Source organism: Gymnogyps californianus, chromosome Z (genome assembly GCF_018139145.2).
Source record: "Gymnogyps californianus isolate 813 chromosome Z, ASM1813914v2, whole genome shotgun sequence".
NCBI classification, from domain to species: Eukaryota; Metazoa; Chordata; class Aves; order Accipitriformes; family Cathartidae; genus Gymnogyps; species Gymnogyps californianus.
Window position 1 is genome coordinate 26348027 of NC_059500.1, and position 116184 is coordinate 26464210.

At 38.5% G+C, this 116184-nt stretch overlaps 3 protein-coding genes across 4 annotated transcripts; 1 reads left to right on the forward strand and 2 right to left on the reverse strand.

Moving 5' to 3' along the window:
- Positions 1-29373: 29373 nt before the first annotated feature.
- On the reverse strand, positions 29374-33661 carry MACIR (macrophage immunometabolism regulator). The gene is made up of 3 exons (XM_050913157.1): positions 33643-33661; positions 33169-33532; positions 29374-30424 (listed from the first exon to the last, which is right to left on the reverse strand). Exon 3 carries the CDS (start codon positions 30401-30403, stop codon positions 29780-29782), a length of 624 nt encoding a protein of 207 aa, XP_050769114.1. The 5' UTR covers positions 30404-30424; positions 33169-33532; positions 33643-33661; the 3' UTR covers positions 29374-29779.
- Positions 33662-48045: 14384 nt separating this feature from the next.
- Positions 48046-102386, reverse strand: PPIP5K2 (diphosphoinositol pentakisphosphate kinase 2). Its single transcript, XM_050913151.1, is given in 33 exon segments — positions 48046-49837; positions 50484-50612; positions 52160-52303; positions 54314-54333; positions 54335-54371; positions 56083-56145; positions 57027-57146; positions 59190-59259; positions 60479-60652; positions 63010-63183; positions 63936-64052; positions 64139-64246; positions 65595-65709; positions 65907-66034; positions 67655-67878; positions 68960-69101; positions 71102-71284; positions 74797-74918; positions 75028-75153; positions 75829-75914; positions 76963-77072; positions 77158-77233; positions 78172-78258; positions 78815-78916; positions 81669-81790; positions 82897-83058; positions 84856-84957; positions 85357-85511; positions 86900-86985; positions 87869-87959; positions 88686-88881; positions 90430-90831; positions 102343-102386. Coding segments are annotated over 32 exon segments (3819 nt in total). The 5' UTR covers positions 90574-90831; positions 102343-102386; the 3' UTR covers positions 48046-49733.
- Positions 102387-102549: 163 nt separating this feature from the next.
- Positions 102550-114885, forward strand: GIN1 (gypsy retrotransposon integrase 1). 2 transcript variants are annotated; one of them, XM_050913152.1, is made up of 8 exons: positions 102550-102604; positions 106264-106409; positions 107303-107496; positions 108605-108910; positions 109619-109807; positions 109900-110067; positions 110520-110808; positions 113914-114885. In XM_050913152.1, the coding sequence occupies exons 2-8, from the start codon at positions 106271-106273 to the stop codon at positions 114210-114212; spliced, it is 1584 nt and encodes a 527-aa protein (XP_050769109.1). In that variant the 5' UTR covers positions 102550-102604; positions 106264-106270; the 3' UTR covers positions 114213-114885. The 2 variants fall into 2 exon arrangements, with proteins under 2 accessions (XP_050769109.1, XP_050769110.1); XM_050913153.1 differs by lacking the exon at positions 102550-102604 and adding an exon at positions 102990-103003.
- Positions 114886-116184: the final 1299 nt, after the last annotated feature.

The following is a 116184-nucleotide window of genomic DNA, read 5'->3' on the forward strand; positions in this document are numbered from 1 at the left end:
TCGACAGAATGGGAACTCTCTACCAAGAAACCGCCAAGGGAACAGTTTGAAGATCTCTGTACTAGCTGCTGAGAGGATAAAAATGTATAATAATAGAACACCAGACCTCTCCTAATTGAAAGCGTGAATTTGTTTGGTTTCAGTTTATTTGCTCATTTGTTTGCTTAGAGTGCCAAACTGGCATTCTTACAAAAGCAGTGAACTCAGAAATTTCGGTTCAGAGATGTGCAGCTTGATAGAAGGAATTGCACAGGGAGAGCTTTTCTTCTCCTACCCCTTTGCAGCTTCAGTCTAATTGCTGTATTGGTAGAAGAACAAAGACTCAGCAGAAATATCCATACATATCCACACATATCCACAATGTGCAGCTGCTTGCTCTTAACATCTTGTAAATGGCACTGCAATGAACAATAAAGCTCTCGCATTGTAGGAGGTAAGATTGAAATGTAAAAAAAGGAGGGTATTGGGACTGGTCACTGACGAGTATTCAGTGGTGACAAGTGATGTAGTGTAATTAGTGAAGATCAGAGGAAAAGAAATTTTAAAGCATTTCACATCAGGAAGGACCTGCTGGAGATGCTGTAACTTTTTATACAAGCCAGTGCTTACCTCACCAAATCATAAAAGGTGTCCTAAAACACTTAAGGGGCTCTCAAATTGCACTTACAGGCTGATGGGAGGAGTAATTTCTTTCCTAAACTGATTTATTGTTGCTATTCATGACCAAACAGAATTTATAATAATTTAAGTATTTATTTAAGATTTGAAAGCTTTCAAAAATCTTTCATGCTAGGCAAATCTAGAGTGGGAGAACACAGTGTGATTTTACTTACCAGCTGTGAAACAATCTTACTAAAAGCCCATGCCTCCAGAGGTCTCTTTCTCAGGGTTACTATTCACTATTGTGCTCAGACAGTATCTGATCCCATGATATTCACCACAGTCACACTTTCTGTCTGCACTAGTATGTGGCATAGTTTTTTGTTTTAACTATGCAAAGAGACCCACTACTTTTGCTGGTTCTTTCCCCTCCACATGACTTTTCTTCCTATTACTTAATCTTCCTCCTGCAAGGGAAAATTAGAAAGAATTAAACACTAAATCATTTATTCCTATACAAATAAAAGCACTCATGAGCATCTCCACAGGATTTTTTTCCGGAGGTTCTAACCAGCAGCAATTAAACTTTCTTTCTCTTAAGCATGCAGGAAAAGGATTCACCTCAGAGGTGAAAAAGCTTTCAGTCAAATGTAGGGCATGTACAACGAATGCCAGAGAGCAAGCAGTTCATGAAAATGCTTATGCGTTAGTAACGTAAATGCATTCAGACTGTAGGACAGGAACAAATAACTTCATACAGCAAAAGCAGCTAAACTCAGCTACATGCTAAAAACAAAAAGCATGATGGTTTCCACAAATCGAACAGTTCTAGGGTGCCAGTCTCAAAGGGATTATATACTGTCTGAACACATACTGTGTACATAGAACCTCACACACAGCTTTGAAAGTCAAATCTAAATGTAGGCTTTATCACCATTAAGGCAAACAACAGTATGTCAGCTTCAAGGAGTACAAAGGATTTGCTAGGGGGTATGCAAAGAAGCCAGGGTATCTTACAGATGCAGTAAGAAGTCTTTCAACAAGTCAGCTTCAAGTTTTCAGCCTTCTGGCCCTGGCAGCACCTCCACCACCTCCGGTCTTGGTGTCCCAGTATGGGAACAACAAACTGCTCTGGCCCCATATGCTGAAAGAGCAAGCAAGAAAGTGTGAGGAGGAAGCAATCGTTAGTGGACTTTATGTAACAACGTCTTTAGAGCCAGGCTTAGACCACTACATTCCTCCCTGATCTCTTTTTAACCAAATAGCCACTGGTGAAAATGAGAGGAGTGCTGTAAATATGTGTATGGCACCTGCTGTGTTGGTCAACTGACTGAACTGTCAGAAGTAAAAGCATGAAATGACTGGAGCTGTAATAGCTTGGTATCCTTGGTGGATCAAGGGCAGAAAAGGCACCATGACACTGCCACAGCCTTCAGTAACATGCATATGATTCACAAACCCAGATTAATGTGTTTACTGTGCCACGCATTGCCTCAGCATACAACAAAGATCAGATAGAAAAGGGAAAGGACAGACACCCAAACAAACCGAGGAAGTGAGACTACAGGTGAGGCAAATAAACCAGAACAGCTCCTGGGAGGAAACTAATTTCAAGGGTTTTGGTGATGATTAGGACACATACAGGGACCTATCAAGGGCAAAGAGACTGCATAAGAGAAAGTACTAGCCAGAGACTCTAGGGAGACAAAGATGGGCAGAAAAATAGAAGGAGCATCAGGAGCAGAAACAGACCAGGGAAGAGAAGCAAAACAAAAGTAAATGGAGAATTTGTGGAGTACAGGGAAACACAGTACCAGTGAAGTACGCCGCCAGTGAAAACATCCAAGAAGGTGGTGGGGTGGGCCAAGCTGCAGACTGTAAGTCCTTTAGCAAAGCTGCTGCTTTGTGTGGACTGAGGGAGCAAGGCTGACAGGAATGCAAAGTGAGTAAATAACATAACTGTTGCATGCACAGCAAAGACATCTTTAAATGTTTCAGACAGTGATGGAGGGGGGGAACATTCTGTTTTGGCAGATTCTCCTTGCTTAAGACATACTGTCACCTTTGTGTAACAGTGGATACCACTAAAACCTGAAGAAACTGGTAACCCAGAAAGTCTCTTCAAACCTTCCTCTGTACAGCAACTCTGGAAAGATAGCCATTAAAACTGTAGCCTATTTAACTTAAATAGGTTAGCTCACTTAAATAGTGTCTCACAGAATAAATGTTTGAATTCTTATTTCAGCTTCTAGATGACCTTGGAGTGTCAGTGTGAATACATGAACATGACAGCAGGCTACATGCTGCAGAATGAACTGTTTGTTGCAGCAAGCTGTTGTCAACAAGCCTGGTAAAAGCATATGACCTGCTCTACAGAGCAGCATTATTCCCAGTCATTCATATCTTTAAATCACGTCTGTGTATGCTCTTTGTTTGCCTTCATTGCCAGTAGCAATCATCAGGACACGCTTAACTGTGATACCTCAGATCTACAGATTATCTCTGGTGCTACCTCATTCCCTTGAGGTCTCTCTCAAAACAAAGAGTTTGTGTTGTGTGTTTGTGTTGTATGTCTCTCTCCTTGAGGGTGAAACACAAGACTAATAATCCCTTTTAAACAAGTAAACAGAAAATGTTAAAGGGTTTCTACATCTGTCATGTCACCAGAAAGCTCTTCTTGCCCCCTGTAGAATTTTATACTAAAAGCTTTTCACCAAAGAACCAATGCAGTTGCTGTACCTATACCTATACAGATATCTGTTCTTAAAGGCAGCAGAAAACAGAGTAGATCTGAGCCTCATCTTGGAGCCAAAACCATGCTAGTGAAATTCAACAAGAAAGCCACTCTAGTGATAGGCAACATTTGACTTTCCATCTTGTAACCAGAAAAACTACACTGCAATCAGGGAACATTCCTTAGTCAACCTTCTTTAAAAGAAATCAGCACTAAAACCCCAAAAGTCAAAGCACAGAGACTTTGATGGTGTCCTGCAGGGGTAACATCAGAGGCAGGAGAAGGTGAAAGTAAAACCAGGCCAAAACCACCTATCATGTGTGTACAATTCAAAACGCAGACAGCATTCCCTAGCTACTGAAAGTTTCCTGAGCTTCATGATCCATGCAGCTGACCTTGTACTACAGGGCTACGCTGTCGCTGTATGCTTTCCAGTGGAAAACTTGAGTGCAGATTTCACTTACCAGTCTGGAAGCCACAGAAGAGAATGATGGGAAACATTGAAAAAAATCTCTGTAACTACAGCCCAAACATGCAAGGCAATGAGCCTCTTCAACAGTGTGTTGAAATCATTCCTGTTTTCCATGCCCTTTTCAAAGGTCACCCTCCTTCCCTGCAAATTTAATAACTAGCTTAGCTGAAGTGTCTCACCTTAGATTTGGATTTATAGCCATTAGTAGCGATATGAGAGACTGGAGGTTTCCCCCTGTCAATATTCTTCTACTAGGAAATCCAAAATTTCCTTTCCACTGAAGCAAAGGATAACATAATCTAGTTCAAGGCAGTATACATGACCCAGAAATATGTGATAGATTTTAGTGGTCTTCAAATCAGACAAAATATATACTTACATTGACATCATTTTAATACATTCTGATTAAAAGTTGCAGACAGTATTTCCTTTCCAACTTTTTCTTCCTTCCAATGCACATATCATTTAAATAAGTTTATCTCAATTATTTTCATGTTGATTTTTTTTTTTAAATGGATGAGGCAAGCAGCATAGAATGAAACAAAACTGAGACTAGGAGAAACTAAACACCCCTTGTTTCAAAAAAGATCTTCAATTTATATAGCTCCTTATCACACCAAAACACATTTGTGCAACAGCTTCATCAGTGATAACAGCAGAGGTCTGGAAGGAGTAGTGTTGGTTCATTCACAGTTCCTGCAGAATCACAGGAGGATAATACCTAACAGATTGCTTTTTTCTGGGATCTACGGAGCTGATGGACAACACTTTTCTCATATTCACGTTCTTGCCAAACAAGTAATTGCTACTTTAAAGATATCTGTGGCAGACACTTAGAGACAGGTTTTCAGGAGTGCTGAATATCCACCCCAGCAGGAATCAACAGGACCTGCAGGCACTTGGACTCTCTAAAAAGCAGAGCTATAAATTTCAGTAGATTTTCTCACTGTGCTATTATAACAAGTTAAAGTAGGTCACAATTTCTACCTACATTGTCAGTGACCTTTTATTATTATGTGTTATTTTCAGTTTTGGCATAACATATTTGTTTTCCAAAAAGCTGAATTTACTGCAGTTAACATAGAGAATATATATGCATATAGTATGTTTATATATCTATTGAATATATACACAAAATCATAAGAAAGAACCATAAACCCTTGCTGGAGTATAAATATGCCTCATGAAAAGCTTAATTATCGTATGCCCAAAGCTTTATTTATTCTCAGGGAATATAGGAAACTGATAATGAACTAAACATAGATCCTGACCAAAGCTAAACTGGCTGTTTTCAAAATACAGTGCTTGTCCCTGTAGGTATGAATTCTGAATAGTGACTGAGGTATGCTACTGTTAGTCAGTATAGCCTGTTCATCAGAGCACTTGCAGCTGTGAAATGTTGCTCTGTATGGAGAGATATCAGTAAAAATGTCATGAACAAATTCATTCAAATGCTGCCTCACTCATGACTGAGGGATCAGAAATGTTAAAATGCAATGTGAGTTTCTCACAAATGTTACCAAGCCTTGGTGCGTTAGATGGGTATCAGCTGCCTGTGCAGACAATAAGCAGCAGAATTGAAGCCAAGACTCTGAAGGTAGAACAAGATGTTAAATTCAATGGGAAATCTTCCTGTCATATTTGACCAGCAGAGAAAAGACTTCAGTCTTGAAGACCACAATTCTGCAGATAGTAGCACCTAACACTTACCTACCTGTTACGTATTTCGAGACCAGAGTTATGTATTGTAGGTCAGATAAAGCCTTCAGTTCCTCTCTGCAGAACTTCTATTTTGTCCTTCTTTTTCTGTTCATTGTTATGATTAAAGGAGGAAAAATCCTGGTACATGCAAGAGCATATGTTTGTGTGAAATCTATCTAATTAATTGCTTGAATAGCTGTAGGCAGAGTTAATGAGCACTAGCAGAATAGATAGGAATTAAATCCAGGGGTGAAGGGATTATGTTCTGAGGAAATCAATGTTTCGTATATATATATCTTCAGGCTTTGTAGCTATTATTTGCAGAATGCATTTAAAATAGATTATTCACAATGTGTTCACATTTAATTCTCAAATACTTCATGAAAACATTCAACTCAGAAGACTGGACAGGTTTGTAAGTGTCCTTTCCATGCAGGCTACTGTTGTGTATTAGACCCAGATAGACAGTGACCTTTGCCAAATCCTTCGCTATTGCTAGCTCTTCTGAGATCAAAGTGAAGTGAAATCGGTTTTTCACGAATGTTTTTCTTTTCCTTCATGGCTGCTGTTGATGGTGCTCATGGAATGATGCATGAAAAGACAGGCTGAACAATCCTGACCTCAAAGAACTAGCCTCTCCAGAAGGTGTTTTGAAATGCAGCATCGCCTTTCTTGAAGACATGTGGAGAAAAAAGAGATTATCGTAGCATGTTGCTGGCCCATCCTAGCAACAAACTAAATTAGTTTCTGCTCAGCTGTACTGGTCAGCAAGTGAGGAATGGAGCCCAGGGTCTTTATGTTGCCAAAGCACTGACTGCAGAGGTCACGGTATGCCTGGCAATCCACAAAGAGAAACAAAGACAATTCCTCTACCCCTTTACTTTGGCAACATAGAGTATTAGAGCATACTTACACAAAGACTGCGTACCAGTGTAAGAGTTTCACCCAGAGAACGTGACTTTTTCCTGATCAACAGTGTTTTTCTTCTAAAAGTCCTTTATCTCACCTGTCTGAACACATCCTGTTATAGGCAAATTAAGCAACACGTTTTCTGATTTTCATATCCATCTTTTAGAAACACACTTTTCAGAACACAAAATGTTTGCAATGTCCCAATTCTTGTGTCTTATATCTTTCTCTGATGATTTATGGAATTCCCATTAAAATTGGCAACCAAGCATGTCATGCTATGTTCTGAAATAGAGGGAGAATACTACAAGTATTTTAGTAAACACTCTGTGTTGAGTAATAATACATTTTTAAGTACTATGGAGAATATTTTAAAATAAAAATCACAACTGCTGTACTCAGTTCTCTATGAGAGGCCATATCTGCAAATAAGTTCTCAGCTACAGAAATGAAAAAACCTTTACAAATGTCAGTAGTTAACTCTATGTTTGTTACAACCAGATTTAGGATAAATTCTGCATAAAATTTGCATAAATTCTGAAAAAAGTTCTGTATAAAACTGTTAGAGCTAAATGGACAATAATTTATTATTTAATGGTAAGTCTCCCCACACTAACAGCAAGAGTAACAGGCAAATAAAGAACTCTAAAATGCCAAGGAACATCGTAGAAAGGGAAAGCATCCAGAGAAAGACAATAAATCAACTCCTAGGGAAGAGGTATCTCTTCCTCCATTTGCATTTTAATTCTAAGGGTTAAACAGGGAAGAATGCTAGTTTAATCCAGAATCCTCATTCCTCTTAATAACAAAACAAAAACAAAACAAAACAAAAAATCAAGAAGGTGGATAGAGATGTAACAAGAAGAAAAGAAAAGAAGACATCTTTAAGAAAAGAACTCCCTGGACTATTGAGAGCTAAGCTGAGAGCCCTGCAGGCTAGCTGAATCAACTGAGCAATAGAAGATGATTTTTTGTCTTTAAATTATAACTACATTTCAGTGCTGTAAATCAAGAATTTAACCCTTCTTGCTTTTTATCAGGAGAAACTTGTTGACATCTTAAGCTAATATTTAGAGTAGATTTAAGGGACTCCAAAGGGCACAAACACAATTTTTAAAAGAGAAGAACTGCTGTTACAGAAAAACATTGTGAGGAAGAGGGGACAACTCCCACCAAAGACCACCATAGGTAGAACCTTACTGAAGGTTAAATACAATTTCTTGTTATCATACATTTGGAGGCTCTTGGACACATCTTCAAAACTATGAAAAAGGGAACTTATCCAAATGGAAAGAACGAATAACTTCATTTCTTCAAAAGCATCAAAGAGATCAGTTTTCTTTTGATATCATTGTTTATAACCTTAATAGAGAATTAAACATCTCCTGACCATATATTTTTTTAAAAGATGAAATTTTAGCTGTAAGTTTCCAAACTTATAAACCATAAGGATTCTTCAGAGAGTATCTCTGAATTTTGCACCACAGAAATTTCAAATTACATGCCGTATCTATATTGTAAAAGTTAGGGGAGAATACAAAATACCTCTGTGCTTGTTTTATTTATGCTATCTTTAGGAAAATGAATACTATAATTTGTCCATCCAACATCAAACCCCAACATTTGAATTAACGTTAAGAACTCAATAAGTGACAAACTTCCAGAAGCAGTTGCCTGTAGGGAATCAGTATTTCCAACATTGTCAGTATAGGGCCAGAAGCTGTTCAGCAGTTGCATCAATTACCTGGAAGCAAAAAAATACAAGGTGTGTGGATAATACAAAGAATGGCAGAGTGATACATACTGGTGTACATAAACTATAGAGCTTCAGTAGAGCCAAATCTAGGACAAGCCAGAACAGTGACAACGACACCAGGATCACAGTGGACAAGAAACTGCACATATACCCTCAGGTGCAAAACTGAGATCGAAAAAAAAAGTTGAGTAGTATACAGTTGGGTAGTAGACAGGAAGGAACACAAAGGCTTTTCCCTTTTTATTGTGCTTTGTTGAGATCAACAGCCAAGTAATGCATTCAATTGAAGAGGCTGCAAAAATTCAGGCAGTACTTGGAAAAGTGACCTAATTGTAACAGAGTTCTCTTCATCATAAAAATAGATTATGAAAACTTACTGAAGAATTATTTGCATTCAAATAGCCAGCCTGCAGAATGGGGTGAACAGCAGGAGGTCCTCAGTCTGTGGGGATCCAGTCTGTGGGAGATACTGAATTCTCTGTAGTCAAATGCCATGCTGATGGCAACATAGTCCAGAAGAACTTTACAAAGGTAAGTGAACAAAAAGGTGACAGAAGAGCTTCAGCAAAGATAAATTCAAGATGATACCTATAGGGAAAAAAAATCTAGATCTTGCCTGCAAGATGCTGAACTCAGATTTGGCAATTATAACTCAGGAACAAGATCTTGGAGTCATCACTGAAAGGTCTCTGAAAGCTTTGGCTTTATGTCCAGTGGCTGTTAAGAATACAGACTCATTTCCAGTTAACATCCTTATAAAATTATGGTGCTTATTTTGATGAGGCAAATGACAACTTGTATCAGTTTATTTCATTATATTAAAGCGCCAAAAGAAAAACGTAATACTCATTACTATTGTATCAGTTTTAGTTACCATTATAATCCCCTGATTTCCTAAGTCACAAGCTCTTGTACCATTACATGCAGTTCTTTAACATTTGCAACAACTTGGTACCAGGTATTTGTTAAACGGTATTTTTTATATTACCGTAGCACTTTGGAGCAGTAGTAATGCACCAGGAATATACTGTTCCTCTCCAGTTGTTCTTAAGCTAAGCTAAACATACTTTGCCTCTATAATCTTTCTTCATAAGTTAACAGTTCAACAATTCAACACTATTTTTTTTCTTACAATTCTAATAATTCTTCATTGCCCTATATATGAAACTTGGATGCACGCTACATCCAAGACAGAGATTTTTTTAGTTTCATGATTATACCACATTGTTTTAACGAAACTTGATTCAGTTGAGAAATAACTATATTTTTCTGTTAATAGTCATACATTTGAATATACGATTTTTATAGCTTAAAGATAAAGATTAAAGTACAGCTCCTTTTTCTTTTGAAGCCTGAATCCTATGAGGGTCATTCCACAAAGAGAGCTGACATGGATTGTTAATAAAGCTAAATATCACTACAAGAGACATTTCTGACTAAGCTGTTTTTAAAAGTAGATTCCCACTATTGCATTTTGTTCTGCCATTTAGATGTTGGCTTTTTAGAGCACAAATGCAGAAACCAAAATCCCTTTCATTCAATGAGTGCAGATGTGGAATGGTGTACCTTACCATACTTAATGCCACCTCATTGCTTTTGTAAAGTGCTATCCTGCCTTAACCTGTTAACTTTTGCCCAATTAGAAATTCCTAGTACAAAAAAAAACAGCAAGAGTTTACTTTGAAAAAACAAAGTTCGCTTTCTAAGGGAAAGGATGTTTCCTATCAAGTTCTCTAAATCCTATTAAAAAGTATTGCTACTAGCATTAAACCAATAAAATTTCAGAGTTCTTTTTCCCCCTTCCCTCAACTGGTATTATTTCTTTCAAGCTGATTTCACCATTGCAAACCTCCTGTCTGTAGTTATTCTACAATTTATCTTCCAAAAAAAATCTCCTATAGAGTTAAAAAATAAAAAATAATCTTTTCATATTAGTACTTATAATTCATGAAAGAATGTCATCAAGCTGGAAGACAAGATGCATCTGGAAAAAACTAGAATCAGCACTACATGAGAATGGATTCTATGCTTTTAGCCAAATAAGTATAAAACAAGTAATACAGATCAACTTTTAAGAAAGTCACCTTGCTGAAACAAACAAGTTCTGACTAAACTCTCTTACAGAGGGAGTATTCATTTGTTTTCCCTCAACAAAAAGCAAACATGTTATAAGGAAAACTGAGTCTTGTATAAAGCAAACTAGATAAGATGCCAAAAGAACTCTCTCCCTTTCAATTATCACGATTTTTCGTTCTTACTCACCACCCAGAGCAATATCATCAGGTACCCAGAAAATACATGGTTTAAATAATATCAAATAGTTATAAAACAAAACAACAAATACACCCTTTTTTGAGCTGCTTCCAGTTCTCTGCCCTCCAGATAGAAAGCTTATTTTCACCCAAGAAAGAAAAGGAATAAATTCTTCAATTTTCATTCTGAGTTCAGTTCTGCTAGAAATTCTAAGGAAGAGACAATTTTCCTCAATCCATGAGGCATGGTTCCCTTTTTCTATGCCAGCGAGATTTCATCCTGTCCTTAGAAGTACCCTCACCGTCAGAAATGAGAATGCTATCGTTCTTACATAGAAAGAATGTCAAAAAACAAACACATAATCTCAGCCCAGGTATAACTTAGAAAAGTTGATTAACTAATTACACCAGCAAAGAGGAAAACTGCAGACAAAAAAAAAAAAAGAGTACAAATGAAATTAAATTAATTGAGCTGATTTTTTTTTTTACTGCTATTATTTTCTCTAAGGGTCATAATACCTAGAAGGCTGCAACAGAAGAGATGCTGTACAAATATGTCAAAAGAGGTAAGCCCTTTAACCAAAACAGAGGTTATAACTTAAGTGAAAAAGAACAAAAAGTAAAGGCGCAATAAAGCCATGGAGTATGCTGGCAGATGACAAGAGAAGTGAATTGGCTCTGCCCACCCTTGCATGGACTAGATTTGCAATAAATAATTAACTACATGTGATCTCACTCAAGCCCAGAAAAATAGTCTAGCTGTGTTAACCAGCTATCTTAGCAGGATTTGTTATTTCAAGCACAGAATTAGAATAGCATGGTTAGGTTGCCCCCACACTTGATGTAGATATTGTAGCAACTTCTCCATCACGCTTCTGTTTCACACCTCTCCTGCAAAGAAATGACGTGATTTCTGCAAGACTATACAGAAGACAGGGTCGTAGGTGGAAAAAGAATGCAGCTTTGCAGGATGCCTCCCAAAATCATTGCTAAGTTAGCTCTAGAAATTCAGTCACATTCACACTCAGACTACATTTTTGGGGAAGTACCAAAGAAAACTTATGATTACCTTTCTTCATTGTGAGCCTTTTTATCTGTTGTGCTGACACCTAATCTCTCTAAGTATCATTTTAAAAATCATCTCAGCTGCTTCTCACTGATTTAGGATACACACAGAAACATCACTTAAGAGCAACAGATTTTTTTTTTTTTGTGCCTTAATAAGCCTAACGAAGCTGTTCAGTAGCTTGACAAAGCAAAAGGAACTTTCACAACAAGGTATGTTTTGGCCTGTATTATTGCAAACAACAGGGAAGGATGATAGCATCTAACAGAGAGACAAGTTTCATACCGTCAAAGCAGGGAAATTATCCAACAGAATTCCAATTAACAGAAATCATGCTTGCTTTGGCCTACATTTTTGTAGCTCCCTCTGGACATTACTTGCTCTTAATACCAAATTACTTTGCTAATCTACTGGAATGACTGAACACACGACCTAAAATAGGAAATGTTATCATAACTCTATGTCTTCTCATAAACTCTCTTATACAAAATCCCTAAGGTGCTTTTTTACTTTAATTAAGCTTCAGTTCTGCTGGGTGCTACACTAAGTACAACACTAGTTCTTCAATTTATTTATTTTATAGAATTACCAGTGTCACTTAAATATAGCAATGAGAATCAAGTTCCATTGTGAAGAGTTTAAAATTCAGGCTCTGATCCTGCAAGATGACCTGTGCATGCGAACCCTGTCATTCTTAAGGAACTTGTTAGTGGGTGAAAACAGAGCACTTCCTTCATTTTTGTAAGAGATCACTTTCAGCAATGTCTTCATTTAAAACTGGTAAATTCAGACTGAGCTCGCATATAGTTTGGAGAATGGCTAAAAGCAATTAACACTTTGGTTCAGATCTTTCAAATATTTTTTTCTTGTCTTTAGTTTCTCTTCAGATGTTTTATAAACGTCAGCTACCATGCCTAAAAGCAAGAGAAAGAATACCTCCTGTGAGTGGGTTTGGGGTCATCTATATGGTTCCAAAACGTAAGGAGGACTCGGGACTCCAACTCTGCTTTGAAAGAAGCAAAGTTTTTCAGCTTAAGTCAATTACAGTTTTCAGACATGCCTAAAATTTGCACCCATGCTTTGTATTTGAACCTGCTGGCTTCAGTAGGAGCAGTAGGTATTCATATCTTTAATAAAAGATCATTCAGATTCAGGAGTAATGGCTAAATTCACATACATTTAAAATGCTGGTAGTTAGTTTCAAAGAGCTTTGTCTTTCATAGGATATGGGAAAAATGACTGAAAGCAAAGCAATTATTTCACTAATTATTTAAAGAAACTGTTGTGACATTTAATTTTCACAGAAGTAGAACAAATTGCAATATCCTCTGAAACCAACTAGGTTTGTTGCTAAGGCTGCACTGAAAATAGTAGGCTTTTTCAAGTTCCCTCCAAATTTATTTTCATCAAATAACCAAAAAAATGCTGGTTTGGCAATAAAATCCTATCAAATAGCACATCTCTACCAGTTTCACAGTAAAAAATACTTTGTTGGTTTTTGCGAAAAATTGTCCTCAGTGAGCATAAATTTTATGAAAAGGATCAGAAATAGATGTACCACTTTTCAGCAGAAGACTCTTGCAAATGTACTTCAAAATTAATAGTAACCGATGTCAAATAGAAGAAAGAAATTAAAAGCAAACTGGTTGCATTGATTGTAGTCCTCTCTTATTTTTTTGCTATGAATAGGTGAAATACTGTATTCTTTCCATAGCTGCTAGTGTAAAAATCTATGAAATGGTTATGTTTTATTCTCTTTTTGCAAATGCTGTTTGTTTTTGCTTTGGATTCCTATGAAATCAGACTGTGAATTATAATAAGAAGCAAGATGATAGATCTTTACATTTTCCAGCTAATTTTATTCTGCTTAAAGCATTTCTGCTGTCAGCAGGAGTAAAATTTACTGCCACAGAAAAGCATGGAAAACTCAAATATGCTCTTCTAAAATTCAACATAACTTATATATAAATGAAGCCACACCTGTGAAGGCCTCTCTCTTTCTATTTGTTAAAGTAGGGCTCGAACACCCATCATGCGTCACCACAAAAAACAGGGTGGAAATGGAGTGCCGCTTACCATCCCTTTGTTCAGCAAGAAAAACACAGAAGAAAGAAAGGAAGAAAGACAGAAAAAACCCTCTGACTTGATAAAGAGAAATTCTAACACTCAGCATTCACAAATAATGCTAGTTACCCTAGCAACTGCCACATCACGTGGGACTCAGTTTGCCTCCAGGCTCAACAGCATATTACAGAAACGGATTGGCTTTTGATCTTGAGAAACAGTTTACATTCACACAACACAGACACACATACACACCAGAAGATTAATACCCATGCAAGGAATGCATTTATATTTCTAAATAATGCTTTGTGCACTTTCTAATTTTACTACTTCTTTCTCAAACCCTATTTGAGAGTTGATTGCATAATTTGTTACCTGTGAATTTGAGATGAAGTTAGCGCTGTGTTGATGCAGAGAAAAATAGCACTAATTGAGACCATGAGGGTAATGGGAAAGCAAGAATTCCAAATGAACTATGGGAATAACATGTACAGAGCTATTCCAGAGCACAAGTATATGAGTGTGCCACTTGGTCCAAAAGAATTTATCCACAAATCCATTTTTCCCCAGATAGTCCCATTTAATTGCTGTGAGTAATAAAGATATTATGGTATAAAATCAATAACAGTTTTTCCACTAACTTTTAAAAACCACTTACTTTTATTTACAATTTTGCTGCTATTAAACTTACTGTACAGGATTCTTCACTTACACAGCAACAGCTAAGACTATAGAGATATAACTTTATTTCTAACTCCTCCACTCCTGCCCAATAAATAAAAATTTTTAAGTTATTTAACCACATTAAGCAAGACAACTTTGAAACACCTGCTTTTACTGATCTCCTTTCATCCATTTCTGCATTTGTCTTAGTTTTCATTTGATACAGATATACTGAAAGTACTTTGAAATCATTCACTTATATTAGCTCATGTTTCATAGATCCATTCAACAACTTTTTGTAGCATATATATTGCTGATAAGAGAGTACGAGGTATCATATTCTCATCTAGATATAACCTAATTGCAAAAGCTAATGAAACCAAAAGCAGAACAATCGAAGAACCCGAAAAATGAATTTACAGTTGGCACTAAACTTGAAACATTTATAAAATGCGGTACATTGCATGTCCAGAATCTACACTGAAATTAAAGGAAATGGTGACAATGGTGAAATCCCCTGTAATAAACTCACAAAACAATGAATACTTAATTTAAATATAGATTTGAATAAATACAAAATATATCTCAACTTCATTTGACTTTTTATTCAGTGCAATCACATGCTTCAGTATTAATGCATTTTTTTCCTCTGTGTGTTAAGGATAATGTAATTAATTTATTTCATGATATGGGAGAAAATCCAGAGTAGATTACATTTAGTTGCAGTCCAACACTAACCAAAATCCACTAGCATCTTTGCTACATGCATAACAAGCTTTTCTGACCTTGTCTCATAAACTTTTTCCAAATTCTTTCTTCGGTGATTAAATATCAAAGTGAAAATAGCACTAAACCAGAAGAAAGACCACCTGGCAAAATAAGTTACTGTATTCTATCATGATCTCTCACTCTAAAAATACATGCCTGTGCACACACACGTGTCCAAAGAAAGCCCTCTCTTAACACAATCATTTCCTTTTTCACAGAATAAATAAACAGATAATCCCAGCATTTCAACACAGGAGCAAAATATCTAAGTGTGTGAACCAAGTAGTCCAGTCACAGCAGTGCTTGGGAGGGTGTGAGCCAGAAAAGGAGACCCTTGCTCCCACAGTGCTGCTAGCTGCTGTAGGAGCTTGCAGTGCGCTGGCTGATGCTCCAAGAGGCACTTGGATGACAAGATGAGACACTCGCGGAGTAAGCAGTATAGCATTACATGGCAAAATAAAATAATTTTTTGTTTTTGCCAGCTGGATTTCATTCCTCTTTCTCCCTGATAGTCCCACACAGCAAGGATTAAGTAATAAAAACACCATGTATTAAAGACAAAATTTTTAAGGACATCAAAGCTAAGAGTCAAATGTTAAACGAGGTGTCAGGACTGCAGCTTGGCAATGCAGCAGCCAGATGTAGTGTCTGATCATGTTTTTCAGAATTTGGGGTTCCTGACAATAACTGCTGTTGCAGTGACATGGACAGGTGGGCTGACCTGACGGCTTGCTGCTGCTGAAAGCCCTTGCTTCCCCTTCCCAGCTCCCAGTAACCTTCATCTTTTTGCACTAACTCTGGCTCCAGTTGGACTCTACTGTTAGCTGATTTAAGCCACCGAAATAGCAGAAAATGTGCTATTTTTATCCCTGGATCTATTTTGTGTCATTCTAGCAGGATAAAGCAGCTCATAAGTGACCAAGCAGTGTGACAGCTCACACAAAGTGAGTAGTGGGAATACAAGGGAAGGGGTAGTGAGTTAAAATTTTAATTCATGAGACATGCTAATCCAAAATAAATAGCAAAACTCTCAATCTTCATGGTTTTTGTACCATAGGACACCACAACTTTTGTGTTCTAACAAATCTTTTTTTAAGCAGATGTGTGTTAAAAAAAACCTTTTTGAATTATTACAGTCAGCAAATCAGGTGCTGGCTTTCATCTATAGGTATTCAGTTCAAATTTAAATTAGCACAGAATACACTATGAAACAATATTTCACACAAGAAATGTTCTTTAAAATATAGCTGCCTCCCCACAGTAAGCAGAATGTGAGCCTGGAAGTAATTATTACATGAGAATTAGCCAGAAGAGGCTATCTTATATCTCAAACTTCATCCTTAACTCTATGCTGTAATAGTAGTTTTCATACAATAGGAACAGGGAGTTTTTGAACATGTGTGATACTGAAGTGTGCTTCTAGTCATTTAGTATGCAGACTGCACTACTGCGTAGAAAACTCTTGGCTATGCCCTGCTCTGCATAAACATCAGCACAATGATTCAAAGAAAACTACTTAAGTAAACCAGACCATGTGGAGTCCCCTGTTCAGTCTATGGCTGCAGCTTGGGACTTGAAAAAGATAGGAAACTTTTAATGCAGTCCAATGTCTGGCTCAGGAAAATCTAAACCCTAACACTCTGCACTGCTGTCTAAGGAAGCCCTGGCAACTGCAAGTTTTAAAAAATTTATTATAAAAAGCAAATTCCTGTTTTAATCAATAAAAACAGAGGTTTCAATTTAAAAAAAGCACTTCAAAATTTATGCTTTAATACGCCTAGTGACAGTGAAGTGAAATAAGAAGGCACAAGGGCACAATGGCTAAAGATGTAGTACAGCTGAATGTGCAGTTCAATTAGAAGTTATGGATCTGATACTGATATTACTGGATGATATATTAAGATCAGACTGGACACTATAGTGGTCTCTCACAGTCTAAAATCTTTCAGCCTGAGAACTGGGAAACGGCAAATGTGTTCTTAAAAGTGCACTTTCTAGACTGTCTTAGAGCAACGGCACTGTAATACAAGACTTCAGTCATTTCTCCCATCTTTATAAAAGCCTTCTCCTTTTTTAGGATCATCCAACTGATTTCTAGGTTTTGCTTATTCTTTACATATTGGGACAATCCAAAAAAAGCCACAATATTAAGTTTCTAAAACCTAACCATGGACTTTGCTTTCAGTTAGATATGTAAAAAAGCCTATGTTTACATTTAGCACCCAAGTCACATACACCCTTCATGGATAGCTACCAAAAAGGTATTTGTTTCTAATAAGTACAGATGAGAGTGGCCAAATTTAGCTCAAAGTTTCCAATCATAATTACTTTTGGACTGGTAACAGAACAGGAAGTATTGCAGTACAAGAGAGAAACAATCTAACTGGGAAAGGAAAAAAGAAAAGAATACAGAAATTCAATCTTCACTAAAAAAGTTTCACCAACCCAATGTTCAAGCCAACAGAAAATACATTTCAACCCACAAACATATCTTTATAGACAATCAAGAACATTATAAACTATTATAAATCATGGATCTACTTTCAACAGGGCTGCTTGAATTAAGATGTTTCATCCAGTGTGTGTAATAACAATTATTAATTGCTCTCTCAAGAATATTTCTTGCATCTTCATCCATTACCAGAGTTCAAGGCGGTAAATGCAAATAAAATCTTAGGATGTTGAAAATAATTTGAGTTGTTAAGTCTGACATGAGACAAAGGGTACAGAGTAAGGAGTTTTATTTGTCTTTTTCCATCATAACCTCTGAAGGAGATTGCACCTGACATTAATAATCAACTCTTTCTCATAAATTGTTATCATATCATTACAAACATCCATGAGGGTGACAACCAGATTTCTCAGTATGTGACAACTGCCAAAATACAGCTCCTCTGGGCCACTGATTACTTAGAGGTATCTTATACCCAAGTTTACTTTCAGTTTTAAAAACAGCCTATGAACAAATGGGGCTTCCTTTCATGTTCCACCACTAAGAAAGAAGATTTCTGTTCTGCTTTTTGTCCTGAGGGCATCCACCAAAACCCAACCAGCTTCCAAACCCTTCCTCACTTTCCAAGGTTCACTTCTGCCTCCCATGCATTGACCACCTCTCCTCCAACGCTGTGGCAGCTCACGTGCTTTAATAACCTCAGGTGCACAGCCTCATCAAAGGCTTTTTGGAAACCCACTAGACACCTTTATCCGTATCCTTTCTGACCCACTCAGGGAATACCCATAGTTTAGTCAGACAGGATTTCCCTTCAGAGAAGTCATGCTGTCCCAACAGACCATGCTTACATGTGTGCTCTGGTCCCTCAGGTAAATACCACCCAGTCCGTCAGACTTATTTGTATTGCATTTCCATGTGCTTCAACACTTGCATGGGTTTCCTTTAAATCAAGCTGCCTCCTCTGTCCCCTCTGTTACCAAGAGGATGCTGGAGATGACTTAGTCAAGCGACAGTCTGAAGTCAGTGTGTAATGTAGGCTTACCCTTCAAGTGTGCCGGCTGCAGACAGATATTTCTGCACCATCTAGTTGTGCTTTAACAGCTGCTGCTTGATCTGCACACTTCTTAAATACATTCCTAATCAAGAGGTCAAAGGGACTCTGCAAGACAACATAGCCTGGCACCACCTCAGCTATAATGGGCAGCCACCCATGTACCTCTGCTCTGAGCACAGTAACTTGTGTGTGGCTAGAACATGTTTTTTCAGAAGGGATTCTACCCCCGTCTGAAAATGAGACAACTCCCTTAGTAATCTGGTTTTGGAACCAATTGATTGATTCAGTGATTGGGGGGGACAGAAAAAAAAAGAAGAAAATATTTTCAATCAAATTTCCTTGGGCTGAGCTTTCATGCAGGTTATTCTCCCATTTCTAAATTGAAGAGCCTTTTAAATACCCTTTATTTTCAACTCTTTATAAGCAAATCATTCTTCATTGTTTTGGTAACCTGGTTTTTGATCCCTCTGGTACAAAGAATTTGTTGTGTGCCTGAGACTTTCCCCAACATCTTCGGCAGTAAAAACTGACACAAGGAATTCACTGAGTTTCTCTGTCACAGTCTCATCACCCAAGCACCCCTTGGACACCTCTTCCTCATGTGGTCTCACTGGTTCCCTAGATGACTTTCTGCTTTCAATGCATTTAGAGAACTTTTCACTACCACTTTTAGTTTCCTTAGCAAAGTGATTTTTCAAACCACCTTACACTCTTGTTTCCACTTGACCAGTCCATCATATATTGGCTGTCTTGTCCTCTGCATTTAAGCAGGCTTTTCATTTCTTAACATCAACCTTTCCCCTACAATAGCTACCCAAAGTCTTCTAATGAGTCATACATGGTTTTATTGAATCACTTTGTTTGTAGGCTTCTTGCTTTTTGGATTGCCTTATTTTCACGTAATTAAAACATATGCTGGATTTATGTGGATAAATTCTGCATGTGTGATTTATCTGACCTCCTCTCTCCTATTACAGTTATAAACCTACTGTATTGTGATTGTTACTACAGAGGTATCCCAGTAATACGTCTTGAGGTAAGTCTTCAATGTTGCCTGGGACCAAGTGCAGAAGAGCATCTTCCCATAAACAGTCCAAGAATAGTTCTTTGAGAAAGCAGTTATCTGCTAAGTCAAAAAAAATTCTCACTATATTTAGCACACATTCTAATACAGATTTTTTTCTTCAGCTATAGCATTTAGTTATGGTTCATGTTAACTAGTGGTGATCGCAGAACTAAAAAAGGCAGCCTTCTGGTTTTCCAACTTCAGGATTAAGTTTGCATTTGACAGTGGACATTTAATCTTTCAGACAGTTTATAGCATCCTGGTGATGTCATCTTATCTGGATGATTAAGGGCAGATTTAGTCTTCCAATCAGAGAAAACATTCAGTCTTAATGGGAACTTTAATCGGAACCATCACTTGCTGTGTTGAAATTGCCCCACTGAACAGCATTGCTGACCTTCCCTCTGCAGGAAATTCAACCTTCTGTCAGTTGATCAGTCGGGATTACTACGATTTCACCCCAGATCAGGATTAAATATGGACTTCTCAGATCAAAGATACAAGAAAATTTCTCATTTGTGCAAGTAGAATACTGCAGATACCTATTCTTTTTGGTTGCTTTTCATAAGTTGTCTTTAAAAGATACCTTGGGTATGTCCTGCAGTTCCAATTACTGTCTGAAGTCATTGCCATCTCTGCTCTGGTTAATCACATATACAATTATTGCTTTTTTTTTCCTGGTAGGATTTTTATAAATTAGTATTAAGCATTAACTGCTGCCAGGCTAAGGTTTCTTCCTTCTTCCCATGGCTCACTGTCAAATAAAAATAAAAAGCCACCAGCCCCTCCAAAATTATTTCCTCTGAGATAGCAAGTCTCCTCTGAGAACATTTTTCAAACACATAAGCAAAGTAAGATTTCTCCTCTTGAAACCTGCCCACTTGAGACAGTCTCTTCATTCCAAAAATGTCTTGCCTTCTGGCTGAAGTTCTCCTAAATTAATCAATGAAAACTCCACAAAATAGGAGATGGGGAAGCAGGCAGCTGATTGAAGGTTTGACATCAAAATAGAGTGTTACAGCTTCATTTTTCTGAAGTACAGATCCTCTATCATTAAAACCAATGGCCATTTTCCCATTGACTTGAAGGCTAAATCATACAAGTAGGAAACATCCCATCATTTATATGCATTTTAAAAAAATTTCTTTTTTTGAGGCCAGATGATAGAGAAGTTACCAATGACTGCAATAGCGATTTCTATACTGATTAATATCTTGGATTACTCTGCAGTTGGTGATATAAAGCATATATTATATTTCAAGAACATGTAAGAATAAGGAAGCTTTTTTTCTCTTTAAATTTTCTAAAATCTAGATCTAAGAAGACAGAAAAAGAGTCATATCAAGTGCATCACTGATCTTCTAAAACTGGAAGGCAGATAAAAACATTCAAATATTGTAAAAATGAGACTAATATTTTAATAATGGTTTGAATTGAATATTCAGGTTTTCTCAGTTTCTAACTTAGCTACATAATCAAGTACAACATGTGCCACGTCGAAAAATACAGCACAACAACCTCAGTGAACCTCAGTGAACTTTTCCTTTGCTTTGCTAGTGGCAGTTCAGGTGCCAGTATCACCATTCAAGGGCATAACTAATCTCAATGGGAACAGCTGTTTGCTTCACCATTGTCCTGGTTTCGGCTGGGATAGAGTTAATTCTCCTAGTAGCTGGTACAGTGCTGTGTTTTGGATTTAGTGTGAGAATAATGTTGATAACACACTGATGTTTTAGTTGTTGTTAAGCAGCGCTTACCTTTAATTTGATGCAGGGGGAAACATAGTGACAAAGGCTGAGGAAAAGGCTGAGGTACTTAATGCCTTCTTTGCCTCAGTCTTTAATAGTAAGACCAGTTGTTCTCTGGATACCCAGCCCCCTGCGCTGGAAGACAGAGATGGGGAGCAGAATGAAGCCGCCATAATTCAAGGGGAAATGGTTAGTGACCTGCTACACCACTTAGACACACACAAGTCTGTGGGGCCGCATGGGATCCACCCAAGGGTACTGAGGGAGCTGGCAGAAGTGCTCACCAAGCCACTTTCCATCATTTATCAGCAGTCCTGGCAAACTGGGGAGGTCCCAGTTGACTGGTTAGCAAATGTGACGCCCATCTATAAGAAGGGCCAGAAGGAGGATCTGGGGAACTACAGGCCTGTCAACCTGACCTCAGTGCCAGGGAAGGTTATGGAGCAGATCATCTTGAGTGCCATCACGCGGCACGTACAGGACAACCAGGTCATCAGGCCCAGTCAGCATGGGTTTATGAAAGGCAGGTCCTGCTTGACTAACCTGACCTCCTTCTATGACAAGATGACCCACTTAGTGGATGAGGAAAAGGCTGTGGGTGTTGTCTACCTAGACTTTAGTAAAGCCTTTGACACCATTTCCCACAGCATTCTCCTGGAGAAACTGGCTGCTCATGGCTTGGACAGGTGTACTCTTCATTGGTAAAAAACTGGCTGGCTGGCCGGGCCCAAAGAGTGGTGGTGAATGGAGTTAAATCCAGTTGGCAGCTGATCACAAGTGGTGTTCCCCAGGGCTCAGTATTGGGGCCAGTTCTGTTTAATATCTTTATCAATGATCTGGATGAGGGGATCAAGTGTGCCCTCAGTCAGTTTGCAGATGACACCAAGTTGGGCGGGAGTGTTGATCTGCTTGAGGGTAGAAAGGCTCTACAGATAAATCTGCACAGGCTGGATCGATCGGCCGAGGCCAACTATATGAGATTCAACAAGGCTAAGTGCTGGGTCCTGCACTTGGGTCACAACAACCTCATGAAACGGTACAGGCTTGGGGAGTAGTTGCTGGAAAGCTGCCCAGCAGAAAAGGACCTGGGGGTGTTGGTCGACAGCCACCTGAATGTGAGCCAGCAGTGTGCCCAGGTGGCCAAGAAGGCCAATAGCATCCTGGCTTGTATCAGAAATAGTGTGGCCAGCAGGACTAGGGATGAGATCATGCCCTTGTACTCAGCCCTGGTGAGGCCGCACCTTGAATACTGTGTTCAGGTTTGGGCCCCTCACTACAGGAAAGACACTGAGGTGCTGGGGCGCATCCAAAGAAAAGGGTCTAGAGAACAAGTCTTATGAGGAGCGGCTGAGGGAAATGGGGTTGTTTAGTTTGAAGAAAAGGAGGCTGAGGGGAGACATTATCGCTCTCTACAACTACCTGAAAGGAGGTTGTAGAGGTGGGTGTCGGTCTCTTTTCCCAAGTAACAAGTGATAGGATGAGAGGAAACAGCCTCAAGTTGGCCAGGGGAGGTTTAGATTGGATATTGGGAAAAATTTCTTTACTGAAAGGGTTATCAAGCATTGGAACAGGCTGCCCGGGTAGTGGTTGAGTCACCATTCTTGGAGGTATTCAAAAGACGTGTAGATGTGGCACTCAGGGACATGGTTTAGTGATGGACTTGGCAGTGTTAGGTTTACAGCTGGACTGAATGATCTTAAAGGTCTTTTCTAACCTAAATGATTCTATGATTCTATGAGAACTGGGCAATCCAGCCTTCTAAAAGCCCCTCTGAAATGTTAAGATTAATCTTCATGAAACACTTGATCACTTCTGAAATATGACTGCATCTCACAATTTACAGATTGGAACAGTCTTTACAGATCATCTTGTCGCACTTCTGCTCCCTGGAGTGATGATTTTTTTGCTGTGTTTGCAGTTCTACTTCAAAGTTATTAAATCAATAGGACTACCACCATTTACACAAAAGTTTATCTACCATTACTTATATATGGGGATATCAGTTAAAATGGTAGATTTTATATATCTGATACTGTTTTTTTCCAATCATCTCTTTACCAAAACTAATTCTGAAATATTATCAGCTGAACATTGAAATGCTGATAAAAATTAAAGAGAATTAAATTCTATAGAAAACATTAATATAAATGGGTAGGTAGAAATCTTGCATACAGTCAGCTTCTTGGAGCTGTAGCTATTCTGGACATCTTTCAATTTTCCGTCATAAAAATCAGAAGATGTTTGCCCCAATTAAAATAAAAAACATTAAATCATTCAGCTAAGGCAGAAAAAAGAATCTTACACTTAATGCATTCTTCTCCCCACTCTCTCTCATTCATCTAGCTTAAAATATTGGTGCTCTGCCACCCGGTATTCCAGTGCACTACGACATTCTCTCTCCCTCTGTAGTTTTATCCATTTGCAAACTATACTTCACAATGTGAAGCTCTATGCTGCAATATTTCTGGCCTGAAATAGACTTCTGAAAGCATCTCAGTACCTAACACTTTTCTTCAACATTTTTTGAGTTTCTGAAAAATAGGTTAATGTAAAGCACTACAGCAAATCATGGCTTGCTCCATTTTTCATAGGGTTCAAGCTGTTAATACTGTTCTCAGAGTTCTAGCACATTTTAGCACTTGTATCTCCTTCACCTTCACAGAAAGAACAGGTCATTAGGAGCTTCAGCAGGCAAGAGTCTAGCAAAATGGCAAAATGAAATGGGGCAATAATCCTACCAGACATCATAATTGGTATTTATACCAGAATACATAAAGAAACTTGGAAGATTTTTTCTTTTTTTTCTTTTTTTTTAAACTGAAAATAATAATAAAGGAACATAACAGACAAAAGTTTTTTTCTTGCTTAGGCAGCTTCTTACACTTTGTTTTGTCAAAGAACTATGAAATTGCACTATCTACCTATTGTCACTGTGTAGAGCTGCAGAGTATCACAGAAACACCACAGCATTTTAATTCAGACCATACTCAAATGGCATAAAGATTATTATTTTATTCCCTCAGAACTCCCTTCTAAATTTCATCTAAGGAGTATGAAAGTCTACACTTTCATACTTCTAAGGAAGAGCCTCAAGCTCCTCCCTTCTACCTTCACTGCAGCCCAGCTCCGATCACAGCGTTTTGCTAAAATGTCCCATCACCCTCCTTAATCATCCAGAAATATGGACAATTGCTTTCTAGAGATTTGAGACCAACACACCATCTTCTTCCATGTCTTTGCTTGTTTTGACACTGAAACCATGTGCTACTTCACTCTTCCTACTCTTGCAGCACTGCCCCTCTGAGGTTTTCCATTTATTTCTCCAGCCTTTCCCCTGATATATTCTGGTGAATTCTTTCTGCCCTCCCCCTCTTCAGAGAAATAAAAGCACTATGCAAAGCTCTCCTTCTTTGTCCTCCCCCTCTTTTCACTCCAGACCAATTCTTTGACAGGTAACATCAAGCATACGCAAGTTTAGACAACTGTCTCCTAAAAATTGATAGAATGTGGTCAGTTAATATCCTTCCCTTCCCTTTTGTTTTCAGTGAAAGTCAGCTGATTCTGGATTTTTCCCCACAGACTGTCAGTCTTCTTTCCTCAGATCTTCTAATGTGGCCTACCTAGTTCCTTTGTAGGTTTGCCTTGATATCATTCTCTACCACCAAACTAGTAAAGCTAAGAGTAAGTTAAGAAGGATGTAAGACAGACTGGGTATCGAACCATGAGGGTAACGTTCCCTCCCTTGAGCCATCCCACAAAAATGCACAAGATTAGGTTTAGCATTTGCACCACTGGAGCAGCAGCACTGAACCTTAACTACTGCCATTCTGAAGCAGCTAAATGCAGCAACCAAAGGCAACTTCTGAGGAAGTAGTTTCATTAAGAATGATCCTTGTATTACAGAGCAGGAAAGTAAAGTGGTTGTTGATTGATGGGAGTCATCACTCTGATGCAAGGAAAAAAGGGCGAAGAATTACTTATGTTTCCTGAGACACAAGAGAGACCTCTTTTTTTTTTTTTTAATGAATCTGTGATGCTTTGTGAGTCAGTTATCAGCATCTCGTAACAGCCTACACTCTCCCAAGCTGCACCCACGGTTAAGAGTCAGAAGAAAATGTACAAAAGCAGCTCACAGAAAGATTTCTATGCTGAAGTCTCATACATTTAACAATGAAGCAAGTACTGCAGACAACTACGGATCCCCCTTGCTCCTTCCAAAAAAGGAAGTTTTCCATATTCTATAGACCTGAAGATACAGCTTGATCTTCCCTGAGTGCTTTTATGATGGAATAAAGAGGAGAGAGGAAAAAAATATTTCACTAGCAAAATCACTGGGGCAAAAACCCCATAATCTGTCTGAAGGTTCTCAAGGACTTGGAAAGTTGGAATTAACCTCTGGCTAAAAAATGTGTGATACAGACAAAAAAAAAAATCAATAATCCAAACATTATTAAGTGTGTTCTTTTGAGGATCCATCTACCAGACACGTTTTTGCCACTCTTACAGTGTTCAGTGTAATCACCCATCACAGAAACCGATGTCCCAATTAACAGATCAAATCACTGAAAACCACTCATGCAAATAGCCCCCAGCAAGAATCATCAATAAAACTGTATTTGCCAAATGCTTAGACGACATGCAAAGAAATGTGCATTTTACTTGTCGGCTGTCAAGCTTTACATTGTCTTTAAAGTTATTAGCATTGTAATAAATCTTCATTTTTCAATTTTAGATCTGCATTTTTCCTACAACAGCTTAACAACTTAGTTACATTTCTGTAGTATAGCTCCACTATAAAATTAGTCTTCCTCAAATAATTTTTTCTAGTTTTTGCTGCTTATATTCTCACTGAAGATCATTTTTTCTACTGTTTCTTTTTAGCACACATTCCTCTTTAAGATGAAGTTTCACACTAATAACTGACTTCAGCCAGACCACCCTCCCAAAAGTCCAGAATGTCAAAATTTGATTATGTTGGATAATTTCTGCTTCAGATTCTTTGGTACCATTGAAAGAGTTCGAAACAACAGTTACGTTGTCTATTAAAAATTCTTTGCTTAGTCTATATTATGGGTAGTATTTCCCTTCCTACTACTACAAACATTCATTTGATCCATAAAACTTGACATTAGCTTAGTATTCACCTTAAGACTTTTTTTCTAACTGAATCCTGTGTTTTACCAAATGAAAACATACTTTGAAACCCACTTAGATTTTTTCAGACCACAGTTTTGTGTTCTGGATAGCTTTTGCACTTCTTCAAAAGCAAATTATACAGCCTGACACCACCTAGCTTTATTGAAACTAATCAGCTGATATTTCTGCAGATATTGTACGTTTTGGAAGTTTTTTTATGCAGCTTATAGCCTTTCGGGTCTTCTCTTGTAATTCTTCTTAAAAATTACACTTGTCCTCTTCTCTTATTTGCCCACAAAATAATGAAATTATTTATACTCCAAGCCCTGAACTACTGAGAACCTTTCTTCATGTCCAGACAGCAACATCTGCATTTTCAGCAGTTTAAAAATAACCTTTCTCCACTCCTCTGTTCTTCCCAGCAGAAAAAAAACCCACATCCAGGAGAGCAGTTTTAGAAAATTCTAAAAGCTTGTCTGTTACTTATTTTGCAATATCGTCTAGTAGCCCTAGTCTGCAATTAACAATCCCCACTACAGTAAGCATGTTCAGCAACAGAGATCATCGCCCAAGAGAACTGAGTATAAGTCAGAACACAACGGATGGACAAAGACAAGGTAAAGGAAACTATAAGGTCAGTTAGGTACTGTGTACAGCTGTAAATATAAACCATAACACAGCAGGACAGGAGTAGTTACAAGTTTATACCTGAAATGAAGAAAGAAAACACTGAAATAAAGAATGGATTTCATACCAATCCTTTTTTGGTATATTTAAAAAAAAAAAATGCCAGCAGTGTGCCTGAATTTCAGATCTGCCTCAATATCCCAGCTTACACATTTGTACTTGATTCCCAATCTGCTTTGGTGTTAATGGTCTGTTAAATGGAAGATTTGTGTTACTACGCTGTATCATTTCTACCTTCACTCTTTTAATCCTCTGGAAGACACCTAAAGCCGACAAGGAAACATTATTTTTTTATGCTTTTTTTTTCTTTTAATTTATTACACAAACAGTGAGAACTCACTTTGAAAGGTCAGTATTGTTCATATTCAATTTCATTTTAGTAGTCTCAAGAACCATCTCATCTTTGATTTTAATAGACTAGTTTAATGGAAGACATTATAAGCAGCAAAAATAAGACAAGATCAAAAGCTTCCATTTGGCTGAGATTTTGCTTGATTTAGAGGTAAAACCAGGAACTCCTTGTGGATATAAGAGTTCTGACAAAGAATGTTACAAACCAAAGTTGCAAAACATTGGGCTCTTGAATGAGGATATACTATGAGAGCTACAACTGCATATGAGTTAAGCAAACACTACCATGTGTAAGCACCTTCACAAGCAAATCACCAAATAAAGTACTAACACATTTTTTTATGTTTGAATTTGGCTAGAAAGCCATCAACCTATTAGTGTAGCTATACAATTACAGCACAGGATGACATTAGAAACATGCACAAAATATTAATAATTGCATGGCCCATTTCCTGAAACAAAGTAACAAACCTAAGCACCTATTTCACAGAAGTCCAAGATCCCTGCTTTAGTTGTTTTTAAATGATTCGTGGTCTAAAGTTGTATTTTTAAAGGTCTTCTTTCTCCTACACAGCAAAAGACTCCACAACAACAGGTGTTTATACGATCCTTTTTATTTTTCAGCCAGAAATACAGTTTGATAGGGTATTTTAATAAACAGTGGTGTTTATTCCTTAAACAAAACGCCCATCTCTTTGGCATCTGACCATATTGTTTTTCAGACTGAAGACTATTAGGAAGATTTTACTTTCAAGATCATTGTTCAATACATTAAATTTACACAGGTGTAGTTTACTTTTAAAAATACACATCAGTTTGTTGCAAAGATTCTAATAAACGTAAAAAAAGATAACCAAACCAGCAAAATGCAGACTACTGGGCTGCCTTCAATTACAACTGTGGAGTAAGTGATAGAATGAGAAGAACTCTTCATTTTCCACAGCACGTGCACTAACTAGTGCTTTCTAGTCGTTCTGTATGATAAACAAACAAAAAATATCTTAATTCCACCAGAAACAACTGATCAAATAATTTCTGTTTCAAAACAATGTGATCTTATTTTTAACTTCTGCAGAGGTCATCAGCCAAAACCAAGTTGCACGCTGCTTCAGTAAAAGATCGCATCTAAAAAAAAAGCCTGAAAACTATTTTTCATTTTTAAACATAAGTTACTAAAATGTTTTAAATATATCTAGGAATACAGCTGTCAAAACTGCATTTGATGTCATGTTCGGATAAAAAATTCTTAAGTAACAGAAGTAAGCCACTGTATTCAGTCTACTCTGTTGAATAATCCAGGATCATCTCTTCAATGCTGATACAGAAATACTTCACTTGCACTCCATCAAAAAAAAATCGGCCTTCCAGATCTCAAGTGTTCAGTGCTCCAAATCAACTGAATTTCCAAAGCAATGCTGAAGTTATTTGACACCTTCTGTTACTATGCATGATACAGAAATCATTAATTAAAATCAAAAACATTATTGACATACCAATGCAGACATTCCAGTGTGTTTACTGGAATCTGCAGTGAATCTTTGTGTGTGTGTCAAGACAATGTAAAAAATAAATCCCACTAACAACAACAAAAATCTTCACTCCCAAAAAGATTTGTTTTTAATAACCCAAATACTTATCTTCAACAAGTTTTATAGAACAGTGGAGACAAAGCAATTACTTCCATGCAGAAACTAAAAAATAATTTAACAGGATTCAAGTAGAAAAGGTTTGTTTTATGAGTGAATCTCACCCTCATCACCAGTGCAAGCACAGTTTGAAAATGTTTGAACTGGATTGTTTAAATAGCAAGTGATCCAATTTAGCCAAGCTCAGTTTCCTCTCCACGATGTAAAAAAAAAAAAAAAAAAAAAAAAAAAAAAAAAAAAAGACCCATACATTTTACTGTAGAATACAGGAACAAAAAGTAAAACCAAAAAACCTCCTAAACTTGAGTACTTATCCAAGAGGACTTTCTAACATCAAGCCAAAATTAGCAACAACCAAGCAGACATCACCAATTTTTCAGTGTTAAATTATTGTAAATACTAGATCTAACTGTACAAAAAAAAATCCCAAACCCAAAAATCAAAAGCTTTTTTTTGTTAAAACGAGTCCAAAGAAATATCCACCAGTTGCAGTCAAATTTGCATCAGAAGCTGCTTGCTCAGGAAAGATTCCTTTCTGATAACATTTAGCTGATACAACCACCTACAACGTGGACAGTCATGTACACAGTACAACGGTGGATTTTTGCAGCAACAGAAATAATCAGAAATTGGTTCTAAATTCAAGATGATAGCTCATGTGTTATTTCTTGCAAACATGCGGTCCCCTCTAAGGGTAAGGTGTTGGAGCTGGTATTGTAGCACTTCTGTGTCAGCAGGTTCCTTAATGCTCATTTTGTCTAAATTGAGGTAGTCCAGGGATTTTGAATGAGCCCTTTTACCTTTCAAAAGGCAAAGAGGCAGGGGACCATGAAGTGCCTTGTAAGGTTCATATGGTAAAGCCTTAGTGCATTTATCCCCTGAGCTGGGCATCCGTCTCCTCCTCCTTCCATTTACTGCTGGGATCTCATATGGCTGATAGTACCTACTTCTAGTTTTGTACAAACGGGAAGAACGTGTAAATCCTGAATCAAGCTGTTTGGAGCGCAAGTTTGGCCCAGATTCCCCTTTATTCTCTTCACTTCCTGTACACTTCTGGGCTAATTTTAGCAGCTCCTCTCCAGTCGTGAAGCCAACCAGGTAGTTAGAATCCATGTGAAGGATCTGATATCCTGCAACCGTCCGCCGCATTGGTGAGCATGGGGTACTGGAACAGCGGGGCTTCTCTGGTTCCATCCTGCCTGCAGGACTCACCTCTGCAAGAGGCACAGGGAGGGTGGATAGGGTAGTTCTGGACTCTCCATTTATGTCAACTTCCATTTTAAACACAATGCTATCCTCCTAAAAATAAAACAGAGCTTGATCAGAAACAGAGGCTTTATGCAACACGAGGAGTTGAGAGAGGATCACAGAAATGAGATTTTGTATTACCCAGAAGTCATGACCAGTACTTCTCTATTCAGCCTTGTCTTATGCTCTGCAGCGTGTTCCAGAACAAAACTACCACTGCCATCTGCCTTTTAAAACTATCTTGGGTGGTTTTTTAACAAAAGATACCAAAATACACTCCTGATATTCTTAAACGTTAAAAACATTCTTTAGTATTGTACACAAAAAAGAAGCATCTTTCCAGTCCATTTTTTCATCCTTTAGGCCATCTACATCCATTAGCACATCCACAGCAGCTTCTCCCATATTCAGCTGTGTATTTTTTCTATTGACAATAATCTCAGTAAACAAAGCTTTTAAAAAATGTGTCTAACAGCTACTACCACAGTCAGGCATGACTACAGACCAGACCTGATCAACTGAGGGTACTGCAATGCTTCCCTCTTCCAGATGTAAAGACACCTTGCTTTAGATTCAAAGAATGGCATGCTGGCCGTTCAACAGCTGTCTTTACTGGTCATCAGCAATCCTCCCCTCTCCCCCCCCAAAAAACCTACCGTCTGATTCACAATCAAGTAAAGAAACTTAGACTATTCTATTTTAATGTATTTATAACAAAGGAAACTGTATACTAGGTTTTAATGAATATAGCATAAGATTCTTAAAAGCATCTTAAGAATAACCAATATTCTGAATTCGAAGGTATTTATTTGTTTTTCTATTTCTTTTGGAAACAGACTATTTTGCCGTGACCTTTATTCCCTCTCTATTCCAAATACATTGTTTGGTGCCTTTACAGATACAATCGTCTGCCACAAGCCATTACCATCTCTAAGATGGAAAGATAATGTCAATATCACAGCAAGTATACACCAGTGGATGCCAGAACACAGAGAAGGCTTAATTCTTTTCATTTCTTTGTTTTCAGCACCATCTACACCATCTCAGTGGCACAGCTACTTCACAAAACAGAAAGGTCACATTTGTTTCCAAATGCATGCTTCCTTTGTCGTCAGCTTCACCTTTGCTCTAAACAGTAGCTAGTGGCTCTCTAGCCAATACAGTTCACAAAAAAATCAGCATAGCTTTGTAATGTTTAAAGGCAATTGAGACTCAAAAGAAGAAAGGAAAGTTAGTATGCAAGTGTCAAGCAGAAACACAATTCTGAATTTCATTATAGGTGACCATAAACCACATTCAAAAGTTCAGTAATGTTTCACAAATAAGACTGACTTAAAACATGCTATTATCAGTTTGCAAACTTTTAAAGCTGTTACTTGCTGCCATTCTGAGGCTTAGGAGGTCACAGGCTAAGTAGCAAAGATGCAACAAACAAGGGAATACTTTATTCAAACTTCTGCAATTAGACACCCCCAAAAATCCCATCAAGATGAATTTCTATTAATTTGTCTTAAAATAAGAGGGGAAGCTGTGTGCAAATCTCACTTGCAAAAGAAAATAATCTAGCCTCAACCAAAATTTAAGGCTAACTTGTTTCTGTTCAGGGACTGGGAAGGAGCAGTTTATGTAACATTCCCATCTCTGTTTCCCTGCTTAGTCTCAAATCAACCTGCTGCTCCCTACGCTAATAAACTAGGAGTAAACAAAATCCCCCCAGTTTTGCTGAAGAGGATTTTATTTGCCATTGACAAACTTCTATTATGGAGAGACTATTATTAATGTTCCTTTAGTCTTAAATGTCCTTTTTCAGCTCTCACAATTGTGGTCTACTTAGGATTCTTCATTACCAGTTTTGTGTAGCATCACTTTTACAGATACACTTCATCCAGTCAGCTTTTAAGCATTTTGAATTTAACAATACAGGTAACACAGCAAAAGCTAAATAAAGAATTAAAATACTGAAGCAAACCAAACACCAAAATCTTTCACTGAAAAAAACATCCACATAAGACTCAAGAATGTTGCCCATTGTATTTAATTGACTGTGAAATACATTTATAGAGTCAATTAAAACTTTCAGAATAGCAGAAGCAGTTGTTGTTTCCTACTTTAGCACCATATCTAGCAATGAGACAATAAATACGGTGAGATTTCAGCCACTGAGTTAAAGATATTCATGACAATTCCTTAGGTAGAAATTATACTTCCTGCACCATCAGGAACTATGGTTACTGGAGGCATAGCACAGAAAAATTTTGCATTAAAACTTCTGGCTACCCTGTGGTTTTAGCCAAGAAACCTAAGTATTTAACTGTTCCTGTTCTTTTAATTCCCTATTCTTACCCTGCAGTTCAGAAATCTTTCCAGTAAGCTTCTAGAAAGACTCAACCCATTCTGTTAAAAAGCTGAAATGATGTTAGGAAAGTATAAGTAAGTGCTAGAAAAAGTGTAAATAAAATAGTCATACAGCAAGGTTAGAAATGAATCATATTATCTAGTCACATATAAACAGCAACAACAGAAAAAAAACAAAACAAAACCAACAATCACTTGCCACAGCAACACGTGCCCTAAGGAAAGGGAGGGAGGAAGAGATGTCTTCATGCACTTTTTGAGTTAAAAAAGCCTTGAGAACTTGAAAGCAACAAAAAGGCGCTTCTCAGAACACAGCTTTTAAGATTAATTTACTTCTGTTTGAAACATGGGTGTATGCCCTGCTAACAAAAAGCAATCAACTTTGAAGAGTAACTACAAACAGGAGGGAAGGAGGCAGAAGTTCATTGCCGAACAATTACCCCTCATTGGCCAAAAACAGTACAAAGGAAAATCAGAGCAGAAAAGCCTTCAAGTCAGCAAGCTCCAGCCTAGTACTTCAGCCTGAAACTGCAGAACTTCCATTTCTGTGCTCCAGTGCAAAGAACAGCCCTAAAACCAAGAAATTCGACAGACACTAGAAAGCAACAGTAGCACCAGAAGCTGGTGCCATAAACATCAGAAGCTCAAGGGAACAGCGTTGCTAGCTGGTGAGAGGAATGACTGGCCAGCTCCACAGGCAGAGGTCCAAAACTCAGCATATATGTGTTCAGCTGTTCTTTCCCAAGACTTTTAATGTGAATTACTCAAGCTGCCATATGGCTTCAACATGCTTTGTCTCCTTATCTGGTAAAAAAGAATAGAGAAACATTATTGAGAAGACTTCTATAAAAGAAAATCATTTGAGAGATTCACAGTATCTGTGAGTGTAGATACCATTACCTACAAATACATACTTAAAACCTTTAGACTGCATTTTTAGGCCATTTCCATGGTTATAAGGCATTAGACGATTACTATTATGTTCATTGCTATGTAGTGGTGTAAGCTCATCAGTAGTTCTCAGCATCAATTATAATACTAAAAAAAAAAAAAGTACTTCAGTTTAAAAAGAATATTTCTTCAGATCACAGCTGCCTTGTCTTCTTACTTCTCAAAGAGAATGACAATGGAGTGATGCCAATTCAAGACAATTTATAATTAAAGATTTACTATAGAATCAAAACAAGGAGAAGAGGAACAAGATGGCATATCCTTTTTTTTGTTGCTGCTTTGCATATTTTAGAAGTACAGAAAATAACTGAAAGTAACAGTTACCAAGAGGATTCACTTGACCAATACACACCGGAAGTGCTTCCAGAATACAATTAACTTCATTAAGATTTTACAAGATTTTATCAATTCTCTTTATAGTATAAGGAAGGCTCTACATATAAATCTGACCCAATCCAGCTAAATATAGAGAAAATTGTCTAAAACACAGAGAAGAGGAATAATGAATAGAAATACTAGGTTAACTACTATAAAACATTGTATTGCCTCAAAGAATACATTAATATGCTTGGGATAGTTCTTAGAGGGTAAAAACATCAAAACCTCCACATTTTGTGAATATAAAGGCTTTCTGATTATTGAATCTTTCACGAAGGTGTTAGATACCACTCAGAGATTAGCACGGGACAAATGAAAAACATACGTGTATGACACACTAATGTCTAACATCACACCATGCTAATATACATACTGTAAATCATTTGTTGTTGGAATGACCTCGTCATGTGCTCTTACTGCACCCAATGACATCTTTTGCCTGTTTTTTTCTTCCTGATAATGTTATTTTTTCTGTTAAATGTATGTTACTGTCTTTCTGAGGAGAGAAATGTCACTCAAAAAGTATCAACTTTAATTACCCAATATTTAAAGACAAAGAAAGATGAAGAGGGTTTTCCCTTGACACTCCTACGCTTTGTAGAAAGTCTGCATTATTTTGAAACCACCACAATAAGTTGCTCTCAGCAAAAAACCTGGTTCTCTGTAAACTGGTATTTCCATTGCTACTTATCTTCTCAACTAGAATATGAACTGATTTGAGAAGATGCCTTTTTTTTTAGGATGAGCATTCAATTTCTGTCCATCCAACTACTGATTTTATTTTTTTTAAGAACAGATTCTTTTTTTTTTTTGTAGATGCCAAGCCTGCAGGTAGTACCATTTGTTAAGAACCACAAAGATGGCAATAGACTCAGTGATACTAACTCTGTAAAAGAGTCAAACATATTGGATAGAGATATCAAGCCAGTTTTGACACTTCCCCTTCTCTGTGCTGCCATTACTTAATACATACAATGCACTTAGAAGAGATAATGTTTGTTTATCAAACATCAGGAGTAAGTAAAGTCACCCAGCACATGTGAAGCACATGTGAAGCCAGCACACATTTTTAATTATTTCAATTGTCTCTGCTTGTGAAGGGGAAGAATAAGGTCTACATCTTTCCCCTTGCAGTCTGAAAAGAAAAATTCACATATAGTATGTCCTCTTGGAAATCCCATCTTGTTTCTCTGTCACTGAAATATGCTGATGGAATTATGTACTTGTAGAGCAAAGCTTTCTGGAAATAATTATTTTCAATCTGCCAATAAAACAAGTGAAATATTTAGTTGAAAGGGAAAGATCAAGCTAAAATTCAGCTATGTAAGAGTATCCACAAAGGTGCCACATTTCTTTTTCTAGAAGTGGGGCAGCCAAGCCATAGACTTTGAGATGTATGCAACTTGTAGGTTCCTCCATTGCAAGCTGGTGACACTGCTGCACATACTGCCAGAGGCAGATGGTTGTTTTTAGCCATGCTCTTTACCTTCAGCTGAAGGGTCTTAGACGAATGTTGCTTCACCATGCTCTTGAAGGTCGCCTATAATAGTTGTGTTATGTTTTACAGACTGATACCATGTTTGTAGAGACAGGAAAGGGCGGAAAAAAAAAAAAAATCACAGAGAACAAGCTCATGAATGATATCAATAAACTATACACATTCTTCACCAACTCTTGCTGTTCCTTAGGAGAAATTCCAAACTACTCTAAGCTAAAGAAAAAGAGAATGGAGATAATATTAAATTGTTGCACATGAGACAACATTCAAATGGACTAAGAATAAAGTTTAGCACAGATTTTTTTCTCAAAATTACATGCAAGAAAATGAAATTATGCATAAAGCATATGTTATGATCCTGCAGGCCTTAAGAAAACAGATGAATGGATATTACTGAATTAATAAAGCCAGTGCAATAATTTCAGGATAAGGCAAAACAACAGTCCACAAAACAAAACCAGTAAAAATGATAACTGGTGGAGGGTTGGGGGGGTGCAGTTCTTGTCAACAGGTGAAGTATTAAGCCCTTCAGCAATCCAGTATACCAGACCATAAATACCACATGGCTTATACAGAACAAGGAATTATTAAATGTTTTGCAAAAGAAGATTAAATCAATTTCTAATAATATGTTTCTACTGCAAGAAGCAAGAACTATTTACCCAGTTTGTTAATTCTTGTTATTAATGCAGCTTTAAACAGAAAACAATTATGATCCAGGAAACCACCTTTTAAAAATTAAGAGGATCACAAATGAATTACTGAGGAACTACAGCTGGCAACTCCAGTGACTAGCTCAGACCAGACCAGCATGATAGAGTGTACAATTTACACAGAAAAGAGACAGATGGAATTTCAAGAGTCAGTCCAGCCTAATGAATTTTGTATGAGCAGACTTAGCAAGCAAGGAAAGTAGAAGAAAATGGTGGGAAAGCAAGCCATTTAACTTCTAACACCTCTTTGCCAAGCAATATTAGATGGAAGTGTTTAACAGAGGGTAACTTTTCTGAAATATTTAGAGTCCTTTAAACAAACAATGCAACTTTCTTGCTGGATGGAATCACAGATGAACTTTTCCCCCCCACTCCATCAGTAAGCTGATGCTCCTGGCCAGCATAAAGATAGCTGTTTACTATCATTACTCATCAAAAGATGAAACAGTGAGACACATGTAAAGAAGCTGATGCATACTGTAAAACAAATTATTTTTATTCTTTAGTTGGTTAGTAAGTTAAAAGAATGTTTTCTTATAGTTGCATTTTATGTCTCTGTATTTTTGATTTTCATCTTCTCACCAACCAAAATCTAAGTTTCATTTTCAAAGTTCTCTTCTCTCCAGTTTCATGTTAGCCCACTTGGGCAAAAACAACAAAAAACCATACCACAACCTGACCTGTCAACCAAAATTAAATTGCCTTTTTAAAGTAACAGATAGGAGAAAAAAACCCCACAGTTTTAAAAGTATTAAAAATTTTACTGAATAAATATCGATTTTTGTCTTTAAAAACCAAAATGCTAATGGGAATAAGGGTCTCCACTGCTTTTGTGTCAGACAAGAAATGCATGTTTGGTAGTATCCTACATTGCCGCATCTGAAAATATAGCTCTGCAGATATTATTTTGAAACTATCAACCTAAACAATATTATATTCAGCCTTTGACTAGGAACAGCTATTCAAAGAAAGATACTAGTTAAAAATAAGACCTACTCAAAGATATCAGGAAAAATACGTTTAATCAATGCAATTTAGGTTTTTTGGTTTTCTTTTTTAACTGAAGCACTTTAAATGACTAGTTCTTTTTATGTCTTTAACGTCTTAACTTGATGCAATCTGCAGCAGATATTGAGGTGTTTGTTGGAAAGGTGTCTCATTCACTTATACCATCCACACTGCTAAAGGTCACTTCCTCAAGCTTACTAGAGTTACGTATATAACGGCTTCAAAGTTTTGTCCTCTGCCTCCTTCTCAAATGCTCCTTCCCATACTTAAATGCTACCTAAAACCAAGTGTTTAAGTGTAATGCAAGTATGGAATAAAAATTAATAAAAGCCCAACAGCACATGCAGGTACAGTAAATTTGTATTAAACTTACAACTAGTGCGAACAGAAGACTTTGTCCCGGAACACTCAGTTCATCTGACTTTCCCACAACATACTGTATTTGCATATGATTACGCATGCCTGGTGGCCAAGCCAGCAGCATAAGGCTGGTCAAAGAAGAAGAGATTATAAGGAAAGCCATGCTACAATGTCGGTACTGTTACACAAGAACTTAATTTCAGTGATCGCACTGCCATTGCCTCACTTCCCTCTGTTTCAAAGTCACTGCGAGAACCACTCTCCTCCATCTTCATTATTCTAACAAGCACTCTTCCTCAAGGGAAAAAAATTACAAAAATAAAGCAAGCATACCACATAAGACAGAATATGGTTCAAAATACACCAACAGCAGCAGGGTGGTGGGAGGAAAAGCTTTCAGTAAGGGAGATGACTGGGAAAAAGTAGGAAGGAGAATCAGTGTTGCACACTTCTACTCCCCGTGGCAAAACAAAGCATCGGTTCCACAGCTCTCACTACACCCCTTCTAGAAATGCTCCAGGGACTCTTACTGTATTCAGGACGAGCAGTGTCAGAAGTCGGCCAACTACTGGTACAAGCAGCAAGTCCTTCTCCCCATCACAGACCCTCTCAATCACTCCCACTGAGATCTGTGTAACTGCAGGCTTCTGCCATCGATTTCACTTCCACATGCAGCTACCTAAGCACGTACGTATGTATGTACAGTGACGTACTGCCCCACTTTAGAGAGCGCACTAACAAGCAAAGATATGTTCACAGAAAACATGTACTAATGCACATAATTTGCTATTTTCTTTGTAATAGGTACATACATGCTCACATTGATGCCAGCTAAAACCCCTATGTAAAATAGCATATAAATAACTTATATAGAGAGAAATTAAGACCTGAGACTATTTTCCTACATATTTGTAGGCCAATCAAAACAGCACCTCAACTGTTCTGAGACACTCCCCAAATATCTTAATATGCAGAGACAGAATGGGCAAAACACACCTGCCAATAAACCAAAGCAGCTTAGCAAGCTTCATACTCTGTAAAGTAACGCTTCAATGCATGTTAGAGTGCACAAATGCAGTCACAGAGTATCACGGACGTCACAATCAACATTTAAACAGAGCTTTGAGCCTCCATTTACCCTTCCCTAAGCAAGATTTATTACAGAGAAATATAAAGTTACCCCTAGAAAGCTGGGCACTAGTGCACTTTGTTATTATCAGACTGAATAGTAAGGTCATATTCAGGTTTAGCACTTGCCTAAGAGTATTAAGAATGGTATGGGGACTGCTGGTGGTTGTAAGTTGCAACTGAAGAGAGCTATAAACGGTTATGAACAGACACTGGTGCTAACAGGTGAACTCTTGGCTTTTCCACTGTTTACACTGTTACTGGCGGCTGGCATAGAAAGCGCACTTGAGCAACCTCACTGCAGGCTTCAGGCCCTACATGACAATCCCCCAGGCTTCCTTCCGCACGCGGGTACCGGGACCAACATCCCGGTTTCCTCCTAGACCTGCCCGGACAGCTCCACGAACGCTCTGCGGCGCTCGTCACTGCCTGCTTACTTCCACTGCATTCATCAGCTGCTGTGGCGAAAAGGAAGCAGCCGTGGACTGGGAGCGCAGGGTACACGGGCCTGCGGGGAGCTCCTCCTGCGTGGCGCGCGGGGCCCGCCGCTCGGCTCACGGAAGAGGCGGGAGGGGTACATGCGCTAGGACCTCCGCGCTGCGGGGCAAAGCCCGTCTTACACGCCCCCGCCCGCGGCGCCGGGGCCGGGGTCCAGGCGCCATGCGGCTCCCAAACCGGGAGCGGCCCCGCCGCGGCGCCCAGCACCGCTCGGAGGGGGCAGAAGCGCCACCGCCGCCGCCCCCGGGAGGGCCGCGCCGAGCGGCTCCCCGCGACTCCCGCCCCGGCCCGGGGGCCGCGGGCGGCATCACTGCGGCTCCCCGGCGGGCCCCGCCGCGGCCCGCGCCCGCCCCTCACCAACAATGCCGGCCGCCCCACACCGCTCCTCGGCCCCACCACACGGCACCGCTCCCGCCGGGGCGCCAGGGTCGGCCCGGCTCCCTCCGCCCTACGGCCCCTCCCTGGGCCCACCCGCCGACCCCGCTCCGGTACCCGCTCCGTGAGGCGCGGGCAGGGCCCGAGGCCGCGGAGGCCGAGGCGCCGCCCCGACGGCTGCGCGGAGCGGCGCCATCCCCGCCTCCTACCTGCGGTCCACGGCGGCGGGACCCGGCGCGGAAGGAGCAGCGAGGCGCCGACTGCGGCGCGCTTCGCTTCACTCAACCCGGCCCGGCCCTCCCCGTCCCACCCTGCGCGCCGGGGCTGGAGGCGGGGCGCGGCTGCGGCAGGCGGCGCCGTGCGCCGCGGCCTTGGGCCGCTGCGGGCGGCGGGTCTGCCGACCCCGCGGCGCAGCGGACCCGGCCCGACCCGACCCGACCCGGGCCCGGCTGGCGCCGTGGCCCTCTCTCGCCTCGTCCCCTTCCTTCCCGCGCTCCCTTCTCTCTGTAAAACTGTCCCTCGCGTGCTGGTGTCTGTGAGGAGGAGGCCGGCCCGATAACGGCTGGGGCGGGGCAGGCCGCGCCGGGCCCCGAGGTGAGCAGCGGTGAGCAGCACCGCGGAGGGCGGCCCTGGGCTGGCCCACGGCACCCTAGAACGGGGAAGGCGCCTCCTGGCTCCACGCAGCTCTGCGGCGTCGTGTGGTTGGGGCCAGGGCTGCACTGGAGGAGGCGGGAGACACGAAATCAGCTGGGCCATAAGAGTTGAACTGTCTGTCTGGATCCCCCTGCAGAGGCGAGTCTGGAGTGCTAGGCCGTGAGCCTTGTTGACACAAGCCTTGTCGACACAAGCCTTGTCTTCCACCTGTTCCACCTATTCTGATATTGTGGCCTAATAAGCTTTAGTCTCACACATCTTTTGACTTTGTACACAACTATAAGAAGGGATCAAGTAATCATGTCTTGCTGACTTTCTCTTCACCAACATACTGCCCATCTCTCTCTGTAACCTCTGTGGTATTTCCACATTACAAAATTTGGACACTGACTAGATACAAGCCTTTAGTAATGGTTTTGCCAACAACTACTTAGATCATTTCCCTATTTTTTTTGCTACTCAGAGATTGAGCAAAGATGCTATTACTGCACCAAACCTTGCAAACTATTGCCTAACTTCCCTCCTGTAAGTAAAAATAAAAGGGAAGGGGAAGAGAAAGTATAACATCATAGTCCCTTTTCTTCCCCCGCTCCGTAATAGTTTGTTGGGAGCTGAACCACAGAGCCTGTATTTCTAATCCCCCTGGGGTGGAGTTGAGCCAGCTTTTGTTCCTAAAACTGAGTCTTTAAAGACACATTCTTAAATACATAGCTGAAGCTTATTACCCTCCTTGGGAATGCATAGATGTCCTCTGTACAAAGGCCATACTCTGGCCTCCCTCTGGTCCCAATGGTCAAGAAGGCTGCAGGTCATCTGGTCTTGAACTGCAGAGAAGGCTGTCAGCATTAGGTATGCACCCAGACTAGCCAGACTAGCCACAAATTGCGCACCCAGATGCACTTGGAATTTGCATTTCTTGGAAATTCTCAGCTAGAACAAACAGAGAAAGAAAGAACAAGGGTTTTGTAAGGAATTTTAACTACAGTCTCTTTACCTCTGCAAGCCCTTAAGAGTCATTGGTTTTGCAAGTTCACAAAAGCGTTCTAAGAACTAAATTAGTAAATTTTATACAGAACATGGAGAATGTATCTGGTCAAGCAGCAGTGTAAGAAAACAAATCTGGAGTGTAACTCAGAGTCATTATGATGCTCTATGTTGCTTACAGTACACAGACTCCTTTGATTCATGTTGACATCTGCAATACTAGTTTTAGCCTGAGTCAGAAATACCATCTTCCTATGTTGTCCTGCAGTATGAATGAGGCTATAAAATCCTGTGAGTCAGTATATCACAACTTTCCTCCAACAAACTTCCCCCCACAACTTCCTCCCCTTGCTGTCAACTGAGTTGTCAGTCTCTGAGATGGACTTCCAAGGTTGATGGCGGGGGGGGGGGGGGCGGGCAGCAGTGGTGAATGACATCAGGAGGTAACAGATGCTTGGGAATGATCATAATGTGTTCTAGCTAAGTAACTGTTTAAAATAAAACATGCTTTATAGATTAGCGGTGTCGTCCCCCCCAAATGAGGTATTTTAACATTTAATAAACTGTAATTTTTAATAACATTTATCGCACTGACGGAATTATCATGGTGCCAAATTGTCTTTTAAATTTCTAGGTGCCAAAAGAAAGGCAGATCCTGAAAACTTCTCCCAAAGATAGTATCCAAACTTCCCACCAAATATTTGAAAATAAACCCAGATCTTCCTAAAACTCATAATTTTCAACGTTCTGCATTTTCCATGTAACAAGCAATGTCATTAAGGTTTTCCCAAGACTGACTACTGTATTTCGCTATTTTTTGCAGTGCTCTTAAACTCATCCAAGATTTTACATGCAGAACAAAGATACTTTGAAGTGCTTGGGCTTTGTTTTCCCCACTTAAGATCTGGTTAACACTTTTTAGTGCTGCTTCAATACAGAGAAAAACACAGACCATTACAGACAATTTTGTCTGCATCATCGCCCTGACCAGAACACGAAGTACCTGTATCTTATGATGGCTGTGCTCATCAGTAGGTTCCTGCATCAATGACAGTCAGTTAGAAAGACAATATAACTCAATTTTAAAAAGTAAACATAATATTAAACGTAAAACACACAGAAAAAGGGCTCCATTTCTTTTCTTCTCCTTAGAGACATTTTATCAAAATACTTCTTTTCCTTGCGTTTGTATATTCCAGGCTTGTACATTTGTCCTGGTTTCAGCTGGGACAGAGTTAACTTTCTTTTTAGTAGCTGGTACAGTGCTGTGTTTTGGATTTAGTGTGAGAATAATGTTGATAACACTCTGATGTTTTAGTTGTTGCTAAGTAGCGCTTATCTTAAGCCAAGGACTTTTCAGTCTCCCATGCTCTGCCAGCAAGCAGGTGTGCAAGAAGCTGGGAGGGAGCATAGCCAGGGCAGCTGACCTGAACTAGCCAAAGGGGTATTCCATACCATGGAACGTCATGCCCAGTATATAAACTGGGGGCAGTTGGCTGGGAGGGGCGGATCACGGCTCGGGAACTAACTGGGCATCGGTCAGTGGGTGGTGAGCAATTGCATTGTGCATCACTGGTTTTTTTCCTTCCCCCCCTTCCTTTTTTTTTTCTTGCATTCCTTTTCATTACTATTATTATTATATTTCATTATTACTATTGTTAGTATTATATTTTACTTTAGTTATTAACCTGTTCTTATCTCAAGCCACGAGTTTTACTTTTTTTCCCTTTGCTTTCCTCCTCCTCACCCCACTGGGAGGGGGAAGGGGAAATGGCTGCGTGGCGCTGAGTTGCTGACTGGGGTTAAACCACGACAACATTGGAAACTGCTATGGTAATTTGAGCATTAAATCACAAGGGCTGAAAGCTGAGCAATTGAAAGAATATTTACTCAGTGTGTTTAGTTCTTTGTTTTTGTGCACATGGATTTAATTCCAAAGCCTAATGAGACAAACATTTTTTATTAAATATTCAGTTTCTTTTTCCTTATTAAGGATTGTAGCCATTATTCTGAAAATCTGGATTTTGCTGGAAATCCATAACCACATTCAGGATAAAATACAAAGTGTTTATTTGGAGGGGGAAGGAAGAGAAAACCAATTCCAAGCAGGGTATGGCTGAAGTAGCAGCATAACTTTTACACTGAAAAAAATCATTAAAACTGGAATATTTTTATATTAAAAGACAAAAAAAAGAAATATTATCTATTGCCATACATCTTAGCAACTTTTGCCATCCAAACCCAAGAGTTTACTGATTTTTTTTAACATATCTTAACAGGCTATTTGGCTAAGTTAAAAGAAACTATAGTGAAAATTTACTTAAAACCTAAACAAAGTGTCTTAAGTACACCATTTAATAAAATCCCACCTTTATTTTTTATTTAGCAAGTTAAAAAAATTAATTTTAGTGAGTGTGATAAGTATCCCTTGATTTACTTTTGGGGCCAAATTCACTTTTTGCCTAATTAAACTGATTTCAGTAGGAATTATGGTTACTTAAGCAAGGCTGAATTTGTGTCCAGATGGAGGCGGTAAGCACAGGAAAGAATGTGAAAAAGGTGGTGGTTTTAGAGCTTTGTGTGTTTTGCAGGTGTTCAGTTCCTCAACTCTGATTCAGACCATCTCGAAGCAATAAATAGAACCAACCAACATGAAAAGATGAACTCTGTCCTACACTATAAGATTTAAAAGTTACAGGGAAAGGGAAGTGAAGTTTTGGACCAGGCTTAGACAAATGATGCATTTAGTATGTACATGTATAGGAGAAGGCAACATAAAGTACTTGCTAACATTGCTCTAGGTCTATTAAGTGAACCTCAGTAAATGTATCAAAATCAAAGTGAAAATCTATTAAATAAGCAAGAGAGCTGATGAAGACATGTTCGTGATTGGACCAGATTGCTCACAGAGGTGGTGCAGTCTCCATCCTGCAAGGTTCTCAAGCCCAAACTGGATGAAGACCTAGGTGACCTCGTCTGGTCTCACAGATGACCCTGATTTGAGCAAGAGGTTGGACTAGAGATGTCCTGAGGCCCTTTCCAGCCTGAATTATTCTGGGTTCCTATGATCCTTGTTTAACCTTATTGTTGGTGGATTGAATGCATAGCATATGTTGAGGTCAAAATGTATGGGAATTAATAATGGTTTGGAATAGAATAGAATAGAATAGAATAGAATAGAATAGAATAGGAGTATTTCAGTTGGAAGGGACCTACAACGACCATCTAGCACAACTGCCTGACCACTTCAGGGCTGACCACAAGTGAAAGCATGTTATTAAGGGCATTGTCCAAATGCCTCTTAAAACACTGACAGGCTTGGGGCATCAACCACCTCTCTAGGAAGCCTGTTCCTGTGCTCGATCACCCTGTCGGTAAAGAAATGCTTCCTAATGTCCACTCTAAACCTCCCCTGGCGCAGCTTTGAGCCATTCCCAGACATCCTGTCACTGAATCCCAGGGAGATCAGCAGCTCCCTCTCCACTTGGCCTCCTCAGGAAGCTGTAGAGAGCAATGAGGTCGCCCCTCAGCCTCCTTTTCTCCAAACTAGACAAACCCAGAGTCCTTAGCCGCGCCTCACAGGACATGCCTTCCAGCCCTTCCACCAGCTTTGTTGCCCTCCTCTGGAGGCATTCAAGGACCTTCACATCCTTGTTAAATTGTGGCGCCCAGAACTGCAGACAGTTTGAGTCAGTGTTTACATGTTCATAACTAATATTCAACCTAGAAAAGGCAGGAATCTTCCAGCTTTTGCTTTTTTTCATTCTATTTCAAATACAATGTCATTTGTCTTTTGAATTCTTTTGGTTTGATTTTCTCCTTTGCAGATCTCAGTAGTTTGTAACTCTACATTTACTGTGCAAGTGCTCTTTAAAAATGACTACAGACTCTTAGTTAAGATTCATAAATAGTTCAAAATATTTCCCAGAGTAGTCTTTTAAAATAATTTATGGAGGCTTTAGATACAATCTTTTAAGTCTAAATATATTCCCAGCCCTCACCTGAAAGAGGAATTAAAAAGTTATCAAGAATCTGAAGACAACTAAGACAGGAGGTCCAAATGGACTTAAACTCAGATTTTAAAAGATTCACAAGAGTTTTAGTATTTATATTAGTATAGAATAAATAATAATCTTATGAAAGGAGTTATTCCTTCTTCTGGAGAGATGTATTAGAACAGGAGATTTAGCGAGACATGTACCCAAACCAAACAGGCTTTGTTGGAAGCGAAGATATTGCAAGCAACACCCAATATTGCACATCACCCAATTACCTTGTTTTCCCTTGTTGGTGACTTTTGTCCCTTTTACTAAACAGAATGGAGATCTGTAAGTGTGGTGCATCAGAAAATGGCTTTGATGGTATTTCCATTCTACTTGGACATCAGATTATATAGATCAAGAATGTTACACAAAAAGTGGATGTCTCAAAAACACGTTGGATAAAAGATGCATCCAGGCAAAAATAGCCTGATGTACCTCCCTTTCAGGCTATTCTTGAGATACCCATGTAAAATATGAGAATTTCCTTTCCTGCACTTCTCATTTATCACTGGATTAAAACCAAAGAATTTCTCACGAAAACCCGTCTACCACATAATCCTGTTTAGATCAGAGCAATTATCACCAAATTAGGCCTTTTTGGGAAAGAATATACCACTAGACATCGTAAGTTCCACATAAAAGTTCCTCTTTTCCAGCAACTTCACGTTGATCTCAGTATAGCTTGGAGGAAGGCAAAAAATGATTTCTAGTCATGTTCAGTGTTATTTCAGAAAGCTGATTCTTCCGTTAGTAGCAGATCACATGAAAATGTATAATTCTTAGAAGTCTGGACTAGAAGTCTGTTTCTGCATGCTACATTCATACATTACGTGGCACGGTGACAAAACTTTTTCATCCCTATTTTTTTTTTTTAAGCAAGTACATGTTAGAACTGTTTTTGTATCAATGCAAAGACTTTAAGCTTCTTGTAAAGTCTTTTCCACAGTAGCTTCTACCTCTTTTATGATATGGATGTTCTCTGTATTTAGTGCATCCTCCTCCTCAAAGGCCCACATTTGATGCAACTCACACACTCTTGGATCTCTCCAACATTTTTCTAGTGTGAACTGCGAATAGAATGTGTCTCCAAAGTACAGATGATTTGCAGGGCTCTCACATTCTATTGTACTTCAGCTTGTTCATTCAAAGTAGAAAGAGGGATCAGAGACAGAACTGCACATCCTTTGAAGACTGAGCCAGACCTCCAGCTAGCCATTTTGCAGGGAACTTCAGAGCTGGAATACTGAGTCTTCGCTATTCTTAATGGAACTGTATTTGATTAGACCACAGGACTGCTACGTTTACAAATGAATAGTTAGAAAGCTGATGGAGATAATACAGTATGTGGTCTAGAGTAGGCTGGGTTTTATTGCTTTAGTTATACAGAAGATGTTTATTTTTTTAGTCGGCATCCATTTTCCACAGTAATAAACTCTGGACTGCTTTATTATTACACCAGTTTTTATATTTCAGAGCAGAAGGTTGGTTTTAAGGGCTAAGTGAGGGAGACAGGAAATTAGTATTTGAACACACTCAATTAAATTTGTTCTCTCCACAAACCAAGCAAAATTAAAATGATTGTGTAAAAAGAAAAATAAAAGAAACATAAACAACTACTAGAAAGTACCCTTCTTTTCTTCCACCAGTTCTTCCAGAACTGACTTTTTGGAAAAGTTTTTGCAATTTTTTCTTTAGCAAGTTACTTATGGGTCTATCAAGTATATAATTGCTGTAAACTGATAAAGAAAAAATACAGGAAAAATAAAGGAACATTATGCTTCCCTCTGTGTCAGATGACAGAAAACAGTGTTAAATCTCTACATTCTGCCACTTGAATAGTCTATTGCATTGAAATGGCTATTAAAAGTCTTTGTTACATCCTTCTGCCATCTTCCTTTGAACTCTGCTAGTTTTGATGCTATTGATCAGTGTATGATCCTTATTTTCTGTATGCATACCTCCTTAGGCTTGTTTATATGGATTCCTACAAAATTGAGCTATGAAAGCACATCTGCTTTCTCTTAACAAATTTTACTTGCTAGTATAATTATATAGAGAACTCAAATTTATGTCTATTATGATAAAGAAACATCAAACAGATAAAACAAGATTTAAAAATAATTTTAGGAGTTTTTATGAACATTTTTGTGTTTTGGTCTGTTTGGTAATGATGCTTCATTTTTTAAGGAAATGCTAAATGTTTACTTAAACTAAGTTTCAGGGTGGTAGTATTTTGGGAGTTAGTCATATTCAACCATTGATTTTCTGTGAACTTATTCTTTGACCTCTGTCAAATCCAGCTGGAATAGGATGTACAGCTCAAAAAGTTTAATGTGAGAGGGAGTCCAATTGCATAAAGAAATTGGACTAAAAATAGGTTCAAATCAGCTCAGTACAGTCCACATTCTGCCTTATTGCCAGAATACTAACAGGAAATAGAAGAGCACTCACAGTGGTTCTGTATTTGATGTTACCACTGTGGAACATGAGGAAGCACTGCAGAATGTGTGACTACCATTTACCTTTTTGAGGAGTGATTTCAGTATAAAATAATAAAACTCTCATTTCTTCTAAGTCATGTCCTTCACCGCCAAGAGAAATTTTGGCTTATTTGTATATTAATGGCTTATTTGTAAATTGTTTTCCACCAAGACTACTGAGTCAATTACTCACTGTACTTCACGTATACTCTTAAAAGAAAACAAAATAAAGACAAGTTGCCAGTGATCTTGTTTTTATTCTGGAGCACATAAAAAAAGTTATGCCACAGCTTTGGTTGACTGGAATGATACGCATACTTAAATTTTAACAGTATTTTTTTTTAAACTGTAAACAAATGTACATTCAGTTGTGTGCAAGACCAACACTGTCAATAACACAATTACACTACAGAAAATGAAATGTTTTAAGTATATAGCTGTGAAACCCTTCATATTTTTGGTATTTAACCAGCATTTTTAGAATTAGTCTGCTGAAGCCATTTCATGTGTGGTAAACACTGAAAACAGACCCTGTGGCAAAGTGAATGTAATTATAGTTGCACTGGCTCTGGAGATGAGTAAGAGCCCTAGTTAAGAATATTACTCAGAAGCTACATTTTCTGCAACTTAAATGTGAAAGGAATTATCTAACTTGTATTTTATGAAGTCCATTGTTAATAATCAGCCACCTGAACTTACAAAAGTGGACAATATTTTCATACATTTGGGATAATGATAATCATTCAATAGTTTTTCATGCCACAGATAAAATCACAAGAACTGCTGAGACTGGATGATTACTCTACATAACCCAATAACTCAAAGTTCCACTGACCTAGTAGTGCTTCTCACAGCTCTTATAAGATCTTTAATGGTTTTTTTTTAATGAGACCTGTTGTCAACCACCTAGATTGGAAGGAGAGAGGTATGAAAATTCCCAGGCCATGATGAATCCTGACTATTTTGCAACAGTAAGCACTGAGTTCTGGTAGACCACAGTCTCTCTCTACTCTGAAGGGATGATAATAAAGCATAGATGGAATATTTACAATTTTTTGGATAAACTTACTAGCAGACCAGCTGTAACCATTTCTCTTTTACAAAATCTGCTTTTTAATATCACCTTTTTGTAGAAACATATGGCAAAGCAAAAAAAATTGTTTTTTTAGTAAACAAAAGAAGGTTTTGATAAAAACATATAAAAGAGTTTTATCTGCTGGATGATCTACAGGTACCCGTATACAAGCATGTATACTAAACAACAAAAGAGAAGGTGTATTTCAATGTTACAGGTCTGATGTAAACACAGAATAAAAATAAGGAGAGTCAAAAGTGACAATTCATTAACTAATTCCATCATGCCTAATTATTGCAGCATATATGATATAAAATAATTAAAATGCAGAAAACATCTGCTTATCTTCAAAACCAGGCAAAAGAGATCTCTTTGGAAATGTAGTTAAATTAAAAAAAAGCTTCTAGCCAAGATGTCCGTTACATTTCAGCCCACAAAAGAAATTCACAGGGAGATTATAAACTCCTGAAAATAGAAGTTTATAGTGACAACAGATAATGCCTTCATTACAGTGACAACAACAGAGCCACTGTAAGACATACCACTGCATTGGTATTTTCTTTTTGTACAAGTTTACAGTAAATATTTGAAGACACTGAAAAGGTTCCTGTGCAGCTTTTCCATTAAAGGTGTGCAGCTCATCAAACGGATAAGTAAATATATTTCCTGAAATGTTTTAGAAAATGAGAAAAGACATTTGACCTAAATATGTAGCGTGCACACTAGTTAACCATGTATAAACTAAAGACTCTTAAGTGCACTATGAACTGCAGACATGAATGGCTTTTGAAAGCTCAGTAATTTAGTTGAATGCACACTAAAGAGTTGTTTAAGTTGCTTCCAGTTTTGTCTGATGAACTTCATTTCTTCTCAGAAAGAGTTTCACCACTAAGTTCTACGTCTAGCGAAGCCTCTTCAAGAGATAGCTTAACATTAGATACACAAACAGAAGATCCAGGGGTAGCTGTACAGATAAAGAAAAAAAGTATTCGGTTTTACACTTAAGAATATCCATGCTACAAAGCATCAAAATCAAGAAAAATGCAAGTTACCTAGCACAGAAACACACACAAAGCTACGCTGTATCTAATGAAACAGAGGCCCTCTAAACAGCACAACCATCCAAAAGCAGACAGTGTAGCTGGCCAACAGTTCAGATGCATATACTAACGACTGAATGCATGATCATGTTACTGGCAGCTTTAGTCAGAACTTGGTCACAGAGCTCTGGTAAATGTTCAGAAAACATCTTAGAAATTCTGCCATTTAAATAAATAAACTTCCTTTGCTTGTCTTACTTGGAGAGAGCTGGAAATACTGTCATACTTCAGAACAGAACAAAACAAAACCCCACAAACTCTCAGGCCATAGAAATTCTTTCAAACACTTCAGAGGATAAGAGAAAGTAACTAATAATGCAGTTTTACTGCTAAAACTATTTGTGCAATGCTATTGAGTTCTCGCTGATCCATAAAATGATCCCACTTACACAGACAGGGAATGTTAAGAAACAGCTGCCCTAAGAAATTATGTAATACATAGGAAAGAATCCCACTGTTGGAAATAATGTAATCAAGTTAGCCATTCTGCCTCTGACAGAAGTTACTTACATAAGGTTGGTTTCTCTATTGCTAGCCTTTCAGGCAAAGTTTCAAGTGGTGTTGGTTGAATTTTTGCAGGGGTATATGTATTCAAAGAAATTTTTCTTCCTGACAGTGGAATCATGTAAGTTGGAGAAGCTGAAATGGGGGGGGAGGGAAAGAAAATATACACATGATTAATAACAAAAATACTCTCACCTGAGCAAAACGCCAAAAATAGTACCCACAGAACTGTGTATCTGTCCAGCAATATAGATGCCACCGTTACACAACCTGCAGCTCAGCTACCGATTTTTGACTCTAGTGTCAAAACTTCAAAGCACGAAAGACAAACCTAAAAATCTCCTTTTTACCTCAGAAAGCGACACAATAACTTCAGGCTGCTAAGGCAGCTAAGCCAAATTTCAGCAACGGCTGCCTTGCCAAAAGACTGGCAAAAGCATTAGTGCTACTTCTCATAGATATCAAGATTCCACTGGAATAGGCATTTAGTCCAAAACACCTATAAGTGCATACAATACATTATTCCCTAGACAACTTCCAAATGTTATAGGAAAGCGGAAGGAGAGCAAAGCACCTATGGCCTCAATTGTATCAGGTGTAATTTTCAACCGCTCCTTTGTAGAAGGGTGACAACCAGACCACCACAGAGGTATGACAGTTTTTTTAAAATATTTTTTCGGCTTGTGTACTCTAAATTCTGAACTGATTTTGAAGAGACACGAACTTCCTAACCAGTGTAACAAAGCACTGGTTTTAAATAGCTGAGAACTTTAAAATACCTGTAAGCCTCCCTAAGTTCTTTTTCAGTAGCATCAGTTTTCTTAAATTGCATATCTTCCTTCTCAGATATTGGAGGCCTAACCTATTAAATTAGCTGCTGATTAAAATCTAAACTGTATAAAACTAAAATAACAGAAAAAAAAGGAAAAATCCTAACAGCTAGGTTAGGTATCAGTACTAGCAAGTAGAAATTTTCTTATGAAAGCATGAGTCTTTAGACATTTTCTCAAGAAGAATGACTTTCAGTCACCTGACACATGAATTATAAGCATCCTGATATGTGGTAAATCTGACCTAACTGAAATCGTTTCCACAGACACACCAGCAGAATCACAATGGGAACTCATCTTCCCAAAGACATATGCATGGATGGAACTCAGTCTGCATTTCATTACAAGGTCACTTAAACATTAAACATGCAGCACAACTACTAAAAAACTAAGTAACTGCAAGGCACTCCACAGGTGAAACCCCAAGTAATATTAAAAGAAACAGGAAATAACACAGTTTTAAGCTGTAAAAGGTTTGTAAAAGGCAACGCTACTCTGCTGAGGTTACTGCCAGTACAACAATACAGTATTAAGCTGGAAATACTGCATACTCACTAAAAAGCACTCCTTGTAACAGTGTGGACAGTACAGAGTTATTCTTAATGTGAGAAAATAAACCAATTACAATTTCATTAAATCCTTAATTTACTACCCCAGTCAACAGAGACTTTACTTCAATGAATTATGACAGTGTCCATACCACAAAATGATACTGCAAAAATGAAAATTATGGTTTATGTGCATATTTCATTTTTTTTTAAAGCTGTATTCTTAGTTTACTTGTTAGCTGTAAAATACCAGAAAGATTAACTAGACAATATTTAACAATTTAAAATGAACACAATTACAAACTAAAATCAGTACATGTCTCTTGTAGATTTTCCCTTGATGGAGCAGCAACAGAGGCAAGAAATTCATCCACCTGCTTCAGAGACAAGGAGTTGTGTAGAGTTTCCAACGGGCAAATAGAAGGCACCATGGAATATAGTTCAAAACCTGAAAGAAAAATAATAAAAAAAAAGAGATTTCCAAACATAAGACAACATTTAAGCTACTGCATGGGCAAGTATTAATGCATGATAAAAAGTACTTATTCTAAATCAGCACATGCAGACATAGTACTCTTGAAATCATGGACACTAAATATTATAGGAGTTGGAACAAGATGTGCCGGTTTCCAGGGTGTACTAAACTAAAGGTACCATGTAACATACCATGGGATACAAATCCCATGTACATATAAAGTGGTCTTCAAACATTACAACTGTGCTCTACTCCCAAATCAGTTCATGAAAGAGAACTTTCCTCTAAGACAAACTTAGTAAATCACTAAAAAAAAAAAATAGTCGGGAAATGGTAGTATTTCTCCTACTCATTCTCATACCTGGCACAACACTAAATAGATATCTCATTCATGCAAGTAAAATAGGATAGCTATGTTGTCAACCGTTAGCAGAGAAGAGCTAAAAATGCTACAACTTCCAAGAAATAAATTTGCAGAATTCACGTTCTATCATCTTCAGTATTCTGTGAAAACAAATTGTTGCCTTCAGTATCAAAGGAAAACCACTGTTAGCACTTTTGTACCTTGAGGTTACATGTTTTAACTTTGTAAGACAGATTTACACCTACCTTTATGCATCTAAAAACAGTACTTAAAAGACTAGAAGTTTCATATATTAGAACAGGTAAGTATAGCAACCCAAAATCTAAAAATTTATTGGACTTTGCTTTTCTACATTAGTATTGATCATACACCAACCATGCATATGCATATTACTGACATACTAAAAAGCATTTAAACATCTTGGCAAAAAAAAAATTGCAATTCTCTAAAGTGATGCAAGTTTGATAACTCAATGAAGAGCTCTTCATCCAACTGCATTTCAGAAGAGGAAAATATGTCCATTAGTGTTTTCAACATACAGCTGTAACATTACAACTTTGCAATTCAATATTGTAAATCTACAGTTGCTACATTCCTTTCAAGATATTTATATGAAGAAACAATAGTGAATGAAATAATGTTTAGAATTTCAGTTCAAGGTACATTTATTAGAGATAGCATTATGACTGTGAACTGTTCCCTCCCCTAAAATAATAAGCATGAGTATTCCTGTGATACCCAGTGTTCCCCATTCACTCCCCATTTAGTGCTTTGCATAGAGAAGTAACTCAACAAAATTTCAACCCCCAAATGTCTGTATTAATATTTGGATCCACCTTGGCCATACTCATGGAAACTTGGTTTTCATGTACAAAAGAAACACCACCACATAATTTCTATTTTCCTATAAAGGCAATAGCTAAGCTTCAGTGTAAGCACTAAAATGTCTGGCATACATATTACTATCCTAAACAACTACGCGTGCATGCAAAGCGCAAACCCTTTCTTTGCATTACAGTAAAATATACTATTTATCTCTTTACTCTGACAGAAAAGTCACTATCACTTGAATGAGAATTTATTTTTTTAATTTTGCAAAGAACGTAGTGGGACAATGTCAGGTTAACTTTTTAGTAACTATTACTGTTATAGTGCAGTGTTACAGAAAACCAGGAAGAAATTTCAAAATATACCCATGCCCTTTAAAAAAAGAAAAGAAAAAGTTTTCTTCTTTCAGAAATTTCCTCTCCACAGGTTTTTGTTCAGTTTTAACAATTCTGCTATCAGATAGGCATATCCCAGCATGTTGTTGTAGTATCTTTGCGTCTAAGGGATATGACTTAAAAGATAGTCTGGAAATCTATCTGCAGTGTTTTATTTGAATATTTTATGATAAATATTTTATGATGTTATGAGAAATAAATTTGAATTTTAATGATGAAGAAGCCTGACAGTATCCCTTTAAAAAAGCAATTTCCTGTAAACTAACAGCCTTTTAGCTTTGGCTATATTTATTCTTAAAGCACTGTCCCCATCAAAAGGCAAGACAATGAAAGGGTTAACGCAGCATCTCAAAAAGCCACCCTGCTGTCTTACATTGAAAAGCTATAGAGACATACCACTGGAGCCTAGACATTCCAGAGGAAATGGACCAGCACCTAAAGAGGTGTGGGTGTTCTGCACAGAGGCCCAGAAAATAAGGTAAAGCACTGTCAGAAGATACTTGTTTCACCATGTTCCTTGAACTAAAGATGGGGGGATAGTCTGAAATGAGTTAAGAGGATGTGATAACAACATAAAAATAAGAAAAAACAGAGTGAAAGGGACAAGGAGAATCCAAATGGTAGTCCAGAGGAAAGACAAAACAACATCAATATGTTCTTAATGTTAGTAGAGAACCCTTGGAAACCTGCAATATACTTAGGTTTCATAGGAGCTCATACAGCATGCATTCATCTTGTAAAAGATGTGTAGTAAAACTGCTGTATTAAATGAATCAGAACAATCAATGCATTCATTAAAAGCAATTTAGATCCTTTTTTAAAGAATGTAGTCAAAGAGTGCTAAATGGAACAGAAAGTAATCATATTATTAGACACTGATACTCAAATGCAGTTCTTACCTTCTGACCTTGTATGTTTTAGAAAATTTGGTTTGAATCTAAAGATAAAAAATGGACTCCTAACTTTCCTATTTGAAATAGGACACCAGAATTGGCCTTTTAGTTCAAACACAGTCTTAATGGTATTAATTCAGCCTTACTTTAGCAGCTTCCCTTCAAGAAGCGCTGCTGTGCAAAAAGTCACTATGGATTCCAAATGAATATAATAAAGGACTACTCTGCTTCTCAGCAAAGCCAAACAAAAACTCAGTCTTTTTTTTTAACGTTGTTTCTAAGCAAATATATTTTGAATCTAACATGAAAATGCTGATGATTTCCACTGCAGTTTCAATCATATCACCATCACTGTACTCAGCCAGCAGTCATGCACATTTGAAAACCGCAATTAAGAAATCTGGAAAAGCTACATTAAGATCCGGTGGATGCTGAAGACCGAGTCTAGTTTTCATGAACAGGATACATTTTGGGCCTATTTAATCACGTAGAAAGGTAGACATGAAATATTTTGCTGAGGAAGAGAAAGACATACCTCTGTCCTGTGTGTTAAACCAGACTTTTTTTATAACTATGGTAGACTGAAGACAAGTTAACTCTCACTCTTGAAGCTCAAGAGGTCAATGTAAAGCAACAGGCAGCTCTCTTGCTGTGATTTTTAGTGCAATATTTAAGTAATTTGCACATCTGATGAACAGAGAAGTATGATAAGGTAAAATAAATTTTTGTCTGATGATAAATACAGAAATTTAGCAGGAATGGAACCAAAGCTTCTGCTTTAGTTTTTTAATTTAGCATCATTTCAAGAAGATAGTCATAAACTCCAGTTATCAATTCATTGATTTATTTTAGATTCAGGAGGCTCAGGGAAACAGCTCAGCAGGAGAAAGACAAAGAAGCAGCAGCTAGCAAGAAGTGTATGCCCAATAAAGATCAGATTTAATTCTGTTTTTATCTTGTACCATACAGTCTGATCACACAAGAAATTGGGGAGAATAATTTATTACAGAGATCACGATTAACAGTAGCACTTCAATTTTTTCAAGGATTTTTCTAAGGAATGAATTTTGATGTTGTATTTATACTAATGAATGGTAAAGAAGGGATTTAGGATATCTAATGATTACAAATATATTTGGAGTTGTGCTTGAAGTTAGGAACGACAGACGGCTGGATGATACTGTACACCCCGTATTTGAAATAAAAATAAAAGGGATGAAGCAAGGAACCTTTTGTTTTCGTTTTTGTTTTTAAAATAAAAGCAAAACGTACCATTGGTTGGGTGTCGAGCAAATGAGATAGAAAACCTTTTAACAGCAGAACCGCGTGTGGTGTCTGAGAAAGAGAAAAACAGGTACCTGAAATTTGTAACAGCTACCAAAAGAGGGACATTTTAAAAAAGGAAAGGAAGAAGAAAGAAAAAAAGAAAAGATGAAAGGGTATTAGAACTGAGTGGCATGCAGAAGGGACCAAGAAAAAGGGCTAAAATCTAAATAGAGGTTAAAAAGAAGAAAATTTGGATTGTTGGTAACTACAAGATGTGTAATGAAGTGTATGAAAACAAGCAGAATGAGCTGGTGATTCTGGCATACAAGGTTATATCAGGTTAGAGTTGAACACTGAGTAGTGAATTGGGGGGAAAACAGCATGAATACTGTTTCACCTCAGAGTTATCAAGGTGTGCTTTGGTATCTTTACATTCTGAGATCTAGTGAGAGAGTTTCTCTTCTACCCCAGATTATCCAAAACTGAAAATGTCCTGCTCCTTTGTAATCCAAACCCCACTGAAAAAAGGTCAGGAATCCTAAAATTTTCACCATCAGTATGTAACTTATTAGTTTATAATTTTTTCATTCCTTGTATATGCTCCAAGTAATTTATTTCATTTCAAGATCAATAAGTAATGATAAAACCCGAAGTTGAATTTCAAACCCAGAATTTTAGTTTACTTAAAAAGATGCACTTGCTGAAATCTCCTGGCACGCATTACAAGTCTGTGAGCTAGTGTTCAATTCAAGACAGAAACAAGAATTAACTATGCTATTAAGTTAAACATAAGCAAGCTACGGGCAATAAAGAAGCAATAGAAACTCATACAATTAATACTAAGGCAAAGGATTCTAGGATTCCATTAAAATCAGTAACCTAGGATTTATCTTTAGAAGTTTAATGTGGCACATGGGTTTGTGCGTGCATGTGCGAGAGTGTGCACATACCATCTATGAAGCCAGAAGAAGTCAGCTTTTTACGATGAGTACGAGCATAATCCTGTAGGTTAGGTGCACTTGAAGAACCCCCGAGCACTGAGGTGCTAAACAGGCCCGCACAGTGAGACCCTGATGGGAGTTAGAGAAAATACATACAACAACCAGGTGTTCGTCCATTCACATTGGGGATGCATGCAGCATGCAAGCACATGGCTCTTACCACACAAAAGGCAGCTTTTGGCAGTGCCTTGGACAGGTTCACAATATGCTTGTAATGTCAAGAGTGGTACTTGTAGGCTGAAACTATCATAATTTATTGTGCTTCTACTCATGACATGGCACCCTCTATTATATGTGCACAGAGAGGACTGGCTTTAACAAAGTGAGTTCTTGTCCTGTTTTCGCTTTTGGTAAAGAAAAGTTACCAGTTAGCATCAATGTAAACATAACCAAAACAACAAAACAAAACCAAGATGATGATGACGTGAAAGTTGTGTGTTTTAAACCTGCAGTTCTGAAACAAATATAAACTGGTAAAAAACTGCTCATTGCTTTCATCCAATTCAACCTTTTTGATGACAGGCTGTAATGAAGTACTCATGCATTTCCACAGACTTAATATGGAAATATTTCCCTTCTAACCCCAACAAAATGTTAACCAAACTGGAAATACTCTATTCGTATTTCAGCTACCATCATTAACAATGTTACAAACTGAAAATACCTAGAAGTTCCATCGAGTTTAGCTTCATTTCCTTTCCTGAGAAGACTTTTGTACATCTCTATGCAAGTGAGAGTACTTTTGTTACAACTCATACATTCCTGCCACTAGGATGGGAGTTTTAAAAAATCACTGAAGGCCACAGACAGAAATATAAAAATAACGTTCATAATCATCAACCATAAATGAAATTTACATACAACAATGAACAAAATGGAAAAAAAAGTTGCAATTTTTTTCCTTTAGTTTTTACTACTAGTTGAAAGGAGACGTGGTTTTTCACTCATAACTTATCTTTTACATTTTAGATTTTTTTGGAAAAACAACTATCTATCCAGTGATACTTCCTTTCATTACTTTTAATGACCCAGTGAGGGGAAACATTACTAGCACATGTGACCAATCACAGCCAAAATAAATTGATGCCTGGTCTGTGGCAAAAGCCTTTCACACCAAATGTAATACCTTAATTATTATGCACAGAAATACATCAACTTCCACAAGCCATATTGTGTCACACATTGGCAAAAGAAAAGTTGTTGAACTTTAGCAAGCACACAATAAAAACCATGACTTTGATAAACAAGAGCACCTGATGTATGCATTTTACTAAGAGAAAAATATAAGAGGGAGAAGAGTATCACAGAATTAGACATACAAAAAATACAGATCTCTACAAAGAAAGGAAAAGCTACTGCTAAGTTTATGCACATAGCTTATGCATTTTCTACACTTCATTTTTCCCCATGAAAAGACAGACTTACAGAAAAAAATGCAATATTGATTTACAGTAGTGCACGATTTCATATTTTTGCATATGAGTCATATGTATGCCTGTTCCAAAGAAGCAACAGAAAAGCACCACTTGAATGAAAAGAATTTGAAACAACTCATTGAATTATAGCATGATTCATTCTAATGCTGAAAGGAAGAAATTGATTTTAGGAGAGGGAATGTGTGCAAAACCCCTGATATTATCAAGAAACTTGAGGTTTGTTCCCCATCCCCCTCCCCTTGGTAAAACACCTTCAATTCCATCAAGTGCCCACAGTAGGAAACATTAATTTTCAAGAAAAGTGGTTTAACAGCTTCCAGTGCAGGCCATTTCAATCCAAAAGATTCTTGCAAAACCCCAAAACTCAGTCATGAACTACATTATCTTAAAAATCTACTTTATGTTAAAAATAATCCTGTGTACCTGTTGCGAGCAGTACAGAGTCAGTAGTGTGAACAGTCTCAAAACAATTTGCTCTCTTCAGTTATAATTTATTTAAAAAACTTTTGCTGCAGAAAAATTGTCCAGTTCATAGGCAGACACTCAGCATATATTATTACAAGTACTATTAGGTCCTGTTAACATAAAAGCTATTCAAAGAATGTACAACTGTGCAGAACAACGGGCAGATGAAAAGCTGCTAACATCAAACAAAATTTCAATTGTAGGCACATACCTAGACCACTCTGCTTTTGTTCCAGAATAGTTCTCGGTGTTCGTAAGTTACTATTGCTTTCTGATAAGACCTGGATATAAAAAACAGAAAAATAAGGGAAAGTAGAACAGCAGCATGAAACATCCATTTAACTTGATACAGCAGCCTGTTTCAGACAGACAAGTGTTAATAAGCTGTATGATAAGTGTTAGTAAAAATATGTAAAGGAAACACGAAAGATCATGCAATATCCCCTTCTGAAGGGAGTCCATTTCACATATGAGTTCCTTGCAATGAAGTGGTGCAAAGCAAGCATTCAGAATGAGAAAGGACACAGACCAAGACCGATATGAGAACAGACATTTGAGACATTTTATTTCATTTTACCAAATGCACTCTCCTAAACTGCGCCTGTATTGAAAAAAGGAGGGGAGGGAAGGAAAGACAGACAAGCTATTGAGGACACCATACAATCACTGATCCATGCACGGGCTCAATCAGTGTAATCTTCAGATGCTCACAGCCTTTACTGACACAAACTTTTCCTATGTAAATAGTTTTAGAATTTTCCACAATAAAAAGAAATTATGAAAATTTTCAAAGAAAAAGGATATGGTTAACAGAACACCATCCATTGTCATATATGTAAACAATATCTCGACACACTAAACAATCTTTAGATCTTCAAAAAAATTTACTGTTTCTTTTTTTCCTGCCTTTCCCCCCCAATATTTAGAAAAATCTTCAAAATATTGTACAAGTCAATGGATGATGTACTGTGTTGGGAGTTTCAGATACCTCCAGATACAGAAGGCGAGAATTATTAGTGCTAGAGTTTCTTCCCTGCAATAGTTAATACCAGGCCACTGAAAATATGATATATGCAAAACAAGTTTTGAATAGCAATATGAAATACCAAATAAATTATTTTAAATGGTATTGGTTGCAATTATTAAAAAAAAGTTTTTCAATTTACCTACCACCAAATTAAGCAATGCTGTTTTTAAAGTCTTAAAGGACAACTAAACCAAAGCAGAAATCTGTTTCATTAGGCAGTAGACTAAGTCTTTTTTACTGTGGTAACATTTGCAATTCCTATAAAGAAACCAAATTTTTAGGAAAACGTGTAACACATTCAGTGGAAAAACATGCACTTGCTCTTTTTCCCCCAAACATTCTCGGGAAGTAATTTTAAGAAGTGGAAGAATTTGCTTCAAACGTAATCCATAACAAGGGATTAGATGTCCTTAAAGACAGTTGGTTGTTGCTTGGAATGCATAATAATGTTTAATGAAGTAAAGTTTAAAAACCTGTTGCCATGAGCCAAAAATACTGGATGTGAAAGCCAATGATTTAGGGGAGACAGGGGAAGAAGTGATTTGTTCCCCTGATCTGCGTCTTCGACGCCCAGTACCCACACCACTGGTGTAATGCAGCCAGGTACCAATACACTCTGGGCTAGACACACTCAGGGGGCTCTCTTCCTGGAAGTGAGAAAGGGGGCAAAAAACAGCAAAGCATGCAAAGTTAGATTCAACAGAGCCAAATGAACAGAAAAGAAAAAAACCCAATCTGCTTGCACCCTTTTATATACTGCTTTTAAAACTATTAAACAGCAAATAGGAAAGAGTAATATTACAATATTAGGAAGTTATCAGTTCCACTTATATCTTTTCATCCAATTATATCTTTTAATAAAACACTTTAATCAAATTTCTGGTAGACTAATTATTAGATATGAGATAAAAGTAATTGTTATCAACAATTGATTCAGAATTTTAAGGATTTCCCACATGTTGGAAACAGAACATCTGTTATCCTTGACATACTGTTTAATAGTTTCCCCCCTCTAAGTACATTAAACTTTCCTATTTATTACTTAATAGTTTTCATTTCTAGTCTATAACCTTAGCTAAAAGATTCTCATTTTTAGAATTGCCTTAAGAGACTTTACAGCTGACTCACTGGTAGTAGCACCAACCTGACTGGTAGTAGTTTTCCAACCTTAAAAAAGCCCTAAAAATTATCTGATGATGGACACCTATTAACACTTCAAGGGAGGACAGTGTCAGGCTAAGAGTCCCCCATGCCCTACATCATTACGTATCATTAGCAATCAACATTTTTAGCAATACAGAATTTGATTTCCAATGCCGATGAGCCTTACTTTCTTGTTTTACTGTTAGAACTCTGCTTTTTTTTAATTTTCATGACTCAATCACAGTTGCAATCCTTCTGTAAATATTGCTGGCTATACCCCAGATTAAAACTTCTATATAATCTCACACCTGACAGTGTCCTTTCAAATTAACGGACATAGGTGAAGAGAGAATTGCCTTATAGGGGAGGAAAAAAAAAAAAGGTTCAAGGCAGTTGCAGTTTAAGTTGCAATGACTTTTTTTAAACACTTCAAAATACCATTTGGTTTAAATATTGCAAATACTGGTTTTGCAGATTTCAGTAGGCCAGATGAAACTTCCAATTTTACTTTTTCAAAAAAAGTTTCACAGTGTATGTTTTCTTTAAATCGGCTATTTTCTTCCAGCAAATAAACAAGCACTGAATGCTGAAACACATGCCATCTGAACATACACTATCTGCACAGTCAAAATTTAGCAATTTACGTTACTGATACCTTTTGAAAGTAACTTCTACATAATTTATGAAAATGAAAACGGTTAAAAGTTTGAAGTAATAGACTATTGTGTGTATGTGAACTCATAACTAGGAGGGGAGTTTGCATGATCGTAGTGAAAACAGCTTTTAAAAATCCAAAATACTGATGTTGTGAGCATTTGTTTATGATAAAACTTGGAAATAGAAAATGTAAGACATTCACAATTATCTCTGTTAATTTATGGAAGTCATGTGAAGTTATACAGATATCCTTATAGAAGGGAACCATGCATCTTTTTCTCTCCACACTACCAATAACCAAGTTACTTGCAAATCTGTAATATTTTCATTGCGTACAAATAGCCCATTCCCAACACAAACATAAAAGGAAAAGCTTTTGGTGTGAATCTTCATTTCTGATAGTTTTAAGCAACTGAAAATGAGGCAATAAGAAGCTGTTAGTCTGCTTCTAGCATTACTATCACAGATGTGCCACTATGCACCATCTGAAGCTTTGCCACTCAACCGTACAAATGGTATCCGTGATACTGCCATGCATCCCCCCACCTCTGTGACATTAAAGCCATATCTGTGAAGCACACCTAGATGTCATGGCCTTCAAGACAGGAGACTAGACTGTTCAAGATGTTATCTAAAGAATTCATGAAACACAAACCCCACCCACTTAAAAAAAAACCTTCCAGTTTATTCTCTTACCTTCAAATGCTTGACAAGTGGAGTCACTTTCACCCCACGTGAAAGCAAATACAGCAGAAAACATGTCTCTCACGTCCTGTACCTCCCCTACCGCCCCCAATCCCTCTGTTCCCTCTCAGCATGATCACCCTGAAGGTTTGCTTAATTCCCAATAGCAGCTGTCTTGTAAGGATGGATACCAAAGCAATGTATGTTAGTTTGAAGATGTAGGTTTAGACTGAAAAAGTCTTCATATTCAAACATCAGCTTTTCTACAATGGCTTAAAAAGAAAGAAGGAAATAAGTCTTATCGCAAAATAATAATTCCTTTGGAAAAAAAAAAAAAAATTCCTTGAGACAAATTACTGCCATGGAGGATTTACCATAGAATAAGAGCAACCCTTTTGTGAGATGTAACATCATACTGGTTCTGTGTAATCAAAAGCAGAATTACATTTGGTTTTGTTTTGTTAAAAGTAAGCAAAAGTTAATTTCTGTGAAAGACATTATCTGGAACATAAACACTTACTTCAACAGAACCAATCTTCCTGGATCTTGGAAGGGGTGACTTTCTGTGTATGTGAATTGGGTCTGATACCATTGGCTTGAACATCACTACTGACCGATCTGCTTCATCTCTTTTAGAAGCATGTGCCTCCTCATCACTATCATTTCTATGAGACATTTTCTTCGAGCCTTCATTCTACAAACAATACATAATTCATTTTCAATTTAGCTGCACATCTTGCAACATGTAGACAGAAGTGGCTGTTAAATAAATCTTCTGCATAAACATGAAGCAAGCCGATTTTAAAAATACAAGATATAAATCACGTATTATTGAACAAATTGCTCCAGACTTTAATAATTTATGTGTATTTGCTCCTAACCAGACACTGCATATCATAGTGTGGTCCTAATTAACCACACTGCTCAGCCAACATATCTTACTCTAATTTTCTGTTGACATAGTAATAAAATCCTGGCCCCACAAGTCAACAGAAAAATGCCAGCGAAGCTTTGCTTTCGTTCATTTCTCAAAAAGCAGGTGGTAACTCCACAGACCTACCCATACGTCTTTGAAAATATCAATCCTTCCTCAACAATCTGTATTCATAAACATGCCAAACTTACTTTCTTAAATATTTCTTTCAGTTGCCAGAATATCATTGATGTGACACTGATGTTGATATCACTTTTCTTACAATGAGTATTTTGTATTTCTAGCAAAATTCTGGCAAAGCCATAGAAGGTCCAAATTATCTGTGTCCATTACCTCAGTGTCCATTCAAAATGGAATAATACATTGGGACTGCCTATATTTTACTACACATTTTTCTACCAAAATAAAAGTCACATTTGTATTTTTTACCTAACAATTTCCCAATGTTTATTTTAGGTATGTCTGCATCCAGAAAAACTAACTCTTGCTTTAAAGAAAGGCATAATTATTACCTCTCTGGAGGCAGGTCTGTATCCATATCCAGCTGGTAAATTTTTATCTTCCTCACAGCCTTTGGCTCCTGGACTAAAGTGCAGCTCTACATGGAAACGTTCTTCTGAAGAAAGTTCCTGAAGGAAAATGATTAAATAGGTTTACACTTTAATACATAGCTTAGAACTACTCGTTTCTGAAGATATTTATCCATTTTAAATACCTTGTTTGGATCTTCATAAAGCATGATAACAATCTGTGTCATGTAATTGAGTTCATTGACAACATTTAAATAATCCATAGCTCGTTTCCATTGTTCATCTTTTGATTCCTATGAAGGCGGGGGGGAAAAATACCAACAAATAAAAAGCAGCTATTTTCTTTAAAAAGACTGATGATTTCCCTTTTTCCCATTTACATAGATTTTACATTCACAGCAGAAGTACGAACCTACGTACTTTTTCACAGCTAAGGAAAAAACAGAGACACAACCAGAAAAAAAAAGTGACTTAAAATTACTCATCAAATGAATGAAAAGTGGAGATCAGAACTTTTCATATTTTATTTCACTGTATCTTTCATATTCTTTCACCAGTGATAATATGTCTTGTTGACAGAGGCACCTTTTTAAACTCCTGATGGGCATTGTTAATTTTGCAATAAACTCATTTCAACTAGTATATTGTAGAAAATGTTTCTAGATATCGCTCTACCAGTCAAACAGACAGAGTAAATGAAGGTTTCTAGTATATAGAGGAAATATAACCATCACATCCCAAATTTTTTAAAACTAATATTAATCTTTTTTCATGCTCTAGAAAAAATACATTTAGTAATCCACCTTACAGGAAACTTAAAAGTTCATCAGCCTAAAACTAGGAGTGTATCTGCTGCAGCATATGTCACAGAGATCTAGGGTTAAAAATGCTTTTGCCATCAGTGAGTTTAGTCATCTACTACCAGAAGCAAGCATGTCAATACAACCATTTCAAAAGTTAGTATATTAATCAAGCTCTATCTTAGAAGCAGCCATGTAGGCTTTGTGGTGCTGCATTTATCCTCTCCAAGAGCTCAGTTAGGTCATTTCTGAATCTGGAGACCTGTCTTTTTTAGTGCTTGGTTTCAAAGCCAATCACATGGAGAATAATGCACCACTTTCAGGGTATTCTACAACAGTACAGGAAAGTAAGACAGTTCACTGAACAGGAGAAACTTTGTACTACATGAGCATTCTTGAAGTAGGTAGGGAGGTCTTGACAATATGCCAATGGTCAAAAATAGTAAGCCAGTCCAAAAGTGAATTCAAGAGAACCCTGAATGATAACTTGAAGGAAAAAAGAGTTGGAAGAATTCTAGTTGACAACATAAGACAAAAAAAATGGATTATCTGCCCTTTTCAAACCTCTTTGAGACCATAACATACATAGCTGAACACACCAATGGAACTCAGCATTAGTTTCCCTTAGGAAAGGGCATGCTGATTTCCACCAATGTACACACCAGCAATTTGAAATATGTCTCTGCATATATAATAGGAAATCAAATGTCTGAAAAAGTGTGATAAATTTCAAAGCCACTTAAGAAAATCAAGCTTTCAGTTGATTCAATTTTAGTAAGATTGAGTCCTTTTGGTTCCTCTCAAAATATCAGAGCTTTAACAGAAAAAGTGTTCAACTTACATCACATAAGGCACCATAACGAAGGGTGGATAACAGGGAGTGGACATGACTCTCGCTGGTGAAATACAGCCGTGTGCGAACATGGCGTTCAGGGGACATAACACCCCTGGAGTAACTTGAAAGAAAAAAAAAAATCTTCTTAGACCATAATGAGATGTGTCCCTATTTTAGAAATAGCTGTCAACAAATAAATAAATCATACTTTCTAAATTACTATGAGCTAGTAAGACATTTCAAATATGAAAGCTATGGCATATCTCCATTAAGTCTTATGGAAATTAATGTAACCATGTAAAAAAGTGAAAGACTTACAGAGGGTGAAGCTTATTTACAGTATCATCATCTTGAGTTCTCTGAAGGTCAGAACGGATTTTTCTAACTAGAGGAGTGCAGTAACCTTTCGCAATCTCTAGTTTCTCAGCCTTAGAAATACCATATTCCTGTGTAAGAAACTGACTTTTAAAATTCAGTTAAAGATTAAAATGCCTTCTAATTCAAAGCTTGTATATTAAAGCCAATTAGTCATCTATTAGTCTGCTCTGGCTGCAAACTGTTTTGTTTAACATTTTTATTACATTTGATTACTGACGTCCCTTCAAGTAACAAGCAGTTTGACTTTTTGCTGTTTGATTTGATACAGAGAAACAGTTTTTTATTCCCTAGTTAAACCACAGAAGTGGATTCACCTTCTGGTATGATGAAGCTCTTTTTCTTAAGCAAAACATCTAGGGAATTATTCCTCCTCCTTGCCCTGCCGTGTCGTCCCGTCCCCGTGTCCGTCCGTCCATCCCCCCCCCCCCCCCCCCCCCCGATTTAGACATCTATGATGCACTTCATCTCACTTGATTTCAAGTAACTTTTTTTTTTAAAACAGTCAATAAAGAGACATAGGCACATTACCTATTTAACACGTCTGTCTTAGTTTGGGGTAAACCACCCACAGAAGATCTCCTATTCACCTCAAATAATACTGAAAATGGTAGTTAAATACAACTGGAAAATATTATATCTGTTACAGTATCTACAATATTTAAAAATCTGCTCTTCCAGAAGCTTCATGCTCTGTGCTACACATGATATGAAAATGCTCTCATCATTATGATGGATCTTCTGGTTACCCTAAAAAGCAACATAAGCACTTTTCCTTTGCATTATGTAAGCTTATCGAGTTTCCTTTGTTCTTCCTTCAGTATGTATCCTCACTTTTACCTACTCTTCTCTAACACTCTATTCAAAATTTAAGCTTAACAGGCCCATATAACACAACACATACTTAGTATCATTGATCTTTTTGTCCTCCTTGCTGTCAGGGAGTTTGAGAGATGGGGAGAGGAAGAAGTTCCCTCACTTGCTGTATACAATATGCATAATACCTCTCTTACAACAGTGCTTTGTAACTGCAGGGACACTTGGGGAAAGCTTTAGTCTGTTCTGTCCTGTTATCACAAAACAATTCCATGTCTAACATTTTAGAGCTAACCTGAGTTTAACAGCCTGTAGTATACGGAAGTTTAACTTCTCTGCTTCTGACCTGAAATTCTATGAAACTTAATGTGTACATTTTTATCAGAGAGTGTTAGCGTTCTGAAGCAGCTGAAAGGTCTTTTTAAATTTAAATTGCTTAAGACAAGTGAAATTAGGTAGATTAGGATTCACAGTGTCATTTGCAAAGAGCCTGAAAATGAAATTTCTAAAAGCAGGAAGAATGAAATTAAATGCAATTTCAGAATACACAGTTGTTCACAGAGGCTCCACTTAAATCTACGAAGGATGGCTGAGATGAATCACTTTATTTTAATACACTGCAGTAAAGGAAGCAGACATTCACAGCTTAAATTGCTAGAAGAATTCACTTTGAACACAGCTTAATGAATTATGAATCAAATTTTTCTTACAAGAAATAATCAGCTTGCTACCGGAAAATAAGAGGTAATGTTAAATGCTTCTATTACTGCAAAATACAGGAGCCTTCAATAGAAAAGACAGAGTAGACATTTCCACAAAATTGGAAAAAGCATTTGTTCTACAATTTATTCTATTTAATAACTGAAAATGCTTACCTGAGGGATCACAATGTCAGCTAAAGCCTTTGAAAGCCTGTATAATTCCATTGTGTTTTCTAATTTTAAGGAGCCATTGTGCTGCACGTCATATTTTATACAGTCATAAATATCAGGAATTTTGCTAATATCATATCTTCCATTTTTTGTTTTAAAGTCTTTTTCCAGCTTGGCCCACCTGCGCAGCATCAGTTCTAGTGTTTCACTGTGGTACAGCTGAATATCTGGATAGACACATATCTCATATAAGTAATCAAGATCATCCAAGTAACAAAAGGGTAATTTTAATTACATGGTAGTAACAGTTGAATACAGAGGCATAAAAGGGATCAAAGAAGTTAACTGCATTACTTCTAAGAAGAGGGAACAGATGTGCATATGGTTAATGTTACTGCTGAAAGCATCACAGCTACATAGCTACATCAAGATAGTAGAAAGCTTCACTGCAGAAATGCACCACTGGCCTTTAAGCAAAGCTACAGCACCAAGAACAAAGTGTCCAACAGCACAGATCATATATTAAACAAAGCAACAAAAAAAGCTGTGAGAAAATTCTAGGAGGGAGGAAGAGGAGCAGGACATCTCTGTTTTAGAACAGACCACATGTCCCATTTGTCTCTCTCTCCTGCATGTGTCACGAGCAAGAGCCAAGAGACTGGTAGAAAGGATGGATTATCCCCATCCCAGGACAGGAGATGAGACAAATAGACAAAAAACACTGATACTATGTTCAGGTGATGCGTGTATTGCTCAACCTCAGAACAGAAGCTGTTTGCATACTACAGAGAACACTGATAGCAAATATTCCTGTATTTAGCTAGTACCAAAAAAAGCACTGTGGTCACTTCCAGCTCTAGTTTTCCTGCGTCATTGATTCACCACCATTAATACTGAGCATCATTCTATGCAATACTACTACACATCATACAGCAAGCAACAGATCTTCAGCAAAGATACTTATATAGAAAAATGTACTTATGTAACTTAGCTTTAGTACCATCTGCTTTTCCTATTACTTTTGTGGACTGCTGAGTTTCAAATAATTAAGAAAAGAATTTCTGCAAACGTTTGAGGACGAGCCTGAACTTCTGAACACCACAAAGAGCCATTACCTGCAATATGACCACATGTTCCTCCTGCTTTTTACTTTAAAATTACACATATGGAATCAGACTGTGAAAATCCCTAACCCCTTGTTAATTAAAGTTCTGCTAAAAGTGAGTTTAATTAAGAAAAGTTATGTTACAATTCTCTTTCAGATGTAAACAAGAGAAACTAAATACAACTACAAAAATGTATAAGTACCTGCAGACTTTGGATCTTCCATTCTTTGCCTGATCTGAGAAGTCAAGCTCTGGATTAAGGAATAGACCTTGTCACATGTCTTTACAGGATTTTTAATAACCTGCATTGATTTTATCAATGAGATGCTTCCAGATGGAGTAAGCTGCAATGTGAGATAAACACAGAATTATCTAAACAAACTGACGAGATTTGAAAGAACCGGGGAGATAAGATGGAACGTTGGAAAGACTCCAAGTATTGGAAGAAAAGTATTCCAGCAGGTTGCTATTAATTTTTGAAGCCATTTCTCAATTATCTACTCCCCTTGAGGCATTAAGAAAAGAAAATATATCGAAAGGTAGTAAGATTTACTAGAGATTCAAAAGTGACAAGAAATTCATAGGGCAGCTAATTCTATACAGTAAACTTGAGCGATTTCAGGAGTTCCTAAAACTCTTTTTTTGTTCCAAGACAGGAAGATTGGAAAGATGTTTAAAACTCTGTACGTACTTAGCAACTTTCCATAACTTCCTTTCAAGTAACTTTTGTACTCAAAAGCTTACAAAAAATTCTGTAAGAAATGTTATCGTTAGGCTACATGCCTCACAAAATACTTTTTGTTCTATAAAGTACCCTCCTTTGCATAACTGGAAGGAAGAACCAGATTTGCAATAGTAACTGATACCTGAAAAAAAGTTTGTCTCTTCCTGGTTTAGGTTTTTGTTTCTATAGGACTGCAGCACACAAACACAAACAAAAAGAAACTCTTTAAATGCACATATATCAAGAACATACAAGATGTCCTTCATAGCTGACTTAATTATAGAAATTGTAGAAGCTACAAATTATCACCTTGAAGTTGAGTGTCACCAAAACAATAGTCAATATCCATGTAAGTGAGGCTTAGCCTCATTTTTTCAGAAAAGTCTGCATAATCCAAAGTAAGCAAACAATGACATTAAACAATAATTTATATACATAACACACATACATATTTGCACTTTTCCCAGTTTCCTCAAAAGCACAGGGTAATCTGGATATGTAAAACTTCTGCCCTCTACCTAATAGTAAGCAGTTCCTACCTCCCTATTATGACCAAGTAAATCAATAGGAAAGGTGCTCTGGTACAGAAAAAAACCCTATATTGTTTTCCCAAATCACACGTTAAAAAACCAAACCAAAACCAAATCAAAAAAGTTATCACTTTATAATCCCAAAGGTTAGTTACTTTCAGTGGCTATCTTAGAAGACTGTGCTCTATTAGTTCAAGCCACATTTCAAATCCCATTACTTCTATATAGCAAAAAGAAGGCAGGAAAAAAAAAAAAATCCTTGAGACTTTGTACCATCTCACTTTTTCCAAGTACTGCTGAATCCACTGCTGGCAGTGGTTTCGATGATACTTTTAATCTATATGTTTAAACAAATCCACATAGAGTATACATGCAGGGTAGTAAAATTATTTTTCAATAATTTGCTCTCAGTATCTTTTCAAAAATAGCAGTTTAAGCTTAAACCTCATTTGAGGACTTGTATTTAGTTGTTGTACCAGACAGAGTAAGGGCAAGAAAGAGAAAGAAGTTTCTTAACAATAACAAACTTTACTTACATTTAAAACCAGGAACAATCATGTGTGTTCTGTACTAAGTCAGTATAAACTATATTAATATGCAGTAATTTAGCACATTAATAAGACATTTCCTTTCACTGATTAGAAAGTATTCTACTGGTTTTCAGCATCTTAGTACTCTTAGAGTTAAAAAAAAAGGCCTTGCAGTAGATTAAATATTGAAACAACTGCAGTAGGCAGGCAACACATTTTGTAATACCGCATACTGTCAAAGTAAAGATTACAGAAAGTGTAAACAATATAGTTTCATTTCTTGAATAATTAAAATATTTTTAATGGAACAGTGAAAAAGATTTATGAATGAGGTCCCTATCTACTCCTATTTCAAGGTTTGTAGCTATTCTGATCACTCAAATTGCACGACAGCTCAAAATATCTAATATTGCAATTGGTACAGTGTCCTTCGTAGTTCAAACTATTTGCAAGCACACAAATAATTTTTCAAAACAGATACATAAAATCACTGCTCATTACTTTTACACAGAATTTGTGTGGCCATTTATTTAATTTCATAGGAAACTACTCATGCTAACCTTATCGTAGTCGTCAGCAGTAAATTCTCTGTCTCTCTGGAGAATTTCATGGAGTCTTGCTTTAACACGATGCTGACAGCTGCTTAAAGAGTCACTGTCACTGTCCAACAAACCATTCATATTAGCACTTTTTACCATCTGGACAAGAATAGGAGTCAGCTCTCCCTCTAAGGCCAGTAGTCCCTGAAGCAAATAACACAATTAACCAGGCAAACAGATAAAGATGAGAATATAAGAGTATCTTAAAAAAACCCAACCAAAACACTAATTTAAATTCAAGATTGTATCACTTGCCTGTGGGTTAGATAAACAGGAACTTGGCAGACAGTGCAGATATTTGCATAGAAATGGCCCCCAAAACACTGCCTTGGTGTGCAGGATTGCTACAGTTGGTGCAACAGTGATGGTGACATGTCATAGAGCATGCTCCCCAGCACCAGCTGAAGTGACCCTAGCATCTCAGTGGTGCCAACATTGCGCCTGGGAGGCCACAGCTGTTCAGGTCTTGGGTTCCAGGAAGTGCACGGTGCCTTCTCCCTGAGGCTGGGAGCAGTAGCAGCCTGACTTGGGGGGGACATGCTCTGCTCAAGGCATTAAGTCACCAGATAGTAGCTACGGGAAGAGTTAGCAAACTGAATAGCATCTGGGAGGACAAATAGGAGACAGACAGGGTCTTTGCAGAGACCCTACAGAGGCAAAAGCCCAAACCCTGTGTGGCACAGAAGGACAATCAAAGGCTACAGTTGAACAAGAGGTGAATGGAGACGTCCCAAATGGAGAAGCCTGGAAACTTTTGTCACTTTTCTGGCAACAGAAGGGCTCTGGGATAAGGAAGGAAATGGGGTGGTGTCTCCTCAAGCCTGCTGACCAAGGAGAAAGCAGGACAGATACTTCTGGCACCAACACATGCAGTATGGAAACAAACAGGAGAAATAAGAAGTTTGAACACTTGCAGAGCTTTAAGTTTATTCAGATTACAGAGATGCGGTGGAATAGTTCACACAAATAGAGTTTTGCTACAGCTAGATACAGGGCCTTTTGGAAGCCAGGAAGGCAAGGAGGCAGAGTTGGGCTCTATATAAAGGAGTAGCTTGAACACCGGGACCTTTGCTTTCAAACCAGTGACAAGCAAGTTGAGATCTTATTTGTAAGGATCAGAGGACAGATAAGCACAGGGCAACATCATGGTGGGCCTCCACTACAGACCGCCTTATTTAAAAGGGGAAATAGATGAAGCCTTCTTAACACAACTGGAGAAAGCCTCCTGATTGCAGGCCCTGTTTTCCATGGGTGCCCTTAGCCCTGGGTACCTCATGCATGGGCAATACTGCAGGGGACAAGCAATCCAGATTTCTGGAAAACACCCAGGACATTTCTTTGACACAGGTTACTGATGAACTGTCGAGCAGAGGCATTCCCCCGGACCTGTTACTTGGAAGTGTCAGGAATGTGGAAGTCAATGGCAGCCTTGGTAATTGAAATCTACTATTATGACAGATCCTTGGAGAAGTGAACAAGGCAAATTGCATTAGAGCCCTAGACTTCAAATGAGCAGACTTTAGCTTGTTCATGGAATTCTATGGAGGAGTGTCCTGAAGGACAAAAGTGCCTGGGACAGCTGGATATCTCCAAAGACAACTTCCTGAAAGCACAAGAGCAGTCCACTCTGACATATGGAAGGTCATGCAGAAGGTCAGCATGGACGAAAAAGGAACACACAGAAGGTGGAACCAGGGATGCACTACTTGGGAGGAACATAGACACGACCTGAAAACGAGGGGTGGAATTAAAAACCTGGAGAGGCTGTGGAATCTCCATTCCTGGAGATACTCAGAACTTGACTGGATATGATTCTGAGCAACCTCATCCAAACTGGCTCTATGCTGTGTGGAGTTGGACTAGACAACCTACAGAGGCCCCTTGAAACCTAAACCTCTCTATCACTCTGTATTATTACTGAAACTCATTCACCTAAGAAGTATTTACGTAACACTTGCACTGTCTGTGTCCTCTCACACAATTAAAAGATCTGTATCACAGAAATGAGGAAATAAGTGAATAAATTATTAGCAAGCGGAAGTATTATGCACACAAAGGGCTACTTGGGAGGAGGAGCAAAAGAGGAATTTGCTTAGCATGAAGAGGGGTAAAAGAATACTTTGGCAAGCATTATAGATGTAGGAAGTTCTGAATTCTGTGTTTTATATTAATAGTTCCTATAAATTCACATTTGTAATGGGAAAAAAAAAAAGTTCATGCTTTTTAAACATCACCACAAAATTTTTATAATCTCACATCAAAAAATACATGTAAAAAAATATTTCTATAAAGTGCCAAGACGTAGTACTGCTACCATGTCTTACTTATTAGGCATCCATTTTGACAGGCCCAAAGTAAAAAGTCACCTGGAAAAACTTTAAGGAACTACTTCTATTAATTCCAAAAAAAGCATGAATATATAGTCTGTACGATTTCCCATTAAAATATATGCAAAGCAGTTTATTAATTCCACATTTCTAATAGCTTCAAACCCTCTGATTTCCTCTATAAAGTTACAAATCAATGAACGAAAGATGGTTTCAATGAAAAGTGTTGCCTTTTGAACTCCAAATCTTCTCGTCCAAATCACTGAAGTGACTGAAAATTGCAATTTTTGCTCATGTAAAATGAACACATTATCTCAAATCAGTTCTAATGTCTGTGGTTTAACCAACACACACACACAATCTGTCACAGAAATCTGACAAAATTTGAGGAAAGTAATCCCTAAACAAATAAGCAAGGTGCAAACTAAAAATGTTGCCAATCACATCCTGGGCTGCATCAAAAGAAGCATGGCCAGAAGGTCAAGGGAGGTGATTCTCCCCCTCTACTCCACTCTCATGAGACCCTACCTGGAGTACTGCATCCAGCTCTGGGGCCCCCAGCGTAAGAAAGACATGGACCCGTTGTACTGGGTCCAGAGAAGGGCCATGAAGATTATCAGGGGACTGGAGCACCTACCCTATGAGGACAGCCTGAGAGCACTGGGGTTGTTTAGCCTAGAGAAGAGAAGGCTCCAGGGAGACCTCACAGCAGCCTTCCAGTACTTGGAGGGGACCTACAAGAAAGATGGGGTGGGACTCTTTATCAGGGCGTGTAGTGATAGGATGAAGGATAACGGTTTTAAACGGAAAGAGGGGTAGACTTAGATTAGATATTAGGAAGAAATTCTTTACTGTGAAGGTGGTGAGACACTGGAACAGGTTGCCCAGGGAAGTTGTGGATGTCCCCTCCCTGGAAGTGTTCAAGGCCAGGTTGGATGGGGCTTTGAACAACCTGATCTAGTGCAAGTTGTCCCTGCCCATAGCAGGGCGGTTGGAACTAGATGATCTTTAAGGTCCCTTTCAACCCAAACCATTCTATGATTCTATGGTTTTGGAGGTTGTTACTGGAAAGGACCAAGGTATATTGCTAGGGCTGTATAATTAAAACCCGTCTGCATCTGCTCAAAGGATTTCAAATGCTTGGCACATTAATTGGATACTTTTTCACGTTGAATTAAATACTCCTTAAAAATACATTTCTTTTAAAACACAGCCTCATTATACACTGTGGACTCTAATAAACCATAAATCTCCTCAAGTCTTCAAACAAAAAACCAAACTTGAGAACATCAGTATTTTTGAAATTGAAAATACAATTTCACTTTGTACCTTCGCAAAAGCTGCTGCAGTCATCTGAACTCGTCCCTCATCAGAAGCGTAGATTTTGAGATCATGTCGGTAAGTGCTATGTAATCTGAGCAAACCACATCCAGGAAATCCAGCATAATCTCCTACCAAACAAACATTTTGCTCAAACTCTCATTTTGCACTTGATTATCTTCAAAAGGGATTTATGCCATTCAATACATTTTTTTTAATCGTTATTACTTTTTTTTTTACCTTGTCCACCTGGATACATACACCTGAAAGCCCTTCCAAGCTCCTCTGCTTGAACCCTGCCTGCAGGGGTCAATTCTCCTCCCCATTTCAGAACCAGAAGCAGGGATGGCTCATTTCTTCTATTATCTAATTGTACACAGAGAGAGGAGTTTAGTAGTGAAGTACATTCTAAATCTTCTTTGTTTTGCAAACGAACAAAAATATTTGGACTATGCAGGGCTTCAGTAAAGGATCTCTTCAACACTGTGAATCTTTAATAGCATTCTAACATTAAGAAAATATTGAACTGGAGAACTAAGTGAGTACTTACACAGAGAAACCCGCAGTAGTTAAATTACAGAGAAAACATAAGTGAAAAATACTTAGCACGAAATCTGAAGCAAAAAGTAAATCGAGACACAAAAATTAAAATAAATTGGATGCTAAATACCCTACAGTTATTTCAGTCAGTAACCATGGGTCAAGGACCAGAAAAGCTTATAAAAGTTTTAAAGATAGCAGTAAATGTTGAGTGGGATTTTCTCATCCTGGCCCCCAAACACTGTCTTTGGTGAATCACTGAAGCTTCTTTTCACCCTACTTTTCTGCTACAAAAAAGCAGTGTTAGAATACAAATTTACTACATAGTTTTAGGTGTACAATTCAGCAGATCAAGAGACTCTGAATATCTGCCAACAATACAAACATTCATTCAAAACAACATATTCCTTCTTCTTAACATCAAGACATGTTGTACCACTAGTCCGTGACTATTTAAACACACATGATATTACGTGATTAGGTGCAAAAGTAATACAATACCTTCCTCTTCACTGGAAGTCTTTGGGCAACCATGAGGAAGATATGTTAACTGAACTTTGCGATTTATGCCTGAAAAATGCCCATACCTGAAGTAGGAATGGGGGAAAGTGAGAGGGGAAGAGGGAGAGAAACATTGTAAATATTTTCCTCCAAACCTGCTATGCTCCTGTAACAGCATATAATAGATCTATGCTGGTCATTGATACGTGCATTTGACCACCATTTACTGAAGCAGCGCTTAGAACAAGCCTAACTCAACAAGCATAGAATGACTACAGAAATATCAACCATTCTATAATGGAACATTTAAAAATACTATCCACTACTTTTTTTCACAACACTGAACATAAAACTAAGGCGGGGCGGGGGGAAGCGTTTGCAGATTGCATGAGTAATTTATCTATTCAGATCCACAACTACAGTGGCTATCAGTATCCAGAATCTGATCTGGCAGTGCAGGTAGCTACTATTTTGTTAGCCAATTAAGTTCTCAAGCAGAACTCAGTATTTCAAACAATCATCATAAATTTCAACAGTAACTGTCTTTGCCCTGATTTTTTTAAATTAAACTTATCTACTCCCATTTAGAGTTCTGAGACCTCAGATCTTTAACAAACCTTGAAGCCTTAGGTTTTTGTTTTTTGTTTTTGTTTTTTTTTTTTTTTAATTAGTAAATATTTCAGGCTTAATATACAAAGCCTTATTGATTTGGAAACCTCCAAGTTTGCTGTAAGTAGACAGTACACACAGTGAAAGTCCTTACTGGCTCCATTAGACTTCATTATGTCACACACTGCAAGAAGCAGACCCTGCACTCAAATACTTTCATTTTAAAAACATGCAAGAATATAAAATTTGAGATCAAAGAAAGTAACTTTTTCATGTAGAAAGTACACCGAGACACTAGGTAAAGCAGTATGTTCAATTAAAAAGATAAGGAGAAAAAACAGAGAGACGGCTGAGTTCTCCTTCATAACGTCAAACATGACATCCTTTCTCTTGATAACCCTTGTGCTTGAATTAATTTATCATTATATATTTGATAACCATTTCAATCCAAGCAGTAACTGGTAAAACAGGTCAAAATAGCAGATACAACTTTGTTACTGTGAAGCCTGAAAATTAGACACTTACATTTCTAACACAGTCTTTAGCTGTTCAAGTTTTGCTTTACTTTCTTCAATTTCAGAATCATTGTTTTGCCCAAGTTCTACAAGGAGCTGCCTTGCTATATCAAGCACTTCCTAAAGAAAGGAAACATACGATTTACTTAAATAAATAATTTTCTACCTATAAAATACCACAGCAAGAAACTAAAGACAAACTCGCCTGCAACTGTTTTGGTTTTTTCAGTTTTAGTTTTCCAGATTTATATCCATCACATTTTTCAAAGAGATCAAAAAACCTTTAAGAGAAAGAATATTGATTAAAAAACACAGTTAATAAGTTAAAATATTACTTGAACAAGTGGCTCTTAAACTTAAAGCGATCTAAAATTAGGACGTTTACACTATTTGAAAAGTATGTTAAAACCTACACCTCAGAGGTCAAACCAACCTTTATTCAAATCCCATTTCCCAAGAAAGTCTTCAACACATTAGAGAAATAAGAGCATTAAAAATGTTCTCTCACTGACTTGCTAAGTGTTTAAAAAAAAAGGGGGGGGAAGATATTCTATATATCAAATGATATAACATTTGAATATGCAGCTATGTCAATTCTTAATCTTCAAAAATGATCCTGAACAGAAGTAGGGACCAAAAATACCAAATGAGAGTCCTACACTTTCACAGCATGTATCTCTGAATGCAAGAATCTAGTCCCAAAACAAGTAATTACTTTTTACTGAAATTGCACCTAATTCCAGGCCAATTATGTAAGGCACTTTATGAATGCTAACATAAAGATGGTATCTACCAGAAATTCAGAGCCATCAAAATTTGACAAAACTAAAAGACAAAAAGGTGGTGCAGTAAGATGGCAGCTCACACAAGAACAGTTATGATAAAAAGAGAAAGGCAGAAGTCACAGTCAAATGGTGAACCAGAAATATTCTCTGCTGCATTATTTTGAATAAAGACATCTATAGAGACAAATGCATTTTCATTAAGATCAAGCAGGACTGTTCACAAGGCACAGCATGTGATGAAGGAAGTCTGCACAAGTAATCTGACAGTCCTGCATACTTGCTAATTAGCTGCAACATCAGTTAGATTTAAAAGAAAACAAAACAAAAACCAACTTGTATGATGCAATTCCTGCTCAATTCATTGCTTGCACATCCTCAAGAAGCGAGCTCTGCTCTAAAGCATCCAAACTAATTTTTACCAAGATTCTACTTACTTCTGATGTTTTACTTCCATTTTCATTTTTTGTTTTGGTGTTCGGTCCCCATGCCGTATTACAGCTATAACGCATCTAAGCTCCATCCTGAAATGTCAAGAGAGTTATATTTCACAATTCTATATACGAAGGTCTTTTATTTAATATTAAAACCACCACGAATCAAGACAATTGACAAAGTCGTAGTTATCTGACGTAACTACAGAAGTGATGGAAGGATATGCAAGAATATAAGGTTAACTGAAAATGATGTAAGGTATAAAATATAAATATTGATTTTAAGACTTGAGTAACTACAGAATATCTATTTTAAGTAGTTTTTAAAATGATTTTGAGGTTCATTAAATGAGAGAGCATGTTTATTAGAAGCGCATATTAAGTTGGTGCTGGAACAATGATTAGCAGTGAAGAAAGCTATGCATAAAAGATGCTACACTTGAAAATCTGCTGTTCTATACTCAGCTTGACTAAGGGTCAGAAACTCTGATTGCTGGCATAGCAATTGTGATTCCTTCCTTGTTTTCATCACAAAAAACAAGCGTTCATAGGCCAAAGTGGGCACACCTTGTGAAGAGAAAAAAAAATTCACACAAAAGTTACATTAGGAGTTTACACAATTCAGGTGTAGCTACTATTTTCTTACATTGTTCCAGAGGTGGTTGGCACAATAGGGATGTCTTCAGCTTCCAAAGGAATCGACCATGGTATCTGAAACTGGGGAGCAAGTTCTCTCATTATGATATTTCTAAAGAAGGGGTTAAAAAGAAAAAAAAAACACTAAGTTTAAAGCACAGCTTATACAACACATACAAACTCCAAACCACATAGATAATACATACATGCATTTTTATCTATGTGGTTTTAGAGTACTAGCAGTCATGAGTCTCTAGATGCAAATTTTAACTGTATAATAAAAACCTACTTAAACAACAATTTAAAGCTACTACAACTGCTACAGAGACAACATTAGCCTAATGGCCCTGGATTTGTAAGAAACCTCAGTTTTTGAACTCCAATTCCTAAGAGCTCCTTGGATATGATTTAGTCTTTTTCATTTAAATATTCAGACACCGGACTCCATTGCCTAACTGAAAGTTCCTGATAATCGGCAAGCCATTCTCATCAAAGAGTAACTGGTATCTTTAGTGGTAATTTCACTGAAGTTTCTGTGATAGAACTGGAAACATAGGTAAAGTCTCTGGTCATAACTACAAAATGGTAACACTGCCTCCACCTACAGAAGGTTGTTAAATCTTGCTAATGTTCTGTTTCTCAAGTATTTCATCAAAAGATACTGAACTTCAGATTAGTATCTACATAAGAAGCAGTAACACGGAGGAAAAAAATTGTGCATCTTAAAGTAGCATAAGCCAAAATCTAATTCCTAAAAAGCTCGAAAAAAATCTGCTGTTACTTAACACTGCAATGTATTACCTTAAGGAATAAAGCATAAGGAAAAAATTATGAGATAACTTCTTTTTCAGAGAATTCAACAGCTACAACAATTTGAATAAAGAGAAATCAAAATGGGTCTGAGAATAGTAACTCTAGCTCAAAAAGTGGCCAAAACCAACAGAACTACAGTTGTTATGTAGGATTTCAGCTTAGCTCTTCCTCCATTTAATAAGATCTGACCATTTGATAATGCAGAAAGTAATGCTGTATCTCATCAGTGCAATCTTACTGTAAAGCCAGTTTAGCTAGCCAAAATGGGATCAGCCTACTTTGAGGGCAACATTTCACTGGCATAGAGTTCACTACCCAATTCTGTATGATCCCTTGTGTCCTGGTTTCGGCTGGGATAGAGTTAATTTTCTTCTTAGCAGCTGGTACAGTGCTGTGTTTTGGTGTCCTGGTTTCGGCTGGGACAGAGTTAACTCTCTTCTTAGTAGCTGGTACAGTGCTGTGTTTTGGATTTAGTGTGAGAATGATGTTGATAACACTCTGATGTTTTAGTTGTTGCTAAGCAGAGCTTATCTTAAGCCAAGGACTTGTCAGTCTCCCATGCTCTGCCAGCAAGCAGGTGTGCAAGAAGCTGGGAGGGAGCATAGCTGGGGCAGCTGACCTGAACTAGCCAAAGGGGTATTCCATACCATGGAACGTCATGCCCTGTATATAAACAGGGGGGAGCTGGCCGGGAGGCATGGATTGCGGCTCGGGAACTAACTGGGCATCGGTCAGTGGGTGGTGAGCATTTGCATTGTGCATCACTGGTTTTTTCCTTCCCCCCCCCTTCCTTTTTTTGTTGCATTCCTTTTCATTACTATTATTATTATATTTCATTATTACTATTGTTAGTATTATATTTTACTTTAGTTATTAAACTGTTCTTATCTCAGCCCACGAGTTTTACTTTTTTTTTTCCTTTGTTTTCCTCCTCCTCACCCCACTGGGAGGGGGAGGGGGAAACGGCTGCGTGGCGCTGAGTTGCTGACTGGGGTTAAACCACGACATTTGGATTTAGTGTGAGAATAATGTTGATAACACACTGATGTTTTAGTTGTTGCTAAGTAGTACTTATCCTAAGTTAAGGACTTTTCAGTTTCCATGCTCTGCCAGCAAGCAGGTGTACAAGAAGCTGGGAGGGAGCATAGCCAGGACAGCTGACCCGAACTAGTCAAAGGGATATTCCATACCATAGAACATCATGCTTAGTATATAAACTGGGGGGGTTGGCTGGGAGGGGCAGATTGCTGCTCGGGCAGTGGTCAGCAGGTGGTGAGCAATTGTATTGTGCATCACTTGTCTTTTCTTGGGTTTTATTTCTCTCTTTTTTTTGTTATATTCCTTATCGTTACTATTATTATATTTTTATTGTTATTAGTTAGTATTATATTTTATTTTACTTTAGTTATTAAACTGTTCTTATCTCAACCCATGAGTTTTCCTTTTTTCCCTGATCGTCCTCCCCATCCCACTGGGAGAGGACAGGGGGGAGCAGCTGCGTGGTGCTTAGTTGCTGGCTGGGGTTAAACCACGACACCTTGTTACACCTTTGTTTGCTCCCAGTAGCAGACAGAAGATGGTACAACAGAAGACACCTTGATACTACATCAGTTTGGATTTACTAGTATGAAATCCACAAATATACAAGTATACACCAGCTTCAGATCAAGGATGATGTACATTAATTTGGGAACACATTAAACAGCAGCAAGCATAACCATCCAGTGGTGCTTCTCTACTTGAAAAAAATCTCAACTACCTTTAAGTACTTAATCCACCTTTCAAAATACTTATTCAGTTAGCTTTAAGTGTTCACAAAACACTCAGACTCAGATGTTTTGGATAATTTTAGGAATAAGGAATTTATTTAGGATTTATTTATTGATTTAGGATTCTTTTTAATATTTTATTTATTATTTAATGACTTATTTCATGTGATCCTTCATTTTAAATAATTAATTTAGGAATAAGGAAATAGTAGTACATAAACTATAGTCACATACAACAGAGTGAATAGGCAAAACTCCTGAAATAAATCAGTAAACTCTTACCCCAGTATCTTAGCACAATCATCATAGTATTTCATGGAGTTTTTCACAAAACTGAAGCCATTCACATCACAGACATAGGACTGTCCATTAGCACGCAGCAAATCAAAGCCACAAACTGTTTGCTGTTTTTAAGAATGAAAGTTCAAGTCATTGATCACCTTCCTAGGATTGCTTATTCTAAACAAACTTTGTATTTTAACATGGTATTCATCTGAAAACATGAAAAAAATATGACAGATTTTATACTTAGTACCTTTTGCCAGTTCCATGTTAAGTTCGCTCATGTCATGCAAACATGTCCCTATTTTTAACTTTATATCCCCAACTTGATTTTACCCTTCCTACATATCCCTAGCAGTATCATTACTGGAGGTCAACTTCACATGTGCACAAACTTAACGTTCAAGATGTACAGCATAAGCAATGATGGGCCTACAAATTCCCCATTCTGACAGTGGTTTCCCCCTACAAATAGTTTTTAAGGGTGGCAGGCAAGAAATGACAAAATACTGATAAAAACATTTTTGTCCAAATTTAAATTTGACAGGGTAGTTTTGACATTGACATATTCTTGACATTATTAGTACAGGATACTAGATGCTATTTCAACAGATTACTTTTTTAGATCTCAAAGCCCACTTTGCTAGGTTTATCACGTAGCAAAGGTTTACACCCTACAGGCTCCAGAACACCATCATAGTTACACACAGGTAATGAGACAGGCTGAAAGACAGCCTTTTAATAAGATGAGTGAAGGAGGGTAAGATATTGAATGAGGTTTTGAACAAAGGAATCTTAAAACTATACAAAAATGGAAACTATCAAACACTTCAAATAAGGCCCTAATCACGTCAGTACCAACTTAACATTTAATTGGGCCCAGTGTAAATACTAGGTAACAAAAGTTACAAAAACTTAACTACTGAAATTGTGTTTTGCTAACCTAGAAACCATTAATAAAATGTGTGAACATATTATGCATAGAACAGATACATCATGGACTAGCAAAGCACAATAGCAACACATGAATTCAGGAAACTTATGCAACATAAGCAACCCATCCAGAACTTTTCAATGCGTTAAAGGAAGAATTCTTCTAGATTAAAAAAAGATGTGGAAGTTTAACTTTTCACCTTCCTAGGAGTTCTGCAGCAATTATCACTGCTGGCTCTGTGAGTTAGTTAATTAACACTGAGTGTTTGATCAGATAGGAAAGTAATCAGCTTACTTTAAAGGCAAGGCATACTTTCCAAGCAATTAACTTCTCTCTTGCATTCAGGATGACTGGATACCTCACTTCTTTTCCTTCACTATCTCGTTCTACCTTGCCATCCAGAGCTGGAGACTTCCGGGCTTCAGCATGAGCATAATCTGGACCTACTGTGTACACCTTTATTGAAAAACAGGAACTCTTGATTCAGTGTAATTAAATTACATATACGCATACATTTTGCTAAATTTATCTCAAATGTGATAACAACTTCAAAAGATACCAGCTGTTTTCATCATTGAAAAGGTCACTCTAAAGTTCTCTACCTTCAGAGAACACCCATCATCTATTGACAACGTAGGATAAAGCAAGAGGAGACAACAGCTAGAGCACAGGTAAAGAAAAATAATAATTCTAGAACTTGATGAATAAAAATGAATTTCTTAATTATGGTGGTACATTGGTAAAGAATAATGTTTTCCTCTCCAGAACTTCTGCAGAACTTGGGGAGCAGATTAATTTGAGAATTATTTCAGTTTACTTGATTATGGAAATCTGGCTGCAGGACTAAGTGATTCTCTTAATTAAAAAATATCTTCATATTTTAGGCAGGACTAAACAAAGCAAAGATCTGCCCAGTTTTAGCATGACAAGGCAGGGGCTTGAGAGAATGATTGTGCTATCTACTCTGCTGCAGTGTCGATGCTCACTGAAAGGACCGGGGCATACACTAGAAGAGACTTGTCAGAAGCTCTCAAAAATGGGCTACTGTCACTTTAATTAAAAACAAAACTCTAAGCTTTAATAAAAAAGTATTCAACTAAACCAGATGTTTGCAAATACTGCCACTTTAATCAACTCGGGCAAGAGGGTGAGTTGGGTGAAGCTGCCTAATATAAAGCTGACAGTCTTGTTACTTGAAGAAAATCCATTATTTATTTGGGGTGTTAAAAGTCCACAGCTGCTGCTTGATGACTACACTACAACAAGCAGTCAAAATAGTCCCCACCCCTCAAGTTATTTGCATCTCTTCAGGTTGCAAGAAACTTTTCTTTTCAGAAATGATTTGTAAAGCTCTTACACAGACGTCTGTGAACTCAGATTAACCTATTGCAAAGTCTTGCACCGTATAACCATCTGAAGAGTACAGCTCATGAAAACATATCGACTTAAAGAACGGGGAATTTGTCTGAGAACATAAACCGAGCATCCTCCTCATGTATCACCAAGTGGAAGAAGTTGACTGCAATTGATAAAAGGGTTCTTTGGCCTAAGATTGGATTAGATCTCACACTCTCTAAACCTCCAATTTTGTCTAAATATGGTGATCTCTCATGCATATTGTAAAACATTAGTTTCACATGTTTTATGATGGGCTTCAAATAGCCAGAACTAACACAAAAGGAAAGAAAGCAACCTCCATACATGGCTGGCTTAACACCTATTCTGTTATTGCTCTATTTTAGCATTCTTTTATAATACCTAGTTTTTACATCTGTTAAGAAAATAAATGAACAAAAGAGTGAAAATAATTACAGATAAGGTCAATGCATTATTTTCTGCAAGTTTATATAATTTTAGTACGTAACTTTTGTTTATCAATTAGAATACTAAGACAGTTAGTAAAATCTATTTTAATTACAGATTTCTTTCCAACCTTCAGACAAAATAGCTAGGCAGCATCTGTTTACACAGGAAAGTATATGCTGTTCTGGCACTAATACAACACAAAAAAGAAAGACAATGTGTTGGTTAACAAGCCTCCAGCACTTGATTCTAACAACATAGGCAAAGCTGCTCTACATTACAAGTACTGTGTTTAGCTAGAATAAGAATTATCTTCTTTACTTATGAACGGTATCAAAACGTCATTAAAATTAATCCTTGACACAAAGATATACTTTCATCTTTTAAACTGACAAGCTCTTGGAGCAGTTGATTGTTCTAAATATAAATAAGAACACGCAGTTGTCATACCTTCACATCAGTGCCATCTGTAGGCATGAATTCCTCATAAATATAGGAGCCTGTTTTTCTCACACTGCTTTCAGGGGAATAAACACTGCTTCTGCTGCCAATCTGAAATGAATATTTATCTATTAATAAACTCATAGGCTACTGCCTGAGAAACTTTAAAACTCCTTAAAATAACACACTTGTACTCAGAAAGCACTTCCTGTACCAAATGAAGCAACTAGGTTTTGATTGTTCCCAAAAGATTTCTTATAAAAGTGCACTGACTGTGTATGCTTCTTTTACCTGTAAGAATCTGCAGTGGCTGACAATCTACTGCAAAGAACAAGGGTCTGCATTCAAACTAAATGTTCTCCTGAAATGAATTTCTCTGATCTGCCACTACTCCTACACAAGCAGGACATGACAAAACAGGTCCCAGCTAACATATGGATAGGACAGAATTACTCTGCAATTCTGTCAGACATCTACAACTTTTCAATAGCTTTATTACAATACCCTCACCTTTCGAAAGAGCCTCTGGCTTCCACCCCCAGCAGATGTTGGATAATAAATGTAAACATTGTGGTCCTCAGCACTAACTGGCTTTTCTACAAAAGGCTTTTGGAAAATTTCTCCATTCACTTCCACATGATCTTCTCCTTCAATCAAGTTGCATTCTGAAGAAACAGTGCGAACAACAGAGATATAATAATACATTCATGGAATGAAATGATTAGAGATTTGGGGTAATTTTGTAGGTTGAAATAAAAAGATTATATTACATTTTTGGTTCACTGATTTGTTACTGCACAAAGACTTGATGATTATGTGCTGAACATGTCTGCTGTACCACGTCTATATTATGTTACTTTAATACTGTCTTCCAGGATTTCTGTTGATTCCCTCAGTGTCAGACAGGAAATCGTCTCCTACAGATGCATAAGCTTGCATGGGTGGTATTTTTTTGGAAATGTTTTGAAGACAGGGGGTAGGGCTGTTTTTCTTTAGTGCCTTTCTCTGAAATATCAGGGGGATGGCAGATGGCCAGCAAACATGGTACGGTGCCAGACGCAACAGTACTTTTAATAGGCTGAGAACTGTCTCATACTGTGTGATTGATGCACCTTGCACAGAGGATTAGGTCCTCTGGCATCAGGGATCAGGAATCTCTTCACTACTGGTTAGCTGCATGCAGCAGCTTTTATTTGACTTCTGTAGCATAAATGAGTCCTTTTCTCCCTAGATTACGCAGACATTTTAACCTAAAATTCCCTACCTCTTAAGAGCTACACCACAGCAATACTTCAATTTTCTTTATTTTTTCTTATCTTGTACTCTTGTGTCTTGACCTGTCATTGCAATCTCCTATTGTTGCTGTAAGTTTTCATTTTAGTAGAAAAAGCTGTTAAGTTTGTTTTCAGGTACAGAAAAAATTAATTCCAATTTATATTCAGAGTATATCATCTGCACGTCTGTCTGGACTAGATTTCCCTTACATGGTTGCTTGTACTTAGAAAGGAAAGTATTCAATAGCCTGACTGGTTTCTGTCAGTATTACTTCCCTAAGTAAAATTACTAATTATTGTGGGTAATGTAACATCATGAATGCTGCTCTCCTTCATGACACATTAGAATCTCAGTTTGAGTTTGGAAGCACTTATATTCTAGTTGTTCTGTGATGGCTGTAAGAGGATTGTGACCCCAGACTTCAGAATCATGCTTTTCAAATGCATATTTGTACTGCCTTTGGCTGGGATGGAGTGAATTTTCTTCACAGCAGCTGGTATGGTACTGTTTTGAATTTGTGACCAAAACAGTCTTGATGTTTTAGTTACTGCTGAACAGTGCTTACACAGCCTCAATGCCTTTTCTGTTTCACATACTGCCGCCACAGCCAGTAGGGGTTAATCCACAACAATACTTTAAATAGTGGAGGAGAAATCAACCTCTGCACAAATTAATTAAATGTCTAGCAAGTGAAATTTAGCTTTCTGCTATGTATGTACCGTTCTCCAGTGGAAACAAAGAGATGCTAACTGTTGATATTTCAGTCATCAGTTTTTACCTTGGGGATTGTTTGGATCACGGTTCAGAACTGCATAGCGAGGAAGTAAAATGCCTTCAGCTTTAAGAATACCGTATACTTCTCTCCTAGAAGAAAAGAACAAAAGTTGCACAGTAAGACAGCAATCCTGCCAATATTTGTATTTTACAGTCCATGAGTAAGGGAGGAGAAAAATACAATTTTTTTTTTTTAATCACACAGGATAAGATTACATATATAATACTCATTAATATAATGCTTTAAAGGTCACTGACACAGCTGTACCTTTGCAGTGATCTCACGAATATCAATAAAAATGTAATTTGCTATGCCAGTCCTGTCCTTGCCACTCTGGCAGTGCAACAGCAATTTACATAGAACAATACTCTTGTTAAAGGAGATTATTAACATGAAGGGTTGAAAAAGTTTATACAGGACAGCAACTGAAGACACTCAAAATCGCAAGTCTGCTCACTGTTCAGAAGGCTCCTATGTTTATGTATTTTGCTCACTATTGTTTTGTTAATACTTGCTATGCATGATTGTAGCTCCAAAACAAAATTCACTTTGAATAACCACACCATCTTTGAATACCAACAACTTCTATTAAGTACCCACTTAACAGAAAAAAAGACCTTTAGTAAGTCACAAGAGTTCTACAATTATAGGGGGTTGCACAGTTGCTATACATACCTATTTTATACATATTTTCAGAGTTTAAACTTTTTTATTTGCTGAGCTTTAGACAAATCTATCACCAAATTTCTACCATGGTAAATCTTCAGACATATCAATATAACAGCAGTAAAAGAAAAAACACATCTAAAGACATATCCCAGAAAACTATGCATACATTAATAAAGCATAACATTCACTGTAATTTTGACTACTGTACAATACACTGGAACTGTTGCTATGCAATAACAACAGATTCTCACAGTCTCCAACTTAAAAGTAGTTTGCTGTTTACAGGTAATTAGTGTTACTTACCTGTCTTGTATGTGATACTGCATATTCAAGTCATTGATTATGAATGGATTCCTGAGTTTTGCATAGGCAACTGCTTTGTCCAGTGGAAATCCTAAAATATTTATTAAGGCAAATAAATTAAAATTACAAGACACAACACCAGTAAATAGTTTGGAACCTTCATATTCAAGATTTAGAGTACAACCAGAGATAAGCCATATCATTTAAGTGGGAGGATGCTCCCTCAACTATAGACACATGTAACATCAGCTTAAGACAATCATGAAACTACACCCTAATTTCAGTATAGGCTGCCAAAAGCAGTAGTCCTGTCTCCAATTCCCTCCTCCTCACTCCACATGCCCTCCACTTCCATAAGGCCAGAACTAAGGCTTTTATTGCCTCTGCCTGAAAATATGATTTTTTCACTTCAGCCTACTCATCTTTGGTTCACTGCCCAGCCCCACAAAAAACCCTAGATATTAGCAGAGATACATGAATAAGTGGCCAGAGACCCAACACTCCCATTGAGAAAGTAGCATGCCTTCACCGTTATTGGACCAAATAAGTATTAGATCACCGTTTCCACTGGCTCCACAAATATTTACCAATGGAATAGCTATTTTAAATACCACGTCAGACAGGACTTTCTCAAGCAATGAAAACAGTATCATTTAAAAAGCTTGTATTTCGAAAGTCAGTTGTATTATATTAAAGAAGATTAATTGCTTCCTAGGAAAATCCAATAAAACTACAAGGGAAAAAAAAAAAAAAGACCCTCAAACTGGTTAAAATATTTAGATGTCAAAAATATTTACGGTATTATTAGAAGATTTACCTTTAGAATGAAAAGAAATGAGACAGTCACATAAAGGCCAGTTTTCTACTGGCTCATTCAAAATAACATCCTCTTCAAATATTACCACAGTTATGTACTTAAACATGGAGAGGCGTTCAAGAATTTCTTTCATTGGTTTGGACTTAGATTTCTTAGCCATTGAACAAATTCCAACTGCGATTTGTCTTTCTGGTGGCTGAAGAGGGGGGGAAAAAAGCAATTATTATTTTTAAGTTTTCTCAGAACACAGCAGGATTTTAGCAGCACAATACTAGAGCAGATATTTTCTGTTAAAATTCATGTCCTACCTTTAATTTAGTGTTTAATCAGGTAAATTGCTAGCAGGTAACAAAATGCAGCATGACAGCACACTGCACTGCATCCTTATGAAAAATGCCTCAAAAAATGGAACTGTTCAATAGCTCTATGCTACTTTTTGTGAGTATTGTATCAGAAGCAAATACACAGGATCAAAATCTAAGTCAGAAATGTCAAATCTGAATGAAATCATCCTTATGGCTCACTCTGAAATTAACTAGCAATTCATTTTTAAACTATTTAATTTTTCTACACCTACTTAGTAGTCGCAAGGCTTCTCATCTTATTACCTAATATTACAAGTGAATTATGAAAAGGAAAACTAGTAAACCAGAAAATACTATTCTAGATTTCTGAGCTATTTTGTGCACGGACAGTTTCACTTTTCTTCTGCACACTTTATATTTTCTTTCATGTTATAAGCCTTCAAAAATTTCTTTCCCCCAGTGGTATCCCTAAGTGCAACAGCCAACCTACTCCTCTGTTTAAAAGAAACAAAAAAAAAACCCCAAAACAGAACAATCCTTTATTTCAACTTACTGTTCTTTTAAAACATAGCCAATTACCTTCCCTTGCTAAAATACACTGACTGAATTGAGCTGAGCTGCTAGTTTTGCAATACTTCTCTGCATTTCCAAGTTACTTTTAATCATGAAGTGTTTTATTAATACTTCCTTGTATTTAAATTTTGTAGACATGCTTGCAACCAGTAAAAATTTAATCTGACTATTGCCTAAAGTGAACTGTTACAGACTAAAAGAACAGCAAAATACAGCTAAAAAAATGACATGACAACTCATGCATAATAAAATGAAGTTTGTCTTAAACAAACTAAAAATTGGTAATCACAGTGCTAAAATTGTAATTCAGAACACTCTGCAACGATAATAAACTCAGGTATAACTTAAGATTAATTTAGCATGCACTTTCTATACACCAAGACAAGGAAGAAGAATGGAAACATGTCGGATCTTAATGGAAACAACAGTAAGACAAAAAAAGAAATGTTGAGTCTGTTCAAACTGAAAAATCAAAAGTTAACTCTTCAGCAGTTGACAACACACACAAAAGAAAAACTCTTGATCATTTTTTGCTACTTTATTATCCAAATAAATAAAATAAAGGCTTATGCCATCAAGTTCATTCCCAGAATCCAAATCAAGTCTGCAAAGCTGGTACATGAACCTCAGTTGCCCTGAAACTCTGTATTAAGGTCAAGCACATCTGCCTCAAAGTTCAAGGTATACTTACTTTTCAATTGTGCTGCGTTTCCAAACATAACTGACAGATCATTATCTGAATATGAACAACTTCCCAATTCAGAACACCATTTCAGTATTAGACTTTTGTGATCTAATGCCATTTCAAAGTAAAATAACGCTAGAGAACATACAGAATAGTACACACATGCCCCTACAGTACATACAGAGTCATACTCTTCCTCCTCTTCTTCCCCATGGTCATAGAAGTGTTCGTAATCTGTAGATCTGGCTGAATCCAATAATTCTTCTCCATCTTCTCCACCCACGAAGAATCTAGGAGGATCATTCTCTGTTGCGCTAACAGACATGGTTACGAGATCTATAGAGGTCTATGTAGAAACTGCAGCCACTTTGGCAGCTGAGATACTGGGCATGCTTCCCGCTGACTCGGGAACACAAAAGTCCCCTGCTCTTTGATGTTGCTTTTGTGGTGTTGCCACTGTGATGATGTTGTCTGCCAGACACTGTTTAACTGGTATCATCTGCTCATTTTTGGTTTGAGTTGCTGCTCCAAGAAAACCACAATAGGCTACTGCTTCCCTGAGATGATACAACAACTTTTTAACCTAAAGGAAATATCCAAACAAACAAACAACAAAAAGAAAAAACACACTTGATAAAGGTACATAAAAATAAACACTTCTAATTTAGGAAAAGTGTTTGGACATTTACATGCCTCTGAGCAAAGCATCAGAAATAAAACCATCCACACTACATACAGTCTACACTTTTACATGTATGTTTAGAGCAGGGGGAATAATTTCAAGATATTTTCAAACTACTGACGCAGACATTTTAAAAATAGATAGTATAACTCATGGAAGTAAAAACTGTCAAATGCATTTTTTGCCTAACTTAAGAAGGCTAAAGTGCAGAGTATATCTTTCATACGAAAAATAGAACAACAAAAATCTTCTCCAGTATTTGTGATATTTAACTCACCATCCCTGTCATCAGCTGTTTTTTCCCCAGGTTTCCTGATCAAATGGCAATGGCAAACAGACAAAAATGCTAATGAAAACTATAATGCCTCCATTAGGACTATTCTTAAATAGAAACTTATTCTCTCAAAAACTGAGTGAATGAATCTTCAGTGTGAAAACAGAATATATGTGCCAGCTTGATGTTTGCTTATTTATTTCCAATAAAGCATTGCTTTATTTTCACACTGAAAAATTAATGTTTACAGAGACGTACACTAGCACTGCCTTCTGTCAAAAGTACTTCTAAGCACTAATGTACCACTGAAGAGAGCACATATTGTACCCTTTTAGCCAGTCATTTGAAAATAAAATCTTGGCCAAATAACTTCTATACAGAAACAGAGACTCAGAGCTCAGCATTCTATTGTTTTAACTAGGTAACGGTTCTTGCTGTAAGTTGTGCATGGCTTTATATCATTAATTATAATCCATTATTACTACTTAGAAAATTAATAAGCAGTTACTTGTTTAGAAGCTCATCTGAGTAAATGCTTTAGGTTGTTTATTAGTCAGATCATTACATAAGTGCCATGCAAAAATGATGTCTCAGCAGAATTGAATTTGTCTCTAAATATCTGTCAAAATTACTTTGGCTGTTCTATGAACAAAGTGAAGCAATAGTAAATTCCCAATGGTGATCAACCATTCAGCTTCCTGTGAAAGAGGATGGTAAACAGAGCAAAAGTTACCCAGAAAGAATCTGTCCTAAGTCAGAGAGCAATAGGTTAAGCGTGGGTAAACAATACAGCTCTTTCAGATCCAGAAGCTGAAGCTGAGGTCCAAACAACAGACACCTAAGGATCCTGGAGTGACAGCAGAGGATTAAAAAGATTCATTTCTTAAACATATTTGTTATGTATCTGCTCTCCTTCAATTCTGCTAATGAAAAATTACTTTCCCTTAGAATGTGAAACTGCAGCCATTTGTCCTTCAAGCAACAAGAACAAAATGAAATTTCAAACACCTAATTCATCTTGCTCCCACAAGAGTTAGAAATTAGGTATTGAGATAAATCAAACCTGTTTATGACAGGGTGAAGAAAGCGAGCTTTCCAAATCCTATTTCTAGCAAGCTTCAGAAAGGCAGAGGTTATTGCCAACATATACTGGCAACTAATACTGAATTTTGAAATGGTATTAAAAACAAAAAAGACCCAAAAAACTGGTAAAGCCTGAAAATGGAAGTTTAACAGTTCCTCTTGCATCAGCTTCCCCTCCCACTACCCAAATTGTGTAAATTGGAAACAAGTGTCTTAACAGCTTTTTAAAACTGAACGTTTTCTCATAAAGAAGCAAAAGCAACCACTTGAAGCAGATAAGCAGGAGGTCATCAAAAGAGGTTTTTTAAGCTCTCTTTCCCCTACCTATTCCTGTAGTGCACTTTGTGAGAGCAGCAGAAGTTGTGAAGTTTGTGTGCAATTAATGACTAGCTATTTCATGAGGATCTCTGGCACTACCTGAGTCTCTCTAACCCAAAGTGATTACTTCTCAAAGCAAGCAGAAACCATACAAATAAAGACTGAAGGGAAAGCACAACATATTTGTCTACAAATGACCCAAAGATATAACCTGACAACCTTAATTCTGTAACAAACCTACCTGAAGTTTTTCTACCTTCCTAACTCAAGAATCTGGAGAGCGTTGGTGTTATTGGTGGCAAGTAGACCTGTCAAGTGGAGCTTCACTTGTGGAAACAGACTTTGAACAGTCACACAGTCTGCTTGGAGTTAACAGATTATTTTCTGCAAGACTTATTACGTTGTTGACCCATCTGAAGGTGGATGAATTACTAGATTGCCACTCCATGATATTGTCACTGGACCCCAGGGTTTTCAGACAGTTTGTAAAAATCAGACCAAAGACACAGGATCAAGAAAAGATACTGACCATTTTCAGGCTTGTAAACTACTGCATGGACTCATTGAATTGCATACAAATTGGCATTCTGACTGCTGATGGTTACCAGCTTATCTCCCAGACAGCAGATGCTGTAAGCTACTGTCATTAGCATAAATTTGAGTCAGGATATAATGAATAAATCATTTATTTTTTAGAATAAATGCTTTCAGAGATGGGAATTGAAATTCTTTCCCTCCAAACGCTTTGGCTACTATAAAAACTGAGGAATCCCCTTCTTTCCTGCAGTGTATCAAATAAAGAGTCCAAGAAAAGAGACGTGGAAAGAGAAATATGAGAGTAGTGACTGCAACTACAATGAACAACTTACACAAGTCTCCTAAAAACATCTACAGTTACCTGACATCAAAAATGCAGTAAGACCTTGCTTGGATAAAAACGTGGTTCTCGAGTTGTACACCAAGGAGAAATAACAAATGGCAGAACAAGAAGATGGAGCTGTCTTCCTGCCCCAGAAGTACCGTCAATGCTGACGGGAGAAACTTCTAAGACACGGTGCCCTATGCAGAATTCCATCTTGCGGCCCCCGGAGCAGCGAAGAGTCTTCCCAGTACCATTTTTCTGTATTAATAGGTGAGCAGCAGCAGCAGCAATATAGGGGCAGAGACGCTCTATGTTAGATCCTCTCGTACTTGGTGCATGAGCATAAGCCTCATCAGACAGTGAAGATTAGAAGATTACATGCATGACTCAACCATGGAAGATTGCAATGTAAGCAAGACAAAACCCAAAGCTTTGTGCTGGAATATACACTGACCAATTTCCAAAGAGTTATCAAGAATATCCAGGCAACAATCTCCTACCGTGCAATGACCTTTCCAGGTAAAATTAATTAGACTATGTTCCCTTCAAACTTCAGCTGTTACACAAGGCTTCTGTTTTACAGCTTACAGACAAACAAATCTCCACTAATTTTGAAAAGCGCCATTTAACTAACAGTGTTGTTTCTTAAAAGGCCTTCCAATCAAATGTATGGCCTGTTCATTTCACCTGTCCTAAAACTTCCCATTCATGACCACCACATGATACATCTTGGCCAAAAAATAAAAAAAAGGAAAAAAAAAAAGAAAATGTTTAAAGAAAACAGTAAATCTGCTAATTTTACATTCTCATCTTAAAATAAACTAATCTCAGTTTTTCCCTAATAAGTTAGACAGCACTAAAATAGTGCACTGCAAAGGAGAAGTAAAAATCCGTAAGTTTAACTGATATTATTATTACTTACTAGTGGAAGGTATACAAAATAACTTTCTAAATACATAAAATGACACATAGACAAACTTAACATTAACATACAAATAAGGCCGTGTTTGAATCACAGATTTTGGTAGCCTGCTAAGCACTCCAAGTCCATTGTTCACTCCAGCGGTGCACTACAGCCTTTTTTCCTAACAGAACATTTCTCCACTTCCACAAGTATATTCTAAAAGAATTCCGTAAGTATATTCTAAAAGAATAAACCAAAATGTAGTCCTCACTAAGTGTTAACAGGTATTCCCACAAACAGTTTTCCTGTCCCCATTCCACGTGTTTCAGCAGCTCAGGAATCCAGCCCTGGTGTTTCCCATATTTACTTAGACCATAAAGATTAGCATTCCAGCAACTCTCAGCAACAAATCAGCTCAATGTAGCAGCAGTGGTCTGAGCAGCCATGTAAAAGGGGCTCAAGGTTTTAACAGCCATGTTCCAAATACTAATAAAAACATATACAACTCCTTTATAAACGGAAGCATTTCACCAGGTTTTCTTCTGTGACACTACAGCTATCAGAAGAACAAATATACGCTGCCTCTACTGCACTCTAATGGAAACTAATGGAACAAAAACAGAGTAAAAATGCTTCTCATCTGTTATCTCAAGAGAAAAAACAACACATCATACATTAAATAGCTATAAAACATTTCTAAATCACAAACCACTCAGGAAAACAACTTCTAGAAATGCCATTATAACAAAACAACTACAAAACACTTCGTGACATTTACATTGTGGAATTTAACAAACAGGTAACTATACAAGAAGCCTAAGTGGTGCTCATCTGTTACATGATTCTGTACATACATATACATAACAACAACAAAACAGCCCACTCCCCTGCACCTTCCCTCTGTATTGCTCCTTTTAAAGAGTTTCAGTTCTTACTGCTGTAGGCATATTCAAACTGCATCCATTACCAGCTTCCTCCAATTCAAATTAAGTATTTAAAACCCAAATGACTTTAATAGCAATTTTTCAGGTAGTCTCAGTGAGATGACAAAAAGCTTTCAACATCTTTCTGCTAGAACCACTATACCTAACATTTTCATTAACAGTACGTTTAACAGCAAAAATGTTTGCCTCACTTCTGCTTTCTGCTGAGGCATTTTACCTGCTTTAAAATTCCAATTCTGCAACATGATTTATGGTGTAACAAACCACCAAAGACAGCAAGTTTGTTGGGTTGCTGGTGGAGCAGAAAGTACAGGGACGGGGCAAGGGGGAAGCAGTGGGGAGACAGGAAGAAGAAAGAACCAGTGGAGTCTGAACTCTGAGAAAGCTGACAGCAGCAACTGTGATCCCGAGTGCGTGAATGTGTAACACCTTTCTACAGATGATTCAAAGAAACTTGGTAATACTTCAGATTTAAATGTGGGACTCCAGCACTACTAACAAGGCCCATGCCCAAGAACAGCATTTTCTCAGGTCTGACAGATGACCAGGAAGAGAAAGGAGACAGAACAGGCAGAAGGTAGAAAAAGAGGGACAGGATGTCAAGACACAGAAGCTGCTGAAGACAACACTGTGAGCAAACCATATATGGCTTGTTTATTGCTGTACTTTACACAGCAAAAGCTACCTATCCTGTCCAATTTACTTAAATATTCAGTGTCTACTGTGTCATGTAGTCAGTAATACAAAACATTAATATTTACACACAGACGTTGTTCTGTTCTACCACGCATCCTGTGAGGTGATGAGTAGCAGCTGTCAGCCCATTACTGAGATGGACTAAATCTAAAAACAGCTGTAGAGCAGCTCTATCCCAATATCCCTCAACCACAAAGAATATTACAGTTTTAGCCTGATAATACTTTGTGCACAACAACAAAAAAAAACCCAAACCCAAACCAAACGACATAAACCAATATCACAGAAAATACAAAGGGATATAAAGGTTTCCAATAATTACTGGAATTTACAAGGTCCAGTGGTATAACAGGCTGATTAAGAAACATGAAACTGAGAAAAGCCTTTAGGTCTCCTCATCAAATACAAACGTCAACAACAGCCTTAAGAAGTTTATCACCATCTTCTGTAACTCAGCTCTGCTCAATAACACAAGGCAAGGAATTGTGCTGATGTACAACAGAACACACAAGAAATAGGCTAAAAAAGGTAGCAAAGGAAAAAGATGCAATTTTAAAGGCTACATTACACAGCATTATAGGAACTAAGTTATCTGCTACGATCTTGCATTGAACTAACATCAAGCTCTAGATTTCACAATATGCTAACATCTTCCCCCATCATAAGTAAACTACACATCAATACAAGCTTCCAAAGTTTCTTTTTCATTCTGGAAGTATTTTCACAGGAAACCAGATGCAAGATTCAGTCTGCTGTCCCCTCTCCAAATCAAGATAGGTAATCTGGAAAGTACCAGAAGAAGGCAGGGCAGACCACTGCATATTCCCCTCTCCATGGGCAGGCAGTGAAACATGGGCAAAAACTGGTAAGCATCTACACAGGGATTCAATAAAATAAAAACAACCCTTCTCTCTCCCTCTACTCCATTCAAAAGCAGCCAACTTTATCCACTCCAAGCGGGAGGCTGCAACCCGCTTCCTCTCCTCTCAGACTCTCCCAGGACTCCACCACAACTTGCTCCACTGCACTCCAGCACAGGGACAGCCACACCTTTACTAACTTCCTCTCCCCACACCAGGAACCCTGCACCTTTTTGTCCTGTCTAGACTCCCAGTCCAATGTGTCACCACTACTAGCTCTACCTGCTAGTCCCAATCTCCTCCATTACAGGCAATGGGGTAGCGCAGTCTCCAAAATCTGTCAGGAAGTGATGACATGACAAGAACCTCCCAAAAGAGAAGATGAAGAGTAGCCTTTTTTGTTGCTTTTAGCCAGCCACTTGCTTGTGCCTACAAGCCAAGCACAGCTCTCAGACTGTCTGATGAAGAGCCATAATCTGTGCTAAATGACAAATGTGAACACGCTAAGTTCTTTCCTTTTGCAGGAACACTGCAACTATTTTGTACGGTGTTCCAAAAGCATTACTATGTAGTACTTCATGCATTACTCCACCAGAAAAATTATAGCAGCTCCCATTCCAAAACAGACTACCACCTTTCAGCTTTGCTCTACAGAGACCTGAAGAAACATTCTGAAGAATGAAGAGGAGCTGTGAGTCCTCCTTGCCAGTTCAGTGCTTGTACTGGGTTTACGTGGCAAGGCTTTGGTAGCAGGGCGGCTGTGGGGGTGGCTTCTGTGAGAAGACACGAGAAGCTGCCCCCTATTTAAGAAAGGCACATATTTAAGAAAGGGTAAAAAACACTGCATAGCAGCTGAGAGAGAAGAGTGAGAAAATGTTAGAGAAACAGCCCTGCAGACACCAAGGTCAGTGAAGAAGGAGGGGGAGGAGGTGCTCCAGGCACCAGAGATTCCCCTGCAGCCCATGGAGAAGATCATGGTGAAGCAGGTTGTCCTCCTGCAGCCCATGGAGGTCCACAGTGGAGCAGATAGCCACCCTGCAGCCCATGGAGGACCCCATGCTGCAGCAGGTGGATGTGCCCTGAAGGAAGCGGCAGCCTGCGGAGAGCCTGCACTGGAGCTCCTGGCAGGAGCTGCAGCCTGTGGTGAGGACCCCATGCAGAGGCAGGTTTTCTGGCAGGACCTGTGACCCTGCAGGGGACCCACGCTGGAGCAGTCTGTTCCTGAAGGACTGCACCCCACAGAAAGGACCCACGCTGGAGCAGTTCGTGAAGGACTGCTTGTAGTGATATCATGCAAGATTCCCTTGTAGGGGTATCATGCAAGATTCCCTTGTAGGGGTATCATGCAAGATTCCCATTCTCGTGACCTGGGTAGTGGAGAGGGAGGTGCTGATCTCTTCTCCCTGGGATCCAGTGATAGGACGCGTGGGAATGGTTCAAAGCTGTGTCAGAGGTTCAGACTTGAGATAAGGAAACATTTCTTTACCTAACAGGGTGGTCAAACACTGGAACAGGCTTCCTAGAGGGTGGTCGATGCCCCAAGCCTGTCAGTGTTTAAAAGGCATTTGGACAACGCCCTTAATAACATGCTTTCACTTTTAGTCAGCCCTGAAGTGGTCAAGCAGTTGGACTAGATGGTCGTTGTAGGTCCCTTCCAACTGAAATATCCTACATTCTATTCCATTCTATTCTATTCTAAGAACTGCAGCCCATGGGAAGGACCCACGTTGGAGCAGTTCACGAAGGACTGTCTCCTGTGGGAGGGACCCCACACTGGAGCACGGGAAGAGCGTGAGAAGGAAGGAGCGGCAGAGACAAAGCGTTATGAACTGGCCACAGTCCCCATTCCCCATCCCCCTGCGCCGCCTGGGGGGATGAGGTAGAAGAGTTGGGAGTGAAGTTGAGCCTGCGAAGAAAGGAGGGGTGGGGGAAAAGTGTTTGTAGATTTTTTTCTTATTTCTCATTATCCTACTCTGTTTAAGTGGCAATAAATTAAATTAATTTCCCCAAATCGAGTCTGTTTTGCCTGTGACAGTAGTTGGTGAGTGATCTCCTTGTCCTTACCTTGACCGACAAGTTTTTTGTCATATTTTCTCCCCCTGCCCTGTTGATAGAAGAGGCTTGGTAGGCACCTGGTAGCCAGCCAAGGTCAACCCACCACAGTGCTCCAAATGTGTTTCCTGGGCAAAAACTAGCGCACTGTTACCTGCACTCCATCTTCAGCAGTACGGTATATGTACAGGTGCTTTTACCCACACTTTTTTCAGCTTGGTGGATAGGATATTTTTCTGACAAACAGAAAACAGGGACTTCAAACCACTGAGACAGGAGGGAACAGAAACAATATTTATGCCGTTCCATTCAACTGTTCTAACCTTTAGGCTACTATAATCCAACTTCACTTTCCCCACACACCACTAGTTTTCTTTAAAGGTGGCCACCAGGTTTCTTTTTACAGGAGAGGGCTCACTGCTCTGGATTCCAAGCAGAAGGCAGGTACCTAATGTGCAAAATCTTACCAGTGAGACAACTACACTCTCAAGCAACAGGAATCCAGAAATACCCACCTTACTGGCATTTCCTACCGGAAACAACTCTTGTCAGTGTTACTTACACAGGCGCTTACGTTTCTTGAAATGCTATAGGCATTATAGGCTATAGGCTATAGCTATTAGGCTAGCCAACTAACTGCAGTTGCCTAAATCTTCTCCCGGGGACCTGAATTATTTTCCAAGAACTGCGCCACCTAAACGTTTGTGCCTGAAGTAAGATTTCAGTCTGACTCTCTATATTACAGTAGCTTAGCCCAGGTGACTAAAAACTTCAGAGTTGTACTGTGCCATGTGAACCAGGATTCTGTTACGAAGCCAGCTTTGCAGCAAGGAAAGACATGCCTTTTAGGCTGCTGATGAATGCGATTTCTAGTCTAAAAGCACAACTGTTATAGTTTTCAAACAGTAATTACTTGGCTGATTTCCCCATGTTTGCTTTCTTTCCTAGTAATTACACAGTTAGTTAAGCAAAGTATTTCCAGTCATTTAAAATTACCAAACTTAAAGTGAAGTAACTTTTCAATGCATCTTTCCCTTACCAAATTCTTTGCTTGTAGAACTTATTTTTCCCCATTATCTAACCAGCAGAAATGTGACTTTTCAGCATATGTAATGACATCTGCTAAAACTCTGAGTTTTAGCACCGAACACTGCACTGTCACAGGGTATCTTTCAACTCTTTAGCAGTCATAGAGTATAAACTGCAAAATGAACCATTACCGTCCTTCAACAGAAGTGTCAGAACAGCCTTAAAAATCTAGAAAAACCTGTCCAGTAAATATCACTGTCTTCCCTTCAAGACAGAAAGGCAGTATTTTTTTAAACTGGGAAACACTACTACAAATTGACATCTGGCATGCGTTACAAGTGTCTCCTGCACAGCCACAGAACAGATAACCTTCACATTCATTAACCTCCAAGTTCCTTTCTAAATCAAACCTTGTCAAACACAGCACATAAAGACATTTATATTCGTGCAAGCTTGAATGTTTCAAGAAAGGCTGGCTTCTGAACTTTTAGAGATCTCACTCAAAGATGTCAAAACAGCTTCTCCATATTCTCACAAAGAACTTGTTACTTCAACTTTGTAGAGATGAGAAAGCTTTTGCAAAGATGAGAAAGTTTTTGCAAAAAATTCTGTACCGAAGTTCATTAGGCTCAGCCTCTGGAGGCCTGATCTAACCACAACTGCCAGAAGGATGAAAATCTCCTCCACAAAAACAATCAGCCAACCAAGGCAAGCCAACCAGTGTAAAAACTCGTATTTTTCACATATCTAACCATAAAAGAGGCATATTATATCAGTCAAATCCTTATGCCAAAAACAGTTTAGATAGCAAGAATAGTTTTGTTATTGGTTGAATCAAAATTTGTTCACCAAAACAAAGGAAGATTCTGCGGGAATTTCGATACCCCAGGCAAGAAAAAAGTTTGGCTTCCTCCTAGAGTAGAAAAATGACGCAGAAAGGATGCAGAAAAGATGGAAATGGAGCAGCTTAAATAGATGAAGGGAAACAACACTTAAAGATGCAACATAATGCAGAAATACTGTAACAAACAACTGTGAAGAGTGGCTTTTCACCGTAGGGCACTAGATAGAAGTGGTTTGGATGAGAAAGGAAACCACTTACTTCACTGTGGTTGTGATACTGGTCTCGCCCAGTCTTCCTGCTTGTGTGAGGAGAGTGGCTAACTACAAAATCACCTACTACACAGCAACAATAAAAGTGTCAAAACCCCAGCATATTCAAAGCTTACCAATACTGAGTAAAGTCCCCAGGTTCAGGAAAACACCACTAGAACAAAGAGAAATGTTACACAGGCCACTCTATCTATACATCTCTCCCATCTCAGCGCCCAACAGGTTATTTTCTGGTTACCATGTGTAACTGATTCTCAGCTCTGGGACGGCTCCTGCTTTTCCTTCCTAGCTTGATTACAACGTAGAAAGCAATCTCCCTTGCCCCAACTAATTTTACACTGAATTCATCATCATTTTTTGGGATGTCAAACGAGTGCCCCAAATCCAGTGGTTTAGGAAATGTCCTATCACCACCCCCACCAGCCCCCCTGTTTAGAAACACTGCCTTTCACTCCATGTACTTCTTTGTACTAAAAAGCTTCACCTGCCTTTCTGACAGCACAGCACACTGCAAACTCATGTCACTGCTATTTCAGTAAAACTGTTTCCGAGACCAGAATAAACCACAAAATGAGGCAAAAAGCTATATGTGCGTATTGGTCGTGCCCACCATGTTTTACTAATGACTGCAGCTTACTGAACAGCACGGTTTAGGTCTGCGCGAAAGACAAAGAGGACTAGAACGGTTTTGCCCATCCTGCCATCAGGTACTGGGGCCGGATCCGGCAAAGCGACTCCCACCAGAGGAGGAAGCTGCCCGCGGACCCGACTCCGCTTCTCACAGGACCTCCCGCTCGCTGCGGAGCCGGCCAGAACCGCGGCCGCCGCAGGCACCGCGGCTGCCGCCCTTCCGCCGCGGCCCATCCCACCGCCCCGATCCCGCCGAGCCCCGCGGCGCCGCCGACACCGCCCGGCGGAGCCCAGGCGACAGCCCCCGGCGCGGCTGGCCCCGGGCGCCGCCCCGCCGCCCGCTACCAGCGGAGCTGCTGCACCAGGGCGGGAATGGGCGCCGGCTCCTCGTGAGGGGCGGGCGGGAGCGCAGGGCGCGCGGGACAGCGGCAACCGCCGCCGGTCCCCAGGCCGCAGCTCGATGGGGCGACTCGCCCCGCCGCAATCCGCCGCCGCCGCCCCCCCCCCCCGCCCCGCCCCGTCTAAAAGGAGGGCGCGGCCGGCAGGTCGATCCAGAATCCGGCACCCTTCGCATCCCCCGGGGCGGCTAGGGGCTGCCGGAGGGGAAGGAGGGGGCCTCGGGCAGCACCGGGGAGAAACCGCCTCACCTGCACCTGGCGCCGCCGCGCGTGGCGCCGCCTGCGCCCCCGCGTCCCATTGAGGAGGCGCGGCCGCCGCCTGCCACCGCGCGGGCCGCCCCGCCCCGCCCCCCGGCGGCGGCCCGCCCCCACTCTCCCTCCCGCCACTTCCGGGGGCGCCACATAAGTCTCGGGGCGCAAGGGCCGTCGTTGCGGTTAGCTGGTCGGGAAGAGGCCAAGTCAGTGGGCCGCGGCCCCCGGGCAGGCCGTGCTGATACCTCTGCTGGAGCAGGTGCGTGCCCAGGTCCCGGCGGCTCTCCGCGGCGCCCGGCGTGCCAACGAGCTCGTCCGCGGAGCCGAGAGGAGGGGGTGGGGATCGACGGCGGGGAGGGGGGGGGGGGGGAAGGAAAAAGATCGCGTCGACGTCGCTTCGCGCATGCGTGAGGCTTGCCGCGCTGCCTTGCGCGCCGGGTAGCGGCGTCTCGGGACTACCGCTCCCAGCGTGCTCTGCGTGGGCAGGGGTGTGGCGGCCGGCCGCCCCGGGCCGGCGCGTTACATGCTGGGGGCCGTAGTCTTGGCGGCGGGCGGGAACAGGGCTTGGGCGCGGCCTTGGCGCTGTGGCGTCGCCGCGCCGGAGGATGCTGAGGGCGGGCGGGCGGCCCTCCTTCCCTGGAGGAAGCGCTTCTGGGAGGTACGGCTGACGCTACCGCGGGCGATAAGCCTTCGGCTTAGTGTACCTACCCTCTCGGCTCCACTGGCCCCTGCCCCGGCCCTCTGCCTGTCCTGCGGGGGCCACGTCTGCTCGCCTCTCCTGTCCTCGTGTGGCAGCTGCAGTAAACGATAAAGGGGTATTTGTGAGGCGGCGGTCAGGGGTTAGGGCAGTGGTTTAATTTACTTGCCTGCACCTCTGACGTGGCACTGTTGCCATCTGCAGTGCAGCTTCCATCCTGACCGAGGCGTGCATGTGGTCTAATGGTGCGAACGGCCTGTTAGATGGTGTGAACTTGAAGGTGGAGATACCTAAGAAATGAGCGTATTCTGAAATGGCAGGGGTCTCTGTCAAAAGTGGCTCAGGCTTGCAAAAGCCAGGGAGGGATGTAGGCAAGTGTGTCCGTCTTATTTACAGGTTCCTGGAAGCACTTTGGTTGGAAAAGATGTATTCAAGGCTCCATGGGGAATTCCTGCTTCTGGTAGGAACTGCAGACAGACGTAGGGGAAGTACTTGAAAGCTGGACTAAAAAAAACAGTTTTGTAGTTAGGATTGTAATTGTATGGGGGGAAAAAATGGGCATTAAAAAGTAAAATAGTTAAGTGTTAGCAGGTATGACTGTTTTGGCTAAGACCCTACAGCAAAAACAGCCCTGGTTGTATGGACGTTTCATTCTGTTTGCCGAAATACTTTTCCTTGGCTGTAAAGCGGTGTATTCTTTTCCAGCTTGAAAGGTATTAAGAATTGATTACTGATTGTAAAAGTCAAAGACTTTTACAGACTATATGATACGTTATGAATATTGAGAGAGATAGCATATGAATTATCTAAAGTAATATGGTTTATTCTAATAACAAAACCAGAAGATTTTCTAACTTGTTATTTTCCCTTTGTTTTTTTTTAAGATGAGGCCAAACAAAGTAAATTAGGTATTGGGGAAGAAAAATGAGTAGGGACATAGGAAACTAAATATCCAGGAAGGAAGCTCATTTGATGTTGTGCTTTTAGGCAGCAATCCAGCAGACTATTGAAGCACTTAACAGTTTGCTGGATCAGGATCCTACTAAATACATTAAATATATATGGATACTACATAATGGATTCTTTCTTCATTGGCTTATGTACACTCTTCCAAACTTTTATAGTAGAAACTGCCACTGCAGCAATGAGGTTAGAATTTCTGTTTAGCTGAAGTATAAGCTGTGGTCCTGCTCAGATGTATCTTATTGCTGTGCAACTTCATTTTGTTAGAATCAATAACCATGTACTACATGGAGAATGTTCACTGTTTCAGGCAAGAGTTTCACAAGCAAAAAGTAATGGAAGAATAAAGATTGTTCTGGACATCTTTTCTTGCCATGTGTGAAAGTCTGCGTCAAGCCAAAATGGTGCATCATCCCAGTGGTTAAGTGATAAATCATACCGGGCTAGTTTTGACTTCCAGCCATGCTTGGGTAACTGCAGGACTGGCCTTCAGAAGAGCCCTGAATGAAGCTTGAATGCATGCCCCTGGCAGATAGAATATTTTAGTTGCTCTTCACCAGTACTCTTTTACTGTCAGAAATGCTAGTTAATTGACTTCTTTAAAACAGAAACATGACTTTTATCATGGTAGCTTCACCTTCTTTCAGCTTTAGTTATCCAACTTAGCACAAACCAAAGCAACCAACTGAGTTGCTATCAGATGTAAATTTACAAGAAACTGCTGTGCCAGCCAAGATCACTAGAAACAGTACTCTGTTCTGGCTCCACTCCTTCGCTGCTCTGAAACACCCTCTTTCCTTGCAGACAGGATTGTAGTGGTGAAAAGTTTATCTGTGCTAGTTCTCTCAGGTATGAGAATTTTACTTTAAAACACTAATCTTTTATGACAAGAGGCTTCGCTATTTTTGAAAGCCAGCTCTAAGTTGTGCAAAATGAAGTATTCAGTGGGGCAAAGGTCTTGTCCCTGTTTGAATGTGAAGTTCCTGGCATGCATTTGACATTGATAACACAATAATGTTTAGCCCAGCTGTGTATGTAGAATATGATATTCTATAAATAACATACAGCATTTTATTTTCTGGGAGGAATGGAGTATATAAAAGCAGGCATAATCACTCTTTAGAGCTCTTCATGTCCTTCCCATCCCCAGTATAATAAAGGTAGGTGAGAATCTATAAATTGAAAAATAAACATCCTGACTTACACATTTGGCTTTCAAATAGCATCACTGTATAATGAGATAACATGGATTCCAGAGTGACTGGATACTGTCACTTCACCATAATTATGTGCCACTTAGCAGATATGGCAGACAAACTGGTTACTCTTTTTAGCAGGCTATGTGTTTTCACATTGTCTAGTCTTGGGAGACTGGCAGGATAAGGAAGAAATTTGCTTAATGCTGTGGATAACCAGCATTCATTAAGAAATTATGACATGGCAGACCCCAAGCCTGGTCCTGCTCTTGTAGACATCAATTAGAGCAGGATCAAACTGCTGTTCCATCTAATCTTCATTGCTGCTGGAGCAGATTTGAAAAAAAAAAAAAATCACTGAAATCACATGGAGCCTGCATGAATATTGCTGCCTGTGAATATTTCTGCTTGTCATTAATTGCTAATTATTTTGATGCTATTCTTGCTAGACCCAAACCTTTCCTGTACCAATGACGCATTTTACTAATGACACTGTAGTTTATTAATGTGATCTGGGAAGTCAGCCCATGTCAGGGAATGAATTGTTACCTTACATGCAGAGTCTGGTTTGGGACTTCAGAATCTAATTGTCAGATGAATTAATGAACAAAATTAATTTCTGTCAGTTTTTGTCTGGGGATTTTTTTTCCTATTTGTCTATGTGGTTTTTTTCCGACTAGAGTGGCTCTTTGGACACATCTGTTCTCCAGCACACCTGCATTTGAGAGCTATCCAAATGTTTAAGAATGAGAAGAGCAATTTCTTTGGTCTCATTTTTCCCTCCTGTCCAATGAATATAGTGGAGTCTCCATTGTTTGGAAGTTTTAAAATACAGGTTGATAAAAACAACTTTGCATAGAACAAAATTAGCGTGTCAAGCAGTGTTCCTTATTGCTTAAGTTGATAGCATGGGGATATCAAGAGCAGTGCAGTGGATGGTGTAACATCCTCTTAGATGCTACATTATCAGGATACCTCTGAACTACAAAGAAACCAGTAAAAACTGAATATGTGCTCCTCTGACAGTTGCTCCATCTAACAAATACTGTGCATTTTGTTCAGGTTAGCAATGGTCCGTAGTGGAAAAAATGGTGGGCTCCACCTGAAGCAGATCGCATACTACAAGCGAACAGGGGAGTATCATCCCACAACGTTATCAAGTGAAAGAAGTGGAATCAGGAGAGCAGCCAAAAAATTTGTTTTCGAAGGTAAAAATATTCTCTCAAACTACTCTGAAAATAGATTTTTAGGTGAACATTTGCTGTTACAGGAAAAAAAAGTGGGATCTTGCTCTGCAGCATACTGTGATTTTAATATACATTCTCTAAGAAACAAACACTCTGCTTAACCCTTGTTAATATATAACAGGATGTTTACAGAAACAGAAACTCAATCTGCTTTAGTCCTTTCCAGGAGGGATTTCCATATCTATCTAAAAGCCAAACCTTGTTCTAGATACTGTGAAAATACATAGCCATTGCAGTCCATAATTCAAAGGACTACAAAAAGGGAAATCCAGATCTGCAGCTGTAGACAAGGAGTGCTCAGTCCGATCTGAAGGATGCTGTGTGTGGCTGGGTAGAAGTGCAAGTATGGGTTTGCCATCTGTCACCTTAGAGCCTCCCGGCCTTCCCAGCTTTATTGCATCCCTGTGAGGAGGTATTTGAGCCTTTGTAGTCTGCTGTGCTCTCTCAGTCCCATCAGACCTGCCAAGTCTATGTAGAGAGAAGGCAGGGAGGAGTTAAAGCTGCGAATTGCAATGTCTGGTTGCTGGCAGGCAGACAATAAGTCTCATAACATGTCCTGCCTCCCCTTCCCACCCCTGCCATTAGCTTGTGTTTCAGTCAGACTTCCTGTGGGAACGTTGTATGCATTCTGACTTGCCCTTGTAATGCCTCATGTCCAGATTAATAAACATAGGTGAACAACTGGCTCTTTGGAGAAAATAATTAAAGTATTTGTAAATAAAAAGCTACATTTACACAGAAGTGAATTGAAGTTGATTTAATAAATTCTGCACCGAATCATGCCCGGTAGTTTAGTAAACTAAACAAAAGACAAAGCACTTGCATATAATTTGCTGGTACTTTTCTTCTTTCAGAAAATAAATTGTTCTATGTTGGAAAAGACAGAAAACAAATGCGCCTGGTAATTGTTTCAGATGAAGAGAAGAAAAAGGTGCTTGAGAAATGCCATGAAAATGCTGCTGGTACTCATCATGGCATATCAAGGACACTGACTTTAGTGGAATCTAATTACTACTGGACCTCTGTAACAAATGATGTCAAGCAGTGGGTATGGTCTCATAGCTGCGGGGTATTTTTTAATGTAGTCTGTTACAAACGTTTTGTAATCATATGACTTTGATACGGCAAGCACCCATACTGCTTCATGATGAGGAAACGTAAGCTTACAATCAAACCGTAAATGATCTTCTTGGCAAAGCGTAGTGTTTCCTTTTTTCTTTTACTACTGACCACTGTATTTGTTTGCATATTGCTGTGTGTTACCCAGTGGTGGGGAGCCATACTGCCTTTAAGTATGCAGGGCACATCTGATCTTTGAGAGGGATTTCTCTTGCAAGGATTCTTATATATCTTTGTTAGGATGCAGTGTACCCTCCCAAGGATATGTGGCCAGAGTGACTGCTGGCAGATAAGAATACAGAAGTGGTGCCTTACAATTAGGTGTGTTCAGGAAATAGTTAAACAAATCACTGCTTGGGAAAGTTCCTTCTCCTTCAACCAAAGACACATGGACGTGATCCCCAGGCAGAATGTGATCCTCGAGGAAGCTGTATGTAAATGTCCTTTATGGCCAAATTATTGTTGCTATCAGCTTGCTGCATCACCTGAATGCTTTGGGTTCATGCGCAACTGTAACGTGAACTGAAAATGAGTCTTTGCTTTCAATTCAGACTTGGACAAAGGGGCTCTGTCCTGTAGATAAAGCTGATCCATGTTATGCATGGAAGATTATGTATACTGCCGATATTTTTCAGCCACAGCGTACACAGTAGAACCAAAAGGGGAATGATTGGGACTTTCTTTTGATCCCAGCTGCTTCATACTTCCTTTAGTATTTACAGATGGTAATGGATATTAGAATTTATACTGTGGACTTGAAAGAGCACAGTGCTTTCAGGATGGGGAGAGTTCAGCTATGAATTCCTGTACTTGTCCTTCTCCTGGCCTTCACTGTTGTTTGGTTTTGTTTTGTTTTTATGCTGGGGCTGAGAAAGCTAAGGGTAGAAAATGATAAGAGATGATGAAATGAATTTGTTTTGCATTGCCTGGTCTGACCTAACTTACAGAGGAATAGTGGAGATTTATGATCCTGCTGATTGTCTTAAACCTTCACCATTGCTTTTTATTGATAGCATCTTCCCTGATTTTTGCACTAGGTGTATGCTTGCCGGCATTGCCAAGTGGCAAAGAATACAACCACCACAGCACCCAAAACACACCCTATCAAAGCAGAGGACCCGTGGACAGCAGTCGTTATAGACCTAATGGGACCTTTTAATGTTACCAACAGAAGCCACAAGTACATCATAATTATGACAGATTTGTTTACAAGGTGGACTGTTATCCTGCCGCTGCATGACACTTCAGCAGCTGAAATTGCTAAGGCAATCGGAAATGTGTTTTTCTTATATGGGCCACCTCAAAAAATGCCCATTGATCAAGGGAAGGAGCTTGTTTATCAGGTAAGTATTTACATGGCTCATTTCTTTTTTTTTCCCAAGAAAAAATATATTTCCCCCTGTATTAAATTTGAATTTTAGACCATTCTCGAAAAAAAACCTGTAAATATTTTTTTCTTTAATTAAAAAAAAAAGGGAAAAAAAAGAAGTTAACACATGCAGAAAATGACAAACCAATTATTTGCAATTGTAACATTTTGCAGCGTTTTCCAGGGTATTATTCTTTATCTAAAGAACAAAGCAAAATGATTTCCTGGCAGTCATAGCACAGGTTTTGTCACTCAGTTGAGCTGGCACAAGCTTTCACACTCCAACACGCTGTGTTTCATTCATCCATATTGTCCAGTATAGCAGATAGCTAAGGGTATTTTTGACACTGGCCTATAGTGATTATGAAGAACTCTTCACACTTTGATCCTCTCGGAGATGATGAAATCATGAGACTATGATACGAAGGAAATGGCAAATTGAGTTAGTGGCAGAAATATGTTTAGAAACCACCAATTACTGGCTCCTAAGCCATACTGATTCCTTTAGCTCTCACTCTCTGGGAGTCCCACCCTGGACTGTTTGGTGGGAATATGTATGTAAGACTTTTGCTCAGTCACCATCATACCAACAAAAGGGATGGAAAACTGAGTTTGTTTACTTGAACTGTGATACAGAAGAAGAAAAAAAACCTTCAGTAATTGTGTTCTTTTTCTTTTGAAGATAAATGAAGAACTCTTCGCACTGTTTGGAATGAAACAAATTGTACTATCTTATCCTCAGACAGATGATGTAAATGAAAGAACATGCAAGACAATCAAAGCTTTCCTTAACAAATACTGCACCGACCATCCAAATGATTGGGATGAACATTTGTCTGCTATTGCCTATGCTTTCAATTTGACAAATCTGGTATGTGAAGGTTCTTCCTCTTTTGAAGTCCCCCAAAATATCTGCAAAGCTGTATGCTAAATTTGCTTGCTTTTTGCTCCCCATTTAAATAGGAGCCAGATCAAAACACCCCATATTTCCAAATGTTTAATCGTAACCCACATGTTGTTGAGCCCATGAATGTATGTGTGGAAGGAGAATACAGTATGTTTGCCAAAATATTTGAAGCAACTAAAAAAGCCAGTCAAACACTGGAAGAAGAGAAGACCTCAGATTGCCAGGTAAATGTTAAATATTCAAGTTTTACTAGGAAGAAGACTGAAGATAAAAAAGATGGAAAGGCTTGACATGTAAAGTATAACTAACCTTTTAAAGCAATGTGGGGTTTTGTGTGTGTTTTGGGGTTTTTTTCCCCTTCGCCTGTGATCCCTAGATTCCAGTGTAACAATTCTCATATGTATTTGGAGGGAGTAACCTTAAAAGAGACCTATTGCCAAGAGATTCATATCTGAGTTAGAGGGCTGCATATCTATGGAAGCTGAAAACCATTGCCTATGGTCTATTGATTTATGAAGATAAAATCAATTTCTTCAGAACTGTCCAGCCCTACATATTGTGAATTACACAATCCAAAACGACTTAATGTTATGCTTCTGCATTATTAACCAATGTTATGAAAATACATGATTACTTTTGGAAAAAGAAAATTTTATTCATATGTATCTTTCTGCAGGTGGAGAAAAACACTTCAGATGAACAAAAAATCAGAAACAAAATCACTGTCAAAAGGAAGCCAAAGCAATTAAATACCCTTCGACTTAAAGTTGGTCATGAAGTCCTCAGGCAACGGAAAAACTGGTGGAAAGATGGTCGTTTCCAGTCGGAATGGGTTGGTCCTTGTATTATAGATTATGTCACAGATAATGGCTGTGCAATATTAAGAGATGCCACAGGATCCAGGTTGAAAAGACCCATCAAGATGTCTCACCTCAAGCCATATGTAAGAGGGTCCAGTGAAAAAGGTAGGTATATGTGTGTGTATTTTATATATATGTATATGTACAAAACTTTGGTGGTTTTTTTAACTTTTCTGTTGTGGTGTTAGGTTATCAGAGTAAACAAGTATCATTCACTCACCAGCATGAATTAAACTAACACTGGGTAATAATGTAATACTTGCAGTTTTCAGTAAGGAGAACAGTGAGTGTGAGTGGCTTCAAACCTATGTGGAGCATGGAACAGAGCTAATGAATCATGTTTAAAGTCTGTTTAAAAATAGCTTCCATTAAAGTTGCTTCTAATCTGTGGTTTGGCCCTGTTCATGCTGGCTGGTGAAAACATGCTAGAAGTATAATCAGGCTGAACTGTGTTCAGAGAGCGTTTTCTGACTCTTTCTGTTTTGCTGTAGACAGGATTTGCATTTATTTTACTTGTGCAATGGAATCCTAATTTTTTTATTTTGCTTAGTCTGACTAGTGCAGATGGTACATGTTTAGACTTCTTTTTTTAACAACAAAAGAGTGTCCTCTGAAGCCTTAAAACAGAAAGCCTACATCAGAGAACTGATTTTTGGAGAGTTTATTTTAAATTGTGCTACTGAAGAAGTAAATGTGTTTCTCTGACCAGGGCAAATAAAATTGTCATGCTCTGCTAGTCTAGGACTGCTAGAAATTCCCAAAGACTTGGGTAATGAACCACCACTCTTGCTCTTACACGTTCAGTGTGTCCTTTTGCAATGCTGCTGCGTTAATCAAACAGTGGCAGCTGTTTCTTTTCAGTTGATGCTGTCTTTGAGTCACCGCAGGCATTTTGAGGAAAATCAATACTCAGAGTTTAGAAGACTTCTGTCACAGAACAAGCTGCTTCTTGGTTCAGAGTTCTTGAAAAGTAGAACCCTATTGGCATGTGTGGTTAAGCTTTCGTTCTTGAAAATGCATAAACTGCACTGAGATGGTAATTTCTTCCCATCAGCTGTTGAAGCTTGAGGGATTTGTGAAGCTGAAAGTAATTCTGGAATTTCATGTGAGAAGCTGATATTTATGCCAATTGTCAGTTACAGATTTCATAACCAAGATACAGGTTTCATGTGACATCTCCAGGACACTACTTTTACTGTTGGACGATCATTCTGTGGCTTCCAGTTCCTCATTAAATTGCTGATCAATGACGAGGAAGTCACATGCATGTCAAGCATGCAGATAATCTCCAGCTATTACAATGATTTTGGTAAATTGCGTCACAGTGTAAATAGTTAAATGTAGTTGTCTTTGTAGGATCAGAGCCTAATATATTTACCACTAAATACTGCACAAGCAGTACTTAAACGTAGAGTTTCTTCCCTTTCCCAGGAAGTGACTAAGGAGTAGTTGTCCAACACAGGCAAAAAATTCAATAGATTATGAATACTTATAAATCTTAAAATAATAGACTGATATTCATACATATTTACATTGTGTAGAGAGGTAAACCAGGCTTTGCCAAAATAATTGCTAGCCTTTATCAAACAGACTAACAGCAATCAAGAAGGAGTATTATTTCAGTTGGATAGAGCAGTGAAACCAGGCAGAGAATGACATAGTGAATGACATCTTTTTAATCCATAAAGAAATGTGTGTATTTTTGTAACAAAAGACTTCTCCTTATTAGGAGGGCTGGACTCTTTTATCTGCAACTTATTTATTATTCCTACTGCTGTGGTGTAAATCTGGTGGCTGTCTCACCAGACTTGTGGCATAACCTTAGATGGGAACAAAGCATTTGCAATGTTCTCTGTGAAATAAATGTGAAAAAAGTACATCTTAGGTGAGGATATTTGTGGCCTTGCCTACCAACTTTTTAAGTGTTAAGTGTTTTGCTTACCTTGCTCCAAAACTCTGAAGTATATCTTGTGTGCATCATACTTAAGATGTGTGAATTTGGGAGTTTTAAAGAGGAAAGGCAAAGCCTGAAAATGGAGTGCTCATTTTTATGTAAGGAAAAAAATCTTTTGCAGGTAAGAATTGGCGATCAGAAACAAGGTATTTTTTCATAACCTGTTGTAACACTCTTGGTCTAAAGAGAAATCCTGAGTCAGTGCGTCGATAGAGCCCTTTGTACAGGCATCACAGATTCGCAGTCTGGGTGTACCTGGGTTGCTTGCTACCTGGGTGACTTTACAGCCAGGCAGAGGTTCCAGGACACCTTATGCATACGTACATTTATGTGTCTGAAGCAATGTTTTGTTTTCCTTGTTTGAGTGTAGTTTGGTTTAAATATTAAACTCAAGAGAATGCCTCTGGGTCCAGTGCCCAAATGATTCAGGAATGCAATTAGGCAGATTTAGGACACATCTGAGAAATATGGCCAGAAAAGTGCAGTTTCACCTCCACAGTAGCTCCCACAAAGGTTCCTCTTTGGACATACATCTCACAAAGGGATTTTTAGACCCCTGTATAGAGATACTTGTCTGTTGAATTGCTCTTCTGATTTAACAGAACATATAATTTCACACTAGGATCCTCATGTGAGCAAGAAGATAGGCCCTAACCTCATCTTCCAAACCAGAAGTATTAATGCCATGTTGACAGTTATGCTTCTAGTTTGTCTGGTCAGACTGTTTTCATTTAATTTGAACTCATTTGGAAAAGTCAAACAGTGTAACCATATATCGGACAGAAGAAAAGCTCAACAGTACTATACGGTAGCAATCACCATTGTTGTCTTTAAATTCTATGAAACTGTTTCATTTCTTTTTTTACTTCTTAAAGTCTGTTGTGTTGCATTAAGATTTCCTAGCAAGAGCTTGGAGTAGCCACATTTCTCTCTGTGTGCACAACATAGAAGAATCTTCGTGTCCATTCATTTAAGGTATTAGTTCAGTAGGTGACTATGACAGACATCAAGCTAGTCATTGACCTAGCAAAGAAAAGCTCTTAATGTGGAGCATTGCAACTGTTTTTTGGAAGTAATGAGATGCAGCCAAACATTTGATTTCCTAAGTGAAATTAGGAAATTCACATTATCAGACTGCTGTCACTCAAACATTCTTGTCCTCTTATGGAAATTGTTTTAAAAAGTAAGTTAGCACTTCACTAACATTTTAAGTATGGCTTGAAGGATCTGATTTAATGGCTACTTTTCTTTTACAGACAACCATTACTTTTTACAAGGTGCAGTAGTTGTTGACCATGACTATATTGGCTTATCTGAAAGATCCTATAATCCAAGACAAGACGACTCTGTTGCTGAAGGGGAAATAAATGCCTACACAAGAGATGTCATGTCTGCTGTACAAATGCCACCTGCAGCCTGCAAAGACCAAGAATCAACAGATGGTAAACATCAGTCTGAGCTGACAGAAGATCATTGCATTGAATCAAACGCTGCAAAGCTGGAGCAATGGCCTTCACCTTGTTGGACACTTCAGACCAAGACAGAGGATACTTAAGCGTAGTCTCATGTCACATTTCATTGCCAAACAGTTTGGAACTTCTGGGGCAGACTGAAATGTAATAGCTGCAAATTCCTTAGCCAAATCCAGTTTTCTACTTTATGAATATAAGAGTACTGCAGGTGTCTATTGGTTAATTTGTGTGGGCATTAAGAAGGAATTGCTCTATTACCAAAAACATAGGCACAACCTAGTAAAAGCACATGTTCTACTGCTGTATGACTTTAAGAACGTTGTAGATGTCCAGTGGTTAATCTGTGTGGGTGTTGAGAAGCACTCACTCTGTGACCAAAAGTACAGGCACGACCTAGTAAAAGCACATGTTCTCATCATGCATTTGAATTTCAGATGTTGTTGGTAGAATGACAGTGTGGTTGTACCTTACTGTACATACTTTTTCTCCACTGAGACTCTTTCAGAAAGAGGGTACTGGGAGGCAGTTGAGGATGCTGGCTTAACGGGATGCTCCACTATGCCAGCTCCACAGAGCGCTTGGAGATGAACAAGCTTTGTATTGGCATTGACAAACATACACAAGCTGAGAAGCCCATCTTTCTGTTAGCTGCTGTTACCTCCAAGCCATGCTGTCACCTGAAGAAAGCTGACCTTTACAGTCATCACTCTCTAGTGCAGTCAAGGAAGTAAAGAAAGTGGGCTTGGTGAAATACATTTGTCTTACTTAAAAAAAAAAAAAAAAAAAAAAAAAAAAAAAAGCTAGGAAAACCTGTCAAACTAGTTACAGCAGAAAAAAACCCACATGTAAATATGACATAACCAGTAAGTGTGAACAGGGGCCTTACTTTGATTTAATTTTTTTTCCCCCAGTAATGAGCACTGTGGTCATCCAGTATTTTTTCCCTGGAATAGTAGTTTAAATATAATAATCTGTTTGGATGCTGTGTGCCATGGGCACTGGAGGTTCATGTCATGATAATGATGTGGCAGCTTAAATTGTTCCTATGCTAATTCTTAACAGAGGCCCAGGCTCTTCAAGCCAACCCCTCTTCCTTTGTATATACCTTTGTTCCACTACGATTATTGACTAAAGTGACATCTGCTAGGATGGATTTGTTATATTGTTAGATGCATTGTGTGTGCACGCATGTAATATATGCATATATAGTGCATGCATGCAAAAAAACCCCATTAGTGTCAGGGATAAAATCAGAGAATAAGGGAGCTTTCTGTAAGATTCCCTTCTGCTTTGTTAGGGGCAAAAGAAAACCACTCCCTTTTTTTTTTTTTTTTTTTTTTTACTTTCACTGCTAAGTTCCTTATTTGCACACAGTACAGCAGAGCTGTTTTCTGGGGAAGCTCTGGAGCAACACAACTGCTGTGTACTTGCTCTATTGGAGAGGATGAAAATGCTACGGTGACAGGGGAATGGGAAAACCAGGAAACATTTAACATACTGTGTAATGCTGATCATTCAGGCTTCCTGGTAATTTTGATCTACTGTATTAACAAGCAGGCATTAGTGCCTCTTCAGTGCACCTAAACGGGGCCTTCTCTGCATGTGGGAGGTTCATTGAAATAAAATACAGGGGTTTCAAACTAACGACGTGAAAAACAATGGAAACTGTGAAAAAAACCCACTAGGAAACCTGAGATGTTGCAAGCAGCACACTGCTTGGGGAAGCTCAGAGAAACCCCTTGCATCCTTGCCATAGCAAAGCATTGTTCAGTGTATGCTTGCGACTGCAGTGAGTTGTGACCTGCCTACTTTTGGTTTGTATTTTAACCAACTTGGATAAATACACAATGTCCATCTGTACTCTTTTTCACTGGCACACAGGTTTGATTTATGATAGGACAATAGTAAAAGACTATTTCATAACAGAATTCTTGGAAATTCTGTTTTCTAATAGAGTTTGTGCCCCCTCGTGGCAGGTTGTTTAGAGTGGAGGAATAGAAGGGAGTACAGCATGAAAGAAAAAGTGCAGATTTCGTTATACCTCCCAGCACAGAA

What these genes read in the sequence shown, in the direction of transcription:
- GIN1 (XM_050913152.1), top strand. Translation starts at nt 106,271, where the DNA reads ATGGTCCGTAGTGGAAAAAATGGTGGGCTCCACCTGAAGCAGATCGCA. An exon ending in CAAAAAATTTGTTTTCGAAG is followed by an intron (nt 106,410 to 107,302) that starts GTAAAAATATTC and finishes TTCTTCTTTCAG; the next exon opens with AAAATAAATTGTTCTATGTT. An exon ending in CTTTCAATTTGACAAATCTG is followed by an intron (nt 109,808 to 109,899) that starts GTATGTGAAGGT and finishes CCATTTAAATAG; the next exon opens with GAGCCAGATCAAAACACCCC.
- MACIR (XM_050913157.1), bottom strand. Translation starts at nt 30,403, where the DNA reads ATGGAAGTTGACATAAATGGAGAGTCCAGAACTACCCTATCCACCCTC.